This window comes from Cnephaeus nilssonii (genome assembly GCF_951640355.1).
Source record: "Cnephaeus nilssonii genome assembly, chromosome: 12".
NCBI lineage: Eukaryota > Metazoa > Chordata > Mammalia > Chiroptera > Vespertilionidae > Cnephaeus > Cnephaeus nilssonii.
In genome coordinates, this window is record NC_137083.1 from 12,429,068 (window position 1) to 12,573,246 (window position 144,179).

Consider the following 144,179-nt stretch of genomic DNA (forward strand, 5'->3'; position numbering starts at 1 on the left):
GTCTAGTTACACGAATTGTTAATAAGCGTCGGGACCGAGGGTAGGCACAGTCACACCGCAATCCGGACGCTCCCCGGCGCGGGAAGCCACAGAGCCAGTCCGCGCGGCGGGCGGCGGGCGGGTGCGGCCACCTCCAGGCGCAGCGGGCGGCCGGTGAGGCCTCGGGGCGACCCCAGGGCGCCCAGGACCCGCTGGGCAGTCCCTGGAGAAAGGGAACCAGCTCTCTCCGGGCCTTAGGGCAGGTCTCGGGACGCAGCCGGCCAGCCCCGGCCCCACCTCGGCTGCAGCCCGGCTCCTGGCCCGCGGCGCGCGCGGGACTCCCTGCGCCCCGCACAGCGCCCCCTCCCGCCGCCGCCGCCGGGTGCGCCCGCCGCCCCCAGCTCCCGTGCGCCCCGGGCTCCAGGGGGCGGGGACGAGCAAAGGTCCCGCCAGACCGCCCGGGGCCCCGCGAGCCCCCGCCCCCGCCCCCGCCCCCGCCCCCGCCCCCGCCCCCGCCCCCGCCCCCGCCCCCGCCCCCGCCCCCGCCCCCGCCCCCGCCCCCGCCCCCGCCCCCGCCCCCGCCCCCGCCCCCGCCATCCCTGCCCTGGTCCGTGCGAGGCGCGTGGCTGCGGGCGCTGAGCTGCGGGCGCGGGAGGTAAGTGCGGGCGCCCCTTCCCTCTCCGGGACCCCCTCCTCTGTCCCTCCTAAGAGAATCGGGTCCATCGACTGCCGGCGGCTGGGCAGCTGCCCGCGTGGTGCCCCTCCTGTCCCCCCTTCCCTGTGCCCCTCCCCTAGCCCCCCAGCCCCTTCCCCATCCCCCTGCTCCCCTTCGCGCTCCCACTGCCTTCCCGGCTGGTCGCCAGGGCAGCTGGCCCCGTCTTCCCGCGCCACCACCCCTGCCCACCCTCCAGCCTTTGTTCCTGTTCCTCTGCGGGGTGTGCGTGCGGAGGTTTCCCCTCCCGGGGGCCGGCCGAGCCCCCGCAGACATGGTTTCAGTCTCTGCTCCGGAGCGAGCCCCACCCGCCTGGGTCTGGATGGGGGAGCCAGGTCTCCCCGTGTTCTCGGCCCGGGGGGGAGGGCGTCGCCACTGCCGCCGGGCCTCCGGGGCCCTCACGTGCGGGGCCGCTTCCCACCTGCACCTGCGAGCCGGCGGCGGGCGGCTGGGGGGGGGGGGGGCTGGTGCGGGGCGTTGGGGGGCGTCCTTCGTGGAGAGCCTCCTGGGCGCCCGGGAGGGGCGGGATGAGGAGGGAGGTCTGGCTGTCGCCGTCCCGGGAGGCAGATGGGCAGCGGAGTCCCCGTGGAGTGGAGCGGGGCCGTGCGGCCGGGAGGCAGCTGAGTGAGTCCCAGTAAATGAACCGGTTTCAGGACCTCCGCCAGCGTGCTCCTCCGATGAAGGCAGACAGCGGGGAGGTGAACGCCGGCAATGGGAGCCGAGAAATCGGCCCAGCTCCCAGCTGCCGCCCCTCGGCTCTGCTTCGGGAGGAAGCTGGCCGCTCCCAGCTGCGCTTTTCTTTTTGCTCTTTCTGGAACCCTAAGGGGCACCAGTCTTCATCAGCCTCTTCCCAAAGCCTTGGCTGCCTCACCTGACGCCTTTCCCAGCTCCCGCCTGTCGTGTGACCATCAGTGTGTGTGTGTGTGTGTGTGTGTGTGTGTGTGTGTGTGTGTGTGTTTAATTTCATCTAGTGATTTTTAGTTCAGAAAGGAAGGATGGGGTACTTGGTCTTGAATTTGTCTTATAAAAGTAAGCTCAGCTACTGGGGCCCGAGCACCAAAGGTGACATAAAAGAATGACACTGTCTCAGTAGATTCCAGTTCGCCTTGTTATTGAGGAAACAGAAGATAATTCAAAACGTGAAGCAGTGAACTGCGGGACAGTCCAGCGCTGTCTCGTCCCCTCGGGAGTGGGGAAACAGCGTGCTCCAGAGCCATGATTTTTGCTTCCACCATAACGGAAGTTTACCCTTTCGAGCACACTTCCTTACTTTACAAAAGGAGTCATTTGTAGCCCAAATTAAAAAACAAAATACCAAAAACAAATAAAATAAAAAAACCTGCCTGAGGAGTCACCTGAGGAGGGTGCTGAGGGCTCAGGTTGGGAGGCAGGTGGGCCTCGTTGGGAGCTGGGCTCAGCGTGAATCCTCGAATGCCGTGGTCGGCAAACTCATTGGTCAACAGAGCCAAATACCAACAGTACAACGATTGAAATTGCTTTTGAGAGCCAAATTTTTTAAACTTAAACTTCTTCTAACGCCACTTCAAAATAGACTCGCCCAGGCCCTGGTATTTTGTGGAAGAGCCACACTCAAGGGGCCAAAGAGCCGCATGTGGCTCACGAGCCGCAGTTTGTCGACCACGGCTCTAATGTGACATTTAGCTCCAAGTTGGGTTTGTTGCTTGTTGCACCGAGGGAGACCTCACACCAGGAGGAACGCTGGGGTGTGGGTCTCAGTAAGTGGGTGTTAGAAGTGAAAGGATTTGGGCTGTAGGCGATTTGGGGGAGAGCTAAGGAAACAGGACTTGGCTCTGATGGCCGCTGCCAGGAAGTGGGGAAATTGTACTGAGCATCTTCCTCAATCTTGTCTCACAGGAGGGAAGACTGACGCTGTGGTTGGCAAGAAACAGCCGTCACTCCGCCGGGCCTGGTGGCCGTAGTGGGGGTGTTTGGTCATTTCTCTGGTTTGGACAGTGTTCAGATTTTGTCTGTGTTCAGGCAAGATTATGAGAGGCCTTGGTCTTCGTCTTGATTTGTTGTGACCGGCGTGGCCTTGCCTGACGTTCTGGGACATTGTCCGAGTTCACCTGCGGGAGGGGTTGGGGGGGAGGGTTGGGGGGGTGGTGCCTGGCCCGCGCCTCGCACCACCGGGGCGAGGTCATAGGACCCGGCAGCTTCCGGATGTCAGGGCCGCTGCCTTTTTTTTCTTGTGACATTGGGCAGGTTACTTTGAACTTCAGTTTCCACACCTGTAACACGTGCACCATGCCTCCTCAGGGTTGTTGCGCAGATTAAATGAGGAAATGCGTGGAGAGGATTTAGCCCAATGCCTGGCACATAGCGGGCACTCAACACGCAGTTACCCCTACCCCCGCTTGGTGTAGTTTATTTGGACATTGAGGTTTCTTCCCTGGAACTAGGCAAGCGGAGGCCTGGTGACCAACCAGAGCTGCTCCGGAGGAGAGTCTTGAATCGAAAGGTTTTACTCCCGTCGCTCTATCAGGCTTAAGACCGGACAGTGGTGGTCACAGTATCTTCTCCTGCAATCATTCCTTTGGCAACGACCTTCAGGACTCTGCTCCCAGGAGCCAGTGGCCCCAGTTGGCCATCTGACTTGGTGTCGTCTTGCTTTCTTGGTCTCTTCCTTGGAGCCTCTTGTCCAGGAGTCTGGGTCGAGCTTGCATGCCCTGACCACACTCACCTTGGCTCTCCGAGTCCTGCGTGGAGCTGGGAAGCCACATGGCAGGAGATAGGGGCCACCTGCTGATAGAATTCTCAGGGTGAGAGCCCAGGGCAGTGGGGCAGCTGAGAGGGGCAGTGGGGTTTGGGCCATGATCATTTAGAGCTGGAGCTCTCCTGATGCCATTTTCACCTCCTTCCAGGTGGGAGCATTCTAGAAATTTGAATCTGAAGTCTGGCTTCTGCTTAGTTGAGATAGTTTCGTGCTTGTCTGTGTCAGGCAGTATGGATGGTATGGGATCGGTCCCAGGTGCGGGAAAATGCCTTACGGGATTGCGCGGGTCGGGAGAAGATTCCAGGAGCCAGCAGCCCTGGGGCACGGAGAGGCACCGGCTGAGGTCAGAAGGAGAGCATTCATTGCGTCAGACAGACAGCCTGAGGCGGTCTGTGTTCGGACCGGGTCTTGCTCACGGGTACAGCAACGGTCACACCTGGCACGGTCTCTCCTCCCCAGCCCTGGGCTGAGGGCCCCTCATCCGTGTTCTTTGCCCTTCCCCACTCTAGAACCCTGCACTCTGGTGCAGGAACCAATCCCAGAGCCTGAAAAGCAACCCCAGGTCCGTCGAGGAAGTGGGGATGGGCATCTCCCCACAGAAGGGTGTCTCCGGGACATCACGTGTTTGCTGCTCACCAGCCTCGCCTCACATTAGGCCCCCACCTCACCGCCTCCTGCAGGCGCGAGGCTGTCAGAATGGCTGCTCATTCCGCTAGAGTCCTTACCGCGCTCTTCGCCACAAAATGCAGCTTGGTGCCACCCACTTCGGGACAACCTCTGTGACCCTGTGCTTCTCTCCAGTTGGACTTAGATGCCTTTTTCTCGCTTCATTCCTTGTAGCAGTCTGTGCCAATATCTAGGTAACACTCTGCTCATTTCCCCATCTCACCGCCAAACCAGTAGCTCATTAAGGAGAGAAACTACTTTTTGTGTCTGTATCCTAAGTGCTTAAGCATGGTACCTGGGTATAGTAGGTGCTTAATAATTAATGAGTGATTCCATAACTGTTTCGATGAGGGACGAGTGGTCCATTGCATGTAAGATCCTTATGCTTAGTAGAGTGATAAGTATAGAGATGAGAACCTGAGCATATGTAGTTTTCCTTCTTTGCAGCTCACTGTTGAACAGAAAGGAACTTTTTGCATGTTTTAGAATTTCTTCCTTAAATGTTCATTCTTGTTAATACACAAGGACAGGGTTAGGTAGCTGCACAATAATCTAAGAAGAGTTTTTTTAGGGGAGACCTAGTGATAGGTAAAGAGAAATGTTTTCTGATTTCCCAGAGGAGGTTCATGTGGAAAAAACGGGGTTAAATTAGTTAACATCTAAGATTGTTCCCAGCTGTTACATTCTATGATTTTATTGTCTATGTGCCTGCCAGACACCAAGGTACAAAAACAAAACACAGTTCTTGTCCATTAGATATTTTAACCTTTGACCATGGATAGTTTTAAAAAACGTTATTTCAGTTTGTGCTTTTTTAAAAGAATGCTTACATAGGTGTGTATTTGTGTGTGTGTCCAGACATGTATAGTTATGTATTGTGAATTGTTAATAACTTTTGCTTATGTTTATACTATAGTATTTTAAAAACTTTATCTGTAACATTTTTTATAAAGTATTCTAGTCCTTTGTTATAAATACTACAATTTTTTTTCAGTTTTTCATTGTCTTCCTAAAGGCCTTTCTCGTTTTACAATTGTACAAATATTTCTGTATTTTTTTCTAGTATCTTTATGGTTTCATTTTTTTCCTTAAAAAACAACACCATATCTAATCCATTGGGAATTTGCTCTTGTGTATGGCATGAGGTCGGGATCTGACTTTATTTTTCCCAGATGATTACCAGTGGTTCTAGCACCATTTATTGAATGGTCTATAACTTATTCACTGAATACAGTCCTTTAATATCTTCCAATGTGTCTCTTCTTTCTTCTTAGAGCTGAAGAGTGAGGCCTTCATTTCTGGGTTAAAAAGTAATCGCTGGTTACTTTCCATTTATGAATAGGGGAGATCACAGAGAAAAAGCTCATCAGAAGTGGTCATAAGTAAGATACAAATCGGGGTGGTCAGTGTGTTGTTCCGCAGATATTTCCAGGTCTCTGCCTTCCAAATACTTGGTGTAGGATCTTATTTCCTGAGCATAATCATTGGCTGAAGCCATGTGACTAGCTCTAACAAATTGTGAGCAGACATGATGTATGTCCGTTTGGGGCCAGAGCATTTCATTGCTTGGGTGAGACTTTCCAGATGATGGCTGACCCTGCTTGGGTGATGGCTGCCCTTCAGTCTGCATCCCCAAATGACTGGTGCCATAGCTCACCCGTCCTCCGATATTGGCCATGCAGTGGGAGGAGTGGATAAACCTTTTTTTTTTTGGTCACAAGCCACTAAGATTTAGAGGTTATTTGTTTCTGAAGCATAGCTTCACTGATCCTGACTTATACACCTATTTCTTTCATTTTTTCACTTTGATTTCTTTGCCATCTTCTGAACTCAAGCTAGGGAATTTTCTAGAGAGAAGGTATTTTTTCATGTATACTGATAGATACGAGGGAGAAATCAGGTAATTTGAGGAAAAAAGAGTCACAAAATAATAACTTATTTAATTTGGGATAACCTTATTTTTCCAGGTAATCTGGAGTTCTCAAAATGTTTGCCAAAGCAACAAGGAATTTTCTTAGAGAAGTTGATGTTGGCGGTAACATGATCGCAGTATCAAACCTGAATGACTCTGATAAGTTACAGCTTCTAAGTCTGATGACCAAAAAAAGCAGATTCTGGTGCTGGCAGAGACCTAAATACCAGTCTTTATCCGTCGCCCTTGGAGATGTGCTTACAGGAGACCAGTGTCTGAGTCCAGGTATGTTTCTTTGTCTTCTTGTTTGCAATTAGCCCCAGAACAGAAGACGATGATTCTTCTAGACGCATATTGTCTTGAGTGACTATAAGGTGGTACCTTGTGATTTTTTCCTGTTCCTTGCCTATTGCCTTGAAAACATCTCTTTTCTTCAAATGACATCATTCTGCAGACCTGACATGAAAAGGGATAGCTTAATTTTTTAATTTTTTTGTTAATCCTCACCCAAGTATATTTCCCCCCCATTGATTTTTAGAGAGTGTGGAAGGGAGGGAGAGAGACAGAGAGAGAAAGAGAAAGACACATCAGATGTGAGAGGGACACATCGATTGGTTGCCTTCTGCGCATGTCCCGACTGGGGCCAGGGATGGAGCCTGCAACTGAGGTACGTGCCCTTGCCCAGAATCGAACCTGCGACCCTTGCGTCAGGGAAATGGAAAAAGCCAAATGTGACCTTCCTAAGAGACTCTCAGGGTATGTTAGGAATGATGATGACTGGAGGCTGTTTTGATGATGGTACTCGGTTGGATGAAAAAAACCTAAGCAATAGAAATCGGGAGAATGGCAGCTCAGGAATGAGGTCATCAGATATTTATCTTTAGTGTTCGATAAGAAGGGCAGGTCTCTAAGGCAGTCACCTGGGTATGACCAGGGGAGGCGCATGGCAGTTCCCAGGAGACCTGTCGGAAGCCCGGACACCAGGTGGGGGGTAGCATCTTCCTGAGTGCCTGCGCGCCGGGGAGGAAGAATGGAGAGTCTGGAGCTCGTGTGTTCCAGGGTGGTGTTTGAGGGAGGGGGAGGGGCATGCCCGCTGACAGCAGAAGGACAGAGATAAGGAATCCCGTGACCAGGAACTGCCTGCCTGGGTAGAGGTCAGATATCATCAGATAAGGCTGCGAAGGGACTTATTTTCGGGGAGATGGCAGTGAAGGCCGGGAGAGTGCTCTCCAAGGCTGGTGGGTGGGACGGGCAGCTCCCACGGGTGAGGCAGGTGGGCAGCCTGCCGGCTACTGCGTAAGCAGGACTCTCGTGTGTGTCCTGGCTGGGTCGGCTCTTTTTTTCTGTTTCCATGTCATTGTCACTAGTCCTTCCGCCCTGGAAAAGCACCCATCCAAAATATTCTGTTTATCACCAGGAGAATGGTTAAGTGGATGTTTACTTGACAAACAGTCATTCACGTCCACAGATACTATATGTGTCCTTGTTTACACATGTGTGTATTGGAACTGAGAGATAAAAACCACAACAGTCCCCAGTAGAGCCCCTGGCCCTCCGTGCCCTCACCCCAGCTCTCAGCACCCAGGTGTGCTGGGGCCATGCTCTTGGGCCCACACACGGCGTGGCGGCCGCCTTTCCATTTGGGGTGCAGGCCTCGTGTTCCCCACAGATCTGCACAGGATTGGAAAGCGAGGTGACCTGAGGCACAGAGCGGGCCGTGTCGTCAGCAGATGCATGTCTCGTTGACTGCAGTGGTCGTGGAGTTGGACTTCGTGAAATACGAGGGCAAGTTTGCAAACCACGTGAGTGGGGCCATCGAGACGGCCCTGGGGAAGGTGAAGCTGAATGTGGGAGGCCGAGGCCTGGTGGAGAGTCAGTCCTCGTTCGGCAGCGTGAAGAAGCAGGAGGTGGACCTGCGGCAGCTCCTCGGACAGGCCGCGGACAGGTAAGGCGGACTTCGCCGGGCCCTTCGGGTTTTGACGCATCTCATGTTCAAAGTTGGGTCTTTGTTAAAAGGGTGACGGGTGGAAACTTGTCAGGTCAGTCAACGTTTGGAATGCTCGGTGCCTGTATTTTGTTGAGGTATGTTCCCTCTGTAGTCCCACTTTGCTGAAAGTTTGTCACAAGTGGATGCTGGGTTTTGTTAAAAGCTTTTTCTGCATCTGTTGATATGGTCATATGATTTGTATCCTGCATTGAGTTTATGTGGTGTGTTCTGTTACTTGCAGATATCGAACAAGCCTTGCATCCTGGGAAAATCCCACTTGATTATAGTGAATGATCCTTTTAATGTATTGCTGAATTCAGTTTGCTACTATTTTGTTGAGGATTTTTGCATCTATGTTCATCAGGGATATGGCCTATAATTTTTTTTGTAGTGTCTTTGTTTGGCTGAGGAAAACCTAGATAAAATTATGGCAGAGAGCCCAGCCTGCATGGCTCAGTGGTTGAGTGTCGACCTATGAACCAAGAGGTTGAGGTTCAATTCCCGGTCAGGGCTCATGCCCGGGTTGTGGGCTCGATCCCCAGTGTGGGGCGTGCGGGAAGCAGCCGATCAATGATGTTACTCTCTGAAATGAATATAAATATATATTTTAAAAATTATAGCAGAGAATGTAAAGGCAGAGGCATGAGTCCGGGTCCCCGGGGAGGGTGCCCGGGAGGTGGACAGTGGGCTGTGTCCCCCTGAGCAAGCCCAGGTGCGTAGCTAGTCTGCCCACCACAGGATGAGATCACCTCGGGATGGTCCTCAGAAACCCTGTTCATTGTAATTCTCCTCTTTTGAATGAAGAGTGACACGTTTATTGACACCATTTTGTGATGGCCCACATTCGTGTTTTGTTCTTAGGATCATGGATCATCCTGTAATAAGTTCTGTACTTCTCCTGCCTTGTGTGTCATGGTCAGCTGCCACAGGTCACGGCCCTAAGAATAAGTGCCACACCCACCCCATCTCTGCCACGGATTCATTGCTTCTAATCAGCTGGGGTCTGGGAATTTTATTCCTGGGAAATCATTCCTTCTACCCCTGCCCCAGTTCGAGGCATGCCGGGGGCGGGGACAGGTGACAGCAGGAAGGTGGTAAAGCATAAATTTAAAGTCTAGAAATGGAAGAAATGTCTCACCACAGAGCCACCTCTTCCTGTCTGTTGCTAAGAGGTAAAAGTGAGGCACACCGTGGGTTGGATATATGTAAGGCTAATGTTCTTGCTACTTTGCTGGACCCATAAATTCTTACCTACATCACCTGCCCGTCTTTGGACGCCCACAGTATCACTGGATTGATAAGACGCTATTGGATACACGTGTGGCCTTGGGCGTGGTAGTTAGTAATGGCTTAAGTACTGTATGTTCTTGAGGGCTTATTTGCATCAGCTGTTTTTATTTCAGGTCATTTAGATAAGTTGTCATCTGTAAACAGGCTATTTAGCCCTCAGAATCCAGAGTGCTCTGTTTATTGTCCACGAGATGTGTGTACATCTCGAAAACAAACTTCAGCTAGCTCACAAGAAGCAAGTGTGTGTGGATAACGCTTACCTAGCATTGCCGGGCGTGAAGGCATATGCCACGGGAACGAACCTTCCAGATGCACGGAGGGGACCCCTTTGATTGAGCGCTCTCCGTGTATCTTAAAACAGTCGTGATGGGAACCCCACTAAGATAGATCACGTCAATCTCTTTTTTGAATGAAGAATAACACATTTATAGAGACCATTCTGTGATGACTCACGTTCGTGTTTTGTTCTTAGGATCATGGATCATCCTGTACTTTTTCTGCCTTGTTTTGCATTGTCAGCTGCCACAGGTCCCGGCCTTGAGAATAAGTGCCACACCCACCCCATCTCTGTCACGGATTTACTGCTTCTAATCAGCTGGGGTCTGGGGAGTTTTATTCCTGGGAAATCATTCCTTCTACCCCTGCCCCAGCTCTCCGCTGTAGGTGCAGTAGTTGGCCAGCTGACCTTTGAGGGTTTTCTCCTGGCTCATCGTCAGATGTGAGGGTCACGCCAGCGCCTTCCCTTGTATTCAGGCCTTGGTTCCAGCTGGTTCCCGAGACGGTGCCCCTCTGTGCTTTGCTGTGGTGGGGTTGAGGTGGGTGTTAGCATACAGGCCGATGCCACTCTCGTTCTTTGTCATATTGCAAAGCAAATTCTGGCAAAACCAACCACACTTCTCTGTGAATATCCGATAACTAGAAGTTTGGTTCTCTATGAAGTGACATCATGCAAGCCATGGTGTGCAGTGATAAACCTTCATAATTATTTCAAGTATTTTTTATAAAATGTATTTTCATTGATCTCAGAGAGGAAGGGAGAGGGAGATGGAAACATCAATGATGAGAGAAAACCACTGATCGGCCACCTGGAGTCCTCAACCCGGGCATGTGCCCCCGGCCAGAATTGAACCCGGGACCCTTCAGTCCGAAGGCCGACGTTCCATCCACTGAGCCAAACCAGCTAGGGCTATTTAAAGTATTTAAACATTACACTCAAAGTCTTATAGCTAACTAAGTTTTAATACACACACACAAAAAATATTAAGTGCTACAGTTTGTTATGGCCCACAGGTGGCCTCTGTCGTGTTATTACAGGAGCTCTTGTGAATCTTGTTTCACCTGCGGAGGTTTTTGAGGGGAGGGATTTGAGGGCCTGTGTCTTTCGTGAGGAAAACATTCAGTGAAATAGGAACTGGACTTTTCTGCTTGGTAAACTGCCCTGTGGCCAGCAGAGGGTTTGAAAATCATCCCATTTGTCTTCGTGTTCAACTCAGTGCTGTATCATTATCTATATATATAAAAGGCTAAGCGACTGGCCAACCGGCCGACCAGCCAGTAGGTATGATGTGCACTGACCACCAGGGGGCAGACGCTCAATGCAGAGCTGCCAAGTGACAGCAACTTTGCAGAGTGCCCTTTGCACTCCGGGACCCCTCGGGGGGATGTCGGACTGCCGATTTCGGGCAATCCCCGCAGGCCAGGCCAAGGGACCCACCTGTTAGAGGGACCCCGCTCACTCCACAGACACCCTTTGAGCCCTGGTGCCACCCCAGGTGCAGCTGGCTGGGGAGGGACCACGGGAGGTTGGCTCCAGGGTGTGTCTGGCCCGTCTCACCCAGTCCCAACCCACTGGCCACCTTCTAATTGATTTCCTTTCAATGAGCACGAATCTGTGCACCAGGCCTCTAGTTTTTAATAAATAGAGTTTGTGTCTAACAATTTAAAGACCTCTGGCCACATGTAGTTGGAGAACAAGAGTTTCCTGAATCTGGTTCTTTTGTTTGCTCTCTCTCTCTCTCTCTTTCTCCTTCAGGGGCAGCCTTCACCTAAAACCAGGTGAGGGCATCCTGGGTCTGGGGTGGGAGCAGCTGGAACCTCTTCATGCTGTTCTCTTGGGGTGGGTGAGGGAATGTGGGGGTAGTTTTGGCTGATCACAGAGGGTTAAACTTCAGGCTCATTTTTTAAAATGGAAACTATTGGTTGTGGAATCACGGAAGCGCAAGGCATGATATAACAAGCACTGATAGACCGCCTGCCCCTACTCCCAGCTTCGAAAAGATCTTTTTCTTTAAACCAAGACCTAGGGGCCATCTTTTCCTGCCTTCACTGCCCAGGATTTTGTTAATAAAATGGCTTTCGTGTTCCCAGGGGTTGGCGGGAGAATTAAATGAGAGAATATAAGCAGAGGGGCACCCGGCACGTGGCACTAGTGTGAACTCGCCATAATGGTGCTCCTGTGACTGGTCCCAAATGCAGCCTGGTTCCCGCAGCTGGGGACGGCCGGGCTGTGGGAGGAGAGGGCCACTTAGCATCGGCATCGGGGCAGGGAGGCTCGGAGCTTCGGAAGAGAAATGAAACGAAGTCTGGAAGTGCTGACAGGCAGCATTTCCCAGGCCCACCTCTCGGAGCCTGCAGCCGAGTGGTCCCCGTCCTGACCCCCACCCTGCAGAAGGGACTCAGCTCTCAGTGGCCGCCACAGAGCCTCTGGCGCCCCCTGTAGCAGCACCCTGGCTTCTCCAACAGCAGGCTGGACCCGGACGGTAGCCGGGCCATGGAAAAGTCAGGAAAGTTCTCGTTTTGTGGTTTTTTATTTTTATATATATTTTTATTTTTTATTTTTTATTTTAGAGAGAGAGGAAGAGAGAGGGAGAAAGAGAAACATTGACGTGAGAGCAAAACATTGATCCGCTGCTTCCTTCGTGCCCCCTAGTGGGGGTCCAGCCGGCAGCCTGGGCAGGTGCCCCGATGGGGCACCGAACCAGCAACCTGTTAGCGCCCAGAAGGACGCCAGCCAGCGGAGCCCCACCGGCCAGGGCTCTGCGTGCTTTGCTGGTTGCAGGAGGTGCTTGCTCAGTTCTTGAACGAAGATGTGGGAAGCCAGCCCCGTGGACAGAGTCAGCAAATGCTGGCGGCCTCGTCTTGGTCATGTTCCTTGTGGGGAGAGCAGCTCTGCAGCTCTCAAGGTCCCCCCAAATTCACTCTTTCGGAAAGGCGTCTTTCCTGAGACCTCCCGGGCCGTCCGCGTCTCCGTGTGGTCTGAAAGGCAGCCCGTTTGTCACTTCCCCCTCAATTATCCTGTCTCCTGGTTTGGGTCTTGGCTCTAGGACGGGGGGCAGCGGGAAGCCTGTTTGGCTTTGGGGGTTTCTGTGCACAGAGCAGCCAGACAGCTGACCACCCTCTGAGGGAGGCGGCGTCCTGGGGATGCTCCGACATTGACCCTGGGAGTGGCTCCTGTCCCGTCCTGGGAGCTCTCCTTGAAAGGCTACTGCAGAGCTGCTTGGAACGAGGTGGGATTTAGGTCCTAAGGGGAGACACTCTAGTGCTAGTTTCTTCAGAGATTGACAGGCGTTCTCATATTTCATCACATCCAAGATGTCACGTGTTGTAAGATGCTCCACTGTTTTATGTGCCACTAAGAACCCTGCCCATCAAACCGCCTCACTGTCAATGTTAAGACACCCTGATTCCAGAGATGTTAAGGCGTGTTAGAACTGATGAGACGCGGTGTACAGAATTGGGTTGGCTGGGATGAGGTGGGTGTGCAGTTCATTCCACCTGGGCTTTCGCAGTGACGGGCAGAGGGAGCATACTCATCACCGAGCATCTCGTCACCAAACATCTCATCTCCCTACTCATCACCGAACATCTCATCCCTCTACTCATCACCGAACATCTCATCCCTCTACTCATCACCGAACATCTCATCCCTCTACTCATCACCGAACATCTCATCCCTCTACTCATCACCGAACATCTCATCCCTCTACTCATCACCGAACATCTCATCCCTCTACTCATCACCGAACATCTCATCCCTCTACTCATCACCGAACATCTCATCTCCCTACTCATCACCGAACATCTCATCTCCCTACTCATCACCGAACATCTCATCTCCCTACTCATCACCGAACATCTCATCTCCCTACTCATCACCGAACATCTCATCTCCCTACTCATCACCGAACACCTCATCTCCCTACTCATCACCGAACACCTCATCTCCCTACTCATCACCGAACATCTCATCCCTCTACTCATCCCCGAACATCTCATCCCTCTACTCATCCCCGAACATCTCATCTCCCTACTCATCCCCGAACATCTCATCTCCCTACTCATCCCCGAACATCTCATCTCCCTACTCATCCCCGAACATCTCATCTCCCTACTCATCACCGAACATCTCATCGTCTCTCTAACCCGCTGCTCTGCCCGCCGCCCTCTGAGGTGCTGCCTGTGAGGCATTAGTGCCATTGGTCGTCTCAGCCGGAACCCGAGTGTTGGATGCCACTCCTGCCTCCTCACCCTCTCTCCTACACTTGGTCCCCACGGGCGGCGTCTACCTGTTAAATACCGGTCTTCCTGTTCCCGTGGCCCAGCTTCACAAGCGTTTCCCGGCTGCAGGCTCCACCAGCTCTTGCCCAGACGTCCATGGGTCTCCTGGCTCATCCTTTTGCCCTGGTCCCACCCTTTCCAGTGAATTCTCCATTAGGCAGCCAATCAGATTGCATCATCTCTCACACCTGCTGCCTCTAGGGCCTGCTGCCTCTCGCCACCTGGGGGCAGGTAGTTCCTCCAGGGGAGGGTGAACGTCCATACCTGCTCAGCCACTTTCCCTCTGGCTTCCTCGGTGTGTGGGTGGGAGTGGGCTGGGTATGACACAGACCATAATGTGAGCAAAGGTGGGCAGCCACCGTGGGGTGGTCTGGTAATCGGTGTGGCAGGTTTCTGGAGATTTCCTGCCAGATGCTCTGGCTGAGCATCTCTGGATGTGGGAAGTTTCCTCTGTGGTGGAAATGGAGACTCTGTGGGCCCCCCCCCCCCCCCGCCCCCGCTGCTCCGGTTCTGAGAGGATCCACTGACAGTCTCTGGGGAGCGCTCCCAGGAGGACTGGGCAGAAAGATTTCTTGTTCATTAATAAGCACATATTAAGTGCCTTCTGTATGCAGGGCCCACGGGAGTCCCGGAGGGAGAGGGAAGAGAGGACGGGGCTTCGGGGACAGACACGCCCGCTGCCTTCTCCTGGCCCTTGTTAGCATGTGCCTTTGGGTCATGAGCTCTCTGCTGCGTGTCCCTCTGTGAAATAAGGGTGACAGTAACTTTATGACCCAGTTAGGGTGTCCTTAGTTGCAAAGAACACCTGTAATTGCCTCACACATGAAAACATCTGAGGGTGGGTGAGTCACCCTGACCCTGAGTTAATATTAGGTGGCTGGTTAGTTCGGTAGCTCAGTGGAGCCCCCCTGTGGCAGCTTCCACACATTGCTGGTCTCAGCAGCCTAGTTCTCTTGATCCCCAAATGGCCACATTGAAGATGACAAGGCAGAAAAGGGGTCTCTCCCGTGTGCCTCTTCGTAAGGTTTCCTCATGGGTCCCCCCATCAGACTTCTCCTCAGGTCTCAGGTCAGATCGCCATGGATGCCCCATCCAACCCCACCCACTAGGCAGGATTTGGGGAAGAATCCACTCCGGATCAGGACAATCCACTTTCCCTGCAGTTAGCGACCTCTGTCTGCCTTAGGTCTCGCCTTCTAAGGTGAGTAGCTTGTCCAGCGTTCAGTTCCAAAAGGTGGCAGCAGCGCCCCAGGAAACAGGACCCAGCCACCTGGAGAGTGCCCGGCAGTGCCCACCGCCGGCCCGGCAGCCCAGGAGCATTTCCCAGGAGCGATAGCCATGATGCCCTCTGCCCCCCGGTCACCTGAGTCTTAGCCTCAGAGGTGGGCTCTGGCCCTGGCCACGCTGTTCCCTGCCCCATGGTGGGTGTGTGGCCAGCCCGGCGAGCCGCTCAGGACTGTCCTGCCATCGGGTGCAGGAGGAAGTCACGCTCCTGCAATGACTGTCCCCTCTTCCTTCGGTGTTTGGGCGGTTCTGGAAGGAGGTGGGCCTTTAAGCAATGGAGCCTTGGGTGGTCTAGGCTGAGTTTGTTTGTTTGTTTGTTTTCCCCAAACACTTCATGTTTAGCTAAGACAACAGCAAGCATTTCAGTGGATCTACTTAAGGCACAAGGTGGTGCGGTGATTTCCAACAAGCCAGGGTTGCTCTAGACCTCTTCAGGGGCCTTAGCTGTCCCTGCCGTTATCCTGGGCTGTAGGCCGGGAGGTGTGTGCACAGGTTTGGGGTGTAGGCCAGGAGGTGTGTGCACAGGTCTGGGGTGTAGGCCGGGAGGTGTGTGCATAGGTCTGGGCTGTAGGCCGGGAGGTGTGTGAACAGGTCTGGGCTGTAGGCCGGGAGGTGTGTGCACAGGTCTGGGCTGTAGGCCGGGAGGTGTGTGGACAGGTCTGGGCTGTAGGCCGGGAGGTGTGTGCACAGGTCTGGGATGTAGGCCGGGAGGTGTGTGCACAGGTCTGGGCTGTAGGCCGGGAGGTGTGTGCACAGGTCTGGGCTATGTGCTGGGAGGTGTGTGCACAGGTCTGGGCTATGTGCTGGGAGGTGTGTGCACAGGTCTGGGCTGTAGGCCGGGAGGTGTGTGCACAGGTCTGGGGTGTGGGCCGGAAGGTGTGTGCACAGGTCTGGGGTGTAGGTTGGGAAGTGTGTGCACAGGTCTGGGCTGTAGGCCGGGAGGTGTGTGCATAGGTCTGGGCTGTAGGCCGGGAGGTGTGTGCACAGGTCTGGGCTGTAGGCCGGGAGGTGTGTGCACAGGTCTGGGCTATGTGCTGGGAGGTGTGTGCACAGGTCTGGGCTGTAGGCCGGGAGGTGTGTGCACAGGTCTGGGGTGTGGGCCGGAAGGTGTGTGCACAGGTCTGGGGTGTAGGTTGGGAGGTGTGTGCACAGGTCTGGGCTGTAGGCCGGGAGGTGTGTGCATAGGTCTGGGGTGTAGGTTGGGAGGTGTGTGGATAGGTCTGGGCTGTAGGCCGGGAGGTGTGTGCACAGGTCTGGGCTGTAGGCCGGGAGGTGTGTGCACAGGGGAGGAGCCATGGCCTGAACTGGAATGAGGGAGTGTTTTCAGGAACCTGCTAGAGATGGAACCATGTAGAATGGATGGAGGAGGGCGTGGCAAGAGCAGTCAGATGGAGTTCTGCCAGGGAGTCTGCAGAGTAAGCTGGGTACCTCCAGCAGGTGGGTCTCTTGGCCTGGCCTGCGGGGATCGGGCCGAAACCGGCTCTCTGACATCCCCCGAGGGGTCCTGGAGTGCGAGAGGGCACTCTGCAAAGTTGCTGTTGTACAGGGTGTGGAACGCAAACGCAAGTGTGCAGTAAATCAGAATCGGGTGACAGTGCCCCAGCAACAACATAACACACGGCCAAAGGTGGAATTGCACAGCCCCGTGAGGAATCGGGCTCCCTCCTCTCTGGTTTCGGGGTGTATCACCCGAGAACTGCCACTGCCAAGTCACTGCAGCTCCTGCATTTAGCATCTGCCCTCTGGTGGTCAGTGTGCATCATACCTATCGGTTGGACAGACACTTAGCATATTAGCCTTTTATACAGAGAGATAATATCCCATTCTGTGCATGCGCCACAGCTGTCCGTCCATTCCTCTGTTGATGGACACCTGCTGTTTCCTCTCCAGGCAGCTTGTTACTCGGGGACAGGACCTTCCCTCTGCTCACCGCAGTTCTGGGGGCACTTTCAGAACCCTGAGAGCTGCCTGCCTGAAGTGGGGGGGGGGGGGGGGGCGGGTGAGCTTGTGGCTGCTGAGCTTTACTAACCTTGGAATGTTTACTCGGCCAGGATGAGCACTATAATTGTTCTCATGCCAGAACCACGTCTAATTTGTTCTCTTCCTGTCCACTTCATAGACTCAGAGCGAATGAAATCTCCAGAGAGGTTATTTCGTTGTTTGCTCCTAAGCGTGAAATCATCTCCTGTAGATGGAAATTTAGCTTATTCTTGAAATTCTCCAGAGTCACTGTGTGGGAGGCCCGAATCTGCTGGGTGACCTTGAGCAGGCCATGCCTCATGGGCCTGTTTCCCCATCTGTAAAATTGTGTAAACCCCCTTGTAAGAGATTAGACATCCTCCCGGGACTGACAGGCACGAGGACACTTCTTTTTCAGGAGGATCAATCTGAAAAACCCTCTGCTGCAGCAGGTGCTGGAGAGGCGGAACGAGGTCCTGTGCGTGCTGACGCAGAAGATAGTGACCACGCAGCAATGCGTGATATCTGAGCACGTGCAGATTGAGGAGAAGTGCGGCGGCATGGTGGGGATCCAAACCAAGACGGTGCAGGTGCGCACGTGGGGGGCGGCATGGCGGGGTCCAAACCCAGACGGTGCAGGTGCGCACGTGGGGGGCGGCATGGCGGGGTCCAAACCCAGACGGTGCAGGTGCGCATGTGGGGGGCGGCTTGGCGGGGTCCAAACTGAGACCATGCAGGTGCACATGTGCCAGGGCGTTGGCACAGGCAAGGCCACAGCAGCCGCACTGGTGCCACCGTGAGGACGTTGGTCAGGGTCCTCGGTGGTGGTGTCTTCATTCTTCAGGGCTCTTTGTGTAGCAAGTTAACAGAAACCGAACTGCAGTTGGCTTAAATGAGACAGAATTCATTGGCTCCTGACACTGAAGCCTTCGGGAGTGACTGGCTTCAGTCACTGCTGGGTCCCGGACTCCCGGAGGACGTGTGAGCTGCCTCCCTGGGGGTGGGTTGGGCTCTCTCCTCGGGTCTCTCCCCACCTGCTGGGACTGAGAGGAGAGCTCGGGCTGGATCGCAGGGCACCATCCTGGGTCGCCCATTCCTGAAGTGGACCCAAGGCCAGGGCAGTGGGGCGCTCAGGGTGGGCCATGCCAGCTGGGGTCAGGCACAGTCCCTAGGAAGATGGGTCAAACGAGCACCAGCCAGGCCAGATCACCCCCCGAGCCCCTGGGGGTCAGGGGTCTCAGAATGGCTTTGGCATTGGCTGCCCCGAACCCTTTGCGGATTGACTTAGGGAAGGCAAAGGTCTGTACACCTGCCTCTGTCTAAGCCAGTGATGGCGAACCTATGACACGCGTGTCAGCACTGACACGCGTAGCCATTTCTGATGACACACGGCTGTATGCCGAGGATGAAACATTTGCTGCTCCTGAGGATGAAACATTTGCGACTAGAGTCTTGGAGTTAGTTTTTTCCTCAAAGTGACACACTACCTGAGTTATGCTCAGTTTTTTGGGGAATTTTGACACACCAAGCTCAAAAGGTTGCCCATCGCTGGTCTAAGCAGTGCTTCGGGGTCACATTGTGGTGCCTCACCAAGCTGGCCCCCAGCCAGGGCTGAAGCTGGTGGGGTAGGGGCTCTGCACCCCATGCCGCTTCCCCTCCAGCCTCCCCCGTCTAACAGCCCAGCTGCACCCACAGGGCGGGAGTGACACGAGGGGCTCTCGGCTGGGCTCCCCCTCAGGCTTTCCTATGGGGCAGGGTTTTCATTAGGACTTCAGGGCAGTTTGTGTAACCCTGTGAGGGAACTGGGAAGTTAGCTTATTTGTCTTCTTACCTTGATTCATCACCAGAGACCCAAGTTCACTGTATCCCCATCCCTGGAAGCTCACTTTTGTGCCACCAGGTTGGCCACTTACGGGGGACTGTGTGTAGGTCATGAGGCCGCTGGCTCCCCCTTCCCCGTCTCGAGGGCATGTGCACGAGGCCCTGGGGGAGCCAAGGCGGGGGGGCTGGGCTCACAGGTCGGAGTGTGCTCTCGCCCACAGGTGTCAGCTACGGAGGATGGGTCTGTCATCAAGGACTCCAACGTGGTGCTGGAGATCCCGGCTCTCACCACCATCGCCTACGGCGTCACCGAGCTGTACGTGAAACCGGACGGCCAGTTCGGTGAGTGCGGCCTCCTGCTGGGCTCCTGGCCGACTGGGCCAAGGCCGAGTGAGGGGCAGGCTGTCTCCCCGGGGCGCACACGCGGGTGGACCCCCGACCGCCTGGGGGATGGACACCAGATCCTGAGAGTTCGGGGCTGGCCCATGACAAGGGACAGTGGGCTGCGCTGGGAGCGTGTGGGGTGCGGTTTCACCAGCGCGACGCAGGGTAAGAACGCGTCCTCTGCCATCAGACCGGGGACCGGCCCTGGGGCCACGCTGCCCTGAGGGCCTCGGCCAGCCTGGAGCCTTGCCCACTTGGGAGGGGGCTCCGGCCCGGGGAGGCACAGCAAGTGCTGGCTCCAAGTTCTCCACCTCAGGGATGAACTTCGTCATCCACACCCCTCCCCCCAACACGGAGCAGAAACGTCGCTCTGGCCCCTCTGGTCATTGGGTCCTTCAAGGAAATAGGGCTTGGGGTTAGCAGGGGTCGGCGGAGCTCAGGTTGCACGCACCTCCCCGTCCCCCCTTTCCCCCCCCGCCCCCCGCACTCCCTGAGAAGATGGGGTACCGAGTCCAAGAAGGCTCTTTGCTTCTCGGGGCCGTGAAGGAATACATGTAACATCGATGGTTGTGACCTTCTTAGGTCCGGTGCTATGTTCATAAAGCAGCCACCTATTCTTTAGAGCTTTATCCTGCGTCTTCACAGGTGACATGTGATGTCTGCGTTTGCGGAAGAAATGTGGATGGAGAGGAAGGTGGGGGGCGCAGAGCTGGTGGGGGGGCGTGGGGAGGTTCATCGCGCTCCTCTGTTCGGGTGTGGTTTCCCGGTGGAAACGCTTAGGTAGGAAGTGAGCCCCAATCAGCTGTGCACCCCCGGGGGGTTCCCGTCGGGGCGAGGACAGGTTCGGAGGAGGAAGTCCTGTGGGCGCCGGCCTCTGTGCTCGCCACAGGCATTGTCCGCGGTTGGCGGCGGCCACAGGCACTCACAGCACTGACTGTCCTTGTGGGCATGTGAGGACCCGCGGGAGGGGCAGTGGGGGCGCAGAATGCAACCCCGGGGGCCCCCCTCACACGGAGCGGCCTGCAGTTGAGGGAGGTGGCAAAGGGAAGCGTCAGGCTGAGAAGCTGGTCCAGAGAAGGTGGGGCGGGGACCATGGAAAACAGGACACCGGGACACGTGACCGGCCGCTGAGATGCCTGGTTCCAAACTGGTGTTTTATTGGTTGGAGGTGTTTGTCTGGAACAAACTGCGTTAAGATGATGGAGTTTGTTGTCAGGACACGATAAGCTGTGACGCCACGTGCACAGACGTGGTCCCAGCCGGATGTTTACCCCCTGGGGAGTCTGTCCAGATGGGTGGACGACGGTCCAGGTGTCACTTGGCAAAGCTTCACTGGCACCCAAGGGTGCTCGTGGGTGCTGGGGGCCGGGCCAGGGGGCGTTTCTCTGAGGGGGTGCCTGCCCTGCCCCACCCCCAGGGGCCTCTCTCCTCGGCGGCGCTTGGAAAGACGGCCTGGCCTCTGTGGCTCTCCGGCTTGCATTTCAGTTTCAAGCCTTTTATCGTGGCCTCCGCTCTCAGAGCATAAACTCCTTAGTGCTGCCGAGTTCTCCAGGTCCTTTGGCTCAGGCCCAGCCCTGCCCGGGAGCCCGCTGCGTTCATTGCCGTCCGCTGCGGCGGCTGCTGGCCAGGCCCCGGTTCTGTGGGACTCCGTGCCTGCTCGGGAGCCGGTGCTGCTTTTATTCCCCATCTGTTCTCTGTCGCCACAGAACGTTCTGATCTAGCTTCATAAACATGGGCCTCAGGGCCTGCCTGACCGCCTCCCGCCTTCGGGGGAGGGGGGGGAGCACAGCTCACAAGCCTCCTGCGCACCCCCTCCCTGTTCCTGGGAGCTGTCAGCCCCCACCCGCACCCCCGTTTCCCACCAGGCTCCCCTGAAGCGATTATTTAAAAATAAGTTTGGTCACTTCACTCACCTGCTCCAACACCCCCCGAGGCTCCGTGTCCCAGGAGAAAGCCTCCCCTGTGTGTGTGTGTGTGGAGGGGGGAGGGGGGGGCTGCCCGGGTCCAGCTTCCCCTCCCCGGTGTCAGTCTGTGATCAGCTGTGACACGGCACGGATGTGCCTCCAGCCTCTGCCGTGTCTGGTCTGCGAGTCCGTGTGGAGCCCGCTCACTCCCACGGAGCCTTCAGGAGGCAGCTCGACCCGCCTCGCTGGCTTCAGGGACCGTCCGCCTCCTCCAACACCCCCCACCCCGCCCCCCGCGAAGCCCAGGGAAGGCCGTGCCCTTTCCTCTCCCTGGCCCCCAGCACGGTGCCCGGCCTGGCAGTGCCTTCAGGGGGCGGTGCACGCGCCCAGCCAGGAGTGGTGCTGGTGCCCTGGCTCCTAGAGCCAGTTGGGGGCTCCAGGCTGCAGGCAGGGTCTGAGGCTGTGGATGGTCCCGGCCTGTCCTTGGGGAGCAAAGTCATCCCCGGGGGCGGCTCACACTCACCCACCGCAGTGCCTGGGGCGGAGGCAGAGCGAGCTGGGCCCTGGTGCCGAGTGCGATCCCCGAGTGGATGGGGGATTGTTTCATGTCTTAGCCCTCCTACCTCTACGAATGCCATCAGTGCCCACAGGCAAAGGATGGTGTGTGCCGACACGCCTTCCACACGCAGGCTCAGCCATGCTTATTCCATGAATAGGAGCCCAGGAGTCACTCGCTGTTTTTGCTCACATTTTTGCCTACAATTCAGATACCTTAGTTAGGATCTCAAACATGGACATCTGTGAGGGGGTCAGGGCCAGGGCCTTGCCACCCTTCTTATTTTAATTTTTTATGGGAAATTTCACACATGTTCAAAAATAGCGAAAGTAATATAATGAACCCCATGTACTTCCTGCTTCAAGAATGAGGGCGATTTATGTTCCATTGGTAATTTCCCACCTCCCTCCACCCCCACTCAATTGTTTCAAAGCAAGTCCGAGGTCAGTGGTTGGCAAACTCATTAGTCAACAGAGCCAAATATCAACAGTACGACGATTGAAATTTCTTTTGAGAGCCAAATGTTTTAAACTTAAACTTCTTCTAACGCCACTTCTTCAAAATAGACTCGCCCAGGCCGTGGTATTTTGCGGAAGAGCCACACTCAAGGGGCCAAAGAGCCGCATGTGACTTGCGAGCTGCAGTTTGCCGACCATGGTCCTAGGTATCTAAAAAAATAAGGCTTTAAAAAGACTATTTTTCACTCAGCATTTTGAGATTCATTCATTCAACTGTAGAAATAAGTTCATTTTTTGGCATTCATTCTGTGCACCTAAATATACTGTCAATAATGCTGTAGTAGTATCAGTTCAGTCAAATATGATCTACCAGATTCAGATATCCCCAGCTTCATCCACACACGGGAGCTCTGCTGTCTGCTCCGGGCTGGCGTGTTGAAACCGGGCTAAGGAAGGCTGCTGTCCAGGACGCACAGGCGAGCCCTGTGCCGAGAACCACCGTTTCTCCGGCATTTCTCGGAAGCAACGAGTTGGGTCAGACCGCGCCGCGCCTGCAGGAAGCGGGTTTCTGGGGAGGGTGGGTCTCCCTGTGCAGACCTGTCCTCTCCTGTGTTGCAGAATTCTGCCTCCTAGAAGGGAAGAGCGGTGGCTTCGAGCACGAGAGGAGCATCGACTCCATCTTCCTGGACCCCCTGTCCTTCCGAGAGTTCGCGTTTGGAGACATGGCAGATGCTGCGCTGCCGGTCCCCAAGAGACTGCTGAGTGTTTTAAAAGAAGGTACTGCCAGCAGGGCGGGGCATGGTGGGCGGATGGCTGATGGAGCCCTGTACCCCAGGAGGTGATGGGACCCAGGAGGTGAAGTGGCCTTCAGGGGCGGTGGTTCCGGTGACTTCACCGAGAGCATTTGAGAACAGAGAGGGCGGCACCGGAGTCAGGCCTGGTCCACTCAGGACTCACCTGGGTGGGTCGTAGGGAACCTCAGTCTGGGGTGCCGTGTTTGAGACAGGTTACGTGTAAGAGGCAGGGACCTGGCGTTTTCTTCCATTTTAACATAGAAGCCCGGGGACTAAGAACAGCTAGTGAGCAGCGAGGAGAGAGGCCGAGGTCTGCATCTGTTTCATCCTAGTCCAGGCGCCACTGCCAAGGCAAGCCAGCCTGGTCAGCACGGCCCGGCGTCTCCTGGAGGCTCTTTATCACGTGGCCAGAGGCCGTGGGTGCCGGCAGGGAGGGGGGGCAGGAGGATGACCTATGACTTGCCTGCAGCAAACCCTTCTGCCCCCCACAGCAGTTTTAAAACGTTGGAGGGGTGGTGGTGGTGGGAGTCGGGGTGGGGGTGGGGAGGGCAGTATATGGTAGGATATGAGCAAGGAAGAGGAGGAACAGATGGTTATGGGAGAGCTCAGTACAGGAGCCAGGAGCGGCTCAGATGTGCCGGCTGGAGGTGAGGAGGGAGGCCCACCAGCGAGGCCTGTAGCAAAAACAGTGTTGGGAGAAACGGCGGCGAAGGCCCAGTCCCGTGCACGGGTGTGCACCTACAACCAGCCTGCACACCCGCTGGGCTTCCCTCACTAGGAGCTTTGGCCCATCTTTAACCCTTCGTAAGCGTCTATAGACGCAATTAAATTCAAAGTATCGTGGCGTGTGGGGATGGTTTCCATTTTGGACGCGTGGCAGTTAACTGGTTAAAAGAGGAGGGTTCTAGGAGAGGCTCCAGCATCCTGCAGAGGGTGAGCTGGCAGCGGGACCCACGGACCCCTCTCCAGGACAGACGGTGAAGAAGGGGCCGGCCCAGGGCAGCAGCCGTGACGCCGTGACACGAGGGGCCAGCCTCCCTGACGTGCATTAGACAGTGAAGGCCACAGAATGGGCCGTATTAGCAGAGAGGAGGAGGAGTAACACTGGCATCCGCATGGCTCTGAGGCACTGTGGAAGTGCTGACTCATGTTTAGTAACTCAGCCGGGATCGTTGACTTCTATAGGAAGGCGCCTAAATGACTTTTCCAGAAAAAGAATCCATTAGACTTACTACTTAGTGCGTCTGAAACGAAGCGTGGCAGCCCCCCTTCTCCTAACACGCAGGGCGGTGTTTAACTCCATGTCCTTTATCCCCGCGCTCCACGGCGGACGGCGCAGCCGACGTGCCCGTGACAGAGCCGAGGACAGCTGGCTATAAAGAGCGCGAGCTGCCGTCGGTTCTGAGTGCACGCCGTCCTGAGCCGGTGTGCTTGCCGCCCACAGCCACTGTGCCCTTGGAGAGGAACTTCCAGCCCTTTGTGCAGCTGCCGGAGCAGCAGCAGACGGCGCTGAGGGGCGTCCTGCAGGCGGTCCTGTTTGATGAGGAGTTACTCCAGGTCCTGGAACAAGTGGTAAGGCCAGCGGCGTCTCGGTGTTCCGGAGATGTGGGCCGGCTGGACCTCTTGGGACAGGCTTTGACCTGAGCCGGAGACAAAAACTGCGTTTAGGATTTCCCCACCTCTCTTGAACACGAAAGCTTTTTCGCTTCTTATCCCCAGGTCCTTAGTTCTCACTGCAGAAAGGTAGCCGATGCCAGGAATCTAGGTGTGTCCTGGTTCCCTATGGCTGCTGTAACAAGTGACCCCAGACTTCTTGGCTTCAAACAATAGCAATCGATTCTCTGAAGGCCCGGAGGGGTCAGCAGGGCCATGCTCCCCCAAAGGCTGGAGGGGAGAACCTCCCTTCACTCTTACCGCTCCCGGCATTCCTTGGCTTGTGGCTGCATCGCTCCAGTGTACACCGTCTTCCCATGGCCTTCTCCTCTGTCGCCTCCTTTTCTGTTTCTTAATGGACATCCACCAGTGGACTTAGAGCCTGCCTAGGAGGATCTCATGCCAAGATCCCTACCTTAATTACCTTTGCTAACTACTCCAAATAAGGTCACATTCTGAAGTTCCAGAAAGACATATATTTGGGGACGGGGGTGGGGTGGCAACTGTTCAACCCACTACAAGGGGGCTATGTGGTAGAGCCCAACAAGTCAACCTGTTTTATCTGGAACAGCCTGGAAAGAGGCCTTTGTGTTTTTCTGGGAGGTTGAGTTCCTTAACTGTTAGTTGTAGAAACAGCAAGGGACACACCAGCTGCCAAGCCCACCCACCTGGGCTCTCTGCTCTGCTTCCCTGCAGGAGGCTGGGGAGCTGTAAGCCTGATTCCTACTGTCGTTGTTTTTGGTCTTTATTTTCTTTTATGCAGAGTCTGAACTCTGGTTTTCTGGTTTAATGCTTCAGGGCGTCCAGGAGAGCATCCCTATTATTTTTCCCCTCTCAAAACTGGATTGGGTCAGAAGAGCTTGGCGACGGAAACAGTCAGCAGCCAGGACACCCGCCGCTCTGGGGGCTGCAGAGCTCCTGGGAGGGTGTGCTGCCCCAAGGAGCGCACAGATGTTTAAAAGCCTCTACTGACTTTTACTTTCTCAAATGTCTCTTTCAAGAGGGAAATGTCAGGCCAGCATCAGCCGCCTGGGTGGCGGGGGCTGCGGGCTCTCATACGAATGCATCTGCAATGGCTGGGGGGGTGCCAGGTGGCCAGGGCAGCCCTTGCTGGCAGGACTGCCCACCCCACGCCGACGGATGAGGCTCCCGGGGCCCAGGTGGGAATGTGGCTGGGGCTCGAGTGCCGAGCTTAAAGCTTGAGAAGCATGACAGGACGATGCCTTCATGTTCCCCTCAGCTCTGCGTGCAGTCACTTGTCAGTCCAACCCGGCAGACCCTGCCCTGGACGGCGCTACCCCACAGCCCCTGCACGCCCCCTCCCCTCGCAGTGCAAGAACAGCACCTGGCAGGCTCGGGTTCCTGTCTCCTCGTGAGAAGGTCTATTAGGCTTGCTGTGCCTGGGAGACAGCGAAGGCTAGGGGCTGCTACATCACCTGGTCTCTCTTCTCCTCCCCGGCAGTGTGACGACGTGGTCAGAGGCCTGTCACCCTCACAGGCGATCCTGGGGGAGCTGAAGCCCCCCCAGAGGCAGAACCTCACAGCCTTCCTGCGGCTGGTGGGCTGCAGCGTGCAGGGCGGGCATCCGGGCCCCGCGGGGGCGGTCAGCGACCAGAAGCTCTTTTCCACAGCCTACTTGTTGGTCAGTGCGCTCGCAGGTACGGCACCCAGGGTCCTGTTGTTGCTATGAAATCGCTTCGCTTCCTGTGGTGGAGGCTGGCCCACGTGGTTGCCTCCTTCCAGCAGTGGGCAGGGGAAGCGGTGGAGGTCTGCACCGTGGAGGCCCGTGCACTGCCAGCTCCTCTGTCCCCCCGGGGAGGGCTGTCTGCGGGCTCGCCCTCACCCGCCGGGGAAGCGTCTCCCAAACACAGCCTGTCGGTCGCAGGAGCCGGCAGTGCTGAGCGGCAGTGGCTCTCCTGTGGCAGTGGTTCTCCCTCCGGGGTTTTGGTCCTCCTGACCCTCTTTACAAACCTGCCTCCCGGGTGCGGCCATTAGGGCAGGGCGGCTGTGGAGAGCGGCCCGCCTGCCGCTCCTCTGCCCGTGGCCCCGAGCTCTCCATGCCAGAGCGTGGACCTCCTCCATGAGGAGACAGGGCTTTTAGTCCCTGTTCAGAAAGGCGAGACCCCATTTCCTGGTCCCCACAACTCCCCTGCACGGGGGCATGTGACTCAGGGGGCGTTGAGCTCCTGATGCATTCAGGGTTCCTCCCTGCACAGCAACAGAGCCCAGGAATTTCCAGTTTTCAATGAATTACAAAAGAGAATGCCTCTCCCAGGTCCATATGCGGACGAGTCGTACATTACATGCTCATGACTTATTTTTTTAAATTCTGAATGTATTGGGGTTATAATTACAGCTGCTAATGAATGCAGGAGGTGGAGGGAGCTCATTAGTGGTCTCTGGGCCAGATGAGTCGGCAGGTGATCCGTTTTCTTTCCTTCGCCTTTTCAGCTCAAAGGCTGTGTCCCCGAGGAGTGGGTCCTTTCGGGAACTGCATCTGTTTTACGCGGGGAGGGAGTAAGACCAGTTTTGAATAGCACTGACCTGGATTTCCTTTCCCTGGGCTTGTCAGTGTGGTGCCTGCACAGTCCTGGGTTCCAGAGGTCCGTGTGCCGTCCCTTCGTCAGGCCACACTAGGTTTTCTTCCTAAAAAGGACTAAAGGGTTCTAAACCCAGGTCACTATAGTTTACTCTGCTCTCTGACACACACACACACACACACACAAATCTATGGTTGATCCATTGAGGAAACATGCTCAGAGAGGTGTATGCAAGGCACACCCCACACATGCAGTGACGTACCTCTTCTGTCACCAAATCCCAGGTTCCTCCTTTTCCTTGCATCCCCCGAGTCTGTGCAGTTCTTCCTGATGGGCACATCCTCTGGTGAACACACACCCGTTTTCACTCTACTTCCTGAAAGACCCTTTCTGCCTGTTCGGCACCCTTCATTCACTGAACAGTTTTGGGCAGAACCGCTGCCTGGAGAGCAGGGAAGTATACATTAGGCAGAGCCAGGGCCGGCTCTGTTCCTACGGACGCTTTTATTCCTTAAAGTGACTGACTTGTGTCTTCTGCAGAAATGCCAGACAATGGAGCACCTCTGCTGGGCACCTGCTGTGAACTCCAGATCATTCCTGCGCTATGTCACTTGGTAAGGAAGGGACCTGGGGGTGGGGCAATGATGAGATGAACACCTCACAGCTGATAAAACACTTCCAGTCTTTCTCATCCTCAACAGCCCTTCAAGATAGGCTACTCAGGTATTATTACATCCACTTTTTTACACCCACCGACGCCACATACCCTACCCTCACAGGAAGACTGAGGCCCAGAGAGAAAGGATTTGCTCAAAGCACTTGCCAGCACTTGTCCATGGACTCCAAGCCTTATGCAGGGAAGGAGCCAGGCCTAGTATTGAGCTCTGTACCACACTCACCTGGCAGGGAGGACGCAGAGGACTGATGGTCTCAGAGAGACGCTTCATTGTCTCTTAGGACTATCATTAGCTTTGTGCCCTCAGGAGATGTCATGGCTAGACCAAGAGTTAGGTAATGAGGAGTTTAGCTTAATCTCTGAGAATCAAGATTAAGCTTTTCCTCTTTAAACTACAAATTGGGTCATTGTTAGAAGGAAATGGGGCAGCTCCTCTCCTGTAGCTCCTGCAGGTGTTGTTCAGCTGAGTCAGTAACAGAGCACACCTGCCTGGATTATTTAAAGGCCTAGCGGCCAAGGGCCAAGGCCAGCACGCTCTGCAGGCCCAAGCCTCAGAGCTCGGCTCCCAGATCTGGGAAGCGGACATTGGGCAGACTGCCCAGCCAGGGCCCTGAGACGGGACACATCCGGGGAGATCTGAGCACTGTGGTTGGGGCCTCTGGCACTGCTCTGCACGGGACAGGCATCTGAAGAGTGCAGCCAGGCACCACGCCAAGGAACAGTTTAGTGTCATTCACCACCACAAGCAGCTCCACCGCCCGGGGGAATGCTGCATTCCTGCTCTTTGACCACAAAAACGGAACTACTTGCAAACGTGCCGGCAGGCGTGTCCTGCGGCAGCTGAGGGTAAAAGCTGGTGGTGTAGTGAGGTTACGGAAACGATACGTTTCCTAGCTCGCTGTCTGCAGTGATGAGCACGCAGCAGCTCTGCTTTTGTAGCCCAGCTCCGTTTTCAGCTGAGTGCTTAGCGAGTCCACAGAAGAAGAAAACGCTGCAGGACCACATCAGCGAAGCCCCTCTCCTTGCAGGTCAGCTCTAGGCTCTGACCTTGGTGCCGCTTCCCAGTTTGCTCTGCTGGTGGAGGGGCAGCCCTTATGAGTTCCAGGGCTACTCGGCACAAAGCTCCCCACCCATAGAGTCCTTTGTCCGCCTTCAGGGACTGCTCAACACAGACAAACCCTTTAAAGAAAAAGACCTTCCTGGGCATCTTCACACAATCGCCCCTAGATACTGCAACAGCTCTTAAGACAGTGAGGTTCCTGCCCCCCGTTTGGAGGAATTTGGGTGTCGTGTTTCCCTCAGGCACTTACTTAGAAAGGGGTGTAAAACCTACCTTGTCTGGTGGCCAGAGTAACCATGGAGGCTCTCCTTTTAGGAGAAACACAGCTGCCAAAGTGGTAAGAAGGCGAGTTAAAACCATCCAGAGTTAATCCCCCCCCCCCCCCCCCCGCCCAGACTGTCATCTCTTTTATACCCAGAAGTGCCTCTGGGCGCGTGGGGTTGGCAGAGGTTCAGAGAAGGAAGCTGGATGCTGCCCAGCACGTCTCCCTCAGACCTGAGCCCGCCGTGCTGCTGGCAGCCTTCAGCTGTGCCCAAGGAGCTCGTTCTTAAATCGTGGCCCGTGATGCTGGTGTTTGAAGAGCAGGTTAATCCACTCTCTAAAGCACAATTGACAGTTTACCGACTGGCCCAAAGGGTAACGCTAAGCCTGTGGTTTCACTGCGAGTTGTATTTGGCGCATCTACAAGGTGCAGGCTTGTGAGGCTGACTTTGACCATAGACACCCGAGTGCTTTTGTATCCCAATGAGTGCCGCCCTTCCGCCAGCGGGCGCGCTGCACGCGGCTTGGTAAGGTTGCCATTGCTGAGAGCACTTCGGCAATTCTTTACTCCTGCATACTTTAAAGCAGGCGTCCTCAAACTACGGCCCGCGGGCCACATGCGGGTGTTTTTGCCGTTTTGTTTTTTTACTTCAAAATAAGATATGTGCAGTGTGCATAGGAATTTGTTCATAGTTTTTTTTAAACTATAGTCCGGCCCTCCAACGGTCTGAGGGACAGTGAACTGGCCCCCTGTTTAAAAAGTTTGAGGACCCCTGCTTTAAAGGCTTCGCTTTTTTATTTTAAATTTTACTGTCTACATTCCTAAACTGACCTGGTCCTGCATACCTGTTTAAAAATCAAACCTACTGGCAAATTTATAATTACTGAAGATAAAGTGTCACAGGCACCGTCAAGACCCCAGAAAGCAAAGTTTCCAATGTTTTCAGCGGCTGCAGTTGGAGCAGCGACCTCTGAAGGTCTAGTTCTAGGCAGGGTGGCGGGTGAACACAACAGGCCAGGTCCCTGCTCTCCTGAGCGGCGCAGGTTTCAGTTGAAGACGAAGCAGTGATTGTCAAGAAGAGAACTGCAGACGTAGGGGCAGATGGAGACAATATGATGACGTGCTGGTGGCCGGGCTATGGAGAGGGGATTAGGTCAGGCCCTTCTGATGTTGCATTTCAACCAAAAACCGAGAGACGAGAAGAAAGGTCTGTGTGGAACTCTGGAGGGAGAGTTACAGGTAGAAGGAAGGATAAGGACAAGGCTCTTGAGGCAGGAAGCATAGAGTAAGTCATGGTACCTAGCCCTTGGAGGGATTCGTGCACATATTCTAAAACCTTCATTTAAAAACCCAACAAGCCTACATATGTGTGTTCTACTGGCTTAAGATCTAGTAGCAGGCAGAGTGCAGAGAGGAGGGATTTAGACAGGACTCCAGATGCCAGCAGATTGGAATCATCAGGCCTGGGTCACATACCTCTTGTTACATCTTCATCTTAAGGGTTTTCCTGCTCCATTTGGGGAATTAAAAACAAACCCCTGTTTTCATAATTAGCTAGACGTGCACCGCTATCCAGCACGGAGGATTGTGTGTGCCATGTTTCAGTGAAGCGTCTAATATGTGCCGTTTCAGTTCTGCGCACTGTCTGCTGGTGGCAAGTCTGACCTTGAAGACACAGCCCTGGCTCCTCTGAGAGACACGGAGAGGTTTGGGATTGTGCAGCGCCTGCTTGCCACAGTCGACATCAACCTGGAACGACAACAGTCGGCCGTCAGGGCTGTCACCTACGAAGTCCATAACCTTTCCCCACTGGCTCTTTATGTGAGCCTGACCGGACTCCGCGCTTTAGGCCGAGCGCATGAGTAACGTCACAGGTGAATCCCAAGCTCACGTCATCAGCCGGGGCTGGGCACTTTCCACACCGTTCAGATACCACTTTGGGGCTTAGTTCAGAGCCAAGTTAAAAGTCAAGGAAATGAATTCACAAAAGAATATAAGAAGTGAGTTTCTGCACTCGCAGTCACCCTGAGGTTAGCCACCAGGTACTCTGTAAGCGCTTTCTTTTTGGAAGAGGCCCTCCTGCGCTGGGGACCCCGAGAGCAAGTGCAAGCCCACACCCGAGGAGCTGGACGAGGGCTGCGAACCCTAAGCCAGCATACAGTCAGACCTTTATTCTACAGAAAAATGGGTACTCTCTCCCTTTCTTCCTGTTAGCCCCTTCTGTTTTTGTGTAACACTTTGATCCAAAATTCATTTTAAATTGTGAACGCTGGGGAAGCACCTTCTCTCCATTGAAGGCTACGTTTTGAATGTTCTGTAGGCTCTTCAGTGACTAAACAATGAAGTGTGAATGCTACTGGAGTACATATATTCTGCTAAATAAAATTATACTGAAAAAGTCTAACAGCAGGCCGCCTTTCCGAAGCGGTCTAGCAATATGCAGTTTACCTGACTTTACCATGCTTCAATGAACGTACTAATTCTATGTCAAAAACAGTGTGCTCATTCCCCACACATGACGGGTGTTTAATTTATAAAATACATATTATGGCAAAGGAAACGGTGTGGGTTTTGGCTTTTCTTGTTTCCACAGCTTCTAGAACTAGCCTGGGCTGTCCCCTGGTCCCATTGCTAATGTCCCCTGGCACCTGCAGCCACTTGCTCCCCCTCAGCACCACCGAGTGCGCCTGCTGCGAGGCCTGTCCAGCGTGGGCAGCAGCGTGGTTAGAGAGAAACGTGCTACGCGGCACATGTTTTCCACCTCACTGTCCTCTACTTCTTCCCGCTCTGAAGATTTTAATGCTAATGAAGCAAATAACCCTTTCATCACCTCTGAAAAAGGAGAATCATCCTTGCATAAATAAACCTATGATCGGTGAGAAGAAAACTGTAAACGGGATGTGTAATGTGAGTCTAACTTGTGTGAGAAATAGAGACACAAGTACCGCCATGCATGGGACAGGACCTCACTGACGAGTTCACTAGAAACCCAATGGGCTCCTCTGGGGAGGAGGGAGGGAGAGGCTGGGCAAAAGGCGGGAGAAGGGGTGGCTCACCCTTCTATTCCTGTTAGAGTTTTGTGTGTATTATCCTCTAGACAATAATAATAAAAAAGCCTAAACTAGAGCGCACACACACAAAGACAGACGGCAGACAGAAAGGGAAGGTGCCATCCCAGCAAGTGTAAAAGCTTGGGTTACAGCGAACAGGCGACTAAGGCATTTTGTCTCTTAGCTGTTCCACAGCTGCCCCGACACTGGTCAGTTACCCTGTTGGATGGTGACTTAAAACTTAGCTACTGGGAAGGATGTAGCCTGAGGCTGCACCAGGTGCTCCTGGCCCCCCAGAACCGAGATAAGCAGCCTGTGTTTTAAGCTGCTAAATCTGTGGTAATCTGTTCCTGTGCTGATTGAAAACTCACGGGTAGTAAAGGACGGAAGTCCTCACTTAACGGCGTCCATAGGTTCTTGGAAACTGCGACTTGAAGCAAAACAACATGTAATGAAGCCATTTTAAACCATAAGCTAACTGATACAAACATGAGACAAGTTCCTATGGCCTATTCCTGGTCACAAAAGCATCACCACACTTCTAAATAAAGATCGCAAACACTTCAAATATTAAACCATGAAACAGAGGTGAGCTATTCAAACACGTAAGAAAGAGGAATAAAAACAGGAATTATTTTCCAAAGCGACGATGCCAGTTCCTGGTCCCAGGTGGCCGAAGCCTTCCCAGCAGCTCAGGGCGCGAGGCGGGCCCACCTGGACAGGCGCCCTTCCATCCACACACAGACGGGGGCAGTGCGGACACGCCGATTAATCCAACACGCCCATCACTGGGATGTGGAAGGAAACCGCACACCCGGAGAAAACCCACGCGCAAACTCCACAGACAGCGGCTCTGGCCAGTAATCGACTTCCCCCTCATCGTTAGAATGAAACGACAATGAACGAAACCACGTTAACCCAGGAACTGCTGCATATCACGCTGATTCTTTGGGAGACATCAGAAATACACTGAACTAGCAATTTCTCAAGGATGAGGTACAGGATCCCAGAAACCAGCTGGGGAAAGAGGAGCAAAGTACCTTTTCTGGACACAGGCTTCCCGCAGGCACCATGGTCACGCCTCCATCGCTGGGCCGGCCAGGCGGGCCCGCCTTCTCCCGGCAGGGCTGGGGCTGAGCTGCCGGCCACAGCACCCCTCTTTCCCGCCAGGTGTCTCTGGGCAGTGGTCCCACTGGCATCCCATGCCCTCTAAGCGGAGAGGCCTTTTCTTGATCCTGCATTTTAACCTTCTCCGTCTTGGAACTTCTTTCCTTGAGTATGTTGTGTTTGAAACTTGGGCTGGCATAGAAGAAATAATGGTTAGGGTTTCCTTGTTAAAGAGGAGAGGCAGGTGAAAATTTATAAAACTATATTACATTAGAGGCTTTTTATAAAAACTATCAGCATTTAAAAGAAGTTTCCAAAGCTAACCTCATAGACTCTGTATTTTACTGTCTGTAAGCCTCAGTTCTACTTATAAATGAAACACTACATTTTTCCAATATTAAATATTTATTTCTTTTTACATACAAAAATATTTTACCAGGCATATGGAATTTCACAGATTGAACATTTCAATAATGTTTGTTTGGGGCAGAATCTGGAAATATGTGAAAAGAAAAATTTTATAGGGATAGCTTCTGAAAAATCAATAATCGTGTTACAGAAAAGTTTTATTTATACAAGGACAGTAATATTTCTTTTACACAGGACTTAGCAATACAATTACTTGGAAAGCAGTAGCAATTAGTTTTTCTTTTTCAACTTTTTCATCAGAAACTTACTTTAGCAGCTTGTTTAGCTTTGATGTTTAGGTTGCCAACAAGATTTTGTCCTCCGTTAAAAAAAAAAAAAGTCCTACAATCACTTCACAGACTAGAGGTTAAAAAAGAGCATGCATCTGTGTTCAAAATAAAGGCATACCAAGATGGAGTGGGGGAATCCCCCAAAGCAAGGTTTTCACAACAAATACTCGTCATGGGCGCTCACGGACGGGCAGGAAACGACGCGTGGTGCCCGCCCCTCGTGCTCACTCCTCTGCAGCACAACCCGAGGCGCCACTTCCTTACCAGCCAGTGGGGGCCAGTTCTTTTTTAAAGACAGCACACGGCCAAGAGAACTGTCCATCTGGTGTTCCAAGGGCAGATGGAGGTGAGCGCTCCCTGAGTCTGGTTCTCTCTGGAAACACGAAGGCATTTCCCATTTGGACCGTTTCCCGAACAAGCTGTGTGTGCTCCAAGCAGTGTGACTAACACCGCTGCCCACCTCTCCTCTGTAAGGGGAAGAGGAAGACCACATCCTCACAGCCGAGAGGTTTTCAATGCTACGCGTGTTCCCTCTTCCGCCACGCTCCCAGGCCACCTTGACTGATGTGAGGAGAAGCAAATTTCAGGCATGGCCTGTCAGACTTATGTCTCTCCCCTGGCTTGCTATTTCTGAAGTACAATATGGACCTCAACTTCCGACTTTTAAAAGCAGGCCTTTGGGCTTCTGCTCTATGGTAGCTTGTTCAGTGGGACCCAAAACAGGCTTACAAGCATCGAGTCTTTCATCTCCCAAGTTATAAGCACCATTTACGTTCACTGTAGATGTGTTCATTTAGTTTGTGCTGAAGATTAGAAAATAATAAAAGCTAGTAGTAAAAAAAAAAAAGAGAGAAAGAGAGAATCTTCGCTTCTGACAGACGGACTTTGGTGTGTGGAGGTCAGTTACCATCATAACGCTGCACCGCCAGCCAGCCAATGGCTGTGAGGCATCAGAGAGGGTCACTGACATGTATTCGGTCACCAATGACCTGAGAAACAGACCCCCTTCAGAATTAATACCATCAGCTAAACAGCATGGGCTGCGGCGACAAGTTTCAGGTGTAAGAACCGGGTAGAGCACTTTGAGGGGCAAAGATCAGTGTGCCTTGTGATGTAAGAGAGCACTGCACTGCTTGCTTAATTGACCTGTGAGTGGTCTGGCTGGCAGCTAGGACTTGCTAAGCGTTTCAACTTGGAAAGGGACTCTAAACTAACACGGACCTCCTGCCCTGGGCCACTGAGAGCGGAACAGACCCTCTTCCGGCTCAGAGCTGCTTTAGAGCTGGAGACCGGAGTCCAGGATGGTGTGCACCAGGTTCTGTTAGCCCCGGAAGAGGGCCACTTCAACAGAATGAAAAGATAAGTAACCTCAATGCAAGCGCAGACATAACAAACAGACCAAGTAGACTTCCTAGTTTAGCAGTTACCACCTCAGAACTACAGATTACGTTTTGTAATTTAAGCTGAAGACAAATATTAAGTTAGCCTTATTTAACAAATAGAATATTGAAAGTAAAGGGACATAAAAATGTTACAGAAGGTCAGGAGTCAGAATTAGGATCTCGGTCATTTTATCAAAAGAGCAACTTTTAAAGAAGGTAGTGCAGTATACTGCAGAAGTGAAAACTATGCTTTTAAATTCTTACCTTAGAACATTTGATATCATCATTTCCTTCACTTTTTTGGCGATTAAAGACTCATTTTTTATTCTGTGCACTAAATCATTCCAGGAACACAGAAAGTAACATGACAGATTATGGGAAATATTTTAAAAATGAATAAAACTTGAAGCTAACAAAAAATTATTTAAAAAATAATCTTACCTTAAAAAATTACGTAACTGTTATCTTCCTCAGCTATACAATGTCTATTTACATAAAAATGAATATGATGCTGAATTATTAGTCAATGGAATTCATTCTTAAGTTTGTGAATAATTTTCACTTGTACTATATACAATAATCTTATCATTAAAATAGTGAATCTGTCCTAAGAACTCAAAATACATTATAAATGTTATTACATGAATTCTCACAGCACATCCTTTGGAACAAGAGGAGGGCAGGTACCATAATCTCTAAGCCTTGAACCATGTAACAAATTCATTAGAAGGTTTAAATAAGAATTTCCCAAGAGGTTTTCGTCTAGCACGCTCCTTTTTCCTTAAGGAAATTAAGTTATAATGTTAACTTTATGGGCTTAATACTTCATTTATTTTTCAAAAAGGAAATTAGTACCTGACTCAAGGTAAGCCCTTTCAAACAAAGTGAAAAAAGTTCCTGAATGCATAAGAATTTGGAAGTAATAAAAAAAATTTAAGAATATTAGTTATAATTACATGGGTGAATATATTTAGTTTTATTATTCATGTATTTTGGGAGAATTTTACATATTCTACACATAGCTGTATATATATATATATGTGTGTGTGTGTGTGTATATATATATATGTTTTATATATATACACACACATATATATATAAAACATATATATATATATATACTCAAACACTTAAAAAATGACCTGCTATCTATATACACAAAATTTCAGGATTGCCTTTTCCATATTTAGCATAAAGGTTTATTATTAAAAAATTATTGGCTCTCTAGCTTGTGATTTCTGGAAAAATTGAATATTTTTTCAGAAGTTGTAAACGTGCAATGTTAAGCAGGTCATTATTTTTATCAATTTTCAAACTTTTATGCTCAATGTTTACCAATTCAAAATAATTGTACCTAACTCCATGTCTATCCATCTTGAAAATCAACCCCAATCATGATCATGACACTTGTTATACATAAAAATAAGTACCAATTTAATAAAATTTTAAAGTAAAGATCATAGTTATTGTTATTAGGATATTATGGTCAAAACAACTGGCCATAATCTATAATGCCACATTATTGTATTTTATTGCTAGTTTGTATTTTCTAAATTTGTATTAATTACCAATTTGCTCTTTTAAGGAAAACGTGTCCTTATCAGCAATTATAAGTAAACTTCGCTAAATTATAGAATTTAGGTTCAAGTTACTTTCGCTGTAGTCATATTGGGTTTATGAAAACGATTTTTAGTAAGCTATGCTCAGCAATTGTATAGTTAGAATTGGCAAGAGTACATCAAGCCCTGATGTACTGGATACTTGATATTACCCAAGCATCAAAAAGAAATTGAGAATGCACAATCAAGGCATGGCTGTAATCAAGGTGAAATTCCACTTACAGCACATCACATATATTCCAGTAGTTAGGGTTAAATTTTACTTAACCAGAGACATCAACTCTGGATATTTTTACATTTGAAAGTGAAAGATACATGTGTAACTACAGGTATACAAATAGTCATGCCCTGAATGCGGATACTCGCCTGCCCACAAGTAATCCTCGGGTCATTAATGTCCAACAGGCACAGCATGTTTCCCAAAAGCATAAGCATGTGTGTGTGTGCGCGCACTGTAACTATTAGCAATCATTCAACATCAGCAAAGCTAATCATCTTAGCCCTACTCACTGCTGCGGGAGAATCCTGCGGCCGCTGGGACTGCTTGCCCCGAGATCTCTGTGGTTCCTGCAGACTCAGGTTCAGTGGCTTTATTGAGATACATGAACTTTTCTAAATGTATTCTCTTCTACTCTGGCTTCTAGGCTGAAATGAACTAAACTGTGTTGCTTATTTCATATTAGTAGGGAACTAGTGTGTATTAACTAAGTAGTTTCTGATGAGTACCATTTGTAATAGAAATAACTTCTTTACATATAGACTATTTTCTAAATAATATGCACTTTATCCCATATGATAAAGCTAAAAATACATATGATGTAAAAATCACCTCTATTTTGCCAAGATGATTGAAATAATTTGTGGATAAGCTGTTTGTGCTGCTACAAGGATCCCAAAGCTGTTCACAGACGAAGGCACACGGAGAATGTGGAAATGAAATCCCTCTTAAAATTTACAATGTGTGGAAACACTAAGTCACAGGACCTCACCTCAACACTGTGCTTGATTCTTGTTGCCCGGAGAAGCCAATAATGTGACGTAAATATAGGCGGTTTAAAAGTTATTGAAGTTATTAAATGAATGTGATACATTTTGCCACCAATTTCCTATGCTAGGACAAAGAACATGAATTTGTGTTCTGGATATGAAATCCTGGAATTTAAAAATATCTATGGATTTCCACTCTTAAAATACAGCAACTTGAGAGTTTTGTTTTATTGTGGAAAGGTTTACACAGTGTGTGTGTACCACTCACCGCCTGCATTTCCTCCCCCTCCAGCCCTCCCGCGGGCATTCCATGGGCAGCCCTGGTGAGGGAAAACCTGCAGCAGCCAGGTGCCTGGTGCCTGCCACTAGACAAAGACAACCACCACCGGTTCAGTACCTAACCCTTTGGGTGTGAGGACTTCTATGTGAAAAGCTAGCAGCAATACAAAATACGGATGACTTAGTTTGATGATGAGCCACATCTCTGAATACTTTCCAGGAAGAATTTATACCATCCAAGAATCCTAAAGGAAGGTATTATTAACTGAGGTTGATTTGGAAATTTGTATATATTAATGCATCTAGAGGAGAACTGTTCCCCCGCCCCCCCCCAATCATTAAACAAAAGTGCATTTCCTTACAGAAATGTAAAAAAATTTAATATATATTATATAATATATACAATGTATATAATATATACAATGTATATATTATATAATGTATATGTTACATATAGGTAAAACAGCTGACCATTATTTCCAAATTTTAAAAAGCATTCAGTGGTCTGGGTTTTCTACACAACAAAGCCAACAAATAACCTTCATGATCACATCGTACTTCAAAAAGCACACTGGTTGTTCACAGCCCCACCAAACTGCAACCTCAGAGGCATCTTTACGCATCACAGATATATGCAGAGGCATGATATAGTTGCTGACCATATCCTAATAAAAACCTGTATAAGAAGTTCATTTTTGTCCATTAAATTTTTAGCTGTGAGGAAAAAAAATGGCAAGTGTCATTTTGCTGTTTTACAGGAGGCACTCTCTGAGCCCACACAGCTTGCTTGCCGTGTACATGGTAACTTAACATCAGCCAGTCTTTGCGACAAACGAGAGTGCAAGGTATTGCTCTTCATTTTTTCTGATTTATACAGATATATTGGGTTTTCCCCCCTTCCTTTAGATAGAAAGGAAGGGGGAAAAACCCAATATATCTGTATAAATCAGAATGGACAGCCATAGATGTCTGAAATAACAAAGCTAAGTAGCATTGAGCAGACTTCGGATGTCAGATTTGGATGGTGGTAGACTTGCTGTAGCACTGACATTCAGGGTCTGCTTCTTTAAGAAATTGTATTAGGAAAGAAGGCCAATAACGACTATTTTCTAGAGTAACTTCCCCTTCACTTGTTAAATACTGAGCTAAATGGCAACTTTACAAAACTATTTCAAGTATTCATTATCACAGTGAAAATGTGAGACCAAGGTTCGAATGAATGAGTTGGAAATTCTTGTGATGAAAAAGGCAAGGGCACTAAATCAAAACATATACAAAATGCTTCAACGCATTTCTTTATGTGATATGAATAGATTGTCCATAAAAAGTTAGAAAAATTAAGTTAAGTTATATATTAGTACACCTTCCCAACCACCTTGTCTATAAAAATTCAGAAGAGTGTACTGGCATGTCAATCGGCGGTAGAATGCCTGGCCTTGGCAGACATCTCCTCGCTGCACGCGTTTTCTCAGTAGCAGGTTATCTGCTGTAGTCACTTTTTAAAATTTGTATTTTAATTGTGAACCTTATCGACTCATCAGTAAACCCAGCTGATGGGGACCCACTGTGGCTCCATTCTCAGGTTCTCTATGGCAGTTTGTAGTTTCTCAAAGGCTTTGTCTAGATTGTCGTTTACGATGATCAAATCAAAATAGTGGTTGTATGCTCTCTGAATTCGTGCACTTTCATCCACTGTTTTCTTCAAGTCAGAGTCCTGTTGAAGAGTTTTAAAAGGAAATGTTATTATAATGTATATCTACTTGCTCAAATAGCAACTCAGAGTGAACATAAGAAATTAGTAGCTTGGATAATTTTTTATTGTGATTCTGATATTAATTCTCAAAATCTAATCCATAGAGTGTTAAAAAGACATTACTACCTGTTCCTGTACCCATCTTCCCAACCGCGTTCATGTTTGTGCCTATGAGTACCCTGTATCTTCTGTTTCATTGACATTAGGATAAGATTCCTAATTTAAAAAACTGCTGACAATAATTTTAGGATGAAATCTAATGGACTCTAGATTATGGAACCCAGTTTCTAGTGACTGTTAAGCTCAAAGCTAAATTTGCTACCTATTTCCAAGAAAGAGAATCTTACAAATGTATTTTGAAGACTAACTTCACATTATTATTTTTTTTGCTAGCATTATTTATATATCATAAAATATTTCTAGTCATTTTAGAATGATGTGGGGGAATAAATAATGGATTCTGCATGACTAAGAAAAGCTTTTACAAGTGTTTTGAAATTTCACAATTCTACATGTTCTTCAAATACTTACTGAGTTTCTATTAAAGTGTCTACTGTGTTTCATTATTTATGGATATAACAATGAATAGGACAGAGGGGGTTCCTACCCTATAGTGAAGGAGACAAATAAAGGGCAAATAAACACAAGAACTTGTGAGTTGTAGTAAGTTCTATAAAAGAAAATAATCAGGAACAACACATTTTAAGGGATCTACTTACAAAGACACCAAGTACATTACTTTTAAACTGAGAACCACAGTGGGAGAAAGAGCATTCCGGGCAGAGAAAACAGCAATGCCAAATCCAAGCGGAAAATTACTGAATGTGTGAAGACACCAAAAGACCAGGAGGCCCAGACAGTTAAGGGGTGAGGGGAGCAGTAAGTTGAGATGAACACGGAATAGGTCATGAAGGACCCAGACGCAATGGAGACATCCCTGGATTATGATGGTGGCAAAGGGTATGGAAATGACCCAGACTATTTACCTATGCTGGTGATAAAATCATGAGGATTAGCTGACGGGCTGGATGTGAAAAGTGAGGAAAATGACTGAATGGAGATGCTCTTGGATTTCTAGCATGAGTTAAGCGGGTGGGTTTAGAAGATGCAGAGTTGGGGAGTAGGGCTGGAGAGAACATGATTTTTTTTTGAGGGGGTGGGGGAGGGAAAGCAAATGTTCTACTTTGTACATGTTAAGTTTAAGATGCCTGTGAGACATCCAAGTAGCAAGTCAGAGCTCTGAGGCCCGAGTAATCTACACTAATAAAAGAAAAACATGCAAATGGACCATCACTCTGCTACACCCACCAGCCAATCAGGAGGGAATATGCAAATTAGAAGAACAAAGATGGCGGCCACCCAGCTGCTCCAGGCGTGGAGTGGCCAGGCAGGGCAGGACGCCTGCTATGAGAGGGAGAGCGGGGTGGGTGGGGTGGGGGAGGATATCTACAGGAGCGGCACTCCGTCCGCAGCGAAGACGAAGGCGGCAGACTCTAGCTGGAGCCTGTAGCAAAGGCAGCAGACTCCGGACCGGAGCGAAGGCCTGGGTCCCTGGTGCCGGAGGAAAACCAGTGCTGGAAGCCAAGGGAAGGAAGGCCTATTGCACGAATCTCTTCCTGCAACAGGCCTCTAATCTATATATAAATTAGGAACCACCAGCATAACAATAGGAAAAGGACAAATTGTAGGAGGAAGTAACATTGTTAACCTAAAAAGAAGTGCTCACCGTCAAAAGCTTGGTAGCAATGCCAGCGTCCACCACAGCTTTGTGCATGGCGCGCAACGTCTCCAGCTCCGGAGCGGCGATAAAGACAACGTAGGGCATGAACTCCGATGTCCTCAGCACCTTCAGGGCCTGTGCAGGACAACAGTCACACACCACTTACACAGGATCAGAATTTGTATCGTTTCCCTTTACTTTTCACTATCTGCCTCTTCCTAAGGATTAAGAATATAATTTAACACTTGCCCCACTTCTATCCTTTGATTCCATACAGTACTTTCCTAAAACAGTGATCCATTAATTGTGTTCTGATCTCTCTACCCTTTGAGCTTCCTGAACAAAGGAAAGCATTAAATTAATGAAGGACCCAAAAGTCAGCAAGAACACTGTAAATGTTTTTATGTTAATTGTAGAATTCTGCTAATACTGAAAAAGCTAGAAATAATTAAAGTGTCTACTAGCTGGAGAGTGGTTACGTAAGTTAATATACATCTATATCATGAAATACTATGCAACAATTACAAAGATTAAAAAAAGCTCTACAGTGATCAACATGAAAAGGTCTTAAAGAAACATTATTTAATAAAAAGAACTAAAGAATTTGTATAGGATTTTTCATTTATGTAAAAGAATCAACAAAAATAGAAAACATTATATATATACGTATGTATATGTGTACATATATAATATGTAGGGTGTCCCAAAAAATGTATTCACACTTTAACAGCAGATAGCTATTAAAATGAAATGTATTTTAATGAACACTGCTTTTATAATTATTCAAAGTGTGTGTATACATTTTTTGGGACACCTTGTATATATGTGTGTGGGACACACACACACACGCACAAATATGTAATTTTTTACTTAAGGCATACTAAAAAGACAGAAAGATACACATCAAACTCAGTAATATTTACCTCTGAGTAGGGAAGTGAGATTGGCTTGAAAGCAGAAGGGGGGGAAGGGGTCGGTGAGAGAGACACGGAATGGAATGAGAATGAAATGAATATTTGTGTGTGTGTGTGTGTGTGTGTGTGTGTGTGTTTTGGATGGGAAGGAGCGTGACTGAAAATTTTTTTCTTTTTATTTATCTTTAATTTAAAACATTCTTTCAACTACAGTTTAAATTCAGTATTATTTTACATTAGTTTCAGGTGTACAGCACAGTGGTTAGACAATCATATACTTTATAAAGTGTTCCCCCTGATATTTCCAGTACCAAACTGGCACCATGCATAGTTATTACAATATTAATACATTTCCTAGGCTGTCCTTTACAACCCCGTGACTATTCTGCAGCCTGGCTTAAATGTTAAATTCCGCATTTTCTAACGTGTGCATTTATGTATTACTTGAACAAGTAAACAAATACTAAACTTCTGTCATGTTTCTAGTGCTTGGCTACTTGGTCAGAGATTTATTTAACTAGTGGGTGCATAACAAGGTTCTCTATCACCAACAGGTAATGGAGGGAAAGAGCTACCTTCACAATCTCAAATCAAAACAGAACAAAAACTCCACTGGAAATAAAATTTAAAATCAGCTTTGGAATCCATGCAGCTTACTTGTGGGTTGACATCCAAAATGCAAGTTCGTCCAGTTTGGACAACTTCAAGAATAGATTCAATCTTGGTTCCATAGAGATTTCCTTCATATTCCCCATGTTCCAAATATTTTCCAGCTTTAATATCTGCTTCCATCTCAGACCGTGACACGAACTTATATGCCTGGCCATCTTTTTCATCTTCCCTTGGTTTCCTTGAGGTAACTAAATAAAATTATGTTGAGAATTTACACAAAGAGAATGCAGGATTTTAGAAAACAGACTAAAATGAACAAGGTAGCTTAAGATGCTTCCATTTAGTGCCTACGGCCAAATCTGGCCTGCTTCCTATTTTTGCAGATAGTTTTATTGGACCACAGCTACGCTCATTCTTCTTACTTACGTTTCACTTATTTTATACTGGTGGAGGAGTTGCGGGAGAGACTAGATGACCTGCAAAACCTAAAATATTTACTATGTGGCCCTTGAGCAAAATAGTTTGCTGATCCCCGATTTATAGGAATGTTTTAAAAGGTAGTTCCCAATATACAATTTATATCCAAAAAATGTGCTTGATAAGGTCAGTTTGAAACTCAAAATATAGTTACCTGGAAGCAGAGTCCTGCATTTAAATTCTTAATTATGGTGAATCCTAGTAAGTGTGAGGTATGTTGCAAGTAAATATCTTTTCCAGCTGACCCGCACGTACTCCCCTTTCCTCAGGAATATCAGTATGTCCTCTCCTTTCACTTTAACATTTCCTAACTGAGTGCCAAGCCACTGAGCAGTTCTCCTATTCTTAGTTGGTATTATCAATTTTCTGAAGTGTACCTTACTCACAAATTATCCTTTATTTTTTCTCAATACTTTTATTTCAGCTTCCTGTTTACTTATACTCCTAATTATTATATTTTGTGTGTTAGTGGTGGAACTAGCCACCTCAAAGTTATTAAGGTCTATTAACTTTCTCTATTCTGATCTGATGTGTGTATTCTTGCTCAGAGAATGAGAACAAAGAAACCAAGTGAAAATTTAGAGGATCCTTTGTCTGACGTTTTAGAGCTCTAAATACTTTCAGAGACATACAACTCCCCTGCAACTTGGGCCACGCTAGGAATGGACTATTATCACCTTTCAAACTGTTGCAAAGATGCAGAGTTAGGTACTGTCTGCCAACCTGTGAATACTAGCTTGGAAGGAGGGAAGGAAGGGGGGAGGGGGGGCTCAAATTTAGCCTTAATCTGAGCTTGGCTGGATCAGATATAGAAAAGTTTTCAACTTCTAATCAAACACTTACACATGCAGAATATCTGAAGAAACCATTAAACACATACACTTAAAATTAGAAAATAATCCAGATCAAAAGTTGATGGTATTTAGACTATTTATAATAAACACAACACATCAAGAAAACTTTTATAAGAAAATGAACTTCAAACTCAATAAATCAACAAACAAGTGTTGCCTAGGATGTGAAGAAAAAGGAACAAGCCCTTGTGCATGGTTGGTGGGAACGTAGATTGGTGCAGCCAATGTGGAAATCCATATGGAGTTACCTCAAAGAATTAAAAATGGAACTGCCTTATGACCCGGGGATTCCATTTCCGGGAATATATTCGAAGAAACCCAAAATACTGATTCGAAAGAATATATGCACCCCTGTGTTCACTGCAGCATCATTACAATAGTCAAGATTTTTGGAATCAGCCCAAGTGTCATCAGTATAGGAGTGGATAAAAAAACTGTTGTATATTTGCACAATAGAATAACGTATGGTGGACCTAGAGAGCATTACGTGGCTAAGTGAAATAAGCCAGTCAGGGAAAAACAAATACCATATGATTTCACTTATATGTGGAATCTAATCAACAAAATAAACTAATAAACAAAACAGGAAAGGACTCACAGATACAGAGAACAGACTGACAGCTAGCAGAGAAGAGGAGTGCTAAGGAGCTGAGTGAAAAAGGTGAAGGAATTAAGCAAACAACAACAACAAAAGCCCCTCATAGACATATACAACAACAGTACAGTGATTGCCAGAGAGAAAAGAGAGTGGGGGAGGGAGAAGAGGGTAGAGAGGGATAAATGGTGATGGAAGGAGACTTGATTTGGGGTGGTGAACACACAATACAATATCAGATGATGTGTTACAGAATTGTTCACCTGAAAGCTGTTTTATTAACCAATAAATTCAGTATTTTTTTTAAAATGGGGACCTTCACACATTGCTGCGAGTGTAAAATAATATGGCCACTGTGGAAAACAATGTGGCAGTTTCGCAAAACAGTCACAGAGTCACTATTGGACCTACCAATTCCATTTCTGAGAAAAAGAAAACATACATGTCCTCAGAAATACCTGTACACAAATGTTAATAGCAGCATTATTCATTACAGCTAAGAAATAGAGCAATCCAAATGTCCATCAAGTGATGAACAGATAAACAAAATGTGGTGGAGCCATAAAACGGAATAGCATTCAGCAATAAAAAGCAGCTAAGTGCTGACACCAGCTGAAACATGGATGAACCTTGAGGACGTTGGTAAATAAAGAAGCTATCATCAAACATCACATACTGCATAGTTACATTTCTGTGAAATGTCCAGATAGGCGAATTTTATCATGGCAGAAAGCCCACTAATCATCAGCATGAGTTAAAAAATATGCACACAAAGGCACATCATTATTAAATTCAAAATACTGAAAAACAAAATATAACAAAAGACCCTGAATATCTGTGAAAGAAAACAGGTCATGCACAAAATAAGAATTTTTTTAAAAAAATATATTTTTTAAATTGATTTCAGAGAGGAAGGGAGAGGGAGAGGGAGAGATAGAAACATCAATGATGACAGAGAATCACTGATCAGCTGCCTCCTGTTCGCCTCCTACTGGGGATTGAGCCCGCAACTGGGAATGTGCCCTTGACTGGAATGGAATCCAGGATCCTTCAGTCCTCAGGCTATCCACTGAGTCAAAACAGCTAGGGCCAAAATAAGAATTTGAATGACAGTGAACTTCCTTTTTATTTTGTGAATCCTCACCTGAGCATATTTCTACACCCCCCCCCCCCCCGGCTTTTTTTTTTTTTTTAGGGAGAGTAGAAGAGAGAGGAAAAGACAGAGAAAAACATCGATGTGAGAGAAACACATCAACTGGTTGCCTCCTGCACGTGCCCCAACCAGGGCCTGGGCCAGGGAGGAGCCTGCAACCAGGGTATGTGCCCTTGACTGGAATTGAACCCGGGACCTTTTGGTCTGCAGGCCGACGCTCTACCCACTGAGCTAAACCGGCTAGGTCTGACAGTGAACTTCTTAACAGAACTGGATTCAAGAACTACATCTTTTGAGTTTTACAATCTAGAATTTCTACTCTCTGCTAAATAATCAATCAAATATAGGGCAGAAAAAAAACATCTTCAAATACGAAGATGCACAAATGACATCCCATACACCATTTCTTGTGAAGTTACCAGAGGATGTGCCCAGCAAAACAAGGCAATAAACCAAGAAAAAAGAATGGGGTCCAGGAACAACAGCTTTGAGCCAGGACAGCAGCAAAAGGAAAGACATCACCGTGGCAACAACGGGGCAGTCGACACACAGTCCATGGTGCTCACGAAAGTGAAAGGACTGAGGTCTGAGACAGAGGTCTCCAAGCAAAAGTCATGACTTCATAGATAAGTGAGTCTTTGCTTTAAAACAAAGCTATACACATAAAACCAAGGTAAAGAGAAGAAAACAGACGGCTGGTGACTGCTGGGTGGGGGAAGAGGGAGAGGAAAATAAAATGGGGTTAACTGAAACTAGCGTTACCTCTAAACTGGGAGGACAGTCAGGAAGTCCACAGACGAGGCCCCACTGGACAAGGCAAGAAATAGCAGAATGAAGATAATTAAGAAATAGGGAAGGCTATCAGAAGAAATAGCAAAAAGAAAGAAAAGCAGCTGTTGCTAGTAAGTAGGCCCAAGGCGGGGGTAGAGGAAAACGGGGGGTTATATTTTCCATTATTTAAGTACCACCTGATTAAAATACTGTACATGTATTAACTTGCTAAAAATAAAATACTTTATAATTCTTTGACCACAGTGAGGCTTTAATAACTACTGAACTAGGATTTGTCTGAGTTGTGTGATTCATGTGCTTACAATGGAAAGCCTTCCTCTGAAGGGATTACAAACAGCACATGAGGGCAATGGTAAGGTTATTCCTCCAACCAACCCCTAAGAACTTCAGCAATAAGATCACTCACTGAGAATTAAATCTCAAAACAAACTGGATAACAGAGAAACTCTGAAACTCATCGTAAAGAGATGGAGTGACGTTAGGCTATGATCTGACTCAGAACAGCTTAAGGGCACTACTATACGTTAAGAAATACTGTGTTAATCACGAAGGGGGCATGTTCAGCAATAGCTGCACAGAAAGGGGAGCTACAAGGCAACACGGGCTTGTCTCCTGCCTTGTTTAGGGACAGAACATGTAAGTTCCGAGAAGGGAAGGCTAGTGCATCTTCGAAATAAAGCAAATGTATATTAGTCCTTATAATAAGTCAGTAATATCATCTAACTCCTTGATCTAATTCCATTCTCATCAAGCATACTTGTGACAATACTTTCCATGTAAATATGCAATACTTCCCATCAGCATTTTATTTTCTCTACCAATCTCTGTGACCTTAATTAATGCTGCCTGTCCTGGAAGATGAATCCCCCCCCCCTTTTTTTTATTTCTTTACTAGAGGCCTGGTGCACAAAATTCAGGGGGGGGGGGGCGGTACCCCTGAGCCCAGCCTGTACCCTCTCTAATCCGGGACCCCTCGGGGGATGTCTGACTGCCAGTTTAGGCCCGGACATCCCTCTCACAATCCTGGACCGCTGGCTCCTAATCGCTCACCTGCCTGGTCTCCCCCAACTGCCCACCCCTGCCTGCCTGGTCTCCCCCAACCACACCCCCCTGCCGGCCTGGTTGCCCTTCGCAGCCTGCTGTTCAGTCGTTTGGTAGTCCCTCACTAACCCCCCTGCCAGCCTGGTTATAGGCAGCCATCTTGTGAGGTGTGACAGTCAATTTGCATATCACCTCCTTAGTATATAGGATTAAGGTATTACATATGTGTCCTTATCTCCCACTGCCCCCCCCCCCTCCACTCATGCCCTCACCCCCCTGGTGTCTGTGTCCATTGGTTAGGCTTATATGCATGCATACAAGTCCTTTGGTTGATCTCTCCCCTTTACCCCCACCCTCCCCTACCTTCCCTCTGAGGTTTGATGGTCTGATCAATGCTTCTCTGTCTCTGGATCTGTTTTGCCAGTCAGAGAAAGATAAATATCACATGATCTCACTCATTTATGGAACATAATGAACAACATAAACTGATGAACAAAAACAAAAACAGATGAATCCCTCTTGCTGTGCTATCCAAAACCAGGATTATGACCTTGCAGGCTCACACAAATTAACAAAGGGATTGCCAGAGAGGTGACTGAGGACCCAGCAGGTTTCTCCCTTTTCTTTACACCAAAATGGGTGAAAAACACAACTTTTCACATAAACATCAGAAGTAAAAAAAACTACGAAGTTAATGCTGCTTTTGCCACAACTCTTACTACTTGTGTTTAGCATTTCTGAACTACAGAGTTTGGAGGAGCGACTGCCACCAGGCGGCAGGCTGACGAGAACAGTGCTACTTCCAGGCCGTAGAGTAGCTGCCAATATCTTCTCTTTGCTTGTTTTCATTGACATAATAAAAACCTATTTGGGACTAAAGATCACAATTATGTGCCCTCACTACATTTTCTTTCCAATTAAACAGAGAAGAAAACACACAACTTACATGGCACCGTGGTTCCAAATCTAGTGGGATTCAATACTATGAACCTGTTTTTCAAGCTTCTTCGTCCCACACCTTGAGCTCCTATTAATACTAATGTCCTTCTCTGGAAGGGAGGCATTCTGGCTACCTCCTCGTAGATCTGGATTTCATGACGATCAAACTCTGCAGGTAAAGGACATGGAAAACACCACATTCAATTGTCTTTCATGTGGATGAGAAACTTCTGCTATTCTGTTCAGTAATGACTTAATAGGCGTAATAGTGAAATATCACTTGAATTGTACTCAGTACAGATGTTTTTATTAATTTGACAAAGTACAAAAAACTATTTTACATTTTGATTTAAACATCTGCTGCCATCCATTTGTTTCTTAAAAATGTGTCCAGCCAAGCTAGAAAAATGCCCGTGCTTTATCCTTATCAGAGATTCTACCCATAAAACCTTCTTATCAATTCGTGAGTAGAAATAATTCCTTTAATATAAATAATCTGGTGACAAATAGTTTATATAATTTATTCAGCTAAAAACTGTGTGTCAAATATGGAGGACAGCAGTATACCTAGCATAGCGGCTTCAATAAATCCTTATAGAATGAGCGTGCCCTTCCAGTGATATCAATGAGTAAGTCCTTATAGAATGAGTGTGCCCTTCCAGTGATATCAATGAGTAAGTCCTTATAGAATGAGCGTGCCCTTCCAGTGATATCAATGAGTAAGTCCTTATAGAATGAGTGTGCCCTTCCAGTGATATCAATGAGTAAGTCCTTATAGAATGAGCGTGCCCTTCCAGTGATATCAATGAGTAAGTCCTTATAGAATGAGCGTGCCCTTCCAGTGATATAAATGAGTAAGTCCTTATAGAATGAGCGTGCCCTTCCAGTGATATCAATGAGTAAGTCCTTATAGAATGAGCATGCCCTTCCAGTGATATCAATGAGTAAGTCCTTATAGGATGAGCGTGCCCTTCCAGTGTTATAAATGAGTAAGTCCTTATAGGAAGAGTGTGCCCTTCCAGTGATATCAATGAGTAAGTCCTTATAGGATGAGTGTGCCCTTCCAGTGATATCAATGAGTAAGTCCTTATAGGATGAGTGTGCCCTTCCAGTGATATCAATGAGTAAGTCCTTATAGGATGAGCGTGCCCTTCCAGTGTTATAAATGAGTAAGTCCTTATAGGATGAGTGTGCCCTTCCAGTGATATCAATGAGTAAGTCCTTATAGGATGAGCGTTCCCTTCCAGTGATCCTTCCAGTGATATCAATGAGTAAGTCCTTATAGGATGAGCATGCCCTTCCAGTGTTATAAATGAATAAGTACTACCTTGGTGACTGCAAATAAGTTTGATTAACAAATGCATGTAGACAACATACTGACATTTAAATATTAAGATTCTGAAAATATGTATAAAATAAAATATAGGATCCAAATTATTTTCAGTGGAAACACATTCCAAAATTATATTCATAGTCAATGGTAAAATTATAAATTTTCTATTTTATAAGAAAGGCTTAAGAACACATATTTCATGAATAATAAGGCTAAACTGAGTACGAAATATTCTACTGCCTTCATTAGGGCTATCACTCTCAATCTACAGTAAGAATACTTCTTAGGTTATTTTAACAGCAGCTCTTTGCATAGTTTCCCCACAGCAGCTTAACCAACGTTGAGGGAGAGCCTATTTTCTCCTTACGTATTATATTCTAACTTACTATTCTATTATTTCCCTTAGAGTATGCTCTTTAGTTCCTTACCAGTGGAGAGGCAGCTCTGAAGTCAAGAAAGTGCTTTAAAATTGACGATCCTTCCAGTAAGCCTCCAGAGCTGCACGTCACTCCTATCAGCCTCTAAACTGAAAGGAGTAACTCCGATAGTTGTCGTATTTACCTTTCCTTCAGTCTAAAAGACTTAAGAAAGACTCCTCCTGGGTCAAACTAACATTCATTTGGTAATATTTTCCCAAAAGAGCCATGGACAATGTTATGCCTGAATATAGTTGCCTTTAATCGTAACTCTTTCATACCTTCATAAAGGCATTTTGCTCTTTAGAAATGACATATAAATTATCAAAATTCTCTAAATAGTTTCAATTATAACATTGCTCCTTTATTAATATAAGCATCCTAAGCAATTCACTGTGTTGTAAACTATACTCATAAAATAAGCACATTGGTCATAGTATAAGCACATACAACATCAGGATTTAAATAATGTCTTCATATTAAATTGTACCATGCGTTCACATGCCAACCCCTTGAACTGGGTACTAATCTGAATTATATTCATTGAAAATTATATACGTAGACTTTACGCCACACCGATTAACAATATAAAGCTATTTCACTTGGACTTCTCAAAAAGTACTGCAAACACACCTGCATTTCTGGTGGTGAGATACATCATCTTTTTCTTTTTTTTGCTACTTATGGTTCCACAAAAAGGTCCTGAAGGGTGAAAAGACAAATATAACTTGAACAGAATGTCAAAATAGGATACAATTGCCCTGTGGGTTCGACAGGGGTGGGAGCATGATCTTCCCAGTGTTGCATCCTACAAAGCAGAATGGGGCAGGTGAGCCACTGAATTCTGGTAGCATACCAGCAGGTGGCAGAAAGGGATCAAAAAGTTTACTTTTGAGAGAGACACAATAAAGCAGATGGGAGGGGTTAACTCTAGACAAACAGTAAATAAATTCACTTGCTAATTCAGATGAAAGAGGCAAAGAAAGGTGTCCACAAAGGACAACTTGTTACTTATTATGTGGAGCTCATCACCTGAATTGTCCCAGTCTCTTCTAACAAATGCCTTTCTCTTCTCTTCCAGGAACTGGCTTGGAATGAGACCAGCGCTTCCTCCCTCTTTTACATGGCTAGCCTAGAATCAAATTAATGAATTGCATATCTCAGTGACCAAAACTCGAGACGATATTCTAAAAAGTAGAACAAGCAGTAGTCAGTAAAAAATACCACATTTGCTCTTAAAACTGACCTTGAGATTTAAACCCATGGCACTGTCAAGTCATTTAAACACTTTAGCACTGAGGAATCAAGTGGCACCTAGTCAACCCACCCACCATCTGTAAGAAAATTTTGGGACCAAAATAAAAAAGTACACAGGCTCTTTAAATTACTAAAACTTTTTATTTATGACACTAAGTTTAGTCAAAGAATAGAAAGGAATAAATGCTAGTCTATGTGTTTACAGGACATTTTATCTAGCATCCTTTAGTAAGATATTACTATCAGCCTTAATCCTACCATGTTGGTATTTCCTGAGGCCAAATCAAAGAGAAAGACAGCATCGGGAAAACAGAGGGGAGCATTTAATTCGCTATCAGCAATCTGAGTATCCTGAGAAACAGTAAGTTTAAAAGAGTAAAACTTCACCTACTGTCAAGAACTAACTTTCAGAGTAAAATCCACAGAAGTGTTAGTTTAATATAGTGGCTGGAGAACTGGCTACTAGTGGTTTATCCCAAAGTTAGTGACTTTATTCTAACAAACTAGCATTAAAAAAAATCTGGTACATTTTTAGCAATTAAAATCCTGGAAAAAAAAAAAAACAGAATTAAAGGAATAGACCACAAAACTCAGGAAGAAACTGAGATAATGGTGAAAAGGATTAGATGAGAGATGGCATTCAAAAAGTGGGGGAAAAAAGACAATATTGGAAAAGTTCAATAAAGGAAACAGCCACAGAAGGCAGATTTTTCAGATGAGCAGTCTAAGAAACTCAGTGGAAACTTCTTGAAATCATGAATTCTATTTACTTGTTTCTTAGTTTTCTAACCTGTTGCACAGTGCAGTTGTACAGATTGATGTCTTAATTTAAATATAAGGACACACCAGTGAGATTGTTCTCATTCTTATAATTCATTCCCCTCAGAAGCCACTATAACATATTAGAGCTAATGTGAGTTTCTGATATCTCAGTTTGATTTAGAGTTTGGTGCTAGGTCCTGGTCCTTTTCTCTCACAGCTTGCTCTTCAACGAGACCCTGACAGTTTGAGTTTAGACTTTCCAATTTGTTAGTTTTCTCCAGTTCTGAACACTGTGGTTGTTGGCCAATGTAAACAATGACAAAAACAGACTTAAGGCTGCTAGAGATTTCTGAAAGCTGTATTAAGGGAAGGAAGAAGAGCATCATCACACAGCTTTGGAAAACGGAAGGGGCAAAATACAGTGCTAACACATCCTTTCCATACACACAGAATTCAAACCACGATCAAAACAACACTACAAGAAAGCACGACTTCATTTCTCAATAAATGAGAAGAGGTGGGCAAATAGATTTAAGAGCTTAAAAATTATGCTTTATTTGCCATGAAAGTATTCAGAGAGAAGGGAGACAAGAGAAAGACGACTACAACCACAATAAAAGACTCCTTAGTTAAAACAAAAACACTGAAAAGGGAGGACCCCAAATGAGTTGTTCCTGCCTAATTCTGTATCTTACTGCAATCACCCCTGGGGAAGCACCAACAGGTCTGATCCCTAAACCAGCAGTGGCACCCCAGGCTAGTTAATTCTGCATTTATTAACAGCCATTCACAAATTCCCTCTCAATCTGGTCTTCTGTCCACAAAATTAGCAGCCCTGCAGCCGGAGTTGTTCATGCAGGTAAAACCATTGGATCGAATGGAATGCTAAACCTCTTTCCTGAATATGCAGATATTGGCCACATTAAGGTTGAAAATTAAAAAAAGCAGGTGAGGAAATTCTGAGCAGCACACTCACCTGCCACCAATTTGGATCTTCTCTGTTTACAATCTGAAGAATTTCTCCTTTTGAAAACTTCAATCCTGCTTCTTTGCAGGGTATCAGGTTATCGTTGTATGGATTATAATCAAAATGACATTTCACAAACACCTAAAACACACAATTAAAAGTACTATTAAAACAATGAAATGAAATGAAAACAATTAAAAGTACTATAGATGCACCATTTATCACGGGATTTTTGAAATCTTTTTCAAACCATGTTGATTTTATTGTTATTGACAATGTATTTAATACTTCAACTATGGAACTTGTCTCTCTCAAATAAAAATTAAATTATTAGAACATTAATAATTTGGTATCAGAAAAGAAAATATGAAATAAACATTAGCACCACATTAACATCCTAAGCAATATATGCAGTTGATTTAAGGCATATATTTCAGATGTATTAGGACTGACTTTTTGAAAGGGCTCTGAAACCAAAATTAAATAATGGAAGTTCATGTTGAAGTCGGACCCAAAATATATTTAGTAACCTTAAAAAGTAACCACACAGACTTACCAGCACACTGGCCAAAACTAGTGTGGAAAATACTTTTCTGGAATCATCTTGCTCTGATTTAAATTATCAGTATTATATTAAATAAAATAAATACTGAAAAAGCCTGGAAACTATTTTAAATTCATTTAATTATACAAATTTCTTTTGAATCTGTTTTATCAATATAAGTATGTCAGTTACCAGTTAGTTATGATCTCCAGTATCTAGAGTATTTTGCTTAGTCACTTTAATTTGAATTCTAATTAAGCTAAGCATTTTCAGTATTTGATGGCAAGTTCAGACAGATTACTTTCTTAAAACAATTTTTTTCATGCATATTTATAGAGATTCAAATTTTATCTTCTAAAGAACTTACTTAGCATTAATCAGCAGGTAAACTTTAACAAGCAGGAAAACACATAATTAGTCAAAATAATGTTATTTTTCTACTTATCATATTTCTATAAATATAACCACACAAGATATTCAAATAACACAAGCAAATACATTATATTATTAGTGTAGCAAAATGCAATATTGTGGATGCATATTGGAAAATTTGATAAAACCTTAGTTATTTACAATTAGATGATTTTCAAAGAAAGCATTCTGAACATTTTCAATAACTTTGGAAAGGCTAAATATTAATGCTTAAAAAAATCAGTAAGCCAATAATATTTTATGATATACAATTTTAGAAATATTTAAAATGCAAGCATACAAGTAATATTAAGCTTGCCTAAAATGTGACAACTGGCTAACTTGACAATAGCATGCAGCTCAATGATTTGGCAATGGAGAAAATCCAAATGATTACGTTTAATCAAGGTAGATTTAGTTGTCTGATAGGACAGAAAAATGGAGTAGCAGAGAATGCCCTGGAATAACATCATACCTGACGGACGCGGGCTGGATGCCTCTCCATATTGATGCCACTCTAAAAATACATTTTTCATTGCATAAATAAAGCCAGGCTTTACAGGGATAATGAATCAACAAAATATAAACAAACACTGGCCCATTTTATTACTTCACTCATTTAGTCAAGCAACTACTTCCCGAAAGAATTGTCCATATCTGAACATTATAAATCAAAGCAGCAAAAAGATAGAGGGGTTTGAGATGAGGCACAGAAAAAGATGAGTATGCAAAGTTGTAGAAATACTGGGATATGCCTTACTTCTCAAGAAAGCTGCACTGAATGGATAATAAAGGCACCCTGTCATCTAACCATGCCTGTTTATTATTCTTATCTGTGGACAGAATATGTTTTGTAACCATAAAGCTTATCCTTTCTGAGGAAGTCCAAATTTCAAACATTCATTCCCCTACTACCATCAAATTGTTCTGAAAATGTCATTATTTGTGGAACAAAAATTATACCTTTCAAATGTAAAGAATTCCTAGAAGAAATAATTTTTACTTATTAATTTATCAAATTAATTTTGGAACATATTAAACTGGCTTTACTTTGAACTTTGAAAATTTGTCTGAAAAAAAATTAATGAACCCCATCTTTGATCTAAACATTTTGTAATGACCTTAAAGTCATTAGGTATTTGTCAGGTATAATTACAGTTTATTAAGTACATTTTAAAGTGTTTCACTAAGAGGCTATGGATGTTAACTATTCACTCGTTATTAAAAAGTTGCTAAACACAACCTAAAATATTTCAATCCCATATTCTGGATGACTAACAATCTAAAGAAGATGCAAGAAAGAAAAGGAAGTACAAATGGCTTTTAAACACAGGAGGAGATATTCAAATTCACTCAGAATAGAAAAATAAATTAAAATTATAACATTTCTTCCTGTCAGATTAGCAGAAACCCAAATACTTGATATACCATGGCTAGGTCTATGGGCCAAGAGCCATTTTTTTCTAACAGATTGGTGAAAAAACTGGTTCAATCCCTTGGGAGGACAATTTGGCAATAACTTATCAAAATCACAAATGCAAACACCTCCAATCTGGCAACCCACCTATGGGAATGTATTCAACAGCAATGCTACTCAGACATATACACAAAGTGACTTATGTAGAAGACTATTAGCAACTGATTGAAAACTTAATTACTTAACAATAGGGACTGATTAAACAAATAATGGCAAACCTATGTAATATAACACTGCAGATATTAAATTAAAAAGGGAGGATATATTTCAACAAGCAGACTATGTACCAAAAAGGAAAGATCCTCAAGATAACATAGTTAATTGAAAAACAAACAAACAAACAAACAAACACAAGGTTCAGAGTGTGCATACTATGTTATGTAACCTTTTCATTAAAAAGGAGATGGAAGGGGAAAAAGAATATATAATTTTTACTTATTTGCATATGAATAAAGAAACCCTGGAGAGATACAAATAGCAATGTATCTTATGGAGAGAGTGAGGTTTAAGTTGGTAGAGAATTAGGAGGGAGATTTTAACTGAATACGAATTTATATTGCTTGAATTTTGAACTGTGGGAATGATTCATTTATCCAAAAATTAAATTTTTATGGTAATAAAAGATAAAATGACTCCTGCTTCTAGGATGAAATAACAAGGACCCTCCAATCTGAAACAACTAGAAAACTGGACAGAACATATGAAACATTTGTCACGCTATCAGACAATGAAGACGGTGATCTAAAATGTGGACACTAGGTGAGCTGTACCGGGATCCAGCTAACTGCACAAAAAGTTTCCACTTGCAACTCCGGAAAGGAAAAGCTGGTGGAGCCGCGGTCACCACGCTGAGGAGATGAGCAGAAAGACCAAGATGGCCTAACACGGGGCTAAATAGTCTCGCATTTCACATCACTCAGCTTAGTTCACCAACTGGAGAACTTACAGAGGAATTTAGGCCAAAGTCCTAGCTATTAATTTTACAAAAATTTATTTTTCCCGCAAAAGTCCATAGGGTCATTGTGAGCTGGTAAGAATTCCAGAGTTTGGACCACTGGGGCACTGGAATCTTTCTAAGTATCAAAACTAATTCGTAATTTTAAAAAGTAAATCTTTGGCTCTACTTTTCCAAATGGAAATGTGCCAATTCATGATTCTTTTCCTTGAAGACAAGCTCTCTACTTCACCAAAGTTTATTATAAGCCTATATATATATTTTTCAGAAGTCCAATTTACATACTAAAATCATGACTAAATATTGTACCCTACCCTCTGAACAAGAATATAAAACAGGTATTCAACATGTTATTTCAAAGAATTGCATAGAAATACAAAAACTAGCCTTTTACACTAGTAGCATCTTAAATTAAAAAGCACAATTTCACTCACACATGAAACGATAAATTTCTGGAATAAACTGAACAATTAAAGATATCTAAAACACTGGTAGATATTTCCTATTTCTACATTATTTAGGCTTGAAAACCCTCTCCTCAGTTCCAACATTCTCACCATAATCGTCAACTGCTTCTTTGTAATTAATAATTACTTCATTATTTTTTCTTCCTTTACAATTCTATTATACCAGCAATTTTCAACCTTTTTCATGTCATGGTACACACAGACTAATTACTAAAATTCTGCGGCACACCAAAAAAATATATTTTTGCTGACAAAAAAAAAGGTATAATTTTGATTCATTCACACCAGACTGGTATTGTGTTGTCTGCTGTCATTTTTTATTTGACAATCTAAAGGAAAAAAGGTCAGTGCCCCTAAGTAAATACTCAGGTATTGCATGGTTTTTGGTTTGTTTTTAAATATAAATGTGTTTTTTTAAAATTGATTTCAGAGAGGAAAGGAGAGGGAGAAAGAGAGAGAAACATCAATGATAAAAGAGAATTGATCAGCTGCCTCCTGCATACCTCACACTGGGGATTGAGCCTGCAACCTGGGCATGTGCCCTGACCGGGAATCAAATCGTAAACTCCTGGCTCATAGGTTGACACTCAACCACCGAGCCATGCGGGCTGGGCCAGGTATTGCATGTTTTAAATGTTCTTGCAGCACAGGGGTTGAGAATTGCTCTTCTAGCCCATCCCAAGCACACTAAGGTATAGGTGGTTGGGACTACATTATTCTCTCACAGGGGCTGGAACATAACAAGATCAAAAAATATTTGCTAGCCCTAACCGGTTTGGCTCAGTGGATAGAGCGTCAGCCTGCGGACTGAAGGGTCCCAGGTGCGATTCCGGTCAAGAGCATGTACCTTGGTTGCAGGCACATCCCCAGTAGGAGGTGTGCAGGAGGCAGCTGATCGATGTTTCTCTCTCATTGATGTTTCTAACTCTCTATCCCTCTCCCTTTCTCTCTATAAAAATCAATAAAATATATTAAAAAAGTATATTTGCTAGATTAATGACTAAAAGGCTTTATGGTTTTTCTTACCTAGCTATATGTTACTGAAATGGCAATTTGTGGTTTTCACAAAAAGATTTACTAATTCCTTTATAGTAGTAAGATGAGGTTGTTTAAAAATTCAAAAATTCACAAAATAAGGCATTTCACAACAATAAGACAGTTTCCCCCCCTTTTCTTTAGCAAAAGAGTAGCAACTGGTGGCTAGTTATATCCAACAGTGTGATTAAAGATAAAAGTAATCTAGAGATTACCAAGAATCTTATTACTAACCTGTTGAGGAATAATGGTATCTCTATAGCTTGGTAAAATTTTTAGGGTGACACTTCCACTAATATTTTTCAGTAATTCTTGTAATTCCTTTGGATTGTTTCCAACCTCGTGGCCATTGACTTCTTTAATGATATCTCCCACATGGAGCAGACCTTGTCGATCTATCATGCCTCCATGAAGGATTCGGGCGATTACCAGGTCATTATTTTCAACCCTAAAGGTTACACCCTAAAGGAAATAAGGAACGAAATTGTCATTGATTTTAGACTTAAAAATAAATCTTAAATACTCATGAATATATATATTCCTGTGTCAAGAGTCTAATCTCCTTAAACCATGTGCAACTGTGACAATATATACCACCCTTAGAAAAGGACTTCCATGGTAAGTCCTTTTAACCTGAAAGAATGAAACGTACATTAGGCTGCCTCCCCCAGGATGAAGGTTACCTCAAAGGAACGAGAAAAGACAGATACGCCTTGCTCCTGGCTTTTCTTTTCCCCTATTTCACTGTTTTTATAGTCAGGATCCAAAAACAGTAATTTTAAGTAGGAAATTGTAAACTTCACTACGTATAGAACCCTCCCTAACCATTTCTTCACTTTTTAATAATAACTTTCCTCCATGTTTTGCTACTTCATTAGCAAGCAACCTGAGCTGATTTCTTCAAAGGGCATAGGAAAAACATAAAGTACTTATTTTCTGAAATATTTGCTACCCACTGGCAAACTTCTGGCCTCTATTTCAGTTTAATTTTTATCTTGGTTTAATTTTGTATGTTAAATCAAGCTGAAACAGCATCAGGAGTATATTTTAGACAGAGGCCAAAAACCACATAAAACAAACACAAATGAAGTTTTCATAATGATACGAGTTATGAAAGCGAAGAAAATGAGAGCAGGACTGAGCTACAAGTATGGCAGCTTCAGTTTTAAGAAGGCACCAATTTATCTACTCACCAATGGCTCCCCAGCTCTTTTGTGAATACCAAGAATACGAATGGCATCTACTGGTAATAACTGATTATTAACAGAATTATTCATTTCTGGGCTTGATGGAGGTGAATCATAACACTTTGATGCCACAATATCATGGGCTTCCAAGAGTGACTGTAAGGATTCAAAGCATAATGCTAAGTTAAAAAATTTTCCTGAGATGTTAAAATGCAAGTTCAAAAACAATAAATCAAAATACAAAGAGCCCGGTTGGCATGCCTCAGTGTTTTGAGCACAGACCCATGAACCAGGAGGTCACTGTTCAATGCCCCATCAGAGCACATGCCCAGGTTGTGAGCTTAATCCCCAGTAGGGGGCATGCAGGAGGCAGCTGATCAATGATTCTCTCATCATTGATGTTTCTAACTCTTTCCCCTTCTCTCTCTGAAATCAATAAAAACCTATTTTTTTAAAAAAAATATGAAGAAGGGAGCAAATGTCAACTGGTTCAGAATACAGATAATTAACATGTAGGCTTGATTGATAATTTCTGGCTATTTCATAAAAATATGTGTAAGAGACTAAAGAAAATTTTCAAAAAGGAAAAGAGCGCCTCCTTCACCTAGTGGGGAATCAAGCACACAACCGAGTCATGTGCCCTGACTGAGAATGGAATCGGGGACCTGTGGTGCTTGGGTGGATGCTCAAGCCACACTGGCAAGGTGCTTTCTTCCTTCTTTAGTCAAGGTGCAAGTATACCTAAGGAAAAAAAAAATTAAAAAGGAAAAGGGCACAAATCCGTGTCTTAAGAGGATTATTCCTATAAATGCTGAAGTCACTCAAATCTCTAACCTGGTCTTTGTTTTTACTCTGTTCTCTCCTCTTAGGAAATATTCATTCCTGCGACTTCAACCACTATTTATATACTGTTAATTCCCAATTTTATACCTTTGGTCCAGATCTTTCATTACTTCAGATTAATAGACTAAAAATCTGCCTACAACATAACACAATTACGATAATTTGAAAATCAAAGAGTTAAGCATTGTAGAGGACTGAAACATATTGAATTAATGAAAAATCCATAACTCCACAGTGCTATTTAAAAAACAAAAGACTGAGAATACTCTTCATTAATATAGACCAATGCTATTTTAAATAATTCTTTACTTTGAAAATTGGTAAAGGGAAGGATCAAGCGTTTCACTGACATTTCAGTGGGAAATGCATTACAGAGTAGCTCAATAGCCCACTTGATGAGGAAAAACCCTTTTTATATAAGAACACTAGCTAATAAATGCAGAGTGAGAGAATCTGAAAAATGTCATGTACAACCTCTAATGAAAATATTGATTCAGGCAAGGATTATTAATGTAGGTAAATGGTTGAAAGGAAACAGCATTTGTATAATGCTAGAATAATAACATACTAGATTACTTCTAGTGGAAAAGCTTCCAAAGGAAGGGTTAGACTGACATTGCCCTTAATCAGGGACCAAACTCAGCATCAATAGTGGTTTAATCCATGTTGCATCACATCATTTAAAATGAATTCGAGTTCCAAATAATTAACTTGAATACTGACCTTTTAGATAGAACTTCTGTTTACAGGAAATAGGAAGGATAACTAAACAACACAGAAGGGAAGCAACCAGATACATCCAGAAAGTTGGACATGCTACAGGATAATAACCTGACCTCTTCAAAAGGTCAACATCATAATCAAGGGAGAGAGAGATGGTCCAACCAGATGCTGCACATGGACCGAGGTTGGAAGCCTGTACGTGCAAACCAGCTGTAAAGAATATTTTGGCATCAAATAAAGACGTTTGAATACAGCGTGTGCACCTGAGACAGAGGTCCACTTAAATGGAAAAGTGGCAATCAATGATTGAAAAAAAGGGTGAATTACACAATACCTTGTGGAAAATGATCTCAATTTGTAAAGAAAAGAAAGTACATTTATGCACAGAAAAAAATGGAGGAATACGCACTAAGATAGTATAGTAATTTGGGTCATAAGAATACAATGCCTTAATTTTTGTATTTTGCTTGCTATTTTCTAGTTTTATGTATTTATTAAACTTTATATAAATAATGTATACTTATTACATTTTGTGTATTTACTTAAAATATAGCTTGCCTAATAGCACTACCCAGATGCTCCTGAGGTATCACAGACCTAACATGGCCTCAACATTCACATGTCCAGTTTCTCCTAGAGTATTCCTAATCTTAGTGATGCCAACTGTCATAAATTCTACCCTTAATCAACTTCCCACATCTCTCTTCTGCAACTGTCACATGTAACCAGTCACTAAGTCCTGTTGATTTTATGGCTTAACACTGGAAAATCCTCATTTTATACCGCCATCACAATTTCTTGCCTCAGTACTTAACAATCTAGCTCCATAATCAGACCTCTCCCTGTTAAATGCCTCCTCTCATCCCCACCCATGGTTTTCTACTGTCCTAAGGATCAAGTCCCAATTCCTTAATATGTTTTATAAGGCATTAATCAACTGGCCCCTGCATAAAAGGTGTCTCTGATGTGTCCATATTTCTGTACCCAAGATACTGATTTATGTAGGCACCATCTCACTCTAAATCTTCGTATTTTACATTAACATTGTTGGAATCAGACAAAGTCTTTGAGGAAAAAGCAGGGGGTGCTGCCCCCTAAGATCTTCAGTGGAAAGCAAGTGACACTTTATTTCTCTATCCCACACCATTCATTACACAGTCCTTTCTTTCCCCTCTAAGATGTAATCTCTCTCTCATAAGACAGGTTGCCATATGTGTGTGGATATATTTTTGGGGTTGCTATTCTTGTCGATTAATCTATTTTCCTAATGCTAACCCAATACCACACTGCCTTCATTACAGATTTATAAGAAATCTCCTCCACTCCCTTTCTCTCCTGAAACTAGTTTTTCTTTGTTAAAATGACTAACTCTTCATTGATATAGACCAATTCTTACATTGCACTTATTTTTTGTATCTATCAAAAGTATGTTATGTTATACTTCCTATCCTTACATCGCTCTCTGATGTCCCAAGGTTATCAACTACACCCCAATCCTAGAAGCAACACTGAAGACGTGGATGACTGGTCACAAGGAGGTCTGGGAAACAGTGGTAGTGAGGAAGAAAAAGCCACTATCACGGAGAAAGATGTTTCTAGCATATGGTCTGATGGTGAATCAGATTTGGCTTTTTTAATGACACAAAGAAAAATCCTTTCTGATGTATTTTTGTGACAGACTTCATATATTTATGTACTGTGTTTTAGTTACACGTGTATATCCTCAGAATATCAGATTAAAACATCTATGTTGGAATTTACATATTGCAAAATATGGACCTAAACAATATTTAAAACCTCATCGCAAACTGGAACTTAACAGGAAAGGAGATTATTTGGGAACATAGGGGACTTGGAGAGAAGAGCTAGGACGTTTACCTGGAAGTGAGGCTCTTTGAGTATACCAACCAGTTCTGCCACATTTTCATCCACACTGATTAGAGGAGTGATATCTTCAAGAATTTCATTGACTAGTTCCAAGTTATTGTCGCTGACAGCTTCTAGTTTTGAATCTTCCAGCCTCTCATGAGCCTTTGAAAAGACGGTATAGGAAAAGTAATAACACATATTGTTTGACTCCAGACTGTGGTTTTCCTCTTGATTTGCTTCTTTTCATAAAGTTTTAAAAGATATGACTTAAAAGTGTGATTCATTGAAACCAAATTTAATATTTCAATCAGAGGCAATATATAGATTTTTTTAAGTAAATGTTTTCATACAGTATAATAAATCTTGGCCTCTATTTCTATCCTAGGCCATGAAAAACTCACTTTTATAATTAAACTATGAAAAAGAAAACATGAAATAGGCCATGCCAGGTTGGCATGGCTCAGTGGTTGAGCATCGACCTATGAACCAGGAGGTCATGGTTCCATTTCCGGTTGGGGAACATGCCTGGGTTGCAGGCTCGATCCCCAGTATGGGGCGTGCAGGAGGCAGTTGATCAATGATTCTCTCTCATCATTGATGTTTCTATCTTTCTCCCCTTCTCCCTTCCTCTTTCTGAAATCAATTAAGAAACAACAACAAAACTAAATAGGCCACATGACAATAAAAAACATATTTCTTATCCAACAGAATTTCCTAATGACTTTCTAGTCTAGGCTCAAACTCTAGATGAAGCTTTATTAGGAACATAATCATTATATAAATCACCATTCAAAAAATCATAAAAATCATTTTGGGAAACTCAGAGTCCAAATGAGCAAATAAATCAGTTTGGGGAAGCAGTTCTTGAACTGGACCTTGAAGGACGGTGGTATTTCATGTCTAAATATCTTAAGCTGTTTTTTATAAATCTCATAATCTTTTCCACATAAAGTGGACCACGGAAAATCAGCAGTCCTAATTACCCTTTCATTGAAGGAGTAAAGCAGAGTTTTACATTCAAACTGAGAATGAACACTATGCAGTCTTCATATTTCAGTGTTCTCTGTGTTTCTGGTAAATGCTTGCAGTCTGATTCTGAAGATAGCAAATCATAATTATTAAGATTTAGTTTATAAATGAAACCATGTAAGATGTCGTCTTACACATAATATTTTAAGATTCATTTCTGTAAATGCTGAAGGAAATTCCAAATATAAAGTGGCAACTATCAATTACACTTTGATACCTATAATACTTAAATGTTATTTCTATCATAGAAAGAATCCTTCAGAGTCCAAATACACATTTTAACTTTTAAAATGCAATTTTTCACTTAAATGTATTTTTTCCTAGGTGATTCACAAAGTAAAGCAAGTTTTTAAGTGTAATGGGGGGCTATATCTTAAGCAACATTTTAAAGAAACACCTCAGAAGAAATTTTAAATCACATGCAATAAACTGATAAAGAAGAAATTATAACTGCTTTTAAACACAGAAAAATGTCAAAAGACCAAATGTAATTTAAATAGAAGGAAAAGTTTCTATTATATTTAGATAAGAAAAAAATAATAAGACTATAAATGCCACAGAGAATGAGAATAGGCAAGTGTGTAATATTTTGAAAGTCTGATTAGAATAGGATAATGAAGACATTCAATACATATCATGGAATAAATATCAACATTGGAAAAAACTAAAGTAACATAATTAGTTAACTCTTATAAAAAAAGCAAGAATTACTATTTTAATACAGATACTTACTTTAATAAATATCTGACTTAGCATCATTAACCTTGCAATATTCTAACTCTCTTATGATAGTACTAGAGGCCCGGGCCTCTAGGCTGTCCCTCAGCCCAGCCTGTACCCTCTCCAATATGGGATCCCTCTCCCAATCCAGGACTGCTGGCCTGCCTGCCTTCCTGATTGCCCCTAACCGGCTTCTGCCTGCCAGCCTGATCACCCCCTAATCACTCTGCTGCCAGCCTGTTTGCCCCCAACTTCCCTCCTCTGCCAGCCTGGTCACCCCTAACTGCCCTCTCCTGCAGGGTTGATCACCTCCAACTGCCCTCCCTTGCAGGCCTGGTCCTTCCCAACTGCCCTCCCTTGCAGGCAAGGGTGCCTCCCAACTGCCCTCTCCTGCTGGCCATCTTGTGGTGGCCATCTTGTGTCCACATGGGGGCAGGATCTTTGACCACATGGGGGCAGCTATATTGTGTGTTGCAGTGATGATCAATCTGTATATTACTCTTTTATTAGACAGGATAGAGGCCTGGTGCAGGAGTGGGGGCCAGCTGGTTTGCCCTGAAGGGTGTCCCGGATCAGGTGGGGGTTCCCTTGGGGCATGGGGCGGCCTGAGCAAGGGGCCTGTGGTGGTTTGCAGGCCAGCCACGCCCCCTGGCAACCCAAGCAGAGGCTCTGGTATCTGGAATTTATTTTCCTTCCACAATTGAAACTTTGTAGCCTGGAGCGGAGCCAAGCCTGGGGCTCCCTCCGAGGCCAGCAGCCAATTCTGTTTGGGTTATAATTGAAACTTTGTTGCCTTAAGCGGGTGGGCCCGGCCAGGGTGTGCGGAAAGCTTTGCTTCCCCTGTTGCCGGTGGCAACCCTGGCCTGCTCTCTCAAGCTCCATTCTGCCGCCATTTGTTTGAATTTGTTTACTTTCTATAATTGAAACTTTGTAGCTTGAGTGGAGGCTTAGGCCTGGCAAGGGCAGGCGGAAAACTTGGCTTCCTCTGTTACCTAGGAAACCTTGCTCTCTGTGGCTGTAGCCATCTTGGTTTGGGTTAATTTGCATGCTCGCTCTGATTGGATGGTGGGCGTGACTTGTGGGCATGGCTTGTGGGCGTGTCGGAGGTATGGTCAATTTGCATATTTGTCTATTATTAGGTAGGATAAGAAAGCTTAAGACAAAAAGAAAAAAAGTTAACATTTATTGAGGGCTTGTGCCTGTGTGTGTGTGAGGAACTATATTCTGAGTATAGTGTGAGAGAGTGTATGTGTGTGTTCAGCAAAACTAGGTATGTTATTATCACCCTCCTTACAGACACAGACACTGATGCAAAAAGATAAGGTGATTTGTTTAAGTTCACAATGCTAGTAAGTGGCAGTCTGGTAGTATAACATCAATGCTTGAGCTCTTACCTACACAACTTATTTGACTTCTTCACTATATAGACAGCTATGCTAACATCACCTTTTTGTTACAATAGTAAATGGGATTTTTTTTTTTAAATATATAGCTTTTTAGCTCTAAGATTTTGTGAAAGAAATTTAAAGTCAGAATTTATTTAGATTTCAAGAGACAAGAGTACCAACTGGAATTTAATCAAACCAGGACAAAGGAAACTCTGATAGATGAATCACATGCATTTGAATAAATGGTCTTGTTTCCTTTAAGAAAAAGCACTACGAGAAAGCTAGCATAATTCAATAAAAATATATGTCACCTGCCACAAATGCTTGGAAGAACACACAATGACTGGCCTAGCCTTCCTGTATGGCCAGTTCTGAGAACCTTCTTCACCACTGCACCTTAGAAAAATAAACTGCAGAGAAGAAAATGCTCTTCCAGAACTTGCAAGTATTTCACCCAAGCACAGTCCAACCATGCTTGCAAACAAAAAAACACACACCTTTGTAAATAAGAATTGTGGGCTATATCTAAAGTGACAAATACTGTTCTCTATTAATGATAATAGAAAAAAGATGAAATGTACGATAAGATTAATGTTGGCGCCGGGCCTCTAGTATATATATAAAACTTCCAGTTGGGCAATCTGCAAGTGGCTACCTAGGGGCCAAATATCATGTGATCTTAGAAAGATTAAGTTTATGAATAAAATAAAGAATCTGCATCATTAATTAGCTCTTTACCAATAGAAAACTTTGAAAAATGTATGGTTTTTCAGAAGTCTCAGGAAAAAACAAGTGGCTAAAAAATGATCAAAGGAGAGGGTGAAATCAATATTCTGGGAATGACAAGTGGCTATGTGAAAAAAAGATCAGAGAGCAAGAACCATTTGGTGAACCGGAAGAGTGGGAGGGCAGGGCTGTGAAGCAGTAATGCACTAAGCTTTAGTGATGTATATAAAAATTATTCCAGGAAAATAGTATAAGAGAAAAAAACTGGGCCAAAAATAGCTATGAAAGATGAATGAGTTAAAGAGATTATTACAGAGCTGATATGGAAATAGACTTAAAATACCAGGGTTATGCAAGAGAAAATAAGATTTCAAAAAGTACTAGATATAAGAAGTAAAAAATAGGTGCATGGTCTAATGTAAAAAAAGAAAACCAGCCCCTGAAATCTATATAATTTTATTACCCAATATTATCCCAATAAATTCAATTATAAAAAAAAAAAAGAAAAAAGGAAGTCAGCATTTTGCTATTGTTAAAAATGAAGATAGAGCCAGGATCTTTTTCATAGGGCCCACTACACTATAACATGATGGTTCAGTTATGATTTCCCTAAAATTTTAAATGTGTTGTGACAAATTTTGATGTATACTGAGATTTCATTATGTGGTAGGTATTATTTGCTAACTAAGCCTAAGTTCTAACACAATAATATCTGAAAAGACCTCTGTAAAAATACTTTAAAAAAATAATTTAGTAATCTTATGAATAAACCAATATACCTTAGCAAGTGATTTTACGATTGGATTCTCCATAATCCCCTTGAGGAAAATTAGGTCTATCTCTTCTGCTCCCGTAGATGAGGGCAGCTCCGTAAGGTTATCCAACACTTGCTGCATTTCTGCTGAGATTAAAAACAACGTATTAAAAAAAACCTTTGGTGAGCACACAATGCAATGTAGAGATGATGTATTATAGAACTGTACACTCGAAACATATGTTATTAACCAATGTCACCTCAATAAATTTTAAAAAGCCTTAAATTCCAAGTCATTATGAAATACGATTATAAAATAATTAAAATAAAAGGGCATTAACAATGAACACTCTTTTGAAAAATCACATTAAAAAAATTGAATTGCTAAATATTGTGTTTCAAATTGACTTCCCATGAATTAGTAGCAGGACAGGTTTTTATATGTAATTTGGGCTTTATCCGGCTACCTTATACATGCTTATAATCTTACACTTATTTTATAACTTCAAGTTAAAAAACATTACAGAGGAAGAAATAAGAAATTTTAATAAATAAAATTTAAAAAGTATAGTAATTAGTAATCAAGAAACTTCTATAGCCCTAGCTGGTTTTGCTCAGTGGTCAGAGGATCTCAGGTTCAAATCCAGTCAAGGACACGTGCAGGAGGCAACCAATCAATGTGTCTCTCTCACATTGATGTTTCTCTCTCTCTGTCTCTCTTCCTCCCTTCTACTCTATCTAAGACAATGGAAAAAATATCCCCGGGTAAGAATTATCATAAAAAAAAGAAACTTTCCATAATCCCAGAATCAGATGCCTTCACTGGTGAATTCTATCAAATATTAAAGAATTAAAACCAATTCTTCACAAACTCTCCGCAAAAAAGGAGAGGTGGAAACACTTTGCAACTATTCTGTGAGATACCAAATCCACACAAAGACATCACAAGAAAATGACAGTCAATATCCTTTATAAATGAAGATGTAAAAATCTTTAATAAAAAAACTAGCAAACTGGATCCAGCAACATTGAAAAGGATTTTATACAATGACTAGTACAATTTATCCCAGGAATGCCAGGGTGGTTCATCAACATATGAAAATCTATCAATGTAATACACTGTACTATTAATAGGCAAAAACAAAAAACCACACAATATCTCTCTGGATGGACAAAAAACATTTGACATAACCCAATATTCTTTAATGATTAAAAACCATTAACAAATAGAAGGGAAATTTCCCCAACTTGATAAAGAAGATCTATGAAAATTCCCATAGCTTACATGATACTTAAATGGTGAAAGACTGAACAAGGCAAGGAAGTCTACGTTTGCAACTTCTACTCAACACTGTACTGGAGGTTCTAGCTGGAGCAGTTAGGCAAGAAAAGGAAATAAAAGTCATTAAGATTGGAAAGGAATAAGTAAAACTATCTTTTTTTGACACGACCTTATATATTTAAAATCTTAAGGAATATACAAATACATTAGAATAAATGAGTTCAGCAAGGTTACAGGATACAAGATCAAAATACAAAAATCAATTGTGTTTCTATACACTAGCATTGAACAACTTGAAAATGAAATTAAGAAAATCATTCCTTTTACAACAGTATCAAAAATAAAACAATTATTAATAATGTAACAAAAGAAGTGCAAGATTTGTATACTGGAACTATTAAATGTCATTTAAAGAAGACAAATAGTAGATATCCCATATTCACAAACTGTTAAGATGGCAATGACAATATACACAAACTGATTTACAGATTTAATGCAATCCCTATCAAAATCTCAGATGCCTGTTTGTTCGTTTTTGCAGAAATTGATAAAATTGATTCTAAAATTCATATGAGAAATGCAGGGGACACAGAATAGCCAAACAAGCTTCAAAAAGAACAAAGCCGGGAGAGCCATACTTAATTTCAAATCCGACTAAGAGCTACAGTACTCAAGAAAGGCATAGAGATATAACTAACTGAGAATCCATAAATTCATAGTCAATTGATTTTCAACAAGGGTGACAAGACAATTCAATGAAGGAAAGAATCATCTTTCCAACAAATGGTACTGGGATAACTGAATACGCACATGTAAGAGAGTGAAGCTAGAAACACGCCCCCCCCCCCCTTCATTCAGCATCACTCTTCATTTTATCCAGTTTAATTTTACTAATTTTATCTCCTCTTCATAATTCTTTGGAATAAATCTAATATTGTAGTTGTCTGGTTGTAACATATGCTACTTTTATTTAAATAAAACATAAACATTAAAAGTCAAGTTGTATTACTAAGTGGCTTATAATGAAATATAGCAGTTCTTTGTTCCATACTAGCTGCCACTCTCCAACTTATCCCACCTCTCCAAAAGTAACTACTTTGATTTTAAGTTTCTTTTAATCACATCTATGTTTCTGGATAAATGCTCACATTGCTACTTTTTAATTGACCCACTTAGACATTATCTACTCATTTTCTGTTAGAATACTAGACCTGCCCACACAGCCATGTTTTCTGGCCAAGTCTGGCTTGATTTTCCCCCATAAGGAAATGGCCAAGGAGCTCCAGCAAAGCTGAGCGCACACCTCAGGGCAATAGTGTGCCACAATGATTTTTAAAACATGCAATTCCTGACTACTTAGTCAGGGGCAGTGGCCTCTCTTCACGTAGATTGTCAAGTAAAAAAACAACAGCCAACAAAACAATAGCCATCGGTGTGAATGAATTAAAATTATACCTTTTCTTTTTGGTCAGATGGGCAAAAAATACGTTTTGGTGTGCTGCGGAATGTTAGTAGTTAGTTTATGTGTGCCGTCAGATGAACAAGGTTGAACATCGCTGCTGTAAACCCATGAAGTTCTAGAAGCACAGGGTGGGGAGGCCCTGGCAACGGGCAGCAACTGGCTGTTCAGGGTGAATGTGATGCTGGCGAAGGTCGACAGCAGCCAGGTGTTTGTACGGCTGTTTATTTTTGTGAAGAAGCAAATCATGTACTTTTCAATGAAATCTTGAAGACCTCATTTCCCTGTGGGACTCAGGCCCCCAAAGACTTGAAAGTGGAGACACACTCAACGATTTAGGCTTCAGTGTACCAAGTAGGAACCCCAGCCCCTTGCGGAGGACGATGCAGGACTGCCTGTACCGGAGGACAGCTCCGGACGCCATCCACGCCAGGCTCCCATTCCTAATGAGCAAGAACTCTGCTCCTACCTGCTAGATCTCTGAAACACCAGTACCCCTTGCGAGGGTGTGCCTCCTTGACAACCTGTTGGAATGCCCTCTGGGGGACACAGGTCTGCAAAGAGAGAACCTGCACTATCGGCAGGCACTGACTGTGTGGGACACCCTGGCCAAAGCACCAAGTGAAAGCTCTCAGCAACACCACCAGTCCGCAGCCAAAGACCTAACGCGTCTCCTGAAGTCTCCCCAACACCCAGCAGGTGACATACCTCCCAGCAGTCAGAAGAGGACTAGTAAACTTGCAGCACTTCAGCACTTCCGCGAGTTGCAGCGCCTTGTGGACAACTGTTAACACACTGGGGAGCGCTCCGGGAGGGAGCTGAAGGACTCTCACTGAAGATGGAGCCAGACAGACTGCACTGTGCTTGCAGGCAGCCCCCAGCACATCCGGCTCAGCAGGTGCAGACAGGACCAGCCAAGCCCCATTGAATCCAAAGCTCAGAGGATCCGTCCCAGCCCTTTCTTACGGGCAGTTTCAAAACATCTGCTAAGACTTTATTTTTCCCTGGTGCACTTTTTTTCTCAAGTTGCAGTCAGATGTTATTCTTAATGTTCCTGTCAATGCTTCTTTAAACATCCCCACTTGGGCCCTAGCCCGTTTGGCTCAGTGGATAGAGCATCGGCCTGTGGAGTGGGGGATCCCAGGTTCAATTCTGGTCATGGACATATGCCTGGGTTGCAGGTTCGATCCCCAATGGGGGGCATGCAGGAGGTGGCCAATCAATGATTCTCTCTCATCATTGATGTTTCAATCTCCCTCTCCGTTCCTCTCTCTGAAATCAATAAAAATATATTTTAAAAATAAAATAGGAAGTCCTCACTTGGTTTTTATCTGTTTACTTTCCCTGCTCCAGGCTATTTAATCCCAAAGGTGAAAGATGGGGTGAGGGGACTTTGTGTCTTCCAGATCTTCCCCTTTGTACATGGTTAAATGGGACCTATTTGGGGCATCTCAGGGGAAGGCAGACAGAAATTGGTGGGGAGGTTAGGTGAGGTGATGGGTAGGTGTAGAACAAGTTGCCCTGGGGCTCCGGTTAAACCAGGATGTCAAAACATTAACACAACTTCTCTGCCATGCAAGGATCTGTCCTAACACTTTTGTTCTACACTCTGTTGTGAAGAAAATGGACAGTGCTCTGACACCTGGCATAATCCCATGCCCCCTCTTTTACTGAGGTGAAATGTGACAGTATGGAGGAATGGTTTCCCCTAACAAGTCAACTTATTGGCCTGACTTTATATAAATTAGTTGTCTAATAAAATGAGCTATTAAAAAATACAATTGTTCTTACTTTAAACTAAATTATCCTAAACACATGACAAAACAATGAGAAAATATATAAGATATGAGTGATAATTAACCTTATAAAATATTAAAACGTTAACTCAATCTATAATTACTCAGACATGGATAACCACAAGGCAACTCTAGAGTATGTAAAAGCTTAATATATGAGTTAGAAGTTCTCTGTAGTGAGAACCTTGCAAAACTGGGTGGGAGCCAGAGAAATAGGGAAGTGTCCCAATGTACTCAGAGATTCCAGGAAGAAAGGATAAGTCCCAAAGCTCAGAAGGTCAGATTTTTGCAAGTTCCACTCCTCCTGCATAATCACGAGGACAGACCCTTTAATCAGAAGCTAGATTCAATGACATATAAGTGGGGTTCCTATTTGAGCTGTAGAAAAATTAATATATTTAATCTAGACCCTTCAATTACAAATATGAACAAATCAAGAATCACAAAACACTTATGAAAACAAGCAGCATGAATGCAACTCAACTAATTCAACAAACAGAAGCATTATCTGCCAAAGAAACAGAATTACTTGGGAATGTGTTGGGGAGAGAAAAGAAAGCAAAATGGTTAAAGAAAAATATTAAGTTACAATGTGTGGGAAGATCAAATTGAAGAATTCTCCCACTAGAAAAGGGCAATAGGAAAGTATGAGAAAACCACTATGAATCATAAAAGACTAAAATTTATAAGGTAATGGGAAATTCAGAAATAGAAAAAAAAAGTGGGGTGGGGGGGTAATGGTAAGATATGTACACATATAATACCTCAATAAAAAAATATATTAATAAAAAAAAAAGAAATAGAAAAAAAAGAATTAATAATAGGGAAAGAAGAAATCAATTTAAAAATAAAGAACCATAGATTTGGTCAATAAGCTGGCTTTTTCAAAGACCAATAAAAGTAGGCAAATACTTGGCTAGTCTAATTACGATAAGAGAAGACACACATAACATTAGAAATGCAATGAGAAAATAATTGCAGGCATAAAGATTAAAAAGAAAACACAAAGAACTTAAGCAGTGTTTAAATGCAACACTGTCCTGTTACCAAAATTAAGACTAGTTTTTAAGTTAAATGTTATTTATAAAATAAAATGTCTCTATAATACTTGGAATCAGCAAAATGTGGTGTTTAGAAAGCAGTAATCTTAAAGCTATCAATTTCTCACAAATTGTACAAGCCATGAAGAAGGAAGTGGTATCTCTTTCAATGGTTAGCCTACTAAAATGGCAAAATACTTCTTAAATATAAATCTATCTCTAACTTTCTACAATATAGTTCAGTATGTGAAGCAAATTTAATAAAACACACGGTATTTACCCACCTATATTCTGTTCTAAAAGCTTTCTAGAATTGTTTTACATAAGCATTTCTACCAAGTTTTAAAATTAAATAAACTAGTCTTAATAAATTAGAACTAGAGCTTATTTTAATATTAAAAATCCTTTGTAAGCACATTTGGTGGTATATTCATGCCAATTCAACAAACTGAATTCCCTTTTGAAAATGGCAGGTAAATTAAGTTTTCATAAGATGTTAAAAATTATTTCTGCAAGAATTTTATAGATAAAATAATTATTTCCCTAGGACACCATGCTGCACAATTTACAGAATCCAGGATATGATAAACAAAATCTCATTCTATGTGCATTTGGAAAGATTTAAGTGTAACTTCAAAGGAAGTCCCTAAAAGTTAGATTACTTCTAATGTACTTGCAGTAGAGCAGCAAAATTCTTTAAAAAAATACATTTCCAAGGAGTGATATAGAAAAAAAGAACCTACTGAAATTGGATCAACTCAGGTTTCTTTGAGGTTACATTTTGACACAACTATTTTCACACAACTGACTGGACCATGATAGCTGAGTTCTTCTTGTAAACCATTAGTTATGTCAATCAGAAAACTGTTTCCTATAATATGACTATTGCTGTCAATACCTTAGCTCTAACTAATATTTTGAAATTCTAATTTGGTTATACTGAATCCAAGAAGAAAAGAAACATTTCGAGGTGCTCAGTTAACTTAGTCAACATTAATTGAGTGCTTATAGGCCACACATAATGTTAGATCAGTGGTTCTCAACCTTCCTAATGCCGCGACCCTTTAATACAGTTCCTCATGTTGTGGTGATCCCCAACCATAAAATTATCTTCGTTGCTACTTCATAACTGTAATTTTGCTACTGTCAATGAATCGTAATGTAAATATCTGTGTTTTCCGATGGTCTTAGGCTCTACAGCAGCAGTTCTCAACCTGTGGGTCGCAACTGTAGAGCCTAAGACCATCGGAAAACACAGATATTTACATTACAATTCATAACAGTAGCAAAATTACAGTTATGAAGTAGCAACGAAAATAATTTTATAGTTGGGGGTCACCACAACATGAGGAACTGTATTAAAGGGTCGCGGCATTAAAAAGGTTGAGAACTACTGTGTTAGATGTTGAAGAATACAGAGATACTCTCTTTCCCCCCAAAATTCAATCTGGTAGAGTAGAATACAACGTGTAAACATGTGTATGAAGCACAAGGGTAAGAACACTAGGAAGGAGTCGGTTAGATGATGCAGCACAGTGAGTGGTTAAGGACCTGTACTCGGCCACTTAACTAGTCCTGAAAACCTGAGTAAATGACTTACCCTCCCCAGGCAGTGTCTTCCACCTGCTAAGAGGAGAACAACAATGGTGTCTATCTATCTCACAGGGTTGTTGCTGTTAAATAATACATGGGAAATTCCCAGAACAATACTTCCTATTGCATTATTAACATGGAGGGAGTACAGGAAAGGAGTAAAGTGTTTTAACTCTTTCTTTGATGGAGATGGCAGGGTGACGAGATGGGAAAGAAGGGAGACACCGGTGGAAGGCACCCTAATACAAATAACCAAACTTGGCTCCTCCTACTGAAGTTCTTGAATGCACGGTCAACATTTCACACCTTGAAACAAAATGGGGAGCTGTATTTTCCAAAGCATTCTTAGGGAGACTCTAAGCTTGGCGTCAACAAAGGGAAAGGACAGGCACAGTGGAGGAGCAGGGCAATGAAGGAACCCCATTCGCAAGAGCTCCCCCCCATTCTGGCCGAACCACCACCAAGTTCTTTCCAGAGATACTGGCTATTTGTCCTGCATGGGGGAGGGGTCCTAACACGGATGTTGAGTGAGAGGCTGAGGTAAATCTGGTTCTTCATAACAGAACTAAAGGAGGCGGGGGTGCAGGAAAAGACTGTCCAGGAGTGAATACACTAAAGCAGTGTTTCTCAAACAGGAAACTCTTGGCATTTGGGGAGCAAATATTCTTTTTGCACAGGACTGGTCTCCACCAGATGCCTGTATGTTTCATAATTATGAAAACCAAACTTCCCTCACACCCTTCCTAACACTCCAGGAGCAGTACCACTGTCTCCCCTTCTGTTCTGCCAACTTAAAGCATTGCATTAATATTAATATTAATGTGTTCTATCTCGGTAAGTTCTTAATTTAGCTATTCTGAGGGCTCCCAGCTTGCTCACCTGCTCTTGCCTTCAAATGTAAAGGAGAAGCCTGCCTGAGGGCTGGCTCACCACTCAGTCCTACTCACGCCTCCCATTTCAGAGAGGGCTGCCTGCACAGCTACAGAGGAAATCCTCAACAGACAGACATTCTCGATGAACCAACCTAGTCCCTCACTTGTAAGTATAAGCCAAGTATTCTAGATCACCAGACATTTGAAGAAAATATCAGTGACAGTAGACAGAGCTGAAAAGACTAAACTAGGGGGGAAACAGATGGTGCTGAGAACAGAACTTTACAACTTATTTTTACGAGCATTCTCAGAGGTCTGTGAGAGACTATTACACTCTTAAAGGAATGGGCCAATAAGAGGGAGAAAATGGAGCAAAGAAGAAGTTCCTGGCAATTAAAAATCTTGTCACACTGTTTAAAAATCAAACATCACACTAAATGACAGAAGAAAATTGAAACTGCTAATAGGAAAAGCAAGTCAGAGTAAACTCCCAAATGCAGAACAAAGAGGAAAAGATGGAAAATATGAAAAAACTGAAAACATAGGCCAAGTCCAACAGGACCTATCAGGAGCTTCACAAGACAAGACCAGAGACAAGACGGGAAAGAAATAGCTGAAGAAATAATAGAAAAAAGCCCCTGCGTTTTTTGGTTTTATTTTGTTAATTTTCACTTGAGGATATTTTTCCATTAATTTCTAGAGAGAGTGGAAGGGAGAGGGAGCGACAGAGAGAGAGAAGCATCAATGTGAGAGAGAAAGACACTGATTGGTTGCCTTCCCAGGGCGGAGGACAGAGCCTGCATCAGAGGTACATGCCATTGAATGGAATCAAACCTGGGAGCCTTCAGCATGTGGGCCAACGCTCTATCCACTTGGCCAAACTGGCTTGGGCAAAACATCCCTGAGTTTTAAACGACAAACAAAACTTCAGGATGGAAGGCTTGCCAAGTGCAGAGCAGACAGAATGAAAAGGAGCCAAACGTGGACACATCTATAAAAACCCCAGGCCCGGCCGGCATGGCTCAGTGGTTAACATATTGCATATTCCTTCTTCCTATTCTTATCCCCCAAATACTCCTGCACAATTCTGTTACTTACCATGCCTATGAACCAGGAGGTCACGGTTCAATACCCAGTCAGGGCACATGCCTGGGTTGCGGGCTCGATTCCCAGTAGAAGGCATGTAGGAGGCAGCCCATCAATTATTCTCTCTCATCACTGATGTTTCTCTCTCTCTCTCCCTCTCCTTTCATCTCTGAAATTAATAAAAATATATTTAACAAAACAAACAAGCAAACAAACAGAAAACAACAAAGAAAGCTATAAAACATGGACAAAAGAGTAACTGATTTAGCAGACCCAAAGTGGCCAAACTCTAAAGTAGCTGCTAGGAAAGCAGAAAATTCCATTTATAAAACAAAATCTTCCAAAGGCTCAGGAATTAGGAGCACAAGTTACCTGAGGTGAGGTGAACTACAGTCGAGAGACCAGGTAATACTAGGTCAGTATTCATCAGCCAACTGCAGTTGCCTTTCTCTATTCCTGTATTTCCATTGTCTTGGAATTACTACCTATTTGCTTAGGTTTTCATTATACTACTTATCAACAATTCAACCCCATTCTCCTTGCAGGGTAATAATTGCTGGCCCCTCACCCTCCCTCACACAGGACTGAAAAATAGAGGTTTACATTCTGGAGAAAGTAAGATAAAAAGTGTACAGGTCAATGAACTCATATGGGAAATGGGACCGCGGAATACTGAGACAACACCTTCACCCGCTTCACCCCTTTGACTACCAAAGCATTTGGCCCGGCCTTTACCTTCCAGGCAGATGTGAAGGGTATATGCTCGAGAATATGACCAGCCTGAGAGGAAAGACACAGACATCAAGGTCAGGTATTAAGCCCAAATAATCCAGTCACAGAATGGCTACAGAGGAGCTCAACATGCAAACAGAGCTTCCCCACTCTTAACGACGAGCTAATAACCCTGGGATATTAGATGCCGAGAAAAGCCTGCAACATGAAAGATAGACAAGAACAAACAACCAAACAGGTAAAATCGACTTGAAACTATTCAGAGTGAAGAAAACAGCCAGTAAATATCTCAGAGAAATAAGAGAATATTGTATTCATGAAATGACAGTAAGACTGGTATAGAAGAACACCCAGAGGAAACAAAAGAGCTTAGAAATAGAAAAGCAAAAGGAGAAATAAAAAATGATTAAAACTGAAAAATCAAGAGTTAGCAACATAAGCATGCCATTTACTGATACGGAGCTAAATACAAGAAAATCAGCTAAAAGTTCAAAGTGCCAGCCTTCGGGGAGCAAGAAATACAGATAAAGAGAACTGAGGAGCATTGTTAGTCCTTCACCTCTACGCATTAACAATTAAAGAAATTAAAACCTACAAAAATACATCTCTCATGTGTAAAGAGTAAACTGTTTAAATGCAGAAAAATCAGAATTGTAAGCATTCTTCTAAAATTAAAAGCCTGGGGAAGACCAAGTTATCCTTGGATGACACGTTTTATTATATTCTTCTTTGTATGTATTATGGCATGACATATATTTTAGTAACACATTCCACTAAAATATAATGTGTAAAATCTATATTTAAAAATCTATGAGTATTTTCAATTTTTAAAACATGTATATTCTCTATATTCATAGGTATAAAGATTTAACTTAAAAGAAAATTCTTTAGTTGATCTTAATTCATCATAAAACTGCTTCCATTCACTGCCATGTTTATCTAGTGTCAACCCACATGATTGTCCTTAACTCACACACTACCAGGTCCACTCCAATGAGGAACTGCAGCTAAAAGTCACTGATCTATAATCAAACATAATTCAGATTATAGCACTATGTTAAACTAACATGAGACAGATCTCTCTATCTAAAAAATATTTTATAAACTTCTAGATTAGCTATCAAATTACAATATTTTATTCTTATCTCAGCACTCAAGCTGGTCTTCAATTTTACTTACACCAGCTTTTGAAGCACTGAGCAAAACACCACATACAAGTATATAAAGACACTGCATAAAAAATAAGCACGTAACATTTTTGTTGATGGAAACATTCTCTTCTCAAAGATATAACGCTGCTCAATCATGCCCTCCGGATAGGAATGCTCTGTCAGAAGACAGGGGAACACAGGCTCCCCATGTAAGGGGTCTTTGTACGAAATGTCAAAATATAGTTTACAAAAAAAAAATTAAAAAGATCCTATATAATAAAAGGCTAATATGCAAATTGACCAAACAGCAGAACAACCAGTCGCTATGACACACACTGACCACCAGGGGGCGGATGCTCGACGCAGGAGCTGCCCCCGGTCGGTGTGCTCTCACAGGGGGAGCACCGCTCCACCAGAAGCTGGGCTCATGGCTGGCGAGCGCAGCGGCGGTGGCAGGAGCCTCTCCCATCTCTGCGGCAGCACTAGGGATGTCCGACTGACGGCTTAGTCCTGCTCCCCACGGGACTAAGCTGTCAGTCGTACATCCCCCAAGGGCTCCCGGACTGCAAGAGGGCGCAGGCCAGGCTGAGGGACCCCCCCCCACCCCGCCCTGAATGCACGATTTTCGTGCACCAGACCTCTAGTATATATATATAGTTTAAATGTTAGAAAACTTTGATTCCATGTGTCCACACGAAAACCTTACATAGAATAGCCTTACTAATTATTTAACAAAGATTTAGAAATTTAGCAAGTCCAAAGAGGTACTATACAGCCTATCCAAAAGGAGAGATTATTTTAGGCTTTAACCTCACATTTCTTATCTGGAAGACTTCCCGGCTGTAAGAAAGAAACTTAAGGAATATGCAATATGTTCAAAGTGGTGAAAAAGCACTCTAAGTAGATGAAATGACAATTGAACACTAGTACTATTTTAATCTTTCTCATTGCAAATTTCCCGATGGCAAGCATGAACACCAGACCAACTGGATATCCTTGCCAGCCCCTCACGTCTAGCAATTAAGGATTGAGTGGATAGGTATTTTGAGAACGTTGGTAACAAAAATGAACTAACAATATTGTAATCAGTGTAGTTTTTTCATAAATCTTCAAAAGGTTACATAAAGATATTGTTTCAAATATTGCAGAATATTGTACAAGTCATTTTCTATAATGACAGTTTCCTGCTTTAACAGAACTTCCTTTATATGCTTTGTTAGGTCTGATAAAATGGCATTAATGGTGTAGTTTACATTTAGACTCAGTGAAAAGAGTCCCCAGTGGCCTGGCTATCAGGCACTCATTTCAATATAGGCCGCCCAGGACAAAATGGCCGGGGAATCCAGTTGGTCTTCATACCCCCTCACCGCTCATTCCCACAGCTCTTTCCTCCAACTCAGCGCCCTTCTTCCTATGCTTATCCCCCGATTTTTCAATATGCTCAAATTTCCCTGGATCTCCAAAAATCAAGGTCCCAAATATTGCTGCACAATTCTATTACTTACCATTTCTAGGGTTTCTCTCACATCCCTCTATTTAAAACATTTATTACACTAACTAAATTGTCTGCAGATGATTTTGACAGAAGGGAAAGGGAAAAAGAGGCTATCATTTATTGGTTAGCGATTCCCAGCCACTTGTAGAATCAAACATACCAGCGCTTCCTTACCGTCTTCTCAAATCTCAGAAGAAAATATATCCTCTCCTCCGCCACGGGGCTGCTGCCTATGCAAGAAGCAAGTCCCACCAACCCACTGTGGGACCATGACCCAAGGGTTATCCTTCTACTGTTAACTTCAGTATTTTTCTTTAATACTCGCACATTTATAAATGTGCTAACATCTTCATCCTTCAGTAATAATTTCTTAAAAGCCCTATTTTGAATCCCCCTTCCTTCTTAAGTCACAGCCTCTCTCTCCTTTTCTCCAGCACACTGGGTATCATTTACTTGGTTCTCCACCTTCCCCATCTCAGCCACTGCTGTCTTCCTACAGCTACACCCTGGACTTTCTACAGGAAGTTCAGGAACGGCCTACTCACACGTCCTGCTGAGGACAGACCTTCACTACTGACAGTGCCCTCCGGTTCTCATTCTTTACCTGAGCGATCCCGTTCACTTCTAGGGCTTCAGCTAGTTCCCATGAGTAGGATTTCCAACTGAGTTACAGGTCTCACCTTTCTCGGATACCTTCTTAACATACGTCCCCTGGGAGTCCCAAAGTCTTTATCGTTTTCAAAACTCCTCACCCTAACTACTCCTCACACTGTAGATTCTAGCTCTCCTTATTATGACATCACCTCCCACCCATTCTCCAAAGCTTAAAACCTCAGAATCATCGGTTTTTCTCTTCTCCCTACCCTCCAGACATCTACTTCTGCCCCAAATCTTTCCTTTCTCTTTAATGTTTCATTAGTCTCAAATTCATCCTCAACACCATTTCCACTCTCCAACTTCTGGTTTAGTTTTTATCTTGCTTTGTCTGAACTATTTTAAAAGCCTCTTAATTGGTCTACTAATCTCCAATCTTTCTCCACCCTAGTCCCTGCTCCAGACTATATCCGTAAGTATTCTGGTTAAAGTGCAGAACTCAGCCAGAGAAAAGTTAGACATACATTCTTTTTTAAACAACTCAAATAAATCGTGTTGTTCTTAATCTGCTCTCACAATGTAGTAGCCCTGCTTTGAATAAATTTGTATTAACCTAACCACTAACAAAGCCGGTCAAAGCCTCATTATTTTATTACAGGAAAATATGTAGAAGTGTAACTGAATCAGCAGAATTATCTGAAAGTGCTTTTACACAACTAAGAAACACAAAACATGACTACAGAATCATGGTCCAGATGCTATTAAATATTCAAATTTGAATCTTTTTTAGTATCTCAAAACTAGATTTTAGGTTTATTTTTTTCTAGATAACAGTTTATATATGCACTTACAAATACCTAGAATTCATAATACCGCCATCCATCTAGCTCAGTTGGTTAGAGTGTCGTCCCTATGTGCCAAGGTTGTGGGTTTGACCCCCCAGTCAGGGCACATACAAGAGTCAACCAATAAATGCATAAGTAAGTGGAACAACAAATCAATGTTTCTCTTCCCTCCTTCCTCTCTCTCTAAAATCAATAAAATAAAAAGTAAAGGGAGAAAGAGCTATCCTGCTCATTAAACACAGATCCTTCCTTCAGAGCACCAAGGACAGAAGCCGTGCACATGACTACTGCGGAATTCCTAGACTCAGATATTTCTCAGGTAGTGTGTCTCCAGAATTAAAGCAGGCTTACTGATGCTGGTTGTGTGCTCATGCAATGAGGACCTGACACCTCTTTGGGGAGGCAGCAGCTGCAACACCATGCTCTCCATGGCTGGCAGAAGCCCAAGGAAGGACTCAAGATTCCCCAAAGAACGTATATGCATGTATGTATAACGGATGGACAGAGACAATAGTGTGGTGAAGGCCTGGTGTGTGTGTGGCGGGGGGAGGAGGAGTTAAAGGTGAGGGCGAGGACATCCGTAATACTTTCAACAATAAAGATAAATTGTAAAAAAAAACAATAAGCATGCACATTTGAAGTGGTGGGGTAGGACAGTTCTGGGGTGCAGTTCAAAAATATATCACTTGGTAAACTAATGAATCCTATTGTCAACAACTGATCTATCTACACAGAACAGACTAATGGTCACCAGAGGGGACAGGGATTAGGGAGTGGTACACCTAAAACTAATATGTAAGTAGAAAAAACAACAATTGATCTATCAATGAGGTAGATCAGTTTTAGATCGACGGAAGGCCAATCAATGAAACATTTCCACTGATGACAATCAAAGATTAAGATACAATTGATGTGTACTAGAAGGAGACAGGAACTATTTACAACAAAGAAAATTCAGAACACATCCACACTCACTCGCACCCAGGCATGCATGCAATTTGGACCCACCATCCTGACTGCTATGGAGAAGTTTCCTCATACTTTGGTTTCCATCACTGCTCCTTTATGGCATATAGGATTGCTAGCATACACAGGCTTATTGCACTTACGTTTTACTAAATGGCCAATGTGTTTAGAGCAACATCAAACTGAGTTAGGTTAAGGAAAAATGAAGTGGTTCTTTGAAAATATTCCCCTTTCTCCATTAGTGATATATTCATTCAATTTTTATCTTTATATTCCAATGAGTTATTTTGTTCTGTTTGACACAACAATAAAACCAAACAAAAATCCTTGCATTCTTTGTTTCATTCTAGAATTTCAATGTTTTTCACTTATTATGAAACCATGATAAACCATTTTGTATGTAGTTGTTATATGTAGGAGAATTTTATCAATAAGCAGGAATATATTCAATTCCAAAAAAATACTACCAGATGCTCTTTTCTTTAAGTGAAGCATTTAATTTAAGCTTCTTGCATATAGAAAAATTAGAACAGGTTCAAATACCGTCAGAAAAAATTCTTGCATAAAATAGCTAGAACCAACACTCCCAGAAAAAAACCTGGACTCAAGAACTAGCTCAACCCAGGAAGCACCTTGAGCACATGAAAAGCCCTCATGCAAAAGAAAGTACTTAAGACAAGAGGCCTTCAGAATATGGAAATAGGGTGATTCCTTAAGAAATAAACTGTCAAAGGAAACACAAGACAAATAAACTTAGCAGAGAAAAGGCCACCCTAAGAGGAAATAGTTAAACGTATTTGGAAATATTTGTCTAAGCAAAGTGTCTAAGATATATCCTAGGATAAGAACACAATAAAACAAACAAACAAAACAGTGACAATCAAGTTCACTGTGAGCTGTTGGAACAGAGTGTGTTAACAGAAGGACAGTATCTGGTCAAGCCTAGAAAAAAGGGAGTAATAAATTGACCCAGGTCTCTCAATTTCCCAGGGAGAACTTGTCTACTCTGTATCCCAGGGTTCTCAGTCTTGGCACTACTGACATATTGGGCCAGATAATTCCTCGTTATGGAGAGCCATCCAATGAATTGTTTTTAAAGCATCCCTGACCTCTACCTCCTAGATGCTAGTATGCACCCTCATCCCCACCCCAACTGTGACAATCAAAAAATGTCTTCAGATGTTACCAAATGTCCCATGGGGGGCAAAACTGCCCCCTTAAAAATCAGTGGTATATTCCAAATAATGCAATTAGATGCACCAAGCTAATATAGTTTGATATTTCTAGCATCAAAATCATTCTGCTTTTTTTGCTCATCTAGTAAATGTCTCATAATAATTTAGCTTTCTAGAGAAAAGTGTGGTCATGTTGCAAGAGGTATATACTATACAGTTCTTTGGTGAAATTAAAAAAACACCTTTATGTTTTCTGATAATAAAAATCACACACTGCTCATATTTCCCTACAACTTCTAATATTGTTTTAAGTATATGTCATGCATTTGGACATTATAAAAATTGTTAATTCTTATAAAAATTGTTATTCCTTGTTTAATATTCTGATCTTCCTTACCACTATCAGTATCTTGATTTTCTAAGTTTCCCCTTTTCCTACTTTATACAGTTCCTCTGCCCCTCTCCACTACAACACCCACACAGATCGTCTGTCATCATTACTGTAAATTGAAAGTTGACAGTATTATCATGCAGGATAAATGAAATGAATTAATACCCAGGTAAATGGTCTTAAAAGAACATTTTTATTTTTTAATAATAATGTAGTTGGGAACACCTGCTTAAATCTGGGTAATATAACAACTTATTTTAAAAAATAAGAATCTAAATGAACCTTTACAACACGGTCAGGGCTTATTTTGTTCCCAAGCCCTGAAAATCTATGGACTGTCCTTTACCTAGGAATCCCTTAGAAACTTCAAAATAGCTCTACATGCCATTTGATTGGCCATGGTGAGCTCACTCTTTCCCTATATTCATCTTTCCCTCCCCTTCCCCCTGCCACCACAGTCTTTCAAGTCCTCACCTTTAAATCATTACCTCACTTTTAAATTATCACTGCAAGGCTTTGCCCACTTATTGTCTCTTTCACGGTGGTCCACTCAACATAAGACTATCGTTCTAGTACACAGATCATGTTAAAATATCGTTTTAACCACAACAGTGCATTAGAAAAACATGGCTTTCTGTCAGTTGGGAATGTTTAAATTTCTCTTAAAAATTTAGCTTTCTATCTAGTCAACCTAATTCCTCTATTCTCTAATATAAACTGTTTTAACCAAATTGATCTACTTCCTATACACACAACCACATATCTCACTCCCGTTTAAAATGTCTTCACTCATGTTACTTCAAGCACTATTCTTCTTTTTCTTCTTCTTGGCTATTCAATGCCTAATCAAATTATAGCCTACTTCTTGCTTTTTTAAGAGTCAAAGTTTTAGAGCTACAAGGGATCTCAAAATTTATTCAAATGAGTAGCAAGTCCTTTCTCCACAATGAGAATTTCTTTTCCTACACTCTTTCACAACTTATAGTCTGCTGCCTGTGGTAAAATATTCCTTATATGCTAATCTGTGTTTCTTCCCAGTTTATCCAACAACTAGGAGCCCAGTGCACAAATTGGTGCACTTTGAAAGGAACTGTGGGAAGCGAGGCTGCAGCAGGCACAGGGGCGGGTCTCGGCCCACCCTCCATGCCCCACCCGGCTCCTCTCCCGCAGCCCCTGGTCCTGTCTGCTGGCAGCCCCACTCCTACTGCCGCCGCTCCCACATGCTGATGGCACCAGCCCCGCTTGCACCCGCTGATGGCACGGAGTGACTGGGGCCAGTGCCAGCAGCGGGTGAGAGCGGTGGCTGCTGCCTTGACCACCCCCAGGAGCAGGGGCAGGTGGAGAAGCCCTCAGGGGTGATCAGGACCAGCAGCCGCCACTTGCACCTGCTGATGGCGTGGAGTGATCGGGACCAGCACCTGGCACCGGCAGCGGGAGCGAGCAGGGCTGGCACTGGCAGTGGGTGTGAGCGGTGGCTCCAGCGCCAGCAGCAGGTGCAAGTGCCAGGCTGGACTGCAACACGCAGGAGCAAAGCATTTTCAGTAACCACCAGAGGCTCGCCCCAATGACAGCGACTGGAGCCCCACCTTGGTCAGGCATCCCCGCTCACCTGCTCCACCATCCTGCCGTGGACAACACCCTCCATGTCCCACACACACCTCCTGGTGGTCAGCACACGTTATAGCGACCAGTTGTTCAGTTGTTCTAGTGTTCCACCATTTGGTCTAGTTACATATTAGCCTTTTATTATATAGGACTTGAGGAGCAGTACACGAAATTCGTGCACAGAAGGGGGTATATGTCCCTCAGCCCAGCCTGCACCCTCTTCAATATGGGACAATCCCAACTGCTCACCTGCCTGTCTTCCTGATTGCCCCTAACCACTTCTGCCTGCCTGATCACCCACTAACCACTCCCCTGCCAGCCTGATTGATGCCTAACTGCTCCCCTGCCAGCCCAATTGCCCCTAACTGCCCTCCCCTGTAGGCCTGGTCCCCCCTAACTGCTCTCCCCTGCAGGCCTGGTCCCCCCCAACTGCTCTCCCCTGCAGGCCTGGGTCCCCCCGAACTGCCCTTCCCTGCAGGCCCGGTCGCCCCCAACTTTCCTCCTCTGCTGCCTGCTGACCCCTAACTGTCCTCCCCTGCAGGCTTGATCGCCCACAACTGTCCTCCCTTGCAGGCCTGGTCCCTCCCCTGCTGGCCATCTGTGGCAGCCATCTTATGTCCACATGAGGGCAGCCATCTTGTATGTTGGAGTGATGGTCAATTTGCATATTACTCTTTTATTAGATAGGATAGAGGCCTGGTGCATGGGTGGGGGCCGGCTGGTTTGCCCTGAAGGGTGTCCCAGATCAGGATGGGGGTTCCCTTGGGGCATGGGGTGGCCTGGGCGAGGGGCCTGTGGTGATTTGCAGGCCGGCCACGCCCCCTGGCAGACCCAAGCGGAGGCCCTGGTATCTAGGATTTATTTATCTTCTATAATTGAAACTTTGTAGCCTTGAGCGGAGGCTAGGGCAGGCCAGGGCAGGTGGAAAGCTTGGCCTCCTCCATCGCCGGGGAAACCCAAGCCTCCTGTTCGCTCCGTGGCCGCAACCATGTTGGTTGGGTTAATTTGCATACTCGCTCCTGATTGATTTGTGGGCGTGGCTTGTGGGTGTAGCAGAGGTACAGTCAATTTGCATATTACTCTTTTATTAAATAGGATAAGTATTAAGCATTGCCTATGATCACGTGACAATACTTGGCTTAGAGGATACAAAGACAGTTTCTTTCCTCAAATACACTATACAAAGTAACCCTTTTAATATGTGAATTTCTGCTATATACACAGATTTACTTTTGGTGAAAATTTCTACAAATTCTAAGTTTCTCTTTACGGAGATATCTTGGGAAAGAGGGAACTGAAGATAAAAGAAAAGGGAAATAAAGAGATAGCAGAGTAGGAGGTGAAGATATTTGCAGTGCACTCTTAGAAGCAGAGACAGACCAATCTCCATCCTTCAACCTGGAATAGTCTGTTGGGAAGAAGAGGAAGGAGATGAGAATGAGAAAGACAGACAGAGCCAAGTCAGTGTTACATTATGTTATGTTCTGAGTACTGCTGAAATTATCATGAGTGGAAAGAACTATAAATACCCACTTGGCTGTAGCAAGCTGAGTTAAATAAAGGTTACTAAAAGCATTATTTTTTTTAACTCTCAAACATCCAAGTTATGCTATCTCTAGAACCACCACTGGAACCATAAGTTGGGAGTCAGTAACTTCTAAGTAAAAAAAAGAAAGGCTCTGAATAAGACACCCTACCTAATAAGTGCTTCTTAGAATGATGAGCACCCCCTCCAACCCCAGGCTGGAAATCCTGAAAGTAGTGGTAAATGAAAACTAACTGTACAGTACCTGGTATTTCCAAATTGAACTGCATTAAATGTCATTATCTGTTTGACATATTTTACTTAATGTATTAACTGGGTGAACATTAAAAGTTTATAAAAATTTTTAAAGGTTCATTCACAATCTCAGGCTACTTTTCCCCATAACATCCTAAATTCCTTCAGGGAAAATTTCTCTACCTTGGGGTTTTCGAGAACCTAATGCTAAGGATGGCATGGGCATACTGTGACAACTTTGCCTATTTACCTCACATGGTGTTCCAACCTTCTTTAAAAACGTGCTTTAAATTGTTTTCAGTTATCCCCCATTCCAAAAGATTACTAGTTTTAAAAAGAAAATGGAAAACATCTGAATCAATTTATATAAAAATGTGCATGACCATTGTTTAATTTCTAAAATAAGCAACTTCAATTAGTTAAATTTAACTCAGTTACCAAAGTTTCTTATACCAAAGTCTCAGATAGAAGGTTATTTAATAGATGAATAGAAAGGCAAATGATCCCTAGCCGGTTTGGTTTGGCTCAGTGGATTGAGTGTCAGCCTGTGGACCAAAGGGTCCCAGGTTCAATTCCAGTGAAGGGCACATACCTTGGTTGTATCCTCCCCCGCCAGGGCCCTGGTTGGGGCTTGTGCAGGAGGCAACCAATAGATGTGTTTCTCTCACACCGATTGTATGTTTCTCTCTGTCTCTCCCTAAAAAAAATAAAAATCAATGGGAAAATATCCTCAGGTGAGGATTAACAACAGTAAAGGCAAATGATTTTATTTCTGTAATGCTAAATTTTTTATAAAACGTTTTATTATACAGGGTGAGGCAAAAGTAGGTTTATAATTGTTCCTATAGAAAATATTACAACAATAAATTATAATAAACTATGTTTTGTATATTCATAACTGTAAGCCTACTTTTGCCCCACCCTGTAGATATACCAACATGCATATTGTAGGTAAAATAAAAGGACAAATCCACTTAAAGACAGCCACATTCATTCAAAACAGTAAAGAATTCCTATCACAACATGTGATAATGGACCATTATAAACATATTGAAAGTACGGTCATTTTATTTTCTTTAAAAAAATTTTTTTTAGAGAAACACCTATGTGTGAGAGAAGCATTGATAAATTACCTCCCGCACGTGCCCCAACCTAGCATCGAACCCGCAACCCAGGTATGTACCCTGACCAGGAATCAAACCGGCCTCCTTTTGGTGTACAGGACGACACTCCAACCGAGCCACACCGGCAGGGCAGTAAGTATGGTAGTTTTCTTCATTCAAAATAAAACGCTACATTATCAAACACCACTTACTTCTGTAGTCCTTTAAGGAGGGGAGCAGGAGGGAAAATTGGGACTGTGTGAATTTTTTAAAAATCTTTAGATTATGTTGGGAGAAATTTTTGAGGTCACATAGTCATCTTTCCATCCAATATTTAATTTGCTTTTTAAACACACTGAAATGTCATGTAAAAATAAGACATAATCTTATTCAACAGCACAAAATTTATTGGATTACTTTAAAAGCAAAGGTCTTTTTAAAAATATTTACTAAATAAAACAGCTCTTATATTGGACAGAAAAAAGTAAAGGTTATGAACTCAGCAAACGAAAACATGTTTACTCAACAAATAGTATCCGCTGTACACAACACTGCACCCGACAGTAAGAGAAGGAAAGGATACTGCCTCTTACTGAAAACGTCAAGGGTACCAAACTCCCTGCTGGACACTGTGCTTATGATATGCAATTAAAATTGTAAACCAACCCCATCAAGCAGACATTACAATCCCTGTTTTAGAGATGAGGTATATTGAGTTTGGTAGTAACAACTATGACTAAGCTCCAAGCTCTTGGCATCCAGAGGAAAAAATAAGGACTTGCAACAGTAAACCCAGGCACCTATGTGCAAAGCTCAAATGAGTGAAAACACACAAACCAGTCATTTATATGATGCGTACTGTACTGGCAGTTATGTGTTCTGTTCTAATTTGTCCTGTACTGAAGAGATAAACTGTGGATGAGACCAGCACGACAGCTTCTGGGCGGAGGCAAGCCCGAACACTTAATAGTAGAGAAGAAACAAGGGGGCAAAGGAGAGTATGAAATTGGGTAAAGCAATGGAAATCGACTAGCTGTTTGCACAGGTGCCAACCTGGCCGAAGTAGAGACTGTGGTGAGACAAACCAAGTTCTAGGGTTCGAGTTATCTAAATGGTGCAGAACCCTAAAAGCTATGCTGATTGATTTGGCTATAAAACAGAATATTTATAGGACTCATTATTTTACAAAATATTGGCTCTTGGGGACTTTAAACATATAAACATGCTCTGGCCCCATATCAGACCTCCTAAATCAGAACCCTGTGGCATCGGGCAGCTCTGAAAGATTCTGATGCCCCCTTAAGGGGAGAATCCCCGTACCAGAGTCAGTTCCTGGTAAAAATGACCGGCAGAACAAAAATATCACAAAGTAAGTGCTGTATCTTCAAAGTATGTCTTCAAATAAATCAGCTTAGCATGTCCCTAGGTTAAAACTCCTCCCAAGAGGTAGCCTCTCTGGGCCCCACTACACACTGTCCCTAAACTAAACCCTTCACGTTTCCTCCTAAGCTTATGGCCCTTGATCTGCTCAGTGTCCTTTTCCTCACACTTTCCAACAGTTTTTTCTAGAAAAGTTCCATTCATCTTCAGCTGTCCTCCCCACCTTTTCACAACATTTATCCAACCCAACTAAGAGCTAACAATATTTTATAAAACAAAGGAACCATATGAAAGTAAAGTTCCATTAATATACTATGTAATAACTTATAAAACTGCTCTATTGACCATTTATTGTAATAAAATCCTAAGTACATTTACAAGTGAAATTCTAAATCATTTTTTACAGATTTCCCAAAACATAAAATTATGAAGTGGCTCTATAAAAGGCTAATAAGCTAAGCTCCTTCACTTCAATCTTTACTTAAGGGCTACTAAGTAGCTAACAAAGTGGAGGTTCTGAAAGATACAAAGTATATGGAAATCTCAGTGATACAGACACAAATTCCACCAGTACTAGGGTGGAAAACAGGTGATCTGGAAACGGCTACTAAATACGGACAGGGACGAGATGATGATGATGATGATGATGCATGGACACAATGACTTGCTGCCTTTACCCTCACCTGGGTTCATGACTAAAGCCAAGATGAAAGTAACACAAGTTAGTGTTCGAAAACATAAGTGGTACTTGAGTTCTTTCCTCTCCCACAAATACCTACATCAATTATGCATATTCCCAGGTATTTCTATTTACCTTAGTACTCTTCAGAAATTTTGATCACATCAAATTCTATTGATTTATATTTCTTTTTAAAAAATATATATTTTATTGATTTTTAAGAGAGAGGGACAGAGAGCCACAAACATCGATGAGAGAGAAACATCGATCAGCTGCCTCCTGCACACCCCCCACTGGGGATGTGCCCGCAACCAAGGTACATGCCCTTGACCGGAATCGAACCTGGGACCCTTGAGTCCGCAGGCCGACGCTCTATCCACTGAGCCAAACCGGTTTCGGCTGATTTATATTTCTACCAGTAATGTGAGAAAGCACCTGTTAGTCTATATCAGGCGTCCTCAAACTACGGCCGCGGGCCACATGCGGGTGTTTTTGCCGTTTTGTTTTTTTACTTCAAAATAAGATATGTGCAGTGTGCATAGGAATTTGTTCATAGTTGTTTTTTTTTAAACTATAGTCCGGCCCTCCAACGGTCTGAGGGACAGTGAATTGGCTTCCTGTTTAAGAAGTTTGAGGACCCCTGGTCTATATCCTCTTCAAATGCACTATCAAAAAATTTTTTTTCATTACCAAACTTTTTGATCTGTCAATCTAATAGGTGAAAACAGTATCTTGTAGTTTTAATTTATGGTATTTATATATCTGTGAGGTTGAACAGCTTTATATATGCTTAAGAACCATTTGGATTTCCTTCTCTGCGAATTATTTGTTCATGATCTTTTCCCACTTTATGGTTGATCTTTTTTTTTTTTAATCAATGTATAGGTACTCTTAGCCTTTTGTCTGTATTACAAGCTGCAAATATTTTTCTCAGTTCCTGCATTATCGCCATGCTATTTTCATTGACTGTTTCTTTCCTTTATATATGCTTTACTGTCCTCAACCAAATTGTACATTCCTCCCATAAAAGAAATAACCTTTCTTTTGAGTATCACCAAGGAGCATGCTTTCCTATCTTCCGACCTCATATACCAGCAAAATCTAAGAGAAGGGAAACTTGCTTTTTCGGGGGTGGTCAAGTGTGAATATTAATTGTCACTGGGGCACCTACTTGGGTTGCCGCTCCAATCCCAGTTCACATGGTCACAGCAAGTACAACCCAGTTCTAATAATACAACACCGTTTCTGAAGAGGGGAGGGAGAGGTGCTGGAGGAATGTTTCCTGTTGTCTGGGTGGGTACAGGGAATACTCAGTAGCTGTTGGTGGCATATTTTCCATTAAGAGGACTAGGAAGGGGTGCTCGGCAGCAAGAGCAGAAATGAAGGAAAAGCACAGCGAGGAACAGAGAGATCAAGTGTATGGTGCTGTCACTGGAGTCCCCAGTCACAACCGCTGGATTCCATGAGACACACCCTGCATCTTTACCAAAAATGTCTCCTCCTGCTTATCCCAGTCAGGTGGGTTTCTATTACTTACAGCCAAAATTAGCCTACTTAACACCACTACCACCTACTCATTCCATAAAGGGACATTTAACACCAAAACCTCAGGAAGAACAGAACCTCAAACTTTTTTTTGCTGTTGTTGTTTAAAGGGGAATGTTTATTGAATGGTAGTAGCTGTGTACCAGGAACAGATCTAAGTCCTTGAATTATGGCGTTAAACAGAAAGGATAAAACCACTCTTTTCTCATGGGGCTGACATTCTAGAGAAATCATACGGATAATAAAATAAACTCCAGTTATGTTGCAGAAAAACATTTAAAAAGGGGTGTTGGGAAATGAGGACAGTGTCATTTTGAAAGGGTGGTTAGATAATACTGCTTGTCTGAAAAGGAAATATTTGAGTGGAAACCTGAAATGATGAAAAGAAGCCAGTCGTGTAATGTTTTAGGAAGAGAAGTGCAGGCAGAAGGAACAGGACGAGGTCAGAAACAAGCCATGACGTTCCTGAGGGACATTCCTGAGGGACGTACCAGAAGGGCAGTGCCATGGAACACCGTGAACAAGGGGGTGCCAAAGAACTGGCAGAGGCGGAATCGACCCAAGAGGAAAAGGTGTAAGGTGGTGCAGTAAGTAGGGATCTGATCAGGTATAGAAACGAGCAGGCAGTGGAAAGGATCTGAAAATAACTTGAGCTTTATGAAAAACTCACTATATTATCTTTAATTTTCATTTTGCCTCCCATCGGTGATAACTTTAACACCCAGGTCTTTAGAAATTATCATCCCCAAGTATTTGGCACAATCCTGAGATTAGCCAGGAATGAGCATTTCCTATGCAGAAAATCGCTCTTCTCATACACTTTGAATTTTTTTTTTTTAACTTTAGAACAAAATCAAAGCCATCTGAAAGGAAACAAGAAGAATCTAGGATAACAGGATGACAGAAACTACTTTAAATTCTATCTGGTTTATTATATTACAAATGAATCTACTATGAACAAGACTACGAAGGTAAAGGAAGAGCATTAAAAGTTAAGTTCTAGGCCCCAGTAAACATAGCATCCTTTGTTAACTGAGTTCACTATTACTGAGTTGGATATTACCGTGGTTAAAAACTGTCAGATGAGAAAAAGTGAAAACCAGACCTCTGACTTTAGAAGAGCCACGGATTACTGGTCAACAAAGTTTCAAGTTTTAATAGTATCTCTATTACTATGATAAGGAAGAACTTCCCCCACGTGGTGAAATTAAGTACACCAGATGCTTCAAAATCGCTCCTCGGAAAGCTTCTGAGACCAGAGACAAATCGGTTTACGGAGTTTTAGATGGAGTACACCCCACAGAAGAGGGATGTTCTCTCCAGACCTTCCCAGAGAACCAAGTGTGTACACCAAGCCAGTAATTACACCTACACTGCTGCTAAGACAAATGTCGGTCAAGTCAGATCTTTGAAAGCTCTAACGTATTCATGAATCTCCTCTTTCACTGTGTTAGATATTTAGGTAGCCCACTTAACGGCAGACCGGAAAGTAGGCTGTTATTAATAACACAATCTATAAAGGGAGGTACTCTGTGAGTGATGTGAGCTAACGAAATAAAAGTCATTACACACCTTGATCAAGACTTGATTCTGAGTGCAACCTCCTCAACACATTTCCAGCAGTTTGGCAAGGTGCCCAGGGGTGATCAGCAGCTGGTGCTTGTAGGGAGGGATGTGGTCTACCTGAATTGTAAAGTCTCCCCCCAGTGGTCACATACAGATAACAGACAGAGCAGATCACTGCAGCTTCTGTGCAGCTGACCAAAAATACTCTAAGCAGAACCAGGTCCCCACAATGAAGAAATAAAGCCTTTAATTCAGTGCTGGCACCATATCAGTAAGAAGGTCTGTTATACTCATCTGCTCTTAGGACATTCATAAATGTGAAGACTATTTTTGGAAGGCAAGAAGCTACAGGTAAAACAAAGCTAGCATAATTTTTCTCAGTGTAATTTTTTAAAGAAATAACTTAAGAGTATTCTCAAACAGCACAATATTTGTTTTACTCTAATGGGCAGGTGTTCGTCCTTCCTGAAAGAAATAACAAGCACATCTCTTGGAAGTTAACCACACCCACCTGAAGTAGAGTTCTGATACAAATGTAGTCACTTACCAAATAAATCACCTTGGAAAAGAAAATTATTATCAGTAGTATATACCTAATGTCTAATTTGCAAAACAATACTTTTCAAAAACCACCTATAACTAGGTAATTTATAATAAAGTAAGTGATGTCAAAAATACAAATGGGTCCTCTTTTAATATTTATTTTCTTGGTGTTTTTGTAATTACCGTATTTTCTGGCGTATAAGACGACTTTTTAACCCAGGAAAATTTTCTATACACCCAGTCGTCTTATACGCCAGAAAATACAGCAGATATCCTTTGAATAGCACTATCCCTGTATTACTTGCAACTCACAGCAATAATTTGCTATTACTTTTAACAAAGCTTGGCTATCAAAAATGTGAAAGGGCCTTTAATTAAAATGTAGGTTGTCTTCTGCTAACCATCCATTATTAAATGGTGAAGTATACAAATAACCTTCAACAAATAAACAACTTCAACTTTTAAAAAGGCTTTTAAATAAGGTAACATAAACAGACAGGGTCTCACAACTACGATTTTCTTGGTTATCCCAAGCTAAGAAGAGGGAAGAAAGGGACAGCAGCCGGCTGTGTAGTCTTGTGGAATAATTTTAGCCTGAAATGAGACGCAGAAAAAAAAAAAAAAGCAAACTGCTCCCTCAAATGTTTAAGAAAAAATATGATTCATTTTTTAAAATCCAACAGTTGGCCTAGAGAAGAGCAAAAAAAAAAATGATTCTGTCTTGCATGGAGCTATCAGACTTGCTTACCTTAATTTTTCCAGTGTTTATTTAATCTAGAATGTTAAAAAAAATCATTTTGAAAGTCTAAATGGGAAAAGAATTAAGGTGGCATCAATCAGAAGACTTGTTTTTCATATATTCAGTGTCTATAGGACAAACAGAGCAACTAAAAGTAGTACCATGTGTACATTATGTAACCCTAGTCTACAATAAGCATGGACCTTAAAGAGTCACACATTCTGCAAACATGTATTTACACCCGTATTTAAATATATGATACATTTCAGATACAAATGACCTCAAAACGACACAACTCATAAAAGTTCTTTGTTGACTGCATTAAGGCCTCAGAAGGCATGACTATAACCAGGCCTGATGCCTGATCACTGCACAGTAGATGCCCGAAATGAGCAATAATTCTGTGAGGTCTGGGGCTGTTAGACCCAGGCCCCGCAAGCATCTCCGCATTGGGAACAGCGTGTTACCGCGCCCAATATATCCGCGGGACACAAGTTTCCGAACGACCATTTCAAAGACTTCACGGGAAGAAATGGCTGCTAAGTCATATTCCAGCTGAAGAGCATTTTAGCGCTCCTCCAAGGTTCCAAGCCACAGGAGCACTAATTCAGGAAGCAGAGAGTACAATCCCAACAATCCCCTAAGACGCAGGAAGGAGCAGAACGTGGCGAGCCTGACCTTAACAGGCCGCTGGTAAGTAATGCGGGGGATTTCCTGAGCCTCCCCATCACCTGCAATCCCCTCGCCTCCCGGCCGCACGCGAAGCCCCAGCTGATGGAAGGCGCAGGGATGAAATCCCAGGAGCGGGTGAGATGGAGGCGCAACTCCCAACAAAGTGTTAAAAAGTCCTTCTGCAGAATACACCCACCGGCCAACCCACATCCCGTCATCACACCGATCCCTCCGTGGGCTCCCTCCGGTCCCTTCGCCCGGCCAAAGACAACCCAAAACGCGGCGGCGAGCCCAGGCCACCTTTCTGGTTCCAGATCGCTGTGCCCAGGATGGGAAAGCACCGCGTGGGCAGCGACCGCCCCCGGGGCGGCGTGGGCGCGGCCCCCCACCCCTCCGGCCGACACCCCGGCGTCTCGCGCCCGGGAAGTGGCGGCAGGAGTTGCAGGAAGCCCCCTCTCTCCCGGGCACTGGGGGCCCGGCGCAGCCAGGAGCCGGCCCTCTCCGGACTGGCCCGAAGGTGTCGGCCACGGCCACGGCCACTGCCGCCGCCACCGCGGCGCGGCTCCCCATTCATGCCCGGCCGCCGCAGAGGGGCCGGCCCCGCGCCCCAGCCCCCGCCGGGCCCGCGGGGAGCGCGAGGGGAGAACCGGCGCGGCGGCCGGCAGCATGCGCCAGGCACGTTGTCGCGCTCCGGCCGCCCGCCCGCCCGCGCGCCGGGGAGCCGGGGGCCGGGGCCGGGGGCGCGGCGAAGGCGTCCCCTCCGCGCGGGCGGACTGGAGCGCCGGGCAGCCCTCCCCGCACCGCCAGCCCCGGCCCCCGGACTCCCCGGCCCCCGGACTCCCCGGCCCCCGGCGGCCCGAGCCCAGGTGCGGAGGGGGCGGGGCGGGCCCGGGTCCCGCGTGGCGCGCGGCGACCAGCAACAGGGCGCCCCCGCCCGACCCCGGCGCGCGGTGAGACCGTTACCCGAGCGACATGGGACCCCCGGCAACTCACCGGCTCGCACCTCGGCCGCCTCCGAGCCGCCGCCGGTCCTCTCGCCCGCCGCCGCCGCCGCCGCCGCCGCTCTCCTTCAGCCGCAGGCGCCGCCGCGCAGCCCCATCTACAAACTCCGGGCGCGGAGTTGGGGACGGGAAATGCGGCTCTCGCTCCCCGGCGCCGCCCCTCCCTCTCGCCCCGCTCCGCCTCGGCTCGGTCGCCCGCGCCGCCGCCGCCACCACGCGCGCGGCCGACCTCCCCGCGGCTGCCCTCCAGCTCCTCCCGCCGCCACTGGGGCGCGCTCCCTCCCTCCCTCCCTGCCCCGCGCGTGCGCCGGACGCCCGGGAGCGCGCGCTCGGGCGCGAGGGAGCGCCGCCGCCGCCCCCGGGAGGCCGGCCCCGCCCCTCGCCGCGCGGCGCCCAGGTGGAGGGAGCCCCTCCGAGCGCCCGCAGGCGGCGCCCCTGCCCGGCAGCGCCGCCCGCGCCCGCGGCCTCTCCCCGGTCCTGGCGCGGAGCCGCGCCCGCGGGGGCTCGGTCACACCTCGCATCCGCCGGGTCTCCCCGGCCTAACTGCGCTGTCACTCGGCTGGTACTGATGGGCCGGGGACTCCACGGCCCCCAACGAGGCTCCTCCCGGCCCTTCCCGAGAGTTTACACTCCGAGGACCCAGGCGCGGGCGCGGAGCACGCCCAGACCTGGAAGGAAGGGCTCTGGAGCCCCTCCCCCTCCATCACGCCCCTGGTTCTGATGAGTGTTTGGCAGTCTCTGCACACAGCGGACGGTGTCCACGAATTTTCTCCCAAAGGCCCCGCCGCGGGGTGTGATTCACACCCGCGGAAACGGACGGACACTGGCTCCTTTCATAGCCCCGAGGCCCCGAGGAACGCCGGGCTGTGCGGGACACTCCCCGACACCCCTCGCTCAGCTCCTCCCAAACATCTGCTCCCCAGACCTCAGCAGCCGGGGCTCTGCACCCTTTCACCTCGCCTCTGCCTGGAGGGTGGAGAGCGGGGGTGAATGTCCGGTGTGCTGATGACCCGTTTCGACGAGAGCGCAGATTTAATTTTTCCTTTGAAAGGGACTGAGCCGTGCAGGGCAGCAGCGAGGCAAGCAGAGAACTTGGATTCCCTTAACATCTACCTCAATCCCCAAAGATCTCCCTGGGAACCCTCAGACCTGGGGGGGGGGGGGAGAAGGGGGGCTTTTGATGAAGATGTTATTTAAATTTTACGAAATGTGTTTCCTGCATTCTTTTCAAATCGTGAATGTAGAAAGAGCAAGTAAAACTTGACAGGAGGGGAATGTCACATCAGGTGACCTCAGGCAGGCAGCCTTTCCCGGCTTCTCTGGGGCACGATGCACTGTCCTGCACAAAGCAGGCATTTGATAAATGTCTGCAGAACCAGTGAGTGCCTCGTGGCCTGGTGGGTTCAGTGATGGAGTGTCAAGCTGCATTGCCCACGCCCCCTCCCCTCCCCCTACTCTGTGAGTGTGGTTGGCACGGAAGCCAGGGAACAGATACTATGGAACGGGTGTATTCAGAAGGCCCAGTCCCCAAAACTTATTTTTCTCCGCAGCCTCAACCAAGCAGCAAAGATTAATTTACTTTTCCTCGGGATCATTAATTTTGCAAACCAACATTCAGAGGGAGTTTGTAGAGTATTAATTTAGGGCCTTCTGTCCTGGAACAGCAAACCTGAGGAAGGGAAATTGGAAGCATCTGAGGGGACCAGAATGTCCTAACAGGTACCGAGTAATGGCTGTCAGCCCAGCTGGATGAAATGGGGAGAGTGGGTTGTGTGCCCAAGAGTGAGGCGAGGCAGAGGCAGAGAGGGAGAAGGTTTCTCTTCTCAGGGAGTCAGCAAACATTTCAGCAAACCCTTTCCCACCTCCTTGCTCTGCAGGCCCATCTGCTGGCCACAGGCTCTTCAGAGCCTCATTCCTGCTGCACCCTAGCCAGGCCTGTGAACGCATTTCTCTCCCTCTGACTCCCAACCTCATCAACCTCCTCCTACCCAGCTAGTGGCCTGAGCGTCTCTGGGGGAGAGGAGTGAATGTCACTGCTGGGTGTGATCCTTTAATTTTCTCAAGGGTCTTCTGGAAACAAGGTCCTAACCCCCTTCTCCATCCCCATTCCCTGCAAATAGGATAAAGAAGTTTGCAGGAGGGCGAGATAGCGCGTCTCTGCCCCTCCAAGCACAACACGTAGACCTTGACTTACAGCTAGGACCAGCCCTGCCCGCTCCCTTATCCCTGCGTGTGCCAGGGACGCAGCATTTGGGAGCAGGAATATAGGCACGATTTTCTTTCATGTACAGTTCCAAGTCTGTTCTCTAAAAAAATGACAGCCGTTTTTAGATGTAGGCTTATCATGGCTGTACAGCTCAGCCTCCTCCTCAGAGCCAGAAAAAAAAAGATTTTGCTCCACAACCATCTTCAATTGCTCCTCTTCAGGGTGCTCTTATTTTATCAAATACTCATAAACAACTTACATTATGAAACACTACTTCTTATTATGAATAATAGTGCCACTTGATGACTTTCCGCCCTTCCTCTCACTTTTAAAGATGGGACATGCCAAGATAAACTCAAAATGATTCAACGGGAACATTTTAAGGACTCTCCGTGTTGCTCACCAGCCCACCTTTCTGAGAAGCCATCATCCATTCCCGGTGCCTGTTACACATTCTTCACTCCAGCAGAGGGGAATGTTATGATTGAAAATGATGGGGAATCCTTCCTTCTCTTCAGTATCCTTAACGGTCTGACTTTTCATTTCCCTCAAGGTTACTCTAAAGGGATCATCATTTTACCACAGCCCAATATCTCTCATCATAACTCAATTTAAAGTCTAAATTTTGAGTCTTAATTCTGGAGCATCCGTCGCTGGTTTTACTTCCTCCTTCAAATATGAACAAAAGCTTATATGCTTTTAATAAGATTGTATCGTCTCCTCTGGCCTGCCTTGCTGCTTCAGAAATGGGAGCATTTTGCTAATCTAGCCGCAATTTTTAGCAAAGCAAGTCCTACCTGCTCGTCTCCCAACTAATCCATCATCATAAGAGCAGTGATGGTCCTGGAATATAGCTTTATGAAAAATTGCAGCTGACATGCATCACAAAGTCCAAGCAAGCGTCTCTGCAGGATACTTTATTTAGCTTCAGCCCTTTAATCTCTGCTCAGACAGCTAGGTCAGACTCCGCTCTCCAGCCTCCTTGCTAACCTTCCTAATTCAAGTCTCTCTCTTGCTTGTTTGCAGCTCTCCCTGTACTTAGAACAGTGCTTCTCGCTTTGGGCTCGCCCAGAGAACTTTAAGAAGCAAACACAGAAAGGCCACCGAAGGCTGGGTCCCGCCCTTAGGTGTCATTGCTCTGGGCTGCAGCCCGGGCCCCAGGGGTTTCAGAGCTCTCCAGGTAATGCTGATAGGCAGCCAGAGTTCACGACCTCTGAAAGGAGCCATCTTCCAAACAACATTTACACCCAGTCTTCCCAGAACATGGAGGTGGCTCCAAATTACCTCAGGTAATCAAATTAAAATACCTAATCCTGCGCTTTAAGACTCTTTGCCAATTGACTAGAATAGTCCCCTTTCAAAACAGCTTAAATTTATCTCCTTCCTAAAGCTTCTCCAGATTAGTCTCACCTGGCTGCCTGGAGATTGCTGTTCCCACTTCTCCGAGCATTCCACTGGCACTGGTGGACAAGCCCTTGGACCAGGGCGGACGGTGCCTATCACTGTTTTAACCTAGCTTTCATGATGATCTGTCAGAGCTTTCTACGGCATCTACCTCTCTCTGCAGTCCCACTAGGTCAACAGACAGTCTCAGAATGCACAGAAATGTCATTTTTTTTTTTTAAAAAAAGTATTGGTTTGAGAGAAAGAGACATCCATTTGTGTTGTTGTTTTGTTTTGTTTTGTTTTGTGTGTGTTTTTGTTACTCCTCACTAGAGGATATTTTCCATTGATTTTTAGAGTAAAAATGAGGGGGAGAGACAGGGAGAGAGAAAGACATCAATTGCTTGCCTCGTGCTCATAGCCGGGGATCGAGCCTACAACCAATGTACTGGTATATGCCTGTTACCAGAATCGGACCCTTCAGTCCACAGGCTGACGCTCTATCCACTGAGCCAAATTGGCGAGGGCAGAAATGTCATTCTTAGCAAGACTTTCTCCTATCTACATTCCCTGACACAATGGCTGTTGATTCTTTTCTTTTCTTTCTTTCTTTTTTTGCCACAATTAAAGCCAGCAGTTTCAAGAATTTACGTGTTTGGGTGTTTTTTTTTTGTTGTTGTTTCTTACAAAGGAAAAACTATTTCACTATATCTCCCTGACTCTCTTTGCCACCATTCATTTACTGTGGGCCTTGGAATTGGCTTCTACACCCACCTCCATACTTAAGCTACTCTTTGCATCACAACTGATATTTTCATTCACATGTTCATTCATTCATTCATTTACTCATTTATTAGTGGTAAATGCTGGGAATAAAATAATCAACAATATCGACTTACCCCTCCCTGATGGCGAAGAACAATAAGCAATTAAAGTATCCCGGGATACGTGCTATGTTAATAGTCTTAACCAGACATCATGGAACAGTGGGGAGAGTCTTTGCTTAGGGTTCAAGCAATCCAACATCTCTGCAAGTGTTTGAGGTTAACCCACACCCCCCCACCTTATAAACCTCTCTTTTCCTTCCACTTCCATGATACTATACAACCCAGGAACTCCTCCTTCTCTGATGAGTCCTTCATTGACCTCTTAACTTGCTGTATCATCTCCTCCCACTTCCAAAATAAAAACGTTCCACCAAGAATGGGAGAGATTTTTGAGGGAGAAAGTATCAAAAGAGGAGAGACTACTGTTTCCCCAGAATCCCCTGGACCCTTGGGCTCTATCTTCAATCCTTCCGCATCTATATCCATAGTTCTACTCTCCCCTGGAGCATGTTTTCAACTTCCCGCAGGATATGTCCACCTGGATACGTCATTCGCAGCTCGAATTAACATCTCTAAAACAAAGTCCTTGCTTCCACCATCCCCCTGCTGGTTTCCCTCACTCTTCCTCCTGCTCTTTCCCGCTCCACTCTTTCCTTAACAGATCAGCCTGCACCCAGGCCCCTGGAAGTTTGCTTTCTCAGTGTCATGGGAGTGGATTCTCTTGTCAGTTTCCTCTGGCCCTACAGGAAGTCCCCTTGCCCAAACCCTTGTGCCCCTTAATGCCAAATGTCAGTCACATCGTCCCGGGCTCCTCATGGCCTCCATTCAGAAGGCCATTCACAGTGATGGTCAAGGCTCCCCGTGTGTGGATATTACATGTCAGTCATATTTTACACCTTTATTCAGGGGTGGGCAAAAGTAGGCTTATAGTTGTGAGTACATGAAACCAGCATTTATTCTTGTATTATTATTTATTTGCTAAGTATTGTATTACAACCGTGAGCCTACTTTTGCCCACCCGGTATTTTCACCCTCTGTTGTTGCAGGAATACGGACTAGAATCCAAGCTGTTATGCCCATCTCACCTTCTCCTTTTCCATTCAACCTTTCCTGCCCCGCCCCAAACAGAGACAACCGCTTTCTTTGAAGTTCTATAGCCCTTTTCCTATTCTGCTTCACAATAGTATTGTTTACATTTTTAAATATTTATATTAACACTCTTTTCACCACCACCTCCTCCACCACCACTCTTGCTCACAGATAAGAGTCCAGGTGCCAGGTACAGGAATGCCTACAGAACTTGGCACAATACCGCTCTTAGAACAGGTTTATTTGTTGGAACAGATAAAGTTGTTAGTTGGCGGACTTCTAAAATTAGAGAAAATTAAGTGGGGGGAAAATGTTGCTAATTAGAATTGAACTCGTGTTCTTGAATATGCGAGTTACAGCTGAGAAGCTCTTACAAGGACAATCATGTTTCCGGCAGAGACCCTAATTGCTCTAGTTGAGTTTATCTGTCAACAGCCAGTTTCTGTACCTAATTAATCCGTTGGGATTCTCAGTTAAAGTTAGCTTCAAAGTTACATCTCCTCCATTTCTATATGAGCTTACAAAAATAAAATAGACCTGCTACGTATTCAGGTACTGAAAGAAAAGTTAAAAAGATATGGTCCGGCCGGCATGGCTCAGTATTTAAGCACAGACCCATGAACCGGGAGGTCGTGGTCAGGGCACATGCCCGGGGTGATGGGGTGTGCGGAGGCAGCTGATCAATGATTCTTATCGTTGACTAGAGGCCTGGTGCATGAAATCCATGCACTCGGGGTGGGGCGGGGGGGAGGATCTCCTCAGCCCGGCCTGCACCCTCTTGCAGTCCAGGAGCCCTCAGGGGATGTCCGACTGATGGCTTAGGCCCACTCCCCTAAGCCGGCAGTCAGACATCCTTAGCGCTGCCACAGAGGCAGGAGAGGCTCCTTCCACTGCCACTGAGCTTCTGGTTGAGTGATGCTCCCCCTGTGGTAATGCACTGACCACAGGGGGTAGCTCCTATGTTGAGCATCTGCCCCCTGGTGGTCAGTGTGCATCATAGCCACTGGTCGTTCTGCTGTTCTTTCGATTTGCATATTAGCCTTTTATTATATAGGATTTTTCTATCTCTCTCTCCCTCTCCCTTCCTCTCTGAAATTTATATAAATTTATATATATATATATATATATATATATATATATATATATATATATATATATAAAAGGCTAATATGCAAAGTGTTCCCTCAGGAGTTTGACCAGAAGACCGGAAGTTCGATCACTCACTATGATGTGTGCTGACCACCAGGGGGTGGCGCAGAATGAAGGAAGGCTCTGGTTGGCCCTGATTGCCTGACAGGCCTAGGAACCCTACCTGTGCAGAATTTTGAGCACCAGGCCTCTAGTGTGTGTGTGTATGTGTGTGTATATATATATATATATATATATATATATATATATATATATGTATATGTTTTGCCCACCCACAAAAGCAAAAGGTAAAACTCTGAGTATTACCCTTCATATATGTATAATTAAAAAAAATTTTTAAACTGTGAATGTATCTGGCTTGATTGGTCAGTTGCTATAATCAGAATATGCTTTCTCAGACTATGTTTGGGATTCAGAAGAATAGGCTTTTTGGCCATCATTGTTCACTCGTTAAGAATGCCAGCAGTTTCTTTGTATAAAGAGACCTGCCTTTAAACTGCTCATTCTGAACAGTTTAGTCACACTACAACAGGTTTGGCAAACCTGTGGGGGAGGGGCGAATATAAAGTTTCCTCTTTTTTATCTGTTCCCTTTGCCCTTTGAACTGCAGAGTTTTTTTTTAAACTGGGGATTTGCCAGTACTTGATTAAAGATTGACTGGAATTCTCCATGTGGTCATTTGTGTCATAATTTTGTTCCTGATTTTTTTGCTCTCCTGGGTATATGCTTCGTTGTTGAGTATATGTATTTGGAACTATTACTAGTAAATTTTTTTTTAATAAACAATTCGCAAGTTTTATTTTTATTTATTTTTTTAATATATTTTATTGATTTTTTACAGAGAGGAAGAGAGAGGGATAGAGAGCTAGAAATATCGATGAGAGAGATACATCGACCAGCTGCCTCCTGCACACCCCCCACCGGGGATGTGCCCGCAACCAAGGTACATGCCCTTGACTGGAATCAAACCCGGGACCCTTGAGTCCGCAGGCCGACGCTCTATCCACTGAGCAAAACCGGTTTCGGCACTAGTAAATTTTTTTTGATGTAATATCAAAACCAAAACCAACACAAACAAAACTGGGAGTGTGGCCGAAACCGGTTTGGCTCAGGGGATAGAGCGTCGGCCTGCGGACTGAAAGGTCCCAGGTTCGATTCCGGTAGAGGGCATGTACATTGGTTGCGGGCACATCCCCAGTAGGAGGTGTGCAGGAGGCAGCCGGTCGATGTTTCTCTCTCATCGATGTTTCTAGCTCTCTATCCCTCTCCCTTCCTCTCTGTAAAAAAATCAATAAAATATATTCTAAAAAAACAAAAAAACTGGGAGTGTGCCTGGTGCCAGTGTGGGGTGCTGGGCTCACTGGGGAGGCAGAGAAGCTCGCAGTCCCGGAGGGCAAGGGCGGTCTTTGTGAGGGTTTATGGCGTCAATCAGCAAGAGTGTCTGACTCGTGATTATGCACAAAACCAAAGGGTAAAACTCTGAGTCTGAGGCTCTTCCAGAACACTAGAGAGCAGGCAGAGGGTAAAACCAAGCCATGAGGATATAGGCACCAAGTCATTTTTGTTATGTGAATGAATGAAAGATGGTCAGGATCACGGGACTGGGGACAAAGATGGAAGTGTGTGTGTGTGTGTGTGTGTGTGTGTGTGTGTGTGTGTGTGTGTAGAGGGTGGTCAGGGCAAGCTGTTTTGGCTGTTTAAAAACATCTAAGAACTTAATAGCCTGTTCTAAAGTGATGCCATCTTCATGCTGGAAGTCCAAGGCATTTCATTCCTCCTTAAAACATCAGCTGTTTATAAACACGAAAGACCAGGTTTAAAAAAAAAATCCTGCTTTGGTAATGGTAGTGAATGACAACAACTATCTATTGAGTTCACTCCTAGGTGACAGACAGTGTTTTATGCCTTTTATATCCCATTTGAGACATTATCATCCTCACTTTAGAAACCAGGACACAGGGAAGAGCGGTTAAGTAAGAAAGGAATGGAGAGCTTCACCTCAGCTTCACTCTGTGGAAATCCACTTCTCTCCCAGGAAAGAATAACACGAGGATGAAGTGAAACACCTTTTCAATACGACTTATAGCTAATCTATAGCAGAGCATTGCAAAAACTGTGGGGGTTTCTGTTTGTTTTCCCCCCTCCTTGCCTGTCAACTTCAGCTTCCCTGGAGAATGTGGCGGATGCAGGCATCCTCCTCACATCTGCTTTCCGGGAAAGACTCGTTGCCCAGCTGCAGGAGAGCTGTCAGAAGAAAGCCTCCAGCTGTCAGCCCTGGGGATGCCTCAGCTGCAGAAAGCCCACATGCTCACACTCATGCCCCCACCCTTCCCAGGTGGTCACATTAAATGACGGAGGAAGGGAGGAATACAAAGGCTCGGATGCTGCAGCCGATGTGGCAAGTCTGAGAGGCCAAGTTAGCTTCAGAGCCCCCTGTGGGGTCAGCGGAGGCTGCTATTCAGGTCTGCCTCCCACACGGATTTCTCTCTGGACCCAGTCTTGCTGCCCTCCCCTTCCTTCCACAGGTGTTCATCCAAGTGTACCTACTGGACTGGACCCTACACTGTCTCAGAGAACCCACCAGGTGGCACAGAAAAGGGACCCGTTTTGATTCATATATCACACATTTCTTTACTTTAGGAGGAAAATATAATTCATGTATGCTAATTCAGTCGTTTCAATGGAAGTTCCTAGCTGACTCTGAATCTATTTAATTATTTGTACGTATGTATATATTGTTTGTCTGTAGTTATACATTGTCTGAATGTCTTCTATCTACATGGACACTTTGCTAGTTGCTATGAGGGATACAAGTAGGGGGAAGAAATTTTGTTGACTTAGAAGAGCGTACAATTTATGATAGATGCCTGTTATTTTGATCTAATAGTCCTTCCTTGATCTTCTGATAATCACAGCCCCTCTCTTTCTTTGAGGAAATCTTTCTCTCACTACTCATTGCATTAGATCTTGGTGGTGCTGCTAGTCACCATATCCTTCCCATACTCTCATAGGAGTGGCCATGTGACTGAGGCCTGGCCAATCAGAGGACCCCATCCCCTCAGCCATAGTGATTGGTCCAAGAAGTAGGCATAATACCTAAATCAAGAAAGTTTTGGATTTTTAAAATATAGTATAGCAGGGAGAAATATAGTATAGTATAATTGTTTTCTTCCCTCAAGTCAACACTTGGGAGAAACTCAGAAAATTAAAATTTCATCATGCCTGAGGCCAGCCCTACTTCTGAACTTCTCTGGTCACATCCTATATAATAAAACCCTAATATGCAAATCAACCGAACAGCCGAATGACTGGTTGCTATGACGTGCACTGACCACCAGGGGGCAGATGCTCAATGCAGGAGCTGCCCCCTGGTGGTCAGTGTGCTCCCACAGAGGGAGCGCCATTCAGCCACAAGCTCGGTTCATGTCTGGCGAGCGCAGTGGCGGTGGCGGGAACCTCTCCCACCACCTCCGCTGCAGGCAGGCGGTAAGGAGCGAGAAGTCCTGGACTGCAAGAGGGTGCAGGCAGGGCTTAGGGGGGACCCCCCACTGCATGAAATTTTGTGCACTGGGCCTCTAGTAAGTACACAAGAACCTTTTTCACTAAAGCTAAACTGAGTTGGGTTTCTATCACTTGTCATCAACAGAATTCTGACGTATAGACAATCTAGGTGGGGGAGAAGTTATGCACTTACTAAATGTTAAGTCACAATTCAATCAATATATGATTATATGGTACAGTGAGGCAAATAATTATGAAGATATTGACATGTTGTGGAACTTAACATTTGATTAATGGTTTTAAAATTAAGAAGTGATGATTATAATCTATCTTATGCTAAGTCAATATATAATTCTCACAAGTTAAAACCTTCCTTAAAATGTTTTACTTATACTTTAACCCAGTGGTCGGCAAACTCATTAGTCAACAGAGCCAAATATCAACAGTACAACGATTGAAATTTCTTTTGAGAGACAAATTTTTTAAACTTAAACTATATAGGTAGGTACATCGTTATTAACTTAATTAGGGTACTCCTAAGCTGGCCTTTGCTAAAAACTCAAGGGGCCAAAGAGCCGCATGTGTCTCGCGAGCCGCATTTTGCCGACCACTGCTTTAACCTATACCTACTTGCTGAATCAGAGATGTACATTTACATATGTCATAATTAAGTCATTATGGTATTTATCTAATGCAAATAATATTAGATATAAGAAGAGTTTAGAATCAGAAAGCTCTAGGTTCTCTTTCTGGATTCACCACTTATGAGCTCAGTAACCTTGGGTAAGTTATTCATTATATGAAAACTTTCCTTGTCTGAAAAATGGATATAATAGGCCCACCTGCAGGATATCGTTAAGGGTTATAAAGTAAATCTATAAAATGCCTGATACAGTTGCCTGCTCAGATAAGAGAGTAATTATTGACTATTATTTTTCACAACGGTTATAGAACAACAAATGGCCATTTACTAATTATCTTTAGTGCACAATTCTGAGCTATAAGAATGTTCTTAGATTTTCTTTCCTCTCAAAGAAGACGAAGTTTCCATTATATCTACTATTGTTAAACATTGGTCAGAAAGTTCTAACCAGTGCAACAGACAAGAAAGAGAAGAGATATGGTATTAATAGGAGGGAGAGACAAAGTTATTATTTACAGATAATGAAATTGTCTCTCTAGATAAGCAAAGATAATAAAATAAAAGAGCTAATAGAACTAAAAGGATTGGAAAGATACATCTGGTCAAAACTCATAGAATGCAATTATTTTTCCATAGACATAATAAAAAGATAGAAAATTAAACCGAAAAAGGAAATACCCCATTCACAATAACAACAAAAATGTGTCATACAGAAACTGAAAATAAAGCCAACGTAATTTAAACATACAATACTGAGAAAGAAGGGATGGATAGATTAATGACACAAGAATCAAGAAATACATCCATGTATATGTAGAAATTTGGAAATGCAAAAGTTATTATTTAGAATTTGTAGAGAAAGTTTGAATACCTCATAAAAGTGGTGTGATGATAACTGGCAAAACATTTCAAAAATATCTCCAAAAATAAATTCCAGATGAACTAAAGATTTAAATGTAAAAGATTAAACCATATAAAGAGCTAAAAGAAAATACACCATTACACCAAGACATAAATGTTAATCAAAAGACTAAAAACTGACTACATAAAGTTATTTGGAGAAAAAGATGCCATAAACAAAGTTGAAAATCAACTGGTAAATTCAGAAATAAAATAGAAATTCCTGACAAAGTCTTGAGTCATCATATGTAAAGACTATCTAAAGATCAATATAAATATAAATAACCAGATCTAGTTTAAATTAAGAAATGACAAATGTAAGCTTGATTGAATCAATGTTCTTCCAGATTGACCTTTACACTGGGTAATTTATGAACTTGTCAATTGAATAGGATCAAGCTTCTCAAATTATTCTTTAAAATGAAAACAAAGTATCAGGAAGATTACTTGAGTGAACTTGATTCCCAAAGTGTAGGGATTGTACTTGCTTTAACTAAAGCCTTCTGTGTAGTACCAGGCTGGGTGGCTCACACAGATGGTATTTAATGATAATGATACAGTCTATAATAATGTTCACATAATATGTGAAATATTTTGTAATCATGTGGACTTCTTTATAACAGCAAACATGACTGATTAGATCAATATCACTTGCATATCATTATGGGCTTGATTTTTAAAATTCTCTTTTTACATTTTCATGATAGTATGCTCAAAGAATATTAGCAGAATTGTGGCAATGTTTCATAATATATCATTTATGGAATTCTGTGATAAAAATGTGGTAAGGTCTTATGAGATGTTACTATATAATTGGAGTACAGATTGCTTTGGAAATATTGTCCTATGATTTTTTTTAATCCCAAGTACAGTATAAGCAAAAAACACACCAAAAAAAAACCCACTTGATGTCTATTCCTTTCCTGGTACAGTTGTTTTACCTGGTGTTAACTAAATTAACCAATTCAACTAATACCCATTTCAAGCACCTGATATGTGTCAGATAGTATGAGGACAAAGGTGACTAGCAAGGTATGGATCTGGTCCTCATGGCTCCCACCATCTAATCAGGGAGACATGCAAGTGTATTAGATTCTCCACAGGTGCTCCAATAGGGCAAGTCCAGCTGCTCTGGGAACACATAGTCATTTAATAGTCCACCAAAACACATTATTTACTTAACACCATATGTATCAGCAGAAGAATTATATCGATTATGTATCATAAGAAGGGTCATTTTAGCCCATAAGCTTTTCAGGAGTATGAAAATATCTGAGAACACTAAAGCTTCATTGGTTCAAAACTATGCACAACATGATAAAGAAAAAAAGATGAAATATAAAATATAAGTATTTCATTAGCTATTTGCAAAATATCATTATTAATTTAGTATTTCATTATATTTAAAAATAAGTTCTAGGTCAGGTTTCCTACTTTTTGTGAGAATTGTGAGTCTGATTAATGACTGCATAGAAATCAGAGTTCTTTCAGAATTAAACTAGTTATTTGTAGTTAAATAATTTGACGGGCAAAATTATAAAATCACTTCAAAATGTCATAGCAAAAAAGTTATATTAGTTATGGGATGTGAGATGATGGTAATAGATTCAATATAAAGTGTGATAAGGTCTAGAGAAGTTAGTTAAAATGGTTCTATCTGTTAGGGGTTGACTATGTTAGGCGACCCAGTGTGTGACCTCAGTCCTCGGGGAACTCAGAAACAGACATGCAAACCCTATCACACTACAGTGTTATAAAGGATGTAACCACGTTTTATATAAAGTATGGTGGTGACCAAAAGAGAGCCCAAGATCAATTACATAAGTCATTCAGAGAAAATTCCTTAGCATTGGAGATGCTATGGGTGGGACTTCAGAAATGAACAGCGGAGGTCAGGTGAACAAGGTTGGGCAAAGAGAAGGATACTTGCCACAGGGACCAGAACTGGGAAGTCAGGGAGGTGTGAGGGCGTGTTCCGAGGAGTGTGCAACCTCAACAAGCATCGAGAGGGGAGATAGAAAGCAGTTCTGTAAGGGCAGATGGAGACAGTGAATGGAGCCCTTCTGGAAGAAGGCTTTTTTTCTGTGAGTAATGGTGACACTAATCGCTTCTTCTTCTTCTTTCTTCTTCTTCTTTTTTTTTTTACAGAGAGGAAGGGAGAGGGATAGAGAGTTAGAGACATTGATGAGAGAGAAACATCGATCGGCTGCCTCCTGCACACCTCCTACTGGGGATGTGCCCACAACCAAGGTACATGCTCTTGACTGGAAGCCGACGCTCTATCCACTGAGCCAAACCCGTTAGGGCGCTAATTGCTTCTTAAACCATCAGATTTCTGGTCTAGAAAGGCTGGTCTGGTGGTAGTGTGGAGGTTCTTCTAGAGACCAGCGAATCTATTAGGAAGCACTGATCAAAACCAAGGAACCAAAAAATGGGTCTAGGAAGGAAACCAATATTTGTTGAAGTCCTACTCAGTGGAACAGCACGCTAAGTCTCTCGCACATGAGGGATGGATTTGACTCCCATTTTAAAGAGAGAGAAGCCTCAGAAATGTCATTATAGTTCCAGTGTCAGGGTGTTAATAAGCAGTGAGTCAAGCATGGTCTCTGTGACACCGAATCATCTGTGTGTTTGTTTCTGCATCACGCTGCCTCTCCAGGGGATAAATCATGAAGGCTTGAATCAAAGCAAGAGCAGTAACGATAGAAAGAATGGGCAGGCTGCAGAGAGGTCCAGATGGCAAGGTCTCCCAGACGTGGTTTCAGGACGTGGGGAATGAAGAAAGGGTTTGGGATAACTCCCAGAGGTGGGGAAAACATGGAAGGATGTGGAGGAGCTTATTTGGGGTACAACAGGGGGTTTCTGAAAGCCTAGTGGGAATGACTGGGAAGGCGAGCAGCCCCAGCAAAGTGGTCCTTGGGGAGGAGGCACAGAGCGGTGTAGACTGAAGATGGACCCTCTCCCAGTATTCGGTCAGAACTAGACCTGGGCCAGTGACATAAGGAGCAGTTCAGGTGATCAGGGGGCCACGGAGACCTGGAAACTCAGCATCTGGACACCATCTTCCTCACTTGGCTAGGTCTTGAGTGGTCACTGCTGAGTGGGGACACATATACTAGAGAAAGTTTGCCCAGACATTTAAGTTTATCTTCATGTACCAGATCAGTAAAAATTATTAGAGTGGGGAAAGGATGAAATAAATCAATTCAAATTGGTTGTTTCATTAAGGAATTCTAGTGTCCCTATCTATTGTCAAAGAACAGAGCATCCTCAAGCCTCACCTTGGAACCTGCTAGAAATGCTAATTCCGGGGCCCTCCCCAAGACCACTGGACTAGAGATGCTTTCTGAGAAGAAAAGGCAGTGATATGCATGCCTCAAAGCACTGCCTACCCCTCCCCTCTCTTCAACTCTTTTCTCCCCGCCAATTCCTTCTAAAATGAAGGGATCATAGTATTTCTCTCAAATCCAAGAGACATTCAGAATGTGTCCAACACAGTTTGTGATGTTATTCTTTAGAGTTAGAAAGAGTCAAAAGGTGACAGCTATTGAGGTGGGAGAGGCCTTTCTAAATTACAAACCAGAGTAGAAGTTATAAAATAAAATTATTGGTAAATATGACCACAACGTTTTTTTTAAAAAACTCCTCAAGGTCAAAATTCAGTAAATAAATTAAAATGCAAGTTTTAAACTGTGAAAAAATAGCTGTACCATATGATGACAAAAAGTCATTATATACTTAACAAACAAACAAACCCACTCTTACAAATAGGAAAGAAAAAGGTAACCACCCCAATAGAAAAGTGGTCAAAGAATAGACATGAAAAGGCAATTTGCAAAAGATGAAATACAGGGACCAATGGATGTTTGACCTCACGGGAAATAAAAAAAAGCGTATTAAAACAAGAAACCAATTTTCAACTACAAATTGGTTTAAAAATTTAATAATAAATGCCTAATGTTGTTGAGGGTATGGGAGAATAGACATTATTATAAACTATTTGAAAATATAAACTGCTATAAATATTTCTGGGAAACAACTTGATAATGCATCAAAAGTTTTGAAAATATGCAAATATTTGACCCAGCAAGAGAATCATGTTGATCTAAAAAGCATCATCTGAAGGATATAATCATAGATATGCACGCACATTTGTCTATATAAATATTCATTTTAGTATATCTGTAGGAATAAAATATTGAAAACAACCTGAACTCTAACAATATGTTGAAGGTTTATTAGATAATATACATCATATCTCTACAAAAAAATTACTGTGCAGCTTTAAACCACTATGGGGTAGATGAAAATGTAATAAAATAAAATCATGTTTATAACATAGTATTAAATCAAAAGTTGCCTAATAAAAGAATATGCATAGTAGTATCCCAGTCTTATAAATATAAATGTGTATTTGTATGTCTCTATTTCTGTCTGAATCTCTATACACCTCTGTCTCTATCATCTATATCTATAAGAATAAAGAAGTAGAATGTCTCTGAGGGCAAGGATTTTGACTAATTCACAGTGTACTTCAAAGCTTGGAATAGTTGCTGGGCACATAGCAGATATTCACCACATATCTGACTGTCAAAATATTGAGTCTTATTTCCGATTGGTGAGCTTAAGGCACATAAAGTTTTTTTCTTTATGTTTATCTAGATCTTCAAAACTGTCTACAATAAATTTGTATTTCCTTTTTTTTTTTTTTTTGAGTCAGAAAGAGAGTACATTCTACTTTTGAAAAAAATGTTAACGGATAAAATTAGCTATCTATAGACCTGACCCTAAGAGCTAATTGTCAGTATGGGGCTCATAAAATTGAAAACACCCAATTCAATCAAGATGAACTGAGCAGTGTTGTAGGAAGGTTGACAAAGATGTGATTATAATCCAGGAAACTTAAGTCTATTCAGCTCTTTTGTATTGCCCTTGGAGTATGACTTTAAAACCTTCCCACCAAGTATCCTAAAGAAAAGATCTCAAGATTTTTAAATTTAAGGGTGAAGTTTCTTCAAGGTGTACCCATAACATTCATTTAAATTTTGCATTGAGCTTCATACAATATCCGGTTTATTGCATATAAAAATATTTGAAATTATGTAGCATCAAGTAAGACTGGTTCTCTGGAAGATTCTCCATGTTATTCTGTGGCTTGCGTGCCCACTAGCATTCATTGGGTCTCTTTAGGAGTATTGCATAGGCAAGGCTGGAAAATACAGTGTGTTAGCAGAGCTGAGAAAGTGGAGTCAGAGAGAATTTGTTAGCATGTGTTCAGAAGTAGGTTGACTAATTGACATCATTGTGCCATCTGCTTGGCAAGTATGTCTCTACGGAAAAAATCTCATAGGGTGAAAATTAAATGAGATATAAAGAGTTAAATGCAACACCTGACATGCGGTACGCTCTCAATTATGCTAGCTAGTTGTTATTAATTATTATTACCGCAGAGAGCTTTCACACCCAGATGTCACTACCACTTACATTATCAAACTAATTTGCTTTACTCTGATTCAGTGTGTGCCACGCCACATTCTCATTCAACTACCCACAGGGAGCGAATGATGGAAATAGGTTCGTGCAGCCATGTTTACCTTTGGGAAGGAATGAATCCGTTAGTCCTCTGATCCTCTCTTCACAGGAACTACAATCAAATCTCTTTACCCGTGGACCGGAGAACTAGACCTTGGAACACGGTGATGCTATTAAGGTAAGGCTACTACTCTTTGAGTCATAGCAAGACCATACGCCTCTTCTTTTTAACTACCATAGCTTATTTCCCTAACTTCATTGACAAGAGTAAAGTTTTCTAGTAAGTTCCATATTCTCTAAAGCAGAAGAGTTCAAAATATTTTGGCCATGGGCCATAGTAAAAAAAACAACAACAACATTTTATAAGGTGATTCAGAACTTAACATTGAAAGTTTCATGAAAAAAAACAAACAAACAAACACAAAAACCTACCCTAATTACGTTAATGACCTAAAACCAGAATTATAGGCAAATAGCTGCTGTCCTGGGATCCACAGGAAAAGCTGATAGTGCCTTCCTGTTTAGTCTGTATTTTCTTGTCTCTCTGTTTATTCTGTTGTCCAATCTGAACTGCCTGGGTCCACAGCCGACACCTATGACCGCTGGCCAGCCTTGAGCTCTCCACATCCACACGAGCCCACCTACTGCTTATCCCTACAGCAACCGTTAGTCTTGCCTGGAGTTTTCAGGACACTTTTAATATTTTATTCCATGATCCTAGTTTTGGTTTAGAATATATTGTCTTTGGTCTAAGTCTCCTGGTTTGCCCTTGTCCCCTAAATTCCGACCTCTGCTTCACCCAGAGGACTTATGGCGACTGAAAACCCTTTTCTCCCCATTAAAGGTCCCCACTCACTCTCTTATTGTGCTGGGCACTGTTCTCCAGCCCACCAGCTCCAATCTGCCCACACTTTGTCCATTCCAGCCCGCCGCCCTCTTCCAAATAGAATGGTCTGTCCATTCTAAGAGGGAGTAAGGCCTTCTGGTTTATGCTTACTGTGTGTGGGGGAGCAACTTTATGAATGACTGATGACTGCAGACACAGACTACTCCCCAAGAAGGTTCTTTTTTTTTCATCCCAATGATTGCTTCTTCTTCTTCTTCTTCTTCTTCTTCTTCTTCTTCTTCTTCTTCTTCTTCTTTTTTTTTTTTTTTTTGTAGAAACTAAAGGTAAATAATTTCTGGAATCAGAGAACTATGGGTTCAAATCCTTGTTCTGCCACTTATTACCTGTGTAACAGTCAACATCATTTCATGATTTGTAACCTCATAACTGTTTTTTAAAGATTAAATAAAATCTTGTACTATGTAAATGCTTAGTGAGGCAGCTAGCACAAATAGGTGATGAATAAATGTTAATCCATTACATTTACTTTTTAAAAAATATTTTATTGATTTTTCACAGAGAGGAAGGGAGAGGGATAGAGAGTTAGAAACATCGATGAGAGAGAAACATCGACCAGCAAAGTACATGCCCTTGACCTGAATTGAACCTGGGACCTCTCAGTCTACAGGCTGACGCTCTATCCACTGAGCCAAACCAGTCAGGGCAATTACATTTACTTTTATTCCAGTTACTAATGCATGAAGATAAGTTATAGTCATCCCTCAGTATCCCGCAGGAGGATTGGTTCCAGGACCCTGAAGATACCAAAATCGACTTGTATGTTCAAGTTCCTTATATAAAATAGAGTAGTATTTGCATATAACCTATGCACATCATCCTTTATACTTTAAATCAATTCTAAATTATTACAATACATAATACAATATAAATGCTATGTAAAGAGTTGTTATACTGTATTGTTTAGGGAATAATGACAAGAAAAATGTCTGTACATGTTCAGGATAGATGCAGTGCTGTAGACCTAACCACATAGTACACATCAGCAACAACATAACATTTTTCCCCTCAAGTGTTTTTGACTAGTGGTTGGTTGCATCTGTGGATGGATATGGAGGGCCGACTGTAGTAGTATATTCTGGTAGCATGGTAATGTTAGTGTGTCTTAAACACTCACATTACGCTAAAGGCTTCATGTGCCTTATTGGACCAACTATGACTTGATCTTAGAACAGCTCAACAGGGCTCCTGATCGTTTTGTAGATGAGAAAAGTTGAAGTCCAAGGCCAAGGTCACAAAAACTGGACTTGAATCCCCAAACCAGATGGATGTCCAAACTTTTGACCCCATTTCTGGTATAAGATCCACTGGGGTCAGATTTCTCTACTGATTGGATTCAGATTGCTCATTATACTAGTATACACCTGTCTAACTACATTTCTTGCCTCTCCCCAAGATGAGGATTCTAGGCTTCTTCCTGTTATTCTTCACCCTCCATTAGGTTAGGGCCATTTGGAAAAATCTTTGGGCTGAAACAGTTGGAAGAAGCAGGTATAGGTCCTGATTAAAAAAGCACTTATGAACTCACCATTTTGCACAGTTCTGCGGTGGTCAGTATCAAAAGTTCTGAATAACTGACTCAGTCCAAGGCTAAGAGGGTGAGGGCTCTGTCTGGCATTTAGTTTACGGCTTAGCTCACGGACCCCTGCCTTGACGGTACAGCTTTTCACATTTGTGTTCATTCCAGAGGCCATTGGGTTAGTCCGTGCCTGGTTGCAGTCCATCTGTTTGTTTTGGAGAACGAGTGCTTGTCCAGCTGCTCCGTTTTCCACCTTCTTTGTTTCCCTAAGACTTGAACTTTTGAGCTTTTAGCACTCATGATGTTTTTCAAGCTCTTAGGCCAAAACTAGAATGATCACTCTAGCATTTCAGAGGACTCGCCTTTGTCCATGTTCAGATTTACATAAAATCATGACTGCAAGAATAGCCTGCTATTATACTACAAATATAATAATACCAGAAATTATTTAACACCTGGCAAAACTAGTTTTCACTACCTCCATTTGATATATGCATCTATACATTTTTCTTCTTTTCACTGAATTTATTTTTGGAATATGTAAAATCTGTACATAAGTCCAAAGCCAAAGCTATATAACAAGGTATGTTCAATAAAGTCTTGCTTTCCATCCATCTTCTCCACCCTGTTCCCTCCTTCCCTTCAGATATAATTATTTATATGCTTTTAAGTGATTTTAAAAGTATCATATATATATGTATGTATTCACATCATGAATTTACAGCTTGATTAAATATATATATATATATACACACACACATATTGATTCCAGAGAAGAAGGGAGAGGGAGGAGAGAGGTAGAAATATCAGTGATGAGAGAGAATCATTGACCAGCTGCCTCCTGCACACCTCACACCCAGGCATGTGTCCTGACCGGGAATTGAACTGTGACTTTCTGGTTCATAGGTCGATGCTCAACCACTGAGCCACGCCAGCTGGGCAGCTTGATGAATTCTTATAAACTGAACATACCCGTGTACCCACCACCAGATCCAGAAACAGAATATTTCTAGCACCCAGAAATTGCCCTTCCCACTCCTATGCCACTCTTCTCCAGAGACAACCGCTCTTTGACTTCAGACACTTTCATTTTGCCAGGTTTTATTGTTTTGTGTTGTGCTTTTTTCACTCAACAATATGTTTATGAGGTCCACCCATGTTGTTGCGTGTAGCAGAAGTGCTCATTCTTTCATTGCTGTTAACATATTCGATTGAATTGCATACATGGTATCCCATATTTATTTATCCATTTTGCTGTTGACGAAGATAAGCCTTTTTTAGTTTTTGGCATTCACCAATAGTGTTTCTTAGAACATTCTTATGTGCATTCTTAATGCACATACATATTTCTGCTGAGTATATTCCCAAGAGTAGAATCGCTGGGTCATATGGTATGTGCGCATTCAGGTTTTAGTAGCCATTGCCAAGGAGTTTCTAAAAGTGGATGTTCCAATTTACACTTCTTGCAGCAGTGTGCAAGAGTTCCATTTGTTCCTCATCTCTCCCAACACTTGATAATTTGTGTTTTAGTAATATTATCTCTTCCAGTAGGTATCTCACTGTGTATGCTTTTATTTTGCTTTTCTCTGATGACTAAATATTTTCACTAGTTTTTGGTTTATTCTTCCACTATTTATTTTTACAGAAAATTATATATATAGACACACACATCCTTTTATCATATAAAGGTTAGCAATCTCTTTATATACTGTTTTCTGTTTTGCACATTACTTTTTTTCACTTAAATTACATTTCCTAGAGATCTTTATGTAATATTGTAGGTCAAGATGTCCCTCATTTCTTTGTACATCTGCATAGTATTCAGTTGTGTGGATGTACCTTGGTTATTCAATCAGTCTCCTGCTGATGGACAGTTAGGTTGTTCCCACACATTTCCTATTATAAATATGCTGCAGTAAATGGGCGTGTTCAGATCTTGTCATATTTTTGCTACTGTATCTTTTTAAAAATGTATTTTTACTGACTTCAGAGAGGAAGGGAGAGGGAGAAAGAGATAAAAACATCAATGACGAGAGAAAATCATTGATTGGCTGCCTCCTACACACCCCTCACTGGGGATTGAGCCCACAACCTGGGTATGTGTCCTGACCAGGAATTGAACTGTGACCTCCTGGTTCATAGGTTGACCCTCAACCACTGACCCACATTGGCCAGGCTCTATTGTATTTTTGAGATACCGGTAGATTATTAAAAGTGGCATTATGGTCTCAAAGATAAATTACTAGTAATATGCACTTTTGTTAGATATTGCCAACTTTTCCTCTATTCGGATTATGTGATTTTAGATTCAAATGGTCTATGAAACACATACCTATATTTTATAGAGCTTTTCTCTTAGAATATTCAATTGCTAGGGAATTAAGACACTTGTAAATTGTTTTTTTAAGTGAAGAATCTTTGAAAGTAAAATTTTAATGATCTATAACGCTAAAGCCTCATAAGTATTTTAATGTTCCTTAAATGTGCATGCATTCAAATTGAGTTAATAACATAATGTGTATCCTTACCTATTTATGTAAAATATGGTTCTTAAGGATAGCAGATTAATCAATCATCTTTTAGTTGTGAAGCATTTAATGATTCATGTAACTGGGACAGGACAAGCTTCCATTGCAGGGCCACTCACACCCCACTTACACTCACTCAGACTGGGACGGTTTACATGCGCCAACTCACCTCACATGCACATCTTGGGATTGGGAGGAATCTGGAGGACCTGGAGAAAACCCACAAAGACATACAGACAATGTGCAGACCGCACACAGACAGTGGCCCCGGAAGGAATCTTTTTTTCTTCTTCTCATCAATGTTATAATGAAACGTTGAACAAAATGACATTACTCAAGGACCTGCTGTATCTGAGATAGCAAGTTAATCTGTATGAAGCATATGACTCAGGACAAAGAAGTAGAATACCTCTTTGCTTCCACTAATCTTACAAGGATCCAGTGTGGAATGCTATGGTGCCAAAATGAAAAACGTTTAGTAATGTTTGAAATAAAAAATGTCATCTTTTAAGCAAAAATATGTATGATGATAAGGTGTTAAATTAGGCTAATCTGATCTTTGAAAAGTGGGAACTGGACAGGGATGAACACTTACCAAATTGAAAAGGCAGGGTGTATAAAAGAAAAAAAGTAACGACGATAATAACACGGAGGTAAACAGAGGGTTTTGCTCAACATGGGGTTTAGTGAGCTGTTCATGGAAGTAACGTTAGAGCAATTTTGAATGAACTGAATTCATCTGCCGTTACTGGGAACATCTATGATTATGTCAACTACCATAATGAGGGTAGTCAAATCTCACGAAACAGGGCATTAACTGTGAGCTTGTCAGTCAGTTGAGCACCTCGTGGGCACGTGCAGCATTGCATATTGGCCTGAATAAGCTTTGGGATGGGGATACTCAACTATCCCACAAGAATCCCAGCTAGAGAGTCCTGCTGGAGGGAGAGTATAGTACTAGACAGGCCGATGATGTGATTTGATACAGGAATGTTAATTCTTACTCAAGAAATGAGCACATGCATTTGGTTCTGATACATCTTATTTAAAGGAGAACATGATCCAAATGATGACATACCTGATGCTGGGCACAGAGCAGGGATTTAGATACAGGGTCTATGAATGAATGAGTGAATGAATAAATAAAATGATGAGTGAATGAATGTGACAGATTTTTATTGAGTACTTATAACGTGCAGGCTAAAGGGAGGGTCTATTGATATATAAAGATACATAAGTTAGCAGACTCTCTAGTGAGTGAATACCACCCTCTCATTTGTGTTGCATCTCTAATTGTCACTACTAAATTAACTGTATGACCTTGGGGAAATTATTTAATGTCCCTGGGTCTTAGTTGATTCATCTCTAATATTGGGTGTGGGTGAGGGCATGAGATACCAAGACGGATGATCTTAATGGCTTTTTATAGTCTTGAATTCTGCTTCTGATGCTTTACTCCGGGGTGGGAGTGCTCTCATTTATTAATTTCTTCAGCAACGTGTATTGAGTATGTGTAAGACACTGTGCTATAATTTTCCATGACTTATTAAAATTGCTTTCCTTTTCATCACTATAAAACAGCACCACTAAAGGTCAGGAAGAAAAATCTTCATAAATGGATCACTATAAAACTCAGACCAAAATAGTAAGCCCCCTTTGGATCCTGGCAGAGCCCCAGCCAGGAGTTAGCGTCTCTCCTACCTGCTCGGCATTTTCAGGTTCCAAGCAGTGATCATCGGAAGCCCTGTGGTGGGAGCTGCCTCTTCCTGCCGCCTTCACCAAACGTTGTTCTGCAACAGCTTTCCAGGATTTTCCACCAGGGGAGGGGTCTAAGGGGGCAAATGGGGGACAACTGTAATACTCTCAACAATAAAATAAAAATTTTAAAAAAGTTTTTAAAAATCATTTTAGAGGCATTTGGTCAGGTAAACACGTGGGTCTCTATAAACACACCCAATCCCAGGTGATAGAGAAATGGGACTAGCAGATGTTGCTTGGTTTTTCTTTTTACCTGGGGATTTCACGGTGTCTGTTTTTCAATTTCCAACGAAGTATTAAATGCTTGTTATAAATTAAGCATCTCATTTAATTAAGCTTGAAAATGTATTTAAACTTTAGATCAGCCCAGATAATTTGAAAATAGAAACAATTGGAGCAATCCTGCCATTCAGGCTTGATCTAGAGTGCATTCCACTTGGAATGATGTAGACGTGAATAAGTATCGTTTTAAAGGTTTTGGGGCAAATGCACTCTAAAATCTTGAGCCTTTCAGGGCTGTATTTAGGCAAGAAGAACTATCACATTCTATCTCTGTCTCCCATCATTTAAAAATTATCCCGTTAGAGCAAGTTCTGGTCAAGATGGAGGAGTGGGTAATGCTGTGCTCACCAACGCCTATGACCACATCAGAATTACAACTGAAATATAGAACAGCCAACCTGGAGAACCAACAGAAGACTAACTGAACAGAAATCCTATAACTAAGAATATGAAAAAGAAGCCACATCACCCTGGCCCATATGGCTCAGTCCAAGGCTAAGTTGGTTGAGTGTCTTCTTGTGCACCAAAAGTTCATTGGTTCAATTCCTAGTCAGGGCACATGCCCAGATTGTAGGTTTGATCCCTTGGGGTGCATGCGGGAAGCAACTGATCGATGTTTCTCTCTTTCTCTCACTCTGTCTCTCTCCCCCCCCCACCCTTCCTCGTTCTCTAAAATAAACACAAAAATGAAGCCACATCAAGAGTGCATGTATAAAATACTAAAAATTTAAAGTGCATTTATATAATCCTGTTTAGATAAAATTGTATGTATTTGGATATATGTATATGCATATATATGTTTGCAGAAAATATAATGAAAGAGAGACTAATATACATGAGTACTGATTTGTAGAATAATAATAAAAATAAATATGAGGTAAAAAAGGGAACAAATAAAAATTACCCCATTACTTGGGCCTAAAATGGGTGAGGAAAAAGTCTTTGCTTGAAGTTACAAAAGGGTGCCAAGTCGGTAGCATGATGTACCTGCACAGCACGTTCATTAGAGCAGAAGAGCTTGACACAGACATTCCCGAAAGGGTGTCTTTACCTACTTGACTTGAACATCTTGCAACTTCCCATGCTTATGCATTATTGCTCTGCCTCTTGAAATATAATTGAATCCAGTGTTTTTTATTTAGCAAAAATGAATAAAATAGGTTACGTATTGTTTGCTACACTGAGTCTACTAACTAGACTTCGTTGAGAAAAATGAAGTGTGATTTACATGCCCATCTACATCGGTGATTTTCCTCATGGATGCGAAGGGCAAGATCTGACAATCACAGACAAATTTGTAAAGTATGATCATTCCCTTTTAATGAATACGTGCTCCAAACCACATCTTTCCTGGTGGGGGTAGTGAAGCTGTACTCTGTATCATAGAAGTACTTCTTTAAGGCATTTAGGAATGTGTCCTAGATGTGTACTGCCCCCTGCAGAACCCAAGCAAGTGAATTCTTCCTGCTTTTCCACCCTTTCCAAGAGGTCAGCCTGAGGATGAGAACGTGCCCAAACCCTCCATCATCTCTCCCCCACCCCTGCTGCCTCCGCACAGCCTTTGACAAATATCTCGAGCCTGCGGTGCCGTAGCCACTTAACGGCCTTCCTGCCGCAGGTTTTGTCCGGGTCCTGTCTGTGTCCACGCGGAATCCTGCTCATCTGAAAATGCACATTCAACCACATCACAGCCCTGCGTGAAGCCCAGAGGGCTCTCATCACCTTTAGGATGTAGTTAAAATGTCTTAGCGGTCATAATAGGCCTGTCATCACCTGGCAACTCTGCCCATGCAGCTCCACTGCCTATCTCTTGGGTACACCTGTTCCCTTCTTCGGTCTTACCTGGGTCGCAGTCCTCCAGTTCACGCATGCCGTTCTTTCTGCTCGGAGCACACTTTTCTAACTTCTTTGTTCAACAGATGGAAATGCATCCTCCACTTTTGATGGGGTGTTCACTGATCTCCATGCTGAGTTAGCTGCCTTCTCGCTCTGCTCCCACAGTGCCCTTTGAATGACATTATCACCATACTTAGGACACCTAGTTATTCATCCGTTCCCTGTCTCTTTCATTTAACAAGAAGCCCACCATTTCTGGAAGCCTAACCATTAAATTCCTCCCCTAACTACTGTATCTCTAGCAATGACAGCAGTAGTTTCTCAATAAAGACAGGTTGCAGGAATGAATTAATTCACTCATTCATTCATATTTTGGTCAACTTTATTTTTAAAAGTTCTGTTAACCTGAGGACTCGTTATGCTAGCAGCATTCTATCCAGGACATCTGTTTCAAGATAATTCTGTGTTTAATTGTCGCATTTATAGGATTTCACATTAGCATTAATATCCCATAACATCACCTGGGCTGCAATATTTTATGTAGTATGGCAGCTCATGCCAAAAGATAATGATGAGAACAGATTCTGGAACCCCAAGCAAACATTTCAGAAAGATCTACTGTGTACTCACTGAGTCATCGACAAAACGTTTCCCAAGGTCTGTCTTTTTATATATTCTCCCACAGAATGGGACCTACGTCTGTGCTCTGCTATTTAATGGTTGAGTCAAACGCTTCTACATGCATTGTTAAAAATGTTCCCCCCACCCCTCACCAGTTGCACCTGGAATGTGTTCACATAAGCATTTTCTTCATTATCTGCTGGTGAGCAAAATGAAAAAAGCCATTGGATTTCAGGCTGCAAACACCAGCTTTGAATTTGGGGGTGTGTGGTTAGAAAATAGATTTTTTAGTGTGCGAATTAACTGTGCCCAAGACTTATCTTCCTTCTTTTCAAGACTTCCCTTTGGCTACACAGAACTCAGAGCTGCAGTAGTTCTTATACTAGAATAGTGGTTCTCAGGCAAAGCAAGCTGGCCCTTCAGGGTACATGTGGCAGTGTCTGGAGACATTTTTGGTTCTTGCACCCTGGGGAGAGGGGGGAGAGTGGGGAGAGTGGGGAGAACGTTTAGTGGGTAGAGGCCAGAGATGCTGCTGAACCTCCGACAAGGTCCAGAAAGCTCCCCACACATGAGATTATCCAGCCTGAAATGTCTATAGTGCCGAGGTTGAGAAACCCTGTACTAGGGTGAAACAATTAGATGCTGGAAGGGAGAATGCTGGATGCCTGTGATTGATTTTTCTTCTGTGATATGTTGCCCTTCCAAGGTCTGTTCTCTATGAGCAGTCCGTGGCATGGCTGATTGCTTCTTCAAGGCCAGCAGATGGGCCTCTCTCGCTCCAATCTGCTAAGACTGTGTGTTATGTAACACTAGAGGCCTGGTGCACGACATTTGTGCACTTGGCGGGGGAGAAGGGGTCCCTCAGCCCGGCCTGCATCCTTTCGCAGTCTGGGAGCCTTCGGGGGATGTCTGACTGATGGCTTAGGCTTAGGGGAGAGGGCTTAAGCTGTCAGTTGGACTTCCTTAGCGCTGCCGTGGAGGCGGGCCACTGGGCTCACCAGCCCTCAGCCTGGCTTGTGGCTGAGCAGAGCTCCCCCTGTGGGAGCGCAATGACCACCAGGGGGCAGCTCCTGTGTTGAACGTCTGCCCCCTGGTCATTAGTGCACATCATAGCGACCAGTCTTTCCTCCGTTCAGTCGATTTGCATATTACCCTTTTATTATGTAGGATAATGTAATCACTGGAGCGATCCATCACCTTTGCTGTATTGTATTGATTAGAAGCAAGTCACACCTGAACTCAGGTGAAGGGTATCATACAAAGATGTGGATACCTGAGGGCAGGAACCATGAGGACCACACAACTTATTGTCTTGATGGCAGATAAGGGGTTTTGTGCTGTGTCGACCTGGTTAAGCTGCATGATATTGGAAGGCAGAGGGAAGGAGCGGCTGTTACTCTCTGCTGGTAACATCTGTCAGGTCAGTGATGAACAGATGCAGAGGGGCCTGACCAGTCCCAGCTGGTCCGTGGCCAGCTCCTCTTCCCAACTTCTGACCAACAGCTGCCCAGGTCACCACCAGAGACTGACAGAAACCTACGGAGCAATAGCTGCCCTGAGGCAACGGCTCCTTGTCACCCTCCTCTCAGCTCCCTTTCTTGGCTGGATTTCTGAGATCGACCAGGTAATTACTCCAACTCCACGGGGGGACCTTCATTCTCCAGCTCCTCACAGCTGTGTGAGGTCAATTCTAGAAGTCCCTTCGTTCATAATACTCAGGGACCTGGCCTCCACTCTCCAAACCCTGTCCCATACAGAGAATGTTCCGCATTACATTCAGAAGCTGTAAGCGTTCGCTGTTGCTCCTCACTGTGCTCAGTGCTGTGGTCCGTAAGCTCGAATATCACATAGTACTCCCACTTGAATGTAACCTCTCTTTCTAGGCTGGCTGTAATAAAAAAGACAACCAGCAACAAGTGTTGGTGAGGATGTGGAAAAATTGAGCCCTCGTACTCTGCTGGTGGGACTGTAAAATGGCCCGGCCACTTTGGAAAAGTCTGGCAGTAACTCAAAAAGTTAAGCACAGAGTTACCATAATACCCAGCAATTCCACTCCTCAGTATGTATCCAAGAGATAATAGAAACATACGTCCACACAAAAACATGTACAGTCCATGAATGTTCAGAGCAGTATTGTTCATAACAGCCAAAATGTAGAACAGCACAAATGTCTGTCAACTGAAGAATGGATACATATAATGTGACACATACTAGTACATGCAAAGCAGTATTATTCAGCTAGAAAAAAGAATGAAGTACTGATCATGCTACTACATGGATTGATCTTGAAATATTGTGCTAAATGCAAGAAGTCAGTCACAAAAGACCATGTATCGTATGAATCCATTTATATAAAATGTCCAGCATGGGCAAATCTGAAGAGACAGAAAGTCAGTTAATGGTTGACTAGGGCTGGAGGATGGGAGGTTAATGGGGGGTGACTGCTAATCTGTAGGGTTGCTTTGTAGGGTGATGAAAGTGTTCTAGAACGGATTGTGGTGAGGGTGGTACAACTCTATGACGATACTAAAAACCTTTGGATTACTCCTGTGCCGAATAACGATGTTTTGGCCAACAATATACTGCATATTTGATGGTGTTCTCATAAGGATATAATAGAGCTGAAAAAGTCCTATTGTCTAGCCACTCGTCGCTGCAGAAACATCCTGATGTAGTAGTGCTAGGCGTTACTCGGGTGTTTGAGATGATGCTGGTGTAAACAAACCTATTGTTCTGCCAGTTGTAGAAAAGTATAGCAGATACAATTATGTACTGTACATAATACCTAATAACAAATGACTATGTTACTGGTTTATGTATTTACTATGCTTTTTATTATTATCTTAGAGCATCCTCTTCCCAGTTATTAAAAAATTGTTTGCTATAAAACAGTATGCCGTGTTATGCTGGCAACAGCCTCATAATCTTGTATTTACTGCATCTCGTGTGCTTGATTTAATCTCATGTTGTTTTGTACAGTAAGGTGACTTACAGGCTTACAGCGTAGTAGCCAGGTGGTGCCACCTAGGTCTGTGTACGTGCACTCGATCACCTTTGCTGTATTGTATTGATCAGAAGCAAGTCGCAGGTCCCACCTGCACTCAGGTGGAGGGTATTATACAAAGATGTATGGGCATCAATTTTATTCTTTTACTAGAGGCCAGGTGCACGAAATTCATGCACTGGGGGGGGGGGTGTCCCTCAGCCCAGCCTGCACCCTCTCTAATCTGGGACCCCTCAAGGGATGTCTGACTGCCCATTTAGGCCCAATCCCACTCACTTTTAACCAAAGTTTGGGGACACAGAAGCCACAGGTCTCTGTTGGATAGGGCTTTACCCCCGGCTCCCACAGAGAGCCATAAATCCGCCCACTCTTGCTGATCAATACAATACAGCAAAAGTGATCGAGTGCACGTACACAGACCTAGGTGGCACAGCCTGACTACTATGCTGTAAGCCTGTAAGTCACCTTACTGTACAAAACAACATGAGATTAGCTGGGTTCGCACAACGACGAAATAGCCTAACGCTGCATTTCTCAGAAGGTATTCTGTCATTAAGTGGAGCAGGATTGTATATACTTTAAGTAGGTGAATTGGACAGTTTGTGAATTACATCTTGTTAAGCTGTTATTTTATCTGTATAAGGTATACACACGCACATATATATACTCTAAATATACTTAATTACACAAAGTATATATTCTTTTTATATTAAAAAACTGATATGAAGTACACTAAAAATGTTCTCCAAACATTGGCCATATGCTTCCTGGATAGTCATATGGATAGAGAGACCAAAGGTCCTAACCCTTCCTGTTCCCAGAGTGCAGTTGAGTGGGTGGATTTATGGCTCTCTGTGGGAGCGGCGGGGGTGGGGGGGGTAAAGCCCTATCCAACAGAGACCTGTGGCTCCTGTGTCCCCAAACTTCGGCTGAAAGTGAGTCAGACTCAACAGTCACTTTGAGGAGTCTTATTTCCCTCCTTCTCTCCTTCATTCCTAAAGTCTTGACATATCTTAAAGTGCCTAAGCTCATCATAAACTTAAATAAAAACTAAAAAGTAATGCTGAAGTCCACGGGATCTCAGCAAGTAGACAATGGGTACACTCTTTTTTTTTAAAGGGAAGGTTTTATTCTTTTATTCTTGCTTGCTTACTTGACAGTTGAATACCTTTAATTGTGACTTTAAGCACATGAGCAGAGGAAAAAATTATTCAGTGTTTGTCCATCCTTTAGATCTGGATTACAAAGTAGATGTTACATTCAAACCCTGATCATTTCTAGTGTTTTATCTACAACTAGTGGCCTGGTACACAGATTTGTGTACATTGAAAGGAAATTAATTAGAAGAAATATTTTAATATCACTATTCTCCCTTTCTCTATAATAGAAGTGTCAACCAAATTCACGATCCACAATGACAGATCAAAACACACACATATGATTGGCGCAAGAGAAAGCTTTATATGTATCACACATGTGCAAGTCAACTTAGCCTTTTATATATATAGAATAAACTTGCTTAAGTAGTCCTGCTTTCTGATGTAGCTAAACTTTTTCCAGCCCAGTGAAGCACCCCAACTTCTCTTTCAGGTACTTGTCAGCAACACAGCAGTAAATATCAACACGAAGCAGATTATTACTGTAGATCACTCAGGGAGAACAAAGGGTAAAATATTTAACTGCAGCAGTGTTTGACTATATTCTGCGCAGTGAGAAAACCTGAAGTGATTTTCAAGGTCCACCATTTCTTACTTCTTTTCAGTCAGGTCAAGTTTCTAAGCTTTCTAAATCTCTGTTTTCCAGCTAATGAAAAGAAAATAGGAATCCACAGAGTCTCCTATCTACCTACTCCAGGACTTCTGTGAGGATCAAATGAGATGAGGCATAGGAAAACGCTTCACAGACATTTGGTTAAAGTGTAAAATGTTTCCACCTGGCTATAAAGCAAGTCATGTTCCTGGGCTAAAGAAACTGCAAGGAGGCTAGTCGTTGCTAGGGAGAGGAAGCTGGGCATTGCTATGTGATGTCATTACCTGGACGGACACTTAGCATATTAGCCTTTTATATATATATAGATGGCCTGTTGCTAGGGAGAGGAAGCCAGGCATTGCTATGTAACATCATTACCTGGCGCCAACAGCCACTGTTTCTGGACTGAGCTGGACTGTGGGCCACATTTTGCACCATGGGGTCTCAGCAGTGTTGGCTGCAATTTGGTGGGCTGTCACTCCAGGGTGCTGGCGGGGCCTGTGTTTCACTTGGGGGAAGCTGAGTGTTGCTTTGTGGGCTCCGGGTCCACGCTGCCGTTTCTCTGTAAATGGCAAGTGTGCATCACGGCAGCTCCTGTGTTGAGTGTCTGCCCCCTGGTGGTCAGTGTGCATCATAGTGACTGGTTGGACAGTCAGAGGGACACTTAGCATATTAGCCTTTTATATATAGGCTAGAAGCCCGATGCACGAAGATTCATGCTAGAATGGGCCTTCCTTTTCCTGGCTGCCGGCACCACCTTTCCACTCTGGCCCAGCCCCAGAGCTGCCTCTTTCCGCTCTGGTCCCGCCTTCCCAAGCTGCTCAGAGGCCCTGAGAGACCATGGCGATGATGCAGGTGCCCCCCCATCCCCTGTCGCTCGGTGCCTGTGTATGCAAATTAACCGCCATCTTTGGTGGGTTAATTTGCATACTCACTCTTATTGGCTGGTGGACCTAGCGGAGGTACAGTCAATTTACATGTTTGTCTATTATTAGGTAAGATAATATTGTCTCATTCATTGCTACAGTACTCTGTGCTGAGCACTGCGCTTGAGTTAAAGGTACATCAGTGCCAAGGTTAGGCACATTCCCCACTCTCAGAGACATCCAATTCAAGAAAGACAGACATTCTCAAGATCATTGTGAAGGGAAACTGCTAGATGTTATGGGAACCGCTAACCTGTGGAAACGAAAGCGCTTTGTGTGAGGCGGTGACTTTTATGCTGAAACTTAGGGGAAGGTGGGTGGCAGGGGTGGCCTGGCAGAGGGAAGCGTGTTGCAGGCTGCAGAGGAGCATCCGCGCAGGTTCTGGTGGAGGGAAGCCCAACAGCAAGTGTACGGAGCTGGGTGCGGGCCGGGGAGAAGGGCTGTGAGATGGGACTGATGAATTGGACGGGGCTGGGACAGACAAGGCTTTCAAGACTGTGGGGAGAAGTTCAGACTCTTGTGGCATCAGTGGGAAACCACTGAAGAGTTTTTAGCAGCAGAGAGCTGTGATCAGATTTTTAAAGAGATCCCTGTGGCTACTGTGTGGACAACTTTTCACATTTGCATATCATGACAGGAAAACTTTAAAAATTCAATGACGCATCTTTAATCCAACATTTTCTTAATTTCCCAAAATCACAGGAAGCTTAAAATTTCTTTATAAGAAATGATATATAAAATCCCACACCCGGCGGATTCGATTTAATCACTGGGTTATTTAGGGACAGAGCACAGAACATTTGTTTTTCAGCAATATTTTGCCTCATTCCAGACATTTGAATTTTGAAGTCCAATAAAAACATGAACAAAGACCCTTTTTAAATTTTAGAACAAATGCCACAAAGCAAACAAATGGAGGGTAAAAGAAATGATTTGAGGCCCAGCGACGAGGGCGGGCAGTGGATGGCAGAGTCTGTGGGTGGTGGTATGCTGAAAATCCGGCACTTCCCTCTTGGCTTTGAACTAAATTGAGCAGGACCGAATGCCTAAGTCCTTGTGGATGTGTAACAACACCCCAGACAATCACAGCTCTACGCAAATGCAAAATCAGCGGAGTATTAGAAGAAGGGAAGATTCATTTCTCTTTGTGACTTCGAGACATTTCTCCTTAATTCCAGTCTTTTGATGAATTCAACAAATACTTATTGAAAGTCTATGTTGTGCAAAGAATGGTACTAAATACCAAGAGATATATGCAAAGATGTGGAACAACAGTTATCGGCAGACAGTCCATCTGTTCTCCGTAAGTCACTTTTTATTATGAAGAGTCCCAGAGTTTACCTGAAGGAATTCATAGAACAGATCTGATCTTAAACCCTCCCCCCAAAAAACAATTATTTTTCATAAGTTACTTATATAACAAACTAGAGGCCCGGTGCATGAAAATTCATGCACTGGAGGGGGCGGTCCCTCAGCCCGGCCTGCCCCATCTCACAGTCAGGGAGCCCTCAGGGGCGGGAGGCAACCCGGCGATCAGGGGAAGGTGACGCCCCATCACAACTCTGCTGCTGCCACTGCCGGCAGCACAGGCCTCGGCTGGCCCTGGTTACCTGAGCCTCGGGTAGCCCTGGGCGGCTGGACAGCTGCCATCCAAGTCTTGCCTGCACCTTGGGCCGGCCCTGGGTGGCTAGGGGATTGAGGGGACTGGGGGACTCCAGAGGCAGGCGCGTGGAGCGGCCACGCCAGCCTTGGGGTAGGCCCGGCCTTGCTGTGTGCCTGCCACCCCGATGGGGCTAAGGGGACTGGGCGTCGCCATCTTTGAGGGCAGGGCATCAATTAGCATATTCCCTCCTTATTGGCTGTGGGCACTACCATCTTTGTGACAGCGTGAGGGTCAGTTAGCATATCCCCTCTTTATTAGATAGGATTAGCCTGTAACTCCAATAAGCCATGTTCTCGTGAATAAAAGTTGAAAGGTATATTTATGAGACAATAGGACAAAATATTTGAAATCACACCGTCTGTGTTATTTCAGGACGCGTTGTCATTTATCTCGGTCACTGCACTGCTAGCATTACAAAAGGACTCCATGGTGATTGGCTCACGACAGAGGTGATCGAGACACTCCACTCTGGTCTGTATAACACATACTGTCAATCATCCTACTGCTTCCGGCATTCAGGAGACCAAGGGGCTCACACCAGACTGATTTTTCACTTTCTATTATGATGGATGTTATTATTCACATTCCACCCAACTCTCTTTGGAGTGGGTTGGTTAGCATTCCTGTTTGCCGCCAATCAAATTTCGCATCTTTCCTCACCCTTTCCTCGCCCTTTCCTCATGTCTGAGCTGTAGTGGAGAACCAGACAAGAATAGAAGTTTCAACATAAAAAAATGATCACAGGATATATGAGCTTTAACCAACACTTCGATCATATGCTTAAAAAAAATAAGATCTATAATTAGAACTGACTAATGCCAATAAGATTCGGTCATTTGTATCATTTCCTTGTATAAACAAAAGTTGATAAATGAGCTGACGTGGGAAATGATTCTCAAGATTTAATGCAGAATGATTTCTTTCAAGCAATGACTGAGTCGGAGCATTTACTCAATATATTCACTTAATTCAAAGCATCCACTTTGATTAAACCTTATTTCAATAATATTGGGCCTCGAGACCTTCCTGCTTATAGGCTTTTTCCCCTCGTAAACAGGCATTTATTTGAAAAGAAATTCCAGATTTATAAACAGATTAGGGTGCTGATGCTAATTTCTTTTTTTCTGGGAAGTTAGACTTTCATATTTGGAAAGGTAGTTCCTTTTTTTTTATAATAGCAAACATTTAGCAGGTGTTTATTAGGTGCTAGATCTAGCTTTTGATTCTGAAACACAAAGAAACGTCCTGTTTTCCTGTTTTGAAAAAAGTAGGTATGTTGAAAAAACAAAACAAAAGAGAGATCCTAAAATGTGGAAATGCTAACAGGTGATGAAAGCCGAGTGGGAGCTCTGAAGATAGCACCTTGAGGAGGTCACACTGAGCTGGAACCCTGGCAAAAGGGGAGTTTGGGAGAGGAAGGAAGAGAGGGGAGGCATCTCACATAGGAGGAACAACAGTGCCAGGGTTCCTTAAAGGGCCTGGTGTCTTGGGGAATATTGGCCTGAGCTAAGCATTCATGGGGTGAGTGCAAATGAGGTCACAGTATAAATCGTCCAAGATAATAGGTGAAAGGTCACCGCATTCCACCAAATTCTTCCAGGCATTTGCTGTGTACATTTAAATTATCTATCCATCTTTCTTCTCATGTGGTATCCCACTATACACTATACATAGGGTGTGACCTGTCTTTTCTCAATACATCTTGAGTGGAATACAAATCAGTAGATCAAGGTCTGTTTCATTATTTTAAGCACCACATCCCTAATAGGAAGTATACTTTCAGGCGTAGTTTTCAGCTTTTTAACCTATCAATGCCTTTAGATGTTTTAAAACACTAGAAATTCATTAAGGTTTTAGACATTCTGAAAAAGAACTCGTATACCTTGTATCAAAGTCCACTTCATCCTTCCTCTCTCAGGATCACTGTCTCCAATGACTTATGTCTTGCAAACCACCATTTGTTGCAGTTTGTCTATTTCTCGGTTGTTTCGGGTGCAGGGAGGAATCCGGTCATCCTCACTCCATTCTGGATGGAAGCTGAAGTGAAGCTCACAGTGGCATCTTGACCCTCAGCTCCTAGTCAGGTTGAAACATCTTGCTGCCAATTTGTTAGCAACTTTCGTTTCTCCTCCTATGGACTGTTTATTAGCGGTGCTCATTTTTATTGCAACTTTATATGTAGAGCACTAAGTAGTGCTCACCAGTTCATTAGAGCACATTGCGTATAATTTTTTGGTCTGTGTTATTCAGGCTAAGCAATGAGACAATGACTTGCCATTAGAAGTTTGTTTTGCTGTAAAAGCCTCCCACAAAGGGTTATATAAATCAGTGTTTGGTTCTTACCCTTTTCTTGACCTGATACTTTGGAAAGGTCCAATGCACTCTCATCAGTAAGAGTGGCTCGCTATAGCAATCGTAATTCTGGAGGAAAAAAAAAATACCTGCGCCTCTGCCCCTTCCCAAAGGTAGACCCGTTTCTCCGCAGGGGCTCAGGGAAATGTGTAGCTTGAAAAAGTACCTGAGGCGGTTTTGTTAAACCTGATTAAGGCAGCTGCCTACTCTCTGCTGGGACACACGGATATAAACACTGGTTATGAGAGTGGGGATTCCTTATTAGAGACCCCGGAAGGTAGGAATGAAGGTCTCCAAGTTCTTTTTCAGAATGTCTAAAACCTTAATGAATTTCTAATGTTTTAAAACATCTAAAGGCATCGATAGGTTAAAAGCTGAAAGCTAAGCCTGAAAGTCAAGGTTTTGCTTTTATCTGGAGTTCTATCAAATGAGTTTAGTAGCACTGTCTACCTCATGCTAATCAGAGACCCGATAGGTAGGCATGTATGTATTATAGAACTGCTAATCAGAAAACAGGAAATGAATTATTTAATCAGAGCAATTTGTTAGGTATTACTTAGTAGACATTGCCTTAGCATGCAATCCTTGCAGGAAAATAATAAATAAAAGTGGTCGTTTCAGTCAGAGAGCTGAAAACTCTATGACTGAGAAGCCACATCCTTGGGTTCCTTAAGTACAGCATTGCATTGGGAATGCACATTCTCTCAGAAGACAGCTCTTAAGAAGCAAATCGAATTAGACCGGGAGAGAACCAAGGACAACCCCTTTCTCATGCGGACCTGGGAAGTGACTGTTTTCTGCGGTTACTTAGCCGCTGTCTTACTTTCAAAGTCATGTCACACACAACCCAAATTTCACTCCTTTCTCAGAGGCTGGGATCCAGATCTTCTCGCCAGAAAGAAATCACAGCACTGCCCTGCTGTGCTTTTCAAAAGCATCGCACACGCAGAGCGAAGCTTCTCACGTTTTAAAATACCCGAGTTGCATATGGTGGTCAAACTCTGTTAATTCTGGGGAACACATTTCATGTTAAATTTTTTTGTGTGGTAAAAGACACAACATACATTTTAGCATTGTAATAATTCCCTTTACAATACTGTGCAACCATCACCACGGTCTCATCCCAGAACTTTTTCATCACCCCATATGGAAACCCTCTGTTATAGTTTTGAGTTGAAAGATATATAACTGGCCCTGGCCGGTTTGGCTCAGTGGATAGAGCATCCGTCTGCGGACTGAAGGGCCTCAGGTTCAATTCCGGTCAAGGGCATGTGCCTTGGTTGTGGGCACATCCCCAGTGTGGGGTGTGCAGGAGGCAGCTGATCGATGTTTCTCTCTCATTCTCATCAATGTTTCTAATTCTCTATCCCTCTCCCTTCCTCTCTGTAAAAATATCAATAAAATATATTTAAAAAAAAAGAAAAAGAAAGATATATGACTGGTCATGGTAGAGAGGTTTTTAGAGACTCTCTGTAATTCTTTCCCTCTAAGGAGAGGGAGATGATGATGATGATGATTGCAATTTTCAACCACAACATTCAGAAGCATCACATCCAAGATCCAATCTAGAAATTGAAATCAATCAGATGAAATAATTCCAATGAAAGTAACTGGTTCAATTTAAAGTATTAAAATACTAGTATAAACACTCAATTGAGTACAACCCAATGGCAATCCTTCACACACTCTCATGCTCTGTATATTTTCCTATTGAGAGAACGCTATTTTGAATACGTGTATAGTCTCTTCGAAAGCAAGTAGCTGAGTGGTGCCATTTGAAACCCTGTCTGTACAAGCAATTCTGCTCATATTTCCCTTCTCCCACCCCGGCGATGGGAGAACGCTAGACCAAGTCAGAAACCTGAGTGACGGCTTCCACTCATCCAGCCGCGTTCATTTGACACAAATGTTTATTGAGTGCCCTACCGTGGACCAGGCACCACTCAGTGCTCATGCAATACAGTGAGGAACCAGACCCACAGGGCCTGCCCGTCCCCCAAATTCTTTCTCTTCATGTACAGTTACTCTGAACACTCAAGACGTAAAGCTATTCTTTTTACTTGCTCTGTTCAGACACACCTCTTAACTGTCTCCTGCCATCATTCATTTATTCAGTACATCATGGTTGAGTGATAGGTGATGGGGATACCAGGACTAACAAGAGAGGTGGGAAGCAGAAGTTCAGTCTAGTGGGAAAGACTGGCATTCAAAAAGCATGGTCAATACAGTGTAATGAGGAGAGGTCCAAGGTGTAATGGGGGTATCCAACGTGTAGTGGGGAGCTTCGTTTAGTCAAGAAGGTAAAGCAACTCATCCTGGAGAAAGTGAAAGTTAGGCTAAAATGTAACCCAAAAGGCATAAGTTAACCAGAGATAGGTAAGTCCACTGTTCCAGGCAGAGAAAACACACCATCTGGAGTTCTAGAACAGGTGGGGACAAGAACTTGCTCCTTCGAGGGAACTGAAAGGAAACCCGCCATGATTGGAACTGAGACCCAAAGAAGTAGAGGGGGTATTGAAACGGGATGGGAACCTTGGACCTGACTGAGCAAGGATTGTGATTGCTGTTGAGGGTTTTGGCTTTTTTTGTAAGGACAATGGGATGCACAGCATTATTTCAGCGGAGAGTGGCCTGATCTGTTTTGCATTTTTTTTATTATAGTTTATTGATTTTTACAGAGAGGAAGGGAGAGGGATAGAGAGCTAGAAACATCGATGAGAGAGAAACATCGATCAGCTGCCTCCTGCACACCTCCTACTGGGGATGTGCCCGCAACCAAGGTACATGCCCTTGACCGGAATCGAACCTGGGACCTTTCAGTTCGAAGGCTGACGCTCTATCCACTGAGCCAAACCGGTTTCGGCTGTTTTGCATTTTTAATTGGCTGATGAGAATGGGTTGGGGGACTCTTCGGGGACTGATGCAGTGATACCAGAGAGAGATGATGGTGACTGAATGTGGGTGTAGGATGATGAGATAAAGGGAAGGTTGGATTCTGTTCTCTCCTTCAAAATCCATGCTCTGAGCTGTGGCTGAAGTGATCTTTCCAAAACACCCATGTCCTAGTGGTGCCCACTTGAAGCTGCTAAGTAATTTCTATTGCCGCTGGATAAACTATAGGCTCCCTGGAATTTTAGGCTCTTGCTGGGCTGGTACCAGCTTACCTCTCTAGTTATCCTTTCACTTTCCAACATCTACCTTAAGCTTCAACCTTACTGAGCTGGCTTGTGTGGTTCCCACTGTATTGCACTTTATATTCACTGAATGTCCCTTAGACCAGCGGTCGCCAACCTTTCGGACTTCCTGGACCACCAGTGGCCCGCGGACCACCGGTTGGTGACCCCTGCCTTAGCCTGTCTTGTACCAGGTTCTCTCTTTCTTGGAGCACCCTTGCACCTATCTTCCTGCTTAAGGTCTCAGCTTATTCATAACCTCCCTTCCTAAGCCTGGGCAGGGGCCTTTCTTATGTGCTCCCAAAATACCCTGTCCTCACTCTAGAGTAGCACTTCCTCTGTTTTCTCCTCTGTCTTTCCCAGTAAGGCTAAGCTCCGTGCACTCATTTGTCCATAATTGAATCACCAGCACAGAGATAAGACTTGAATATAATATGAGGCCAATATGGAATGAATAAGTAAATCAATGAATGAATGACAGCGCTTTCAAAGACCTGGTTTAATCATCAAACATGGAGTCTCAGCAGATTTGAGAAAGATTGCTTTATGAATTTTCAAGGACCCTAAAACCTAGGACCTAAGAGAAGACACGCTTAGCGTAGAATATCCATTCTTGGGCGATTGAGCTGCAAATATGATCCATCATGCCGACATTGTTCTACAGGGTGCTTATCTCCACAGAGATTTGGAATATTCAGCATAAAGATTCTGACATCAGATCAAATAAGCAATATTTTAATGCTTGGTAAAGTTAAAAGTTTTAAACACTTTTTATTATAAAGCAAAGAAAGGTTATTTATTTATTTATTTTATTATTTTTTAAATATATATTTTATTGATTTCAGAAAGGAAGGGAGAGGGAGAGAGAGAGATAGACACATCAATGAGAGAGAATCACTGATTGGCTGCCTCCTGCATGCCCCCTAGTGGGGATCAAGCCTCCAATCCAGGCATGTGCCCTTGACCAGAATCGAACCTGGGACCCTTCAGTCCACAGGCTGACGCTCTATCTGCTGAGCCAAACCAGCCAGGGCAAAGAAAGGTTATTTAAAATTGTGTAGTGGTTGAATGTGTTCTACTGCTGACAGAGTCCAGAAATCTTTCTATTAATGTAGAATGAAAACAAAAAATGGCGAGTCATATTTTGTCAAATAATGGAGAGTCATATTTTGTCATCTAAAAGCAACTGGGTAGGGGTGTTGGGGCAGGGAGATTATAATTAGCCTAGCCGTAGTTTGGGGAACAACTATAAGTGCCTGAATGTTTCTTAACGATTTGCAACCATTTTGGTTTTTACATTTCATTTGAAATGACACCCAGATCTTTTTATGCAAAATGCTGGGATATTGAGTTAGTGCCACAGAGACGGACTTGGGTAATATTCTGTCAATAACCTGGCAGCCCCCCCCCTCTGAATTCGATGGGTTTCCATGGCGAGGGCTGGGCCTGGAGCCAGAATGGGGCAGAGGGCAAACAAATGTACCATCAGGTCAAGTCCTCTTTGGCTCTTCTTCTTCCACAACTCAGCCCAGCAGATTCTGTTGGCGCCCACTTCACAGTACGTCTGGATTCTAGAAGACTCTGACCACATCGCCCTACCTTTTCCATTTCCATCTGGGGCCGGGCCACCATAACCTCTCACTTGGGTCCTGGAGATTTCCTTCCCACTGTTCTCCCTGCTTTCACCCTTGCTACCCATCCCTCCATAGTCTATTCTCAACATAGCACTCAACAATTCTTTTATTTATTTATTTTTAAATATATATTTTTAAATTGATTTCAGGGAGGAAGGGAGAGGGAGAGAAAGAGAGATAGAAACATCAACAATGAGAATCATTGATCGGCTGCCTCCTGCACACCCTCTCCTGAGGATCGAGCCTGCAACCCTGGCATGTGCCCTTGATTAGAATCGAACCTGGGACCCTTCAGTCCTCAGGCCAACGCTCTATCCACCGAGCCAAACCAACTAGGGCTTGACAATCCTTTTAAAACGCCAGTCAGACCAGATTCCTCTTCTGCCCAAACCTCCAATCCTCTCCATCTCAGAACAAAAGCCAAAGACTTTATGACAGTGGGGCAGCCGGCCTCCCCAGCATGCTGTCACGGACCCTCCCATCCGGGTTGCCATGGCTTTATAATGCCCTGCCACACACAGTGGGACTGCCGATTTAGAGCAAAAAGGCATCACACTGTGCCTCAGCCTCCAGCAGCTCCATGGAGAGGACACCAGTGTCCCGGGCAACAGCCCACACCAACTTGCCAGCTGTGTGTGAAGCATCTTACACGGAGACCCTCCAGCACGGAGTCTTTGGGTGACACAGTCCCAGCTGACCTCTGCCTGAACCTCAGGAGGAACTCTAAGCCAGACGGCCCGGCCGCCACTCCCAGATTCCTCACACACAGAGGCGTGGGAGGAAATGAGCCGTCATGGCTGTTTTAAGCCACCCAGTTTGGGGGGGACTTGTTATGCAGTAAAAGAGCGCTACCACAGTCTTCCCCTGTGTGGCCTCGGGTACCGCCAGCCTCATCTCCAGCTTCTCTTTCCCTCCCTCCCTCCCCCCCTCCCCCCACCCCCGTATGTAAAGGCTTGGCCACCCAGGCGGCTCCCACTTCAGCAAACTTCTGTGCACCCCTCCCTCAGGCGTCCCCAGAGCTTGCTCCTTTCCCTCCACACCCCACTTACATGCCCCCCTACCCTGCAGGTTTCTCTTCTCCCCTTCGCCCACCTCATTTTTCTCATCGTACTCATCACCACCCGACAGGCTGTTTATGTGCTTGTTTATTTGTGTGTTATCTGTCTTCTGGAAGGTACACTCCATGAGGACAGGAACGTTTCCTGTTTCATTCAGTATTCAATCCCAAGCACCTCCAGTACAGCGCCTGTTACTTAGAGGCACTGTCAATATTTGTTGGAAATATTGAGTGCAGGCAAGAACAAAGCAATACGCGGGGGAAATGTTATCACTTCACAAGGGCTGTAGAAAATTATTATGATACAAGGGGTATTATTATTATTATTATTATTATTATTTTGCTTTATCTCAATTCTGCCCCTATGACTTTGGTGTACTGGGAACACATGCCAATTTCTTTCAGTTGTTATTTAAGTCAAGAAATACTGGCATTACTATAATTGTAACAGTATTTTTTTAAATTGTTATTCTCAAAATGCTACTTGCAAAAAAAGTTCCGTGGCTAAATACCCCTTAGAAACACTATATATTATATTCCCCCCGGAGGGGGCGTGGTGTGCCCTGGCATACAGAAGGCACTAGGAATCCTGCAACAAAGCAACATTTACTTGGTTTAATTCGGTATTGCCCAAACTTACTTGCCTAAAAAATGCTTTCTTCTTAGTACAAAACTGGAGTTCTAATTTATAACAGCCGATATTCATTGAGTGCTTCTCCTATGTCAGCTCCTGTACCCCTCGCATCCTCTCAACCCTGTGAGGTGTTCATTTCTATGATCATCCCCATTTAACAGGTGAGTAAACTGAGGCACAAAGAGATGACATTGCTCAGTTTATAACCAGTTAAGTGGCAGGAACAGCATTCACACCCAGGTGCCCGGGTGCCCACAGCTATGAATGAGAACTTTGAGCTCCTTCACTAATGACACTACTTTGAACGTTTGCCCTTTTTATTAGCTGTAAGAGCAATCATTAACCAGGCCCTTCATTTTCAGGAAACAAAGCTCAGTATGCTTTTCTCTGCTGCAAGGAATTTGTACCACCCCCGCCACCCCCCCGCGAAACCTGCTCGCAAATGCTTCGATTGCTGATAAGAACTTAACTTACTATATTTCTAAATTTATCTGTGGTTTCACAGAGATGGCCTCTAGCTCTAAAGGGATCTGATCTAATGATAGAAATGGACACAAACACCAGAGCCTGGGAGACAATCCTCGGGGCTCTGGCCCAGCGTTCACGCACAGGGGGCTTCTCCCAGCGAGGCCTCAGAGCACCCGCAGCAGCAGCACCTGGGAACTTGATACAAATTTTTGGCCCCATCCGAGGCCTGTGGATGTGGAATCAGAAATTCTGTGGGCGAGAGCCCTCCAGGTGACTCTGATGCAAGTCTGAGGTGGTTATTTTTATGCATTTGTGTGTGTGATTCAGCCCTGTTAATATGAGTGTCCTGGAGAAGAGAGGTCAGCATTCTCTCAGCACGCATGCATTTGTGCCTGAATATACTAATTGGTGAGTGTAATAGCACTTCGATTGAATCGTTAGAATATATTTAGTCATACATCCTGTCTACTTTCTTTAAGTGATTTTCTCAGGTGGCAAAATAAAAAGGAACACTTTGAAATTTCCTTGGCTTTGAAACAGAATCTATTTAAGGTAACGGATAAAGGGCCTTCTTTAGAATCCAAAGGGAGTGCATTGAATTCATGGTTCAACTTTATTATAGCTAATAATGTAATTATGTGTTCCCGGTCTGGCAAAGTGACAATTGCCTTTTAATATCTTGCTTTCCTGTGTTGTAAAACACCCAAAAGTATATGCACAATAAAATACAGTGGTGTTCCAGAGCTGACTGGATCTGCTGCAGAGAGCTGCCTGAACACATCTCTTCCTATGTCTACCTTCTGTTGGCAAAAGTTGCTTGAAATCACCAATAGTGGGAGTATTTACACCATGGAAATAGGCAGAGCCTATAAAGCAGTCCTTTTTTTTTTTCTTTTAATTGAGAGAGCCACTGTTAAACCTTTACCAGCATACCATGGAAAAGGTGTGAATGAATGCTTATTGAAACATTGTTTATGATAGAGGAAAATAGGAGGGCTAAGTGATTATCTCTAGGGGACTGTTGAATTCAAAAGAATACTATGCAGACATTAAAAAAAATCAGGTATATCATTGAAAGAGATAATTGTTGAGTGAGAAAAATTTGCAGGCTAATATGTATAGTATGACGCAAACATGTATGTGTATGAGTGTATAAATATATCTATCCACATATACCTAATATGTTATCTGTTAGCATGTTACTCTTACTAAATTCATGAGAATTAAGGAGGCAAAACAGCGGAGGTCTTTCCCTATTTATTTAAGATACTTCTATAATATTTGGATTGTCAAAAACTATGTGCACCATACACATATGTGATGGTGATGAATAATTTGTGATGAATAATTTCTGCTTTTGTATGATTAATGTTTAAAAACCATTATTTCTGATGGTGTGATTATCTATACATGCTTACCTCTGGCTCTCCTACTAGATGGTGCATTGCTCAAGCACAGGAGTCTGTCTTCTACGACTTCCTGCCTCCCACAGCATCTGGGAACACAGAAGGAACACAGTAAATGCAAGTTGCTAAGTGCAAACATTTAAAAAACCTTTAATATTTGCAGTGAAGTTCTTTGGTTTTCCCGACGCAGCTCATTTGCAGGACGAGCAGTCTTTACACAGTGCAGTGCCAGCTTGGGGTGTAAGATCCGGAAAGACAGACCCAACTGGAGAACAGAGAATGGTAGGACCTCATCCGAGAGACTTCTGACAACAGCCTCAAGGCTTTGTGCTTGCTGAGGCGGGCAAAGCGGAATGGTAGTGTGTTCTTGAATAGGAAGCTAAAAACGGCCTCCTTCTACCCAAACCATATGTGTACTTCGTCTTCTTCAACTCATCTGCAGCATTCGGCAGGAGGGGCCACCCACTCTTTGAAAGGCGGCCTCCAGTTGTTTTTTGTAACATGCTACTTCCTGGTTTTCCTTTCATCTCTCTTGCTGCTCTTGGGCTTCCTCTCCTGTCAGCTCCAAGTCAGCCTTCTCACCACCTCCCTCTCCTCCGGAAGCTGATTGCCTGCTCCACACCCTGTCACCGTCTCCACGGGAAAGTGCATCTAATGTCAGTTTCCAATCTCACACCTACGTGGGTTCCTCAAGTGCATCTCCAACCTTTATTTTCACCTACCTCCAGCGCAGGTCATTTCTAACTTCCGTGAGAGTTGTTTCCTTGTGTGTGGGGATGTTAGTGGTGGAGTGGGGTAGAAGATTTAAAATAAATCAGATGTTGAGAGATAAATATAGGAGTGGGTAGCAAAAGTCAGAAGGGAGAGCTAATAACCAGAAGGGCACAAGAGGGTCAGTCAATTCGTTGTTAGCTTTTTTAAGATGGGGGAGAGCTGAGAATATTTAAAGGGCTAAAGGAAAGGGCCAAATAATGAGAATTCAAGATGGTAGGTAAAGGGTGGATAACTGCAGGTAGGAAGAGGTGGGTCCAAAAACCAAGACAGCAATATAGGGGAGAGGGAGCTTACCCTCTGAGATCATAGAGAAGGTTAGGGGGGAAGATGTGATGGGATGAGGTGAACACATGGATACATAAGAGGGCTTAGGTCAGATGAGTTTAAATTCCACTGTGAGATAGAGGGGGTCACCTATACTTCATGGGTACAGACACAGCTATAGACACAGCAGTTAGGGTCCCAAGGAATGAGTGAAGGTCTGGAATAACAGCTCTGAATGGTGTGCTAGGGAGACCGTCCAAGAGGCATTAGGAGGACTGTAGAACACTGGTTTTAAACCGCACTGGGTAACAAGATGCAATTGCAGGTGAGACCAGTGCGATTTTCTGTGGTGCAAGCTTGGGAGAAGACCAACCAGGGTGTGAATTCCTTCCTAGCAGCACGACTCTGGTCACGTTAGTTAACATTCCTGGGCACAGTTGCCTCATTTGTGAACAAGGATCTGAATACCTTTTTAAGGTTATTATGAGACTTAAATTAGAAAGCGCCTCACCCCGTGCTACGGAAGGTAACAGATATAAGTTAGTATTTTTCCTTTGGGAGCCCAAAATAGCAGCTAAGGGAAGCAGGTAATGGATAGAATCCTGAGTGGATGACTTGTGCACAAAACATGACAGAAGGTCAGAGGTCGGGGTCAGGGAGAAAAAGATGTCCTGCGGTGGTAAATTACAGAGTCTAGCGTTCAGAGGGTGCTAATGAGCCGGGTGAGTGACAGACCCAGGGAGATTTAGGGGTGGGACAGGCCATGAGAGGGTGCAGGTAGCACAGACATGTGGACCAGCCCAGAGAGCTGCCCACAATGCAGGGGCTGGTCTTTAACTCAGGAAGCTGATTTTGTCGAGGTATGCAGAGGCCAGTAGGTCTTGAGGAGGGGTTCATTGGCCGCTATAACAGTTAGGATAACTTTCGTAGTAAAGCATGAAAAAAATCCAGTTCAAAGTGGCTTAAAGAGGCAATTGGGTAGCTTCTCTATCTGAAAACGCAGCCGCTGGGCTCTGTAGGGGACATGCCCGCTGCCTGTCTGATGTCCACCCCGCCCCCCCTCACCGTGCAGCAGCAGTGCGAGTTGGGAGACTGCCGAGGCTCTGAGGGCTGGTCTTCATTAATTTGAGCCAATCATGATAATCCCCCTTCTTCTGCTCCCTCAACAATGGCAATGCGCGGTTCAGGGATGGGCAAACCTATCCCAATCTGTACTAATGGGATAATGAAAGAAGCAGCACCCTCCCTTTTGAGAGACAGAAACATGGAAACCCAACCTCTCCC

General features: G+C 44.0%; 2 protein-coding genes across 5 annotated transcripts; one reads left to right on the top strand and one right to left on the bottom strand.

Annotated features, from left to right (window-relative positions):
* Positions 1-571: 571 nt before the first annotated feature.
* On the top strand, positions 572-32,127 carry GSDME (gasdermin E). Its single transcript, XM_079785376.1, has 10 exons — positions 572-634; positions 6,059-6,288; positions 7,756-7,948; positions 17,499-17,670; positions 19,123-19,243; positions 22,822-22,980; positions 24,442-24,569; positions 26,113-26,308; positions 27,731-27,804; positions 30,821-32,127. Exons 2-10 carry the CDS (start codon positions 6,078-6,080, stop codon positions 31,052-31,054), a joined length of 1,488 nt encoding a protein of 495 aa, XP_079641502.1. The 5' UTR covers positions 572-634; positions 6,059-6,077; the 3' UTR covers positions 31,055-32,127.
* Positions 32,128-36,649: 4,522 nt separating this feature from the next.
* PALS2 (protein associated with LIN7 2, MAGUK p55 family member) lies at positions 36,650-97,357 on the bottom strand. 4 transcript variants are annotated; one of them, XM_079786035.1, is made up of 14 exons: positions 71,473-72,594; positions 69,309-69,392; positions 68,049-68,167; positions 63,416-63,568; positions 59,978-60,127; positions 59,019-59,246; positions 55,326-55,367; positions 53,905-54,036; positions 51,942-52,041; positions 51,543-51,611; positions 49,168-49,329; positions 43,355-43,557; positions 41,790-41,918; positions 36,650-40,024 (listed from the first exon to the last, which is right to left on the bottom strand). In XM_079786035.1, the coding sequence occupies exons 3-14, from the start codon at positions 68,163-68,165 to the stop codon at positions 39,848-39,850; spliced, it is 1,662 nt and encodes a 553-aa protein (XP_079642161.1). In that variant the 5' UTR covers positions 68,166-68,167; positions 69,309-69,392; positions 71,473-72,594; the 3' UTR covers positions 36,650-39,847. The 4 variants fall into 4 exon arrangements, with proteins under 4 accessions (XP_079642161.1, XP_079642159.1, XP_079642160.1 ...); XM_079786033.1 differs by lacking the exons at positions 69,309-69,392; positions 71,473-72,594 and adding an exon at positions 97,106-97,357; XM_079786034.1 differs by lacking the exons at positions 69,309-69,392; positions 71,473-72,594 and adding an exon at positions 97,106-97,357 and having other exon boundaries at positions 68,049-68,170.
* Between the last annotated feature and the right edge of the window lie 46,822 nt (positions 97,358-144,179).

Coding starts and splice junctions, on each gene's coding strand:
- PALS2 (XM_079786033.1), bottom strand. CDS start 68,165: ATGCAGCAAGTGTTGGATAACCTTACGGAGCTGCCCTCATCTACGGGA. Junction 43,558..49,167: donor ATTTGGAACCACGGTGCCAT/GTAAGTTGTGTG, acceptor AATTTTATTTAG/TTACCTCAAGGAAACCAAGG. Junction 40,025..41,789: donor TTGCTACCAAGCTTTTGACG/GTGAGCACTTCT, acceptor ACTCTTCAACAG/GACTCTGACTTGAAGAAAAC.
- GSDME (XM_079785376.1), top strand. CDS start 6,078: ATGTTTGCCAAAGCAACAAGGAATTTTCTTAGAGAAGTTGATGTTGGC. Junction 17,671..19,122: donor TCCAAACCAAGACGGTGCAG/GTGCGCACGTGG, acceptor TCTCGCCCACAG/GTGTCAGCTACGGAGGATGG. Junction 27,805..30,820: donor TTCCTGCGCTATGTCACTTG/GTAAGGAAGGGA, acceptor GTGCCGTTTCAG/TTCTGCGCACTGTCTGCTGG.